At 30.7% G+C, this 113,730-nt stretch overlaps 1 protein-coding gene and 2 long non-coding RNA genes across 5 annotated transcripts; 2 read left to right on the top strand and 1 right to left on the bottom strand.

Moving 5' to 3' along the window:
* Nucleotides 1–315: 315 nt before the first annotated feature.
* LOC107065052 (igLON family member 5) lies at nucleotides 316–74,944 on the bottom strand. Of its 3 annotated transcripts, XM_089179810.1 has the most exons (7): nucleotides 73,314–74,944; nucleotides 72,155–72,234; nucleotides 24,082–24,173; nucleotides 20,309–20,481; nucleotides 6,156–6,311; nucleotides 5,050–5,383; nucleotides 316–3,580 (listed from the first exon to the last, which is right to left on the bottom strand). In XM_089179810.1, the coding sequence occupies exons 3-7, from the start codon at nucleotides 24,137–24,139 to the stop codon at nucleotides 3,441–3,443; spliced, it is 861 nt and encodes a 286-aa protein (XP_089035936.1). In that variant the 5' UTR covers nucleotides 24,140–24,173; nucleotides 72,155–72,234; nucleotides 73,314–74,944; the 3' UTR covers nucleotides 316–3,440. The 3 variants fall into 3 exon arrangements, with proteins under 3 accessions (XP_089035936.1, XP_015173840.1, XP_015173841.1); XM_015318354.2 differs by lacking the exon at nucleotides 72,155–72,234; XM_015318355.2 differs by lacking the exons at nucleotides 72,155–72,234; nucleotides 73,314–74,944 and adding an exon at nucleotides 28,946–29,149.
* On the top strand, nucleotides 29,378–31,044 carry LOC149033342 (uncharacterized). Its single transcript, XR_016179026.1, has 2 exons — nucleotides 29,378–30,381; nucleotides 30,458–31,044. It is a non-coding gene; the product is annotated as an uncharacterized LOC149033342 (long non-coding RNA).
* LOC149033343 (uncharacterized) lies at nucleotides 32,506–47,291 on the top strand. Its single transcript, XR_016179029.1, has 2 exons — nucleotides 32,506–33,881; nucleotides 47,178–47,291. It is a non-coding gene; the product is annotated as an uncharacterized LOC149033343 (long non-coding RNA).
* Nucleotides 74,945–113,730: the final 38,786 nt, after the last annotated feature.

Consider the following 113,730-nt stretch of genomic DNA (forward strand, 5'->3'; position numbering starts at 1 on the left):
AAACATTTTAAATGTAGAAAAATGTTTCTCCATTTGTGAACCTTATTAAAAAAAAAGGATAAAAAAAACCCATCGTGTTTGTGCCTGAGTCTTTTTGTTTCAAAGCAAAATAAACAATTCTCTTTACTTACCGATTTCTCATTCCCTCTCTCTCTCTCTCTCTCTCTCTCTCTCTCTCCTTTCGCGCTTTTCTATTTAATTATTCTCTGTAAAAATATACATATAATTTTTTTTCTTTCTTATCATTATTATACAGCGCTTATATTTATTTATAAGGTAATATCAATTAATTGAAACTTAAAAGAAACGATCGGATTGACGATTAATGTTTTATTTATATTAGTTCTGTGTAGGATCAATTATTTCGGCCCTGGTATTTACATTAATTTTCACATACGAAGATAAATATCGATCGACACACGTGACGCACGATCGTCTTTATGACGTTAAGAGAGGCCTCCTATTTTTTGTTTCTTTTCTCTTTCTCTTAACATGATCAATTTTTTTAAATAAATAAAAAGAAAAAGAAACAACAATAATTAATTCATTCGGTCAATGATTTCATATCCATCGTATGAGTACACGTTAGAAAATAATCGATGTTACATGTAACGTAAAATTTTATAGAAAAAAAAAATACCCTTTGAGTGCTATAGGTGCATATATGTGTCCTCCAACGAAAGCAATGCGTGTTGATTAAGGACGTATTTATGAGATTATCAATTTTTCCGACCTTCCTTTGCTCGAAATTATTTTCCTTTTTTTTCTTTTATACAATCAAAATCGTTAAATATTAATAGAAAAATCATTTCGTTCGAAGGTAGATTGCAATCGTTAGCCGAGTTTCGTGTTCAAAGGGTTAAAAAAGAAAATTAGAGAAAGAGACGATGATAAGATATCATGTGCGTTTGTTTTATTTTATTTATTTTTTTTTCTTTCTTTCTTTCTCGTGCGTCGCGTGAAAAATATGATTATCTCGACGTCGAATACGATCGATGATCGAACGATCGTAATTAGAAGGACAATTGAAGGAAGAACAATTACTACGATGACGATGATGATGATAATAATAATGTTGATGTTGATGTTGATGATGATGACGATGACATTGATAATGGTGATGATAGTGATGATGATGATGATAATGATTACGACGACGAGATAATGAAAAAGATTGAATTTAAACGGCACGAAAAATGACAATGGCGCTCGTTCAGCTCCCACACGTACACATTTTTTTGTTACGTACATACATACATAGTATTATTCCATGTAATAAGTGTCCTCTGTGTGAGTATGTGTGTTTATGCATGTACGTACATGACGACGAAACGTATTCTGTATGTATTATACTTATAATATATATCCCCTATTTAATTTTTTTTCTTCCCCCTTATCTTCTTCCCTTTCGTCCTTTTTTCTTCTTCACATTTTTATTTTTGCATTTTTTTTTCTCTTTTTTTTCTTTTCTTTTTTATTTTTTAATCTTTTATTTTACATACAATGTACGCAAATGTGTGTACAATTATAATAAATGTGTGTAATTCTGTATGTATCGATTTTACACGTAAAATGTTATGTTTTAGTTGTGTATGCGTATGTATATTGTTTCTTGATAACGAATACTTACATAACTATTGAATGCACGTACGAAGAAAACGATTTTGCCGATATCACACACAAGAAAGGATACTAACGAACTGCGCAAGCGTATCTGTTCAAACACGAGCATATTTCTTGTTAAATGTACATACATATATTTTTATATATGTAATACGATAGCTCGTTTTGAACTGATAACACTTTCCAATTTTTCTTGAAAAAATCATTTTTCTTTTACCACTCACTTATATGTATATTTTTGTTAATGAATTTATTTTATTTATCCCAAATTTTGTTCGAAAAAGAGAAAGACTATTGTTTTGCCCGCACGATCCATTTTCTGTACATTGTGGTTTAGTAGTAGTAGTAGTAGTAGTAGTAGAATAGTAGTAATAGTAGTAGTATAGTAGTAGTTAGTAGTAGTTGGTAGTATGTAGTATGTGGAAAATGTATTGCATTCCACATTCTTGTGTATGGTTAGTACCCTTTTTTATGTTACACGTATTAGAAGTTATGTTAAGAGTAAAACGTATCCTACTGTACGATCCCTAAGTCAATTCCAAAAAACGAAGGATGATATTTCGTCCGACTATGAGCGCGTACGAGAATACAATGAATATATTTGTTTATATATGTGTCTGTGTATATGTTTATGCATGTATATATGTATGTATGTATGGTTTTTTCTTTTTTTTTTTTTTGAAAGAAAAATGTATGGAAAGTAATTTGAAAATTTTTATCGAGAAAAGAAAAAACAAATAGACAAAATAGGAACATGAGAAAGAGAAATATATATAGGGTGTCGTTAAAAACAAATGTTACCACATTTTGATTATTTATAAGGTGTTTATTAAATATCGTAGAATTTGATTGAAATGTTTCAAGTTTTCAAAGTGTGGTAACAAGTTTAATGTTTGCTTTTATTCAGTTTGACCGTATAATTCTTACCGAAATGTAATCATTTTTTAAATCTTAAATTTGATAATATTTAATTCATGAAATTAATAAATTAGTAGTAATTTAAGAAATAAAAAAGAAAGAGAATTTATTTTATGGTATTTAGAGATTACGATTTATAAGAATAAAAATAATAGGGGGGGAATGTCATTAATTAATCAATTTTATAGATTTATTATAAGAGGTGCGAGAAAAAATTTTTAAATTAACAAATTTATTAAAGATTATTATTCAAGAAACTTATTCCGTAATAAAACCAGAAAAAGACAAATCTGATTCTACTTACATTATACAATTTACATTTAAGGCATTTATAACTGCAACATTTTATTTGCAACATTCTTTATTAGAAAAAAAATTACGAGTGATGAAAAAATCAGGTTGATTATTTAGAAATAAAACGAAAAGGAGAAAAAAACACACCATTATCGAACAAGAATATAATTTTTTTCAGCATATGGTCATTCAATAAAGTAAAAAACAAAACAAAAAATTAATAAGCAATGTTTCTCTCTCTGTCTCCATTTCTTTTTTGTTTGTTGTCCAAAATTTATTGTTGGAAAGAAAATTAATATTTAATATTTTTTTTTTCTTTCGATCAAAGATGTGTTGATGATGGGAAGATTTGTGTCGAGCTTGCTGTGTTATGTTTGTTCTCATGGGTGTGTCTATATTTGTGTGTGATTTAGAGAAGAACTGGTTTAATCATATCGACGCAACGCGCTCTAAAAATCCGATGTTAGAGTATGATGATGCGTTTTCGTGTTGGATTTTATTAACGGGGATGGGTCATGCGGATTTGATAGACAAATATGGCCGTCACCGCGAAACGAGTTATTGGTGCCAGTGTTCCTGGCCGGCAAAACTTCATAGCCGATGATTCACGTCGGGTAGAGGTTCGTGAAATTCGGTATCCTCCAGCTGACGGCTGCAAGTAGGGATACCAGAAAGTTGCTCGCCAAAACTGCTGGACTGAGGTTCCTCCTGTCGCCACCGTGCATTGCTGCTGGCTTTTCCTCTTCTATTTAACGAGATTAGAAAGTTATCGGTTAAATTTTCACGAAGCTTTAATACTTTTATAGTTAATTTTTCTTTATTTTTTATTACTACGAGGGAAAATTTTAAAACACGGTTTCTCAATTTTTTCTTCTTGTTCCATTTTTATACTCATTTTTTGTTAGAAATTTTTAAATTATATCGAGGAGTGTTTGAATGAGGTTTGATAATTTAGAGATTTCAAGTTGTAGATGTGTGATTTTAAGTTGTAGATTAATTAATTCTTATGAAGGCTATTTCTTATTTGTTATTTAATATATATGTATAATATAATATAATTGAATACAATATAATTGTCTTGATATATAATATTGAACCTAAGATTCTAGGATAACCGGTGTATATTATTTTATTCTATTTTATCAAGTATTTTTTTCTTGTTATAATAAATCTAATAATAGTTGATTAGAATATACTCTACAATATTGATTTTTGTACTATAATGGTAGTCAAGAGTACAGTATAATCTAATTGTCTTTAAAAAAAAAAATATTTAAATATGTTTATGTTAGAAAACGTTTGAATCGATGTAACATTTTGTAGATAAGAATATCTTTAAGAGGGATGCTTTGGTGAAATGTACTTGTTCAAATTGTTCACGGTCCTTCTAACAATTTCTCATTCAGGAAATATCGTTAAGAATAGTTCGAGGGAACCAAAAAGAAGTTGTCAAATTAACAAAAAGGATAAGAAAGTAGATACTTTCTTTCATCTCATCTTAGAAAGTACATTTTAAACGAATTCGAGCAATGCCAAAGTCGTAAGATACTCAATGAGACTAAAACCAAAAGAATTACTCGAAAGTTTGCTCACGTAAAAGATACTCATTTCTTTTTCTTATCTCTTTTTTTCTATCTCTATTATCTTTTCTGTTCGATCTAGCGTGTTCGTTATTCGAAAAGAAAATGTACATTAAAATTAATTGAAATCTCAGCTACAATAGAACAAATTTCTTTCAAATAATCTATTATTATAAAATAAATCGTATATCACTATAATGCTTCCGAACCTTATAAAATGATTATTTTTTCTTCTAAATAATTGTTAAAATAACGTTGAAAGAAAATAGTTTCTATAAAATTGTAAAGCCGATAAGAAAAAACTAAATCGATGTAAATTACGTATATTAAAATTTTGTATTCAATATATTTCAAGAAATTGTACATTATTTAGTATTTTTATTATTTAATATCTTAATACACACCAAGTATATTCCTATTAAAATATATATAATAATTATAAATATTATTACTATATATATTCATAATAAAAATAATAAAAAATTAAAATTCCTATTATAATAGAGGATACACTTTCTATCAAATAAATAAATAAAAATAAAATTGTTATGCACGGGAAAGTTTGTATCGAATGATTTATCGATATTAATAATGATTATTTTTGAATAGAAATAAAATAATAAAATATATTTACCTTCGATGACATGAACCATGACGTATGCCGGTTTCGCGTTACTCGCCTTGCACGTGTAGTTACCACCGTGCGTCGGCTTCGTTTTGTTTACCATCAAAATGGAGCCACTCTTCGTAAGATCAACTTTAACACCAGGCTCGGCGTCGTAGTTTATCATGCGCCCTTGACGATACCAGAACACGTACTGGGGCAACTCCGTAGCTGCTATAAGTTGGCACTCCAAGCGCAAACTGGAGCCCTGTTTCACGTGTAAATCTGGTGCACCCGGTATTATCGAATACGCCTCTGTGATTTTCAGGCGTATGAAACTACGTTGTATGGGATGTGACGTTACCTGAAAACGCCAAAACATAATTTCATTTTCATCCTGTCAAGTAAAATTTCTTTAACAATTTTCAACCTTTAACCTTTTCCCATATAAAAACGATGTTACAACAACGTCTTAATCTTAGCTTATTTTTTCTTTTTTACTTTACGTTCAAATAACTATATATCATTTTAGGATAATATATACGATAGATCATTTTCTTTTTATTTTTACTTTTTTTTCCAATTAGTTAAGCAATACAAAAACGCATAGAAATGGTATTAACCGTTCTATTCAAATAGTTCGCTATTGGATCAACAAGATGAAGCAAACGTTAATGTCCATTGTCTTCGTACATCCATTATTAAACCTTTAGAAACTGATTTGACATTTACCTGACATTACCGGCCAATAGAATATCAAAATGTTAAATTATATTACTTTCTATAGAAATGAAAATTAAATTTTCAATTTTTAATACAAAATTACAAGACATCTCGCATTAATCGAAAGGATTATTAAAAAAAAAAAAAACTACCGACACTTCATGTATTCCTATTCCTTAAAAAAAAACACACACATACACACACACATATTTATTATTAACTATTATTTAAAAGTGAATAATGTAAATTGTATACGTTTACACTTTGTGTTTGTTTAATTACAGGATTTTTATAAATTGATTTCAAGTGTGATAGGTTTAGTGTTAAAATGTTATAATATAATTTCATAGTAAATAAATCATATTAAAGTTAAATTTCAATGTAAAGGAAATAAAATTAAAAAAACTATGTACCTGACATTCGTAAATCCCTTCGTCTCCAGGAGTGACCATTTGTATTTGAAGTGCCCAATCAGTATTCGTATGACGTACGGCAAAACGAGTATCGACCGAATGCCTGTTAGTGCCAACAGTCAATAATTGTCTGTCCTTTCGCCTCAACCACGTGATCTAAAAAATAAACGTGCAAGTTATAACATTGTCAAAAAAAGAGACATACATGCACGCACACATACACACGCTTCTCCTTTTGTTTAGAGATGATATTTTCTCAAATATATATAGAAGAAAAAAGATGTAAGAATAAAGATAGTTTACGAGGTATAACATGAAATATATTGGATCTTTGTAGGTTTTCTTATTCCTACCATAGTTCAATATGTTAACATTGATCTATACCCATCTTTTCTTTATCTAGGTTTCATCTATTTCAACAAATCATCGATATTTGTGTGTACACAATTTTATCCATCTTTTCTTTTCTTTTTTGTTTCTTCTTTTCAAATATCGAAAATGATTTAACGTTTTGAAAAAAAAAAACAAATGTGAAGTAGATGCGTATAAATTTTATAAATGATTGAATCAAAACGCTTTTATACTTCTTCCTTTGTCTTTCTCATTCTTTCGACAATTAATTTCAAACAGAAGGTACTTGAATCAAACGAAGTTTCCATTTTTTTTCTCAATCCATTGTAATTAATTTTATATTCGTTGGTGCTATTATTTATCAACTAAAACAAAAAAACACAGAACGAATTTATTTCGCATTGATTTACAACCTATGGAAAATTTTAATACGATTTTTTGTTTGTTTCCAACAATCCTTGAATAAAGTAGGGAATTAGGACATTAATTAACTAATTTTAAGGTAGGTTACGTTAAAATTAGGACACGAGCTTTGCGCTTCACGCTTAAATAACTTTGGAGACATCTAACGAGGAGCTATATACTATATTCTCGTTACAAATATCTCGTTATCGTCTGGTATACAAAGTGATTCGCTAACTCTGTTAGAAATTAGAAGGAAAAAAAATGGGGATACCAGTTTAACCTTATCAAAGAAGATTAAAAGATAAATAATGATAAACAACAAATCGAAGTAATTTTATAATATTTTAATCGTTTGTTCCTTTTAATGGAAATATTTTACACGAAATTTCATAAAATCAACATCACGATTTTGATAATATGTGTTATTAAAAGAAATGTATTAATTTATAACACAAAATATAATCTAATAACTATTTTGATCAGTGACCAGAACGTAATTAGGACATTTCTAAGCAATAAATTTCCTAGGAAAGCAATTCCCGAACGATATGATGTTTCAGAGAGTAGTAGGACCATTGCTACTATGTAATCCGAGGATGTTTCCTGTAATCCCAAATTCGGTAGTATCTCCGTTCCACGCTAAGAGCACCTTATCCTACCTAAGGATTGTCGTAACGGGAAGTTCAATATGGTGGAAGCCTATACGAGTATGACTTAGAACGTGTGTGTAGGTTTTCACTGTATAAGTGTATTTGCCACCAGCGAGTTCTACAACTGAGCGAAGTTATCAGCTACTCGAGTTTACCTCAATCAGCACGAAGTTACGTGAGCCTCATCGTGTCTTCTAGAAGAGAACGTAGTGAATATCAGTGAGAAAGAGATAGATATAGTTCCTTAAGGGATAAGAAGAAAGAGAGAGAGAGAAAATAAGGGAGTAAAATGAATAAGAATGAACATTTGCTCTTCGGTTTCACATAAATTTCAATGGTAATCGTATACAAACATAAAATTATTAATTAGTCGGGTGAATTTTATTATCCAAAGATGGTTTTTTTTTTTAATTTTATCATTTTTTTAAAAATCGGAAAAAAATTTATTATTATTCTTTAAGGTTTCTAAAATATTATTATCTAATAATTTATTTCTTTATTTATAATCTATATTAAATTTAAGAATAATTGTTATTCGAACGTAGCAAGATTTACGGTAGACTAATCAAAAATTTGTTAGAATTATAATATACTTATAATTAAATATGTACATATTTGGATAAATTAAAAATATAGAAAAAAATATAATTAGGGCTAATTAGAAATTGATTAACCCTTAAATTTTGTCCAATAAGCTATCAGAAAGTTTATTAACACTTGCCACTTAATTTCATATAAATTCAAACAATTATCGTATACAAATATAAAATAATAATTAAAAAAAATTGATTAAAATTACAATATATCTAAAAATACTCGTATAAAATAAATTATAGATATATTACATTATCGAAAAAAAGAAAAATGATTAGTAGGTAAAAATTTATCGATACGCATTTATCAATCACCTTAAGTTTAATCCAATAAGTTATCAGAAAATTATCGATCAATTGACAGTTTAATGTTTCTTCTAAAGCTCGTTAAATTGACATAGTTGCAATACGATAAATTGCAAAGCTCAGCATGAGAGTATGCATGCATAAATTTATATACATACATATATATTCTTAGATAGGAAGAGTACCCATGATTCATGGGTGAACGTTGATCAAGTGGAAGTGTACAAGTACTTACGTTACCCTGTATATATATATATACCAGAGACGAGTAGCTTAATTAAAGATCACCTTGGTATAGTTAACTATATCCTTCCAACTACATTTCCTTGGATCTTCAGTCTATTTCTCTCTCATCCCCCTCTATTACTCCCCTTTTCTCTTTCTTAAATGGAAATTATAATAAGAAAATGAACAGTACCGAAAACTTGGCCTAGCAAAATTTTCAACGTGTTTCGCATAATTAAACATGTCAGAATTATTATATAAAATAAGAGTAAAAATGATTCTTATTTTCATTTCATCATCTGATTTTATTTTTTCGAATTGTAGAATGTTAAACGATATTGGATATGATTTGTTTATTTGTAAGATAAACTATGTCATTTGAAAAGTGGATAAGGAAGAAAGAGAAACCCATAGTTGACTTTTTCTATATATTTTCAATTTTTAGAAGGGAGATTAGTACAAAGATCGTTTAAAGTGTGTTGAAATTTACTTTTGGAGAAATATATAAGCCATAGATTTCTTAAAAATTTATAATTTATATAAAAACGAGATATATTATATATTAAAATATAAGAAATTTATATTATCCTTAGTATAATCGTAATATAATTTTATTATAACAAATACGTATATATATTTCAACATGAGAAATAAAAAATATAAAATATCTATTATCAAATTGTAATTTTTTTCCTTTAATAGCGATAATCATCTTTAAAATGATCTTGAACGTTTTGTATAAAAATATAAGATTTAAAGTGTTTGAGAGATTTATACGAAACGATGAAGCGAAACGATGCAATATAAATCTTACAACCTTACTAAACACAACAGCCAACCGTTATCACGTAACGAGGATCTTTAAAAGATCGTTGGCTCGATCATTCGCGAAAGAGTATACGGAAGTTCACATTTGGTTATCAGAAATATGCTTTGAAAAGTGTTACCATATAACGAGGAAAGTTCTATTCAAAGAACTACTAGCGTTCTCTTTCTCTCTCTCTCTTTCTTCTTTATTATCTTCTCAACGAATCGAAGTTGAAGTTTAAGCGGCTCGCTTTTACGCGTACCTGCCCATACCTTTATATACACACACAAAGACACACATACACACGCACGTATATATATATATATATTCTATGTACATTAAATGTGTGTGCACATAACATCCGTTATAAGTTAGCTCAAAGAGAACGAACGATCTTCATCAAAGGATCGAAGGAAACTCGAAGCATTACGTTACTTGCTGTAATACTATACTTCTCTCTCACTCTCTCATTCTCTCTCTCTTTCTTTCTCTCTCATTAGTATGAATTGTAACTTATCTCTTCGTACTTATAATGCTATCTTTGCAACTGATAAAACCGTGAAGAACTTTATACATCTATAATACTTGCTTAATAACAATCAAACTCTTCTAATGATGTGTATGCATGTATTTTCATGTCTTTTTTTAATGAAAGTTTTATTATGAATAATAACAAGCGCTAAAGTAAAAAGAATATTTTTAATATCAATTGTAATTTATTACTGATTCTATCATGTATTAATTTTTTATTTATTTATTTCACGTGTAATAAAAGTATTATACCATTTGTGTAAATAGGAATAATGAATTCATCGAATAACGATGTGGACTAGTTAGAAATTCGTTTTAAAAGTTTATAAAAAGAGTCTTTTGATTTGTAGATAGTAGATTTAGTATTGAAAAAAAAAAATAAGAAAATGAAATTATTTTGTTTATTTATTTATTTATACGAGTAAACACTCATGGTTTTTTCATCGTCCAATCATTTTCTTCGATTTATATTGCGTTTTCTCAACGATTCTATAAAAAAGTTTCGCTTAGAATTATTTAAAATAATTCCTTTTCCCTACCGATTGAATTTTTATTATCAAACATATTTGCAAATTTCGTGAAAGAGTTGTTCGCGTTATTAAAAAAAAAAAAAAAAAAAAAAAAAAAAGAACAGAACAAAATAGAGAGTAGAAAAAAAAATAAAGGAAAAAATATGTGACGAAAAAGGGAATAGGGAAAATATTGAACGATATAGTAGTAGTATGACGTGGAATCGTTAGAGATGCGTAGTATCATAGTGAAAATGCAAAATATTGCCAACTCATTGATTTTCAATGTAGAAAGGAGACTAGGAAAGTTGTTCTTTGATATGCGTCAAATATAAATACGGATAAGCGAATGGTACGTACGATCAAAGAAATAAAAAAGAAAAAGGAAAAGAAAAGGAAAAAAAATAGAAAAGAAAGCAATGAATAAAAAGAGAAAAGATAAAAGGTAAAAATAAAAAAAGAAAACAAAAAAAAATTAGAAATAAGAAAAACCGATTGCACGTGAGGGTGAGAAAATAGATAATGGGAAGTGAGAGGAGGAGGAGGAGGGAATGGGTGAAGAAAGTTGGAGGAAAAAAGTGGAGGCTCGAGAATCGTGAAACGAATGGGATTGCTTTTTCCGTATTCTCAAATCGTACTTGGAATGAGAGTAAAATGTGAAAAAGGAAAGCTTGGATCGGTTCGATACGCGCTTGAAATCAACCTCTTTGCATGTGTAGTATATACCTCTGATCTTGCAGTGTACCTCGGTATAAAGCTAAAGAAAAGAGAAACGTCTTCCTCGAAAAGGAACGCTTGCATAGGATGCATTTCTCCTTTCATCAAGTTATTCATTCAAGGTATCTATGTAATCGAGAAACGATGAAATAGAATTTTTGTTCTTCATTTTCTTTTTCTTTTATTTTTCAGAACGTATAAGGAAAATAAGGGAAAAACTATATATTATTTCTAACACTTATTTTAATATGGGAGTTATTTGATGGAACCTTTCAGGGTATTTCTTTCTTCCTCCTTTTCTTTTTTTTTACTTTTTTCCTCTTTTTTTTAATACTTTTTTTAAAGGGCTTGGATGATGAATTTTAAAGAACGTAATTTTCATACGATTTGGGCATTCTTAAAAAGTTCGTTCTAAAGATTAAGGTATTATTATTTTTTTTTATTATAAAAGGTGAAATTTTTTTGGGGGCAAAAATTAAGGTCGAAGATCCCGAAGAAGATTCTTTGAAGGTTTTACTGACGATGAGATAGCAATAAAGTTGAGATTTTAAAAAAGAAATAAACGTAGATAGATTCATATTAGTAGAAAAGATGAAAAAAAAGAATTAAAAAGAGAGAGAAAGAGAGAGAGAGATATTCAAGGAAAAATGTAATGGAATTACACTTGAATTCGAAAAAACCAGGTCAACGAACACATTCTCGGCGTTTATATAATATTACTTTTTGTAAATTTTTGTGAAGCATATTAACTGTTTACAGAGCATTCAAACTCGAGAGAGGTTTTTCGCGAAAAGAGTAATAGTATAGACAGGACGATCTAAAGATAAAATGGCTTCGTTGGGATCTTAAAGATGTCGTTGAAAGCTGAATCGATAAAAGTGATTTTCAAGAGGGAAACGCGAATGTTTCCTTTTCTATAACGTTCTTTCGTGAATAGAAGAAGAAAGGTAAGTAAACGTTTTGCACGTAGTGCGATTCACAAATGTTTAGTTCGCAAACTTTAAATGTGTCTGGCAAATGATATACTTTTGTATTAGATTTATAAGTTCGTTGAACTTTGACGTTTTAAAGCGAATAGCATTGAATTGTCCAGAAAGGTTCATTCCGGTTAATGAAAACATTTTTACCTGATGAACAATGTTTTCTTTTAATTTATAAAAAATTGTTTAGGTACAACTATGGTTGTTTGAAAAAAAAAATAACGTTAATTTCGTTAATATATTTTAATTTCACATATTAATTATTCTTCTAATCGGTAAGAATATTTTTGGTAAACTATAATAAGTGTAGTACGTTAGATTGAAAAATTGATTTTCAAGACGAATAAAAAATGTTAATCGGCTCGAATTTTTTTTTGCGAGTGATAATTTAAATATCGGAATGTGAAAAATTTCTGAAATAAAAATAATTGTTGTTTTTTATTAACACGTTAAAAATAAGAAGAAACTAAGAAATATTATTTAGTATCAACAACGACTTATCGTATACAATTGAAAGTTTACATTGAGTCAACGTAAAACTTTAAGACGACTGTAACGACTGAGGGAGGTTGCAATCAGGATTGTTAGTGCTGCTTCGAGGTCGAATAGTTAACCAAGCCGACGACGTTTCTACCTTATAAAGTTATATATATATATATATATACGTTCTTACTTGCTTTTGCCAATTCTGCATCAGATATATCCACTTGATGTTTTCCTTTTATGGGTAGACAGAAATAGCTGTCATAAGCATTGTGAGAAATCAAATTTTCTAAGAATATCTAAGGCTAATAAAAACTTTGATAAATCCATTCTCTTATGACAATGATCCAACTCACGAACCTTATACTACTACTATTATTATTATTATTATTATTATTATTATTATTATTATTATTATTATTATTATTTTCTATTTTCGAATTGTGATTATAAATTATATGCTTGACGAATATTATTCTACACGCGACTAAATAAGATTTCGTATTTATTCATTGAATATTCAAAAAGTTCGTGCTGATGGTTTTTTATTATTATTTTTTTTTTTATCTTGTCAAATGTTATGTTTTATTATAACAATACATGTAGAATAAGATATTTTTAATAAAATGAAATATGACACACAGGAACTTTTTAGAAAATTTAATAGGATATGCTTGTTGTATTTTTTGTTTTTTTAGATTAACGTGATACTGAAATATTTTCTTTTAAACGAGATACTACTCTAGACTTATGTTTTTTTTTTATTTAAATTAAAAAGACAACTCATGTCAAGAAGCACTAGAGAAAAATTTTTTAACAAAGGATATTCTTACTCGACGATGGATCATTTTTTGAAGGACGATTACTTAAAGTAACTTTCCTATTAAACTGTTCGAGTATCAAAGTTTCTATGAGAACTTTGATAAGTAAGTATGTAGCGTGAAATCGATGAAAATTGTCGAAGCTTTTCCAATAATCCTACAAAAATGATTATATTCCATTGAATAATAGCGATTATTCTCATAACTGGCATTAGTTCCTTCTTCTTTTACTTTCAATCTTCACTTGTCTTCTCGGTCGATTGGGCGAAATCACTGTCAAATTAAATCGAATATCTTTACATTTCCTTTAAAACGTTTTGTAAATTTTACAAGAGATGATACTATTTCCGGAAAATTTCATCCTATTGAATTGCTTTTATTCGAATCTTTTGGAATACCTTTGTTGAAAAAAATTTTTTATATTTCTATTTAGTTATTGTTTGTTATATTTATATTTATTATCTTGTTTTCTTTTTTTCTTGTTGTTGTTAAAAAACAACTAATCACAAATTACTGAATTTAATTAAACTTTATATGAGAAATCCAATTTTCTTTTTTGCTTTTTTAAATCTATATTTACAATTTTTATTCTATAATTATAAAATATAACAATTAATTGGAATATAAATTATTATTGCAATATTACTTTAAATTAAGATGAATTTTTACAAACAGTATAATATTTTTTTTTATAATTTGAAGTATGAATTTTAGAATCTAAAATTTACGATCTCTTAATATATGTCATTTGTTATTTTTTTAATTTTTTATTTTTCGTATAAAATTAATTATTTTAACTAAACTAAAAATATCGAAGAAATAATATTTGCAATATCCTAAACGTGAATCACCGAAAGATATAAAATAGTAATGGCAAGAACAAGTTCAATAAAACCCAAGTGAATTTAAATCGTATATCGTTTATATATATCTCGAAAAACATTAAAATTCTATCGAATTGTGGTCGATGTAAAGAGGACATTTGCGGTGTTAGGATAAAGAAAGTTTCTTCGCGTATGGTTGGACAAACGGGAGAGTTTGGAAAACGCGATGGGGGTTGGTAATGCGACTTGAAAGAGTTTCGACTTTCTCGTCGTGGTTGTCGCGATGCCGAGTTGAGAACATTGACCGGAATATCCCTTTCCTCTTCGTTCGATTTTCCTCTTTCATTCTTCTTCCTTTTTTATTTTTTTTTTATTTTTCTTTTTCTTTCTAAAGAGGAAACGCCCTTCTCGTAGCTTTTCGTCTTTGGTTAGGTGAGCGTTAGAAAGAATGAGAAGGAAAGAAATAGAAAGAGAGAAAAAGAGAGAGAGAGATAAAAATACACGGACGAATTCATCTTTTATTCATGCCCTATGTGAAACTGTGTGTGTGCTTTTTGATGCGAGACGAAATCGGTTCCGCGTGAGTCTTTCGAAAACGAACGCGACGGAATGTACAACAACGTAATACATATTTCGAAAGAGGTGACGGAACAAAAATATATATATATATATATATTAGGGTGGGTCAAAAAAATGACTTATTTTTTTTCAAGTGCCACGCAAAAATGGGTTCCTAGATACCTTAAAAGAATTCTCACCCAATATGAGCTCTTAATTTTAATAGGAAGATCCTCCGCATCGCAGTTTTTTATTTTTTTTTTTCAGTTCAATAGATTAAAATTCATACCTCATTATTTATTGATTGTACAGAAAAATGTTTGAAACGAATTTTGTAGGAAATTTAATGCTCTATAAAAAAGGTGTCTTATGTTTTGGCGATTAAATTAAGCGTTCAAAAGATATTCATCATCAAACTTTCATGCGTACTGATTTTTGTCTCTGAATATCTTTTGAACGCTCAATTTAATCGCCAAAACATAAGAACACTATTTTTATAGAGCAGTTAATTTCCTACAAAAATTTGTATTGCGCATCTTATAATAGTCATTTATTGTCGAGTTATAAAATTCATAAACAAAAATGAAATTTGTCTAAAAATCATCAAATTTAAATCTTCAATATCATTCAAATTGATGACTATTAAAAAGTGCACAATACAAATTTTTGTAGGAAATTAACTGCTCTATAAAAATAGTGTCTTATGTTTTGGCGATTAAATTAAGCGTTCAAAAGATATTCAGAAACAAAAATCAGTACGCATGAAAGTTTGATGATGAATATCAAACATAAGACACTACAAAACATAAGACACCATTTTTATAGAGCAGTTAATTTCCTACAAAAATTTGTATTGTGCACTTTTTGATAGTCATTTATTGTCGAGTTATAAAATTCATAAGCAAAAATGAGATCTGTCTAAAAATCATCAAATTTAAATCTTCCATATCATTCAAATGCGTGGCACTTGAAAAAAAAAAGTCATTTTTTTGACCCACCCTAATATATATATTTATAAAAAAAAGAGAGAGAGAAATAATTCACAAATCTTTCAATTATATCTTTATAATTTTATTCGAGATAAGACAATTTTATCACCCCAAAATTACATTTTTTTCCTTAATCTTTAAATATGTTTCAAATTGTTTCCAGATTTTATTTTCTATTTATAAGATTGAGCATTGAATATATTCTTGTAAAAAATGAAAAGAGTTAAACAACAGATTGTTTAGTTAAACATTTATAATTTTATTCAAGATAAAAACATTTTGCCACCTGGATTATTACATATATTGGGTAAATTATTTCAAGACGTTAACTTCTGTATTTACAAGATTGAGCATTGAATGTATTTTTACAAAAAAGAGATAATAAATCACAAATTTTTAAATTAAATTTTTATAATTTTATTTGAGACGTGATAAATTTGCCACCCTGAAATTACATTTTTATCCTAATTGTTAAATATGTTTCAAATTATTTCAAGATGTTATTTTTTATTTAAAAGATTGAGAATTGAATATATTTGTGAAAGTAAGAGAGAGAGAGAGAGAGAGAAAAAAAAACCAACTAATCTTTTAATTAAATCTTTTAATAATTTTATTCGAGATAAGAAAATTTTTCCACCTGGATTATTTCATTTTTTTAAATAAATTATTGCAAGATGTTCATTTCAATTTAAGATTGATAATTGAATTTAAAATTATCTTGAAAGCTTAAACTTTATAAAAATAAATAACTAAGTAAATTCTATATTTTATCTTTTAGGATTAAATTTTAATTTTATTTTTTATATATGTTGCAGATTCGAGAGAAAAAATGTTATCACTATTAATTTCGCACAGAGATTAAATAAATATGATTCGAGTATAATACAACATATATGTACAATATGTATGTGTATATATCCTGAATTACGCGAACTTCGAATGTTATGTAACGTTATAGAAGGCTAATGGATTACGAATATTTGCGAGGACGAATAACAAAACAAAAAAAATTGATAAAGAGGCAAAGCTCAGATATATTTTTAAAGAGCTTAAAACTTTCGATATTCCTAACGATTACTAAGATACGAAAAAAAGGAGGAAGAAAAAAAAAAATCAATTGCTGAGTTGTATACTCGTAATGTTACAACAAATATATCAACGAATATATCCGTTTCATAAATACGAATGACGAAATATCGGACCATCGTTTTTTTCCTACTGCGATTTTACTTTGCCTTTCATTCCTTCCTATAAGTGTATTCCTTTTTAAATATAAATCTTTGAAAAAAAAAAAAATATATTAAATCAACCTTTCAAATGATTCATTCTTAAGAGAATTCATTTTGGTTCATTCTCAAAAGAAAAATTTCAAGTAATAATTGTCAAGTAATACTTGTAAGATTTAATCAATTTTAATTAATTTAGATTATATAGAAAACTGAATTTGATTTCATACTACTTGAAATTTGTTAAAACGATGTATTGGAGTAAAAGTGTTACTAGTACTCCAACTTCTACAATTATGTCTCGTCGAGTTAAAAAGAAAGGGGGTGGAAAAATGAGAAATAGAAACAGAGAGAGAAAGAGAGAGAGAGAGAGAGAGACAGAGAGAGAAAGAAAGAAAAAAAGATGAAGGAAAAGAAAAAGAAAAGAAAAAAAGAAAAAAAAAAGGAAAAAAAAGAGAAAGCGTATGTACGTAACCTAGATTTTCATCTCTTTCCGCCTTTTTCGTGAATAAAAAAGAAACAAGTCAATGTAAAAAGACACAGACAGAGAGAGAGAGAGAGAGAGAGAGAAAGAAAGAGAAAGAGAGACAGACAAAGCACATGCACACACATATAGTATGAAGAAAAAAATAGAGAGAGAAAGAAAGAGAGAGAGAGAGAGAGAGACAGACACAGCACATGCACACACATATAGTGTAAAGAAAAAAATAGAGAGAGAGAAAGAGAGAGAGAGAGAGAGAGAGAGAGAGAGAGGGAGAGAAAGAGAGAAAGAGTATTAGTTTAACACCTGAGCATGGAAAAATATTCGAAACGTCCCTGTGGTTTCAGCTTGAAGGGTCAAATCCAGACACAGAGTATGAAAAAAGAAAATAATGAAAAACAGAAAAATAACGAAGCAATACTCAACTGCTGATGGTAGTAGTTATAGTGTGTTGATGGTGTGGTGGTGGTGGTGATGCTAAAGGGTTGAGGAGAAAGAGGAAATGATGTCGAATATAATTTGAAAATTGCTGTCGTAGCAGATGTAGTAGACTCATGAAAAAGGGAATGTATTAAAGTATTTCTTTAGTTGGTGATATTTTATGTGAGTACGTGTATCTGTAAAACCTTACTACAAAATAGTATTCCCGTGGAAAGGGTTTAGATGAAAGGAACGAAATAAAAAAAAGAAAAAAAGAAAGAAAGAAAGAAAGAAAAGAATTACGTTCGGGTGTAATTCGTCGATGTGAAATATCCTCGACAGTGGGACTGTTACAAAATGAGATAAAATGAAAGAAAGAAAGGATAAAAAAAAGAAGAGAAAGAAAGGGGTTAAAAGAGGTGAAAGAGAAAGAAGAAGGTGATGGCGGTGGTAAAGAAGGAAAAGGGGTAGGAGAAGAAAGAGGGGGCAAGTGGAGAGATGGTAAGAGTGGTGGCAAGCAATTTATCTAAAAGTTAAAGGGGATGGAGGGTACGATGGGGAATGAAGAAAATTAGCGGAAGCCACTCGCGAGAGAGCCATTCGTTATCGAGGCGGCAATAACGCTGTTCGCTTTTTCGCACTGCGCTACCGCGATAAATCTAGCTACGTAATGTTGCTCGAAGCTAGCTAAATGCAACTGCTTCTCAATGGGTTGATGGTGGATAGTAGTAGGAATCGTGATAGCATGAGAATAACGGGAAACCTAAATCCAATTAAAGATTCAAGATGTCGTAAAACATGTTGCGTAGACATTTACCCGTAAATAGTTTAATCTCTAACATTGAACGGATTAAGATGAATAAAGTAATAGTTAATTGAAGATGTATAGAACTTAATAGATTATACGATTAGCGTTTAAATTAATTATCTTACGTCGCAACAATTATTGATTTTAAAATTACATTTTTATGGAACGATTGATTTTTAATTTGTAAGATATTTATGTTTCCTTAGAAATTGGATCGTTTAAAAAAAAAAAATTTTAACAATTTAAACAAGTAGAACATATTTGATGTGTAAAACGTATTTAAATTGTGTAAAAAAGGAATCCCTCAATAGCCCGGGCCTTTTATTCAACCTGTTAACGAGTCGGAAATTTAAATAGAAAGAGGATCGGATAAAATAACAAATATATCTTATGTCGAGTAGAAATTAGATAGACGGTTCGTGACGGTTGGTTGGACTATGCATGGTAACGTGCATGTGGTGACGCAAAACTAGGCCAATTTTGTTTCTACGAAATGACGAGACGCTAGATAATAGAGAATTGGAAACCACGGAGAAAGAGGAACAGAAATAAAGAGAAGTAGAATGAGATCGTTGGGAAGCAAACAATACATGCTTTAGACAATAGAAAAAGTGGTGTATCAGAGTGTACTATTTATTGTATATCTGTGTACTGTTTCGGTCCTCTGCTAACGTCACGCTTTTTGTTTCGAGACATTAGGAAACTTTCGATATCGTATATTACCAAATACTACTCGAAACCCACTTCCACCCTTTTCACCCATCGCAGAGTCCAACAAACTCATTGCAATTTATTTCTGTTACTATAAGAATACAAAAAACTCTTTATTTGTTTTTTCTCGTTTCAAGGTTTAACGAACGAAATAGAAATAGGAATATAGTGTCTGTTATGTATGTATGTGTGTATGTATGTATGCATATATCTGTGTATGTAGCAATGGTTGATAAAAATTAGAAACTTTACAGTACCGGCTTAGCCAGGAAACTCGTTGATATCTTGTTTTATTTCTTTTTTTGGTCACTCTAACAAAGGATTATGTGAGATAAAAAAATAAAATACCGAAATTCGGATGTTTCAGAGTTCTTCCGTTATGTTATGATTTGTTTGTTTGATAATCGTTTTATATATATTTTTCTTTTTACTTTACGCGCACGTTGATAATAATTTTAAATAAGTATAACAAAATCAACGAGGTAAACATGTATTGCAATGGATTAAGAAAGAAAAATCGTTGAAATAGCTGACAAAATTAAGAGAAAAAAAAATGAAAATTGGAAATGATAAGAATGACGCGAAAAAAGAAGATGAACGTTCAAATTATCAAGAAAGTTTTCTCTACGATCTAGAAAACCCCTTAATTCGAAAGAACTTAGAAGCAAGGAGAAGAAAAAACAAGTATAAAAAAGGAAAGAAATAAGAGAAAGAAACGAAATGAGAGAGAAAAACGATGGAATAACAAATCCCTTACCGTTCCAGCTCCAGGATCGGTGATTTTGCAAGGTAAGGTTGCCTTGCCTCCGCTTTGAGCAACGACTTCACTGATTGGTCCCTCGAGAACATCTTCTCCTTTACCTTCGAAACCATTTAATGGTTCGACTACATTCTTAGAACTCGATTCTTGTTGATGCTTCGCATGACTCTCTGAAATAATCAAAAGAAACTCTCTCTGTTATATCTTTTACAATTTCTCATTAAAAAAAAAAAAAAAATAATTTAAACGAGTATTCATAGAATAAAATCATTATAATAATTTTATATTACGAATTCATATGAAATATATATTTTCATAATAATTTATATACATTATTTTTATTATTACTATAATAATTTCTAAAAATATTTTCATCTAATAGTATTTGATCTTATTTTTAAAAACAATAGAAATAAGAATTGTATAATAATTTATATATATTATTTAAAATATTTTATATAATATATTTATAAAAACAATCTTTCATAACATTATATTTAATATTACATTCATAAAAACCGAAAAACAAATATCAAACAAAATTACATCCAACATCCCACAAACATTTTCAACAAAAATTTCATTGTATTATTCATTTCATTTTATTTCATTGCATATTGCACTTGATATAAAAGAAAATCTTACAATAAAAATAAATGAGAAAACTCTACAAAAGAAGATATGAATACGTGTATATCGTTACACAGTGGCTAAGTATTAAGGTCGATTTTCATGGGATGCCTCGATTTGTAGAATAATAAAGAAAAAAAGAATAAGAAGTTTTTAACGACGCTATGGTAAAAGCGAGACCAACTCGTCTCACTTGGAGATTAATGCCGGTACCATCGCGACGATAACGCATAACCGGGCCGTACTCTAAGTGGCTTAAGTGAATAACTTAGTCACGGCAATTACGAGGGTCTGCCCGCTACGTTTGCCAGGGTACTACCAAGTACTCCCGAAGCTGAATTTCCGTGGAGATTCAACTAGAAACTCTCCTCTGTATCCCCCTCCCCCACCCCCTTATACTTCTACAACATCACCCCCCTCGAACCGACTATCAACTCTTTCGCCACCCCTTCTTCTTCACCCAGTTTTCCATTTTCCTCTATCTTTCTTTCTTATTTTAACGAAACTCAACATTTACTCCTCGTTCTCGCGTTTACACAAAATAGTTGCTTCCCATAGTATAAAAACATGAATTTAATTAGACCCTTCTTAAAAATAAAAAGTGTAGTATACTTTTTAATCCTTTAGGCATTGTTTGTTTTTTCATTTTCTCTTTTTAAAGGTTAACGTTGAACAAAGTTTAAAACCGTGTCCTCTGGTAGAACTTTTTTTACCCTCTTGCTTGGTTTTTCATGACCTTTTTCATTCTGTTCTTTTTTCTTTTTTTTTTTAAATATTTTTTCGTTAGTAAATTAAATCATTATCGTACGCTCTCGTTATTTCAGTGTTTATATTTAATCATTCGAAAAGCATTGATATTGGTAATTGATTTATATTTTCATATTATATAAAACATAAATTTAATTTTAAAAAATCGTATCGCGAACTTTTCGGGCAACAACCTCCAATAAAAGTGGGATTTATTCTATAGAAAATATTATTCATCTGTGTTGGTTTTTTAAAACAATGTAGTACTTCTCAATCCTTTAACTTGAATTTTTACAAAATAAATATTCTATAAAGTTTTCCGGTACCAATTAGGAACGTTGAAACCTTGAGGAGTGCAAATATTTCGTATGCGACGATCAAACGTTGAATTATATTTTAGTACTTAAAAAAAAAGGAAGAAAGAGAAAGTAATAAAGAAAGGAAGGAGAGAGAGAAAGAGAGAGAGAGAGAGAGAGAGAGAGAAAAGAATGAGTTGCGAGTGAGAGAAATGTTTGTTAAAAAAGTTGAACTCTCTTAATTAATTCGAACTTTCTGTAACGTTTAATGCTTCGTTAAATTCCCTTTGATACGATATAAAAGGGTGTATCGTTATTTAAATACAAACTACATTTTGATATAACATTATAATCGTACCATTCGCTAAACAAAAAATAAATAACGAGTAAAATGTTACATTTTATTGGTAAAGAAAAGAAAAGAAAAAAAAGAAGAAAAATATCGAATAAAGAAAATTGACAAAATCTGCTTTAATCAAGTTAAGCCAATTAAATGTTCATTAATTTACGTTGACATTTTTTTCCTTTTTTTCTATCTTTGTCATTAAATTAAAACGAAATCTTACAGTTTCTGTTTATTGAATTGTTAAATAAATAAATCTCTTCTTCTTATTGGTATAAAAACGAATTGGATCTCAATCGATTAACTTCTCATCCATAGTTGTACTTTTTGTTGGAGTATATTTAAAAAAAAAAAAAAATATTAAAAGTTTTTTAGTTTTCTACTAAGGAAAAAAAAAGAAAAGAAATATATAGTCAATGGAATTCGGACCCTTCAGTTATGTAAAATCCTGAAAATTGGTAAAACGATTAGCGTCGAAAGCCGAAATTCAAGATTAATTTCGAGTAACTTTGAAAAGTTTAGTTCGATATGGGGATTCGGGGGGTCACAGGGAGGGTCGTAAAATGGTCGAGTAAAATACCGAATGGCATTCGTTTAATTAAATTTTTAATTAGATCGAAGGGGCTCGCCAACGACGAAAACGAAAACGAAAACTACGACAACGACGACGACGACGACGACGACGACGACGAAGGCTACAGCTACGATCGCCATTGTGACGACCTAAATTCGAAAAATTCTACTTTTTAAAAAATAAAAATGATTACAGAAAAAAAAGAAAAGAGCGAATGGACAAGAATAAAAAAGTAAAAGCTCGTCGTTCTGATTTCGTGGAATAAGCTCAACGTTGTTACAAAAAAAAAAATGGACGTTTATTTCTTTTCTTTTTTCTTTATAATAAAAGAATATTTATTATATATATATATATAAATGTAAAAAGATAAAACTAAAATGGAAAACTGAATATTGAAAATAATCCAAAAATGTTGAAAAAAGAAACATAAAAATAAATATGCGAAAAAAATTTTGTATAAGGGGGTGGTGGAAGGAGAAGCAAGGAGGACGATTTATCAACGAGTTCCTATTTTTTTCTCTTTTTTTTTTTTTTTAAATCTAATCTGATCAGATCTAATCTACCTTTTACGTACTATGTATTATTCGCTGTCTACGAATTTCTATCTCACTAACGAGGTAAAAGTTCTCGTCGGTTCTCGGGCAACGTGATATACCCGGAAATTACTTGTCAGTTATCTATAGCGTTTGAGAAGAAAATTAAGAACGTGTGTGGATGATACGTGATCAACGATTTCGTACAAATAAAAAAAAAAAAAATGAAAAGGAGAAGCGGGAGAAAAGGGGGAAGAAAAGTATAAATAATCGCACTTTAAAATTTAATCAAAATGATAATACCGTTTTTCTTCTTATTACTACTTGATTATCATCATTGATTTGAAAAGGAACAAAAAATTGGAACAAACAATCGCGTAAATTAAAATCTTCAATGTTTTCTATTATACATTCTTGACGATTTAATTATTGGATATACGTCAAAGAGGTGTCAGATCAGTTAAGAAGAATAATAAACGATTTTCAACCTCGTATTTTAAAGAAGTTCTACTAAACTTAGATCAATTAAAAATTTATGGGAGAAGAAAAAAAGGAAAAAAAATGTAATAATAGAAGATATAGATCCCACAAGATTGATATTTAATTTATGTTGTGATTTATTTATTATTTATTATGATTATACGTACCTGTGAAATGAAGATGTATTTCGAGTAGGAGTCCAACCAGGATTAAGAGAGTTTTCATGATGATTCTCGATTGGATAGTGAAATATCAGCGACTGTAATGAAAATAAGACAAAAGTTAAAACACGGTATATATGCAATTAACAATATATATATAGATAAAGATAAACAAAGAGAAAGATATATATATATATTAGGAATAATAAACATTACGTTGTTTTAGATACTTTCAAAAAATGTAGACAGGAACGTATTAATAGCTTTTATTTAGGTTGTTAGCCCCATCGACTTGAAACGCATGATTCGAGTTACGAGTTATTTGAAACTTCAGAAATGGAAAGAGAAAGAGAGGGAGAAAGAGAGAGAGAATGATAGAGATAGTAAAATCGATAAACTTTCGAACTCGCAGAAGCTCGTCTATACGTACTATATGTATCTCTTAGCTTATACATTCCGAGTTAACTACTATAGAGACGGTTTCTATATTCCATTGACATTTACCAACACTATAAATGAAATATATCATCGCAATATGAACTCGACGTGAATTAAGATAAACTCTATAAAAGGCTCGTATTACTTAAGTAATCTTATGAGAATGTTTGCTTTGATAAACTTGTGTTGTTTAACTTGTTACTTTAAAACAATTCTATCAACTGTATTGCTCTACATTTTAATGAATAAGTCTTGATAAATAAAAATGAATACCAAAAACCACTACATTAAAATGAACATTATGATTAAAGATAATTTCTTTAATGGATTGTTGTTATTTAATAATTTTATAGAAATATTTTGTAGAGTAAACTTATATAAATTGTTTTTTTTTTTTTTTGTCAAATTATTACAAATATGTATTTACTGTATTACTATACATACTTACTGTAATACTACTATATGTATTTACTGTAAATTACTACAATATACAATATAATGTTGTTTTACATTATAATAAAAAAGTTCCATTATAAAAAAAAATTGATTAAATAATAACATAGATGGATAAATGAATTGTTAGAGAAATTGTTAATTTCTTAATTATAATAGATAGATAAAAAATATAATAAAAATTATAAAAGGTATTTGAGAATAAAAGGAAGAGTGAATGTAATCATTGAGTATCCGAAACTTGTTCAATTTTTAACTTCGTAATCTTGGTAAAGTAAAGAGACTAGAAGACTAAATAGGGTTGAAAGAGAAAGAAGAGAGTAAGTCAAAGGAAGAAGAATAGCCAGAAAGGTTGATGGTGGAAGGTGGAATGGGAGTTGGCGTGGGTCAAACAAAGGGATTCTCTGTAAATCACACGCGAGGCGTTTCTAACGTGACATTAGCTGGTCTCAACGAAAGAGAATGAAAGAAAGAAAGAGAGAAAGAGAGAAAGAGAGAAAGAGAGAAAGAGAGAAAGAGAGAAAGAGAGAGAAAGAGTGAACCGTACGTAGTAGACAGTGCACCCTTTCCATACCCAGACCTTTTTTGTCCTGAATGCTTTCAAACTAAAGCACCAAAGCTAGCTCTTCTCCACTACGATCGATATGCCTTGAGTACCCAACGGTCCTTCCATTCTTTTTTTTCTTTCGGATAACGTGTTAAGAAGACGAAGAAGAATAAAACTGGTCGATTATTTAACGAGAAGAAATAAATTTTACAACTGTGGTCTTCCTCATTTATTTGGATTTATTATTTGATCAATCATTCGATCTATTATGTAACATTCAGATTTTTTATTTTTATTTTATTTAACTTCTTAATTTTTAATTTTATTTTTTTTTTTCGTTCTTTTGATCGAATATTATTCTTAGCTATAATTTCTTTTAGTAAGCTTAAAGGATTCAATCGGTACGAGATCTTACTCCTGTATTCTCTTTTTACTTTCTTAATCGCGACAAGAAGAAATACTATAACTCGACCCAACTAACGGTGATCCTGTTATACCCTGCATTCTATTTTAATGAAAGAAAAACAACTATCACCGTGGAATGAGATGTTGGATGAATTCAAAATTTGTACTTTACTTTACTTGTTTACAAAATTTCTTTTCTTATCTTTGTACATTTTAACTTAAATATTTCATAAAGTCAGTACAAATGTCACAATATTTCTTAGTAATGTTAATTCAATTAATTTATTTTATTCTACTAACTAGAAATAATAGGACATTCTTTCTGTAATAAATATTTCTGTATTATACAAAATTAACTCAAAATTATACATATATATATTTTTTCTTTTTTTTTCTTACGAACTATGAACAACTTTTGTTATTTTATTCGTAACATAAAAATTGTTATTTAAGTAACGTATTAATATGAGTTTTGGAAAAAAATATATCAATTTTAAATATAAAGTGAACAAATAAAACGTATAGTATGTAAAATTAGATTAAAAGCTCGTAAGAATCTGTTTTCGGTTTATTCAGTAAAGGCACGTGTGCATTACATTGAATACGAATCTGCGGTTAACAGGACCAAACCGTTCGTAAACCCGACATGAGCACCATTCGTTTCGAATGAATACATACGTGAGAGTTTTCAAAGTAAACAGAGTACCTCCAGACCAAACGGTGGTTTTCAATTCCGCTCAGAGACCTCGAGGCATTTTCAAACCTCCAACGAAAAAGAGAAGAAAGATGACCTTGCTCGTTAAACGGCAACGTGGTTAACGTCTTGAAAAGCTTATTCCGTTCACATATCACGAAAAACTTGATACATCTAAATCCCATTTTCAGTTTCATGTTATATTCATCTTTCAAAGAACAAAAAAAAATACATTTCTAATGGTTCCAAATATTTTTTCTTCCAATCATTTATTATATTTACAATAATGTATTATTCTAAATAGGTTATTTTTCATTTAGAATTAATTATGTATTAGTTAAATAATTAGAATACGTAAGCATGACAAAATCAACCAAGATTATCATAAGATTAGAAAGAGAAATCAATTTTTCTTATTTTTGTGTAATATTTCTCTTTAATTTTCGAAATTGTGCTCCGAGGTTCATTGAAAAAATAAAAACTTTCTACAATGAGCTAACAAATGAATAATTTTGAACAAAATAAAATTGATTGTTTTCCACAAAAATTTTGTTTAAAAAGAAAAAAGAAAATTAAATACTTTTTAATAAATGCCTTTCACGTGAATAAGCGACTATTTAAAAATAATTAAAATAATAATCAGTAAGTGTAAAAAGTGGTTATTATTTTGTGGGGTGCAAAGAGAAATAAAAACCGAAACGGACGGACACAGATGCAGATAATATAATAATAATTTATTTAATATGTTAATTAAATATGTAAAGCGGCATTTACAGAAATGACGTTGGTGCAGATAACAGAATACAGAAGAATAACAAACAGACGAAGACAGACTAGCTAACTTGGACTTTCTTACTTACTTACTTTCATATATTTATACGGAAAATGAACTACGCCCTTTTGGAGAGGGGAAAAAATGAATCTCATTGGCCTCTAGTATCACTGGTGGTGGGGCCTTTCAATACACATCGGAAAGATTGCAGGGTTTGGTTTAATAAGGATTAATATCGGATTTCAAAAGGGAATTTAAATAAATGAAAAAATAAAGGAAATAAAATGAAAGGACAGAAAATCAAAAATAAAACTTATCATTCACAAAAGGAAAGGAAATTAAAATATGTAACATTATAAGACTTATTGTCTAAAATCTCGTGCATTATATCAATAATCAGTTTGTGTATACGTAATATGAACATACATCAAGTAATTGAAAAACGGTCAGGCAAAATAAAGAAAGTGTAGATATCATATTATAAATTTTGCAAGAACAATAGGAACAATTCCGGTGGTATAAGCGATTCGTTTCCGGTCAGGAATCCTTTTAAATATTTAACAGGACGTCCGAAAGCAATCGCGTGTTCCGTCGAACGGCAAACCTCGTAGTTCGTCGTCGTTAGACCACTGTTGAAAGCACGCGAGGATTACACGAATGTTACTGATGGAATTTATATGTTTCCAAACGTATCGATTTCTTAAATACTTATATTTTCTATTCTCAATTATTTTTATCCTTTTTGTTATTTCTATCTTTTTTTTTAGTTTTACATCTAAATGAATAAATTAAATAATTAAATGTAAAAGAAAAAAAAAACAATCTTCAAAGCCAGACTCGACACAATCCCACGAGACGAAATAATTTTCTTTGTTTAATTACGAATTTGATATAACGCGAGACAAATTATCCGCGAATATAATAGAAACGTCCCTATTAAATACCCCATTTCCATTAACTAATTATTTTTTAAACGAATTATATTGTTGGGAGAGAAAATCTCATGATCGTTTCCAATTCAAAACGATTATAACAATAAATGAGATTCGCCGTAAAATATAATATCCGTTTCATATGTATGACGAATGACATTATACGATTATTTATGAAACAAGTCGCATTTCTAATGCATCGTATTCCCACGAAATATTATACACCTCGTCCATGCATTTACATGATTACGGAATGATCCTAGCTGATTCTGACATAGCTGACAGAAATGGATCATATATGCGTATATAGAATAATTCGAATAAAATTAATAATTATAATACTCTAATAAATGTAATAATAATAATAATAATAATAATAATAATAATAATAATAATAATTAACAGTTACGCGTTTTAAATAGTCGACGTGTTGTTGACGTCGTCACTTATCGGAATACTTAATATTAATAATTTAACGCGCTCGTTTAAACGTCCCTATATAATACAATTTTATCCTTCTGTATAGAAAGAAAAATCATAATATAATAATGATAATAATAATAATAATAATAATAATAATAATAATAATAATAATAATAATAATAATAATAATTCGAGTGTTAACTTACAATAAATCGTCAATTACGTTCAGTCGGCGCCAGTTCTCCGTTGAAATTTAATTTAAGGTTTTTTTTTTATTTTTATTCTTTTCTTTATTCTCTGTTTTTTTTTCTTTTTCTTTTTTTTAAGAGAGAGAAAGAACGAAAAGTCTCGCAGTAAATCGTTGAATCGTTACTACTAGCCTCGCGTTCCAGTTTCTTTCTTGCGCGATGAGTCGTAATTCGTGGAAAATGCGAAACAATTTCGCGGTGTACGAGTAGTACCTACTACCATCATCACCACCACCACCACCACCCACACCCACACCTACACCTACACCTTAAAATACCGCTAGACGAGAGACGAGCTTTTATTATTTCTCTTGGTGTGACGTGGCACGAAGCATGACATGGACGAACCTTTTCGGTGCGGAATCTCATCGTTGTCTCTCTCTCTCTCATTTTTTTTCTCTCACTTTTTTTCTTTCTTTTTCTCTCTGTCTACCTCTTTTTTTTTATCACATTGCTCCTTTCCGCGTTATTCGGCCAAGCGCGAAATTAAGAAATATTTTCCACTTTTTTTTCTTTTTTTTTTTTCACCTGTCCACTTTCTGATGCTTATCCTTGTCACACTTTTCTTCTTTCTATTTTTTTTCCTTTTTTTTTTTACCACCCTAACCCTCTTTTTCTTTTTTCTTTCTTTTTCTTTTCTATTCTCCTGTTGTTTCTGATATAAAGTATACTTTGACTATGACTTCAACTTTTGACAGATGTTATTTTTTACTTTTCCTTTTTTCTTTTCTGTTTTAGTAAAAAAAAAAAAAGATTTTATTATTGTTCAAATGCATAGGTTTGAACAGTTCGCGAACTGATTTGGATTTAATTGAAATGCATGGTTTTTTCTTTCTTTCTTATTTGTCACGAGAGAAATATTTCCGATCGTTTTTAAAAGTATGATTGATAGCTCCTAGATTTCATTTCTTTTATATTTCCTTTTTTCTTCTTTTTTTTACGATGAGAAAAAGAACACTCGGAGTTATTTTTACTGAATTGTTAAACTTTTAAGATTTTATATGGATGAGATATGAGTTATTCAAGTATTCACGTTAACCTGAACAAAGAGACATATATTTCTGATTTCTTTTTATAAATAGATTTAATATTTACGACTTTTAATTTATTGCATTGAAGTAGAAATTATTCCGTAACTTGTAATAATAATTTCAAAATTAAAAGAATTATTTTATAGTTCACATACGTTAAATTAATTATAATACGAACTCCAAATATATAAATAAACAAATAAATCGATTACCAAATATTATATTAAAATTAACAATTTCAAATTTCTATTTAATTCGTGATAGAAAAAAAAGAAATAAAAAAAACATTAATTTAAATCCCAGCATTAAAATTACAATAATTTGTTTATGGACATACATTGAATAAAAAAAAGAAAATTATAGGTAAGGACGATAAAATTTGTAAATCGATCATACGAATGAATATGACGAATAATTTCGAAACATTTCTCGATTACAGGTAAAACTCGGAAAACTTTCCTTTTGGAATATGCGTCAGAAAAAGAGTGAGATGGGTAGTGGTGATGGTGGTGGCTCGTTTGGTAGTCGACCTTTATTCGAGCGTTTTACTACTACTTCGTTGAATCTGATATTTCCCTGGTGCAAAATTTTTGCTATTTATGAGGAGCCGAGGTTCAGAAGCGTCGTCCCACGAGACTCGCCCCGAAATTACGATGAATGTGACACCTTCCGTTTCCGCAGTAGTCTGTAAGCCCCCCGCCTCCTTTTCACAACCACCACCACCACCACCCACTACACACCCCACTCCTCTAACCACGTAGTCACCATCCCTACAACCTCATCCCAATTTCCATTCCAATTCTTTGTATCATATTCCTACTCGTTTATTCCTGCAATACAAGCTATTTTGTTCGTCCTGCGAATTATGATATAATTATTAAAAGTATGCATGCAATTAGTAAATATCCATTTCTATGTATTTTCTTTATTTCTTTCTTTTTTTTTTCATATATATAAACACGTTGGATTATTGTGAAAGAAAGTTTATATTGATAGTATAAATATATGTATTTGTATATTAATTTATACGTGCGTACACATATCTTATTTTATTTTTTATTTCCACAAACACTTTTTATTCGATCTAATTCTATAACGTATTTTTTTTATTTAAAAAGTTTCTCGAAGTTTAAAACAAAAATTTATCTAACATTAAGCTCGTATTAAGAATATTAATCGACTCGGATCTTTTTTGTGGAACTTAATACTAAAACTATTAATTTGTTCTCGGAGATTTTACCGATTTGCAAAAAAAAATCTTACGATAAATTAAAAAAAATATATTAACCCCGAGTATCTTGGGTCAATCTGTTACTATTAATGTTATTTTGTAGCTCATAAAGCTTCTGAAAAAAAAAAGAAAAAAAATGAAGAAAAAGAATTAATTGAATATTAAAAATAATTATCGGTCTAAACCTTTCGGGGTAACTTTAAATATACACGTACATACATACAAATATATATATTTTTCTTTCTAACTTTTTCTTCCCATATATTTTTACTCTTTTGTAATTTTAAATTCGTATCTGTTGGTCCGATCTGTTGCCCGTCCGAATTACAGGAGGTTTTTTTTCTATTAATATACGATATACAGAGTAGCGTGTTATCCAGAATTTAAGTTTCCTTCTCCTATCCCTCTCTTCCTCTTACACTTCCCTGACCTCTCTCTCTCTCTCTCTTTCTCTTTCTCTAATTCTATCTCTCTCTTTCTCTTTCTTCTACCTACTAACGAGTTATTTTCCTACGACGCAATATGCTTATGTATAATTTGTCCGATGAAAATCAAAACACGAGTAGCGTGTTACCTTCAAAGAACCGATTTCCACTCTCCTTCTCTCTGGAATTAGTTGGCGAGCAAGTTGAATGTCGAATCGATGAAATTTTACTCTTAACTTCGAATAAATCAAAAGAACTTTAGATTGAATCAGTGTATTAGAAAGAAAATAATTTCGTAGTTACGTTCGATAAAATAAAATAAAAGAAAGGAAAGGAAATAAAAGAAAAGAAAGAAAGAAATAAAAAGAGCAATGATCACCTAGATCATTTTTTTTTTGTTACACTAGTCAGATGATTTAAATACTGATGTGATATACATCCGAGTTACAAGTTAGTATAATCAGTTTTCTAGGGAAATGTAGCTTTGGGAGAAATGAATTCTCAGTGGAATATACCGAGCAAAAGTGTTTCAAACATATGCACGCCATGTATACATAAATGTATACATGTATGTACTGTATATATGTATGTGCAAGAGAAAATATATAAACTAACTTGCAACACCTGTGTTGTTCACTTTCGAAACACTGTATATACAACATTATTTTATTATACAGATTTTAAATTAAACTTAAGGACGAAAGTTAGTCAATTTATCGATTTAAATTACTAACAAATGTATAAGAAGAACATTATCATATATATATATATATATATATATATATATGTATATATATGTAGGGAATTTTATTTAGGGTGAGAGGTGCAAGGTGAACATACACCCAGTTTAATCCTACTAATAAGATATATTTAAAACAGGTATTAGAAAAAGTACAATAATAGTTTCACAATTTTACGATTACAACACTTAGATGAGCGACTGTATTCTTACAACTGATAACGACTTATAATACAACTGCGATTGTTACGACTGATGACTAACTACCTACGGCCACTTTCTTATTTCTTTCCACATATTTTATATCAGAAATGACTTACACCTCTTTGGAGAGGGAAGGAGTTTACGAATCTTATTGACCAATAGCATAAGGATCCACTCCATAGTCCACCGACGGGTACAGCCTATGGTTTTTGGTAGTGAGAACTATGCATAAAGAAACTTGATCTAGAACATCGGAATTTATGGTATCGCATATATTTACATAGGAATCCGAAACCTCTCAAAGAGCCCGACACTGCACAAACGTTTTTATCGCACCAATATATCTTGATAATTCTTAGGTTTGTTTATGGTTTTATGGCCTTCCTAATCTTTTCTTTTAATTTCTGAATAGAGTTTTCCTTTCCAGAAAATAAGATATAGAGAAAAGAACTGAATACTAGTTTTTCGTCTACATCTTCGACACTTAAAACCCTCCTACATATATAACTTTTTCCAGATAAAATAATCATATTTATCATCGTGAACTTATAATTTTTCGTTATCCAAAAACAATGACAATCCAGGAAAAAGAATTGCAACCGCAGATCGACTTACGATTAATCTGTTGAAACCTTTGGAACGAGCATCATCGGTTACCCTAGGATTACCTTAATCTCTTGACCGAGCTCGTTCTCATCCGAGGATCCACAATGTTTTTGTGTGGTTTCTCGCTCGACTAACATCCTGTTCGCGCCATAACCATCGGCTCGTTTCTTATCAGTAAGCACGTTACCCAATATCCATCCCTCTCTCTCTACGGATTTATTAGATTTATCTTACTTTTTCCTTTCCGTTTTTTCTTTCCATTTTTTTTTCGATCACATCTAATCTAAGAAATTTGTTGAAATTGATTGAATCAATAAATGAAATAAGACAAAAAAAAAAGAAAAAAATAACCTTAGAAATGTTCTTTCGCATCGAATGAAAGGAGGACAAAATATGTGAGCGATGTTGTGTTTTAAGTATATTCGTTGTATAAAAAAAAAAGTTTCTCGAAGAGAATGAGAACTGACTAAGTACGCGTTTTCGTTGTTCGCACCTCTCTGCCTTTGTGATTAAAAATAACCTGCAAACGTATATGACTAAATAATCGTTACGGTCCATTTAACTTGGTGCATGCGCACCACGAGACCGTAACTCGTAAAAGCAATTTGTCTTGGTGTCCTTCTCACGCGCTATCATCGAGTTCATTTAAATTCTTACTGTAAGAGACACGAATATATGTATAGCTATGTGTGTGTGTGTGTGTGTGTGTGTGTGTGTGTGTATGTGTGTGTGTTCCTATGTGTGCATTATCATTTGACCATCTCTAAAGTCAAATGTTCCTAAAACGGAAGTCGTTACTTAATTACATCTGAATGATACGTCATAAAAAGAATTTCAAAGAAATATGTCATCTGATATGATTATCGATAAGAAATAATTAATATTGTTTTAAGAGAACGAAAAATATCTTGGATTCCAATATAATTAACCATGAAAAATTGTTGAATCATCATAACGTAACGAAAAGTTGACCGAGATATACCGTTGATCAAAGTTAGTTGTATATCGTATACACGTAGGTATAACATTTGTTTGCGTTCATTATGGTTGGAAAGAAATTCTCAAGCGTGCAGCTGGGATACGTGAAACAAACGTTAAGTTAAACAAGTTTTTCTTCTGTTCCTTCTTTCATTATAATAATAATTGAATTAAACGTTAACGTAGAAAGACAAACATCTACCTGTGTTAATGTTCTCCAAATGAGTTTGACTCTTTTTAAATTTAATTGTAATATCTAATTAAAAGTACAAAGCTCAACATTATTAATTCCTTAATTTATTTAGTTTTATTTTAATAAAAATAATACAACACGAGTTTTACTAATCAAAATGATTAAATTAAACAGAGTAGCAAATTCGCGGTATATTACTTAGCCGCAGTTTTCTTATTACGTGATTACTTCCGCCTATTTCAAACAATTTCCGGTTATTAGATACTATAAGAATAATTCAACTTCTCAGTCTTATCTTTCTATAACTGACATTTCAATTGTTTTATTTGATAATTTAATTTAACTAGCTATTTATTTCATTAGTTTTTATTTGACTTATATCGTATTTATTAAGTTTCCATGTTTCAAATAATAAATTGGAAAAGAGAAAGGAGAGATAAACATCGTCCTATTAATTATAAATCATTTGCATAATTTTTCTAACTTATACTCTCTTTTGGTATAATAATCTATCGCAGTAATCGTTATTTTTACACATAAATACTCGCAAACTTAATCGTTATCGGATTAAATCAAAATTTATAATTGAAAATAAAATACCTTGTTCGTGATAGATTTTGTCGTCACTTTACTCTGTGGTTCATTGTAACTTTTAATTATACATATACTCTACTTACATTAGAAAATTTATTTTTATCGTTTTCATTAAAAAAAGAAAAAACTATACTTTTGATAAATTTTTACCATGTCATATTTATATCGAAAAATTACGAGTTTTTTCAAACGAACTCTAAAGAATTTGTATTTTAAATTATAGGTTAGTTTTGTCCGCCAGTGCCATTTTCGAGTTTTTCAACAACTGTCAAGAAGTTCGGTCATCCTCGTAATTAGTATATTTTTATCAAACCTATAATATTCTCAGATAAATCAATCAAGTTTTTAAACATTTGATTTACACGCATAAGTATTTGCGAGTCGTAATATTCCCTCATTGAAAAAGTATGCCAAAAATATAAATTAAAATCTTTACGTTTTTAATGAAATACGTTAGATATGATCCTTATTCAAATTATTAACTATTTTAGTTCATATATGAACTTCTATTATTGTACAATTGTGCTTTCAGTTTAGTTATTTATGGTATATGAATTATCATTGATTATACTTTGGAACATATTATATTTTCGTTTATCGTATATTACGTAACCACATATTATACATGTACATACATATCATTCCTATTGGGATCTCTAGCACTTGAATACGCTATCTGGTGGCTAAATTCAGAACTAGAGCTGTAAGGGGAATTGCTGACAGCTGATTTAAACTACACGAAATATTTATATTTTAAATTTTATGACTTGCTTATTTATTATTGAAAGTAGAATTGAAAATAACTAGTATCGTTAAACTAAAAAGTTGTTGTAAAGAATTTTTTTTTGTTATGGAGTTCCCAGCAAAAAAAAATACAAGTAAAGTGTGTTGTTGTATATTTGGTTGCACAAGCATGGGTTGTCGTGATGAAAAAATTAGGTTTTTTCAAATTCCACCTCGTAAAAAACAATTTGTTTATCGAATAAACAAATTTGGTGATAAAGAAATGATTGATAGACATATAGCTTAGGTACGAGCACTAAAAATCGGAACAAGTATAATTCCCAATATGAAAGTCTGTTCACTCCACTTTATTAAAGATGATTTTTTACCTTCACGTGAGTATTTTCAATAATTATTCTTTCTGGTTATTATAAATTGTTAAATTAATAAATTTACTCATGCTTATATTGTTTATGTATATTATTATAGCTATTGATTCAACTCGAACTTATTTAAAAAAAAAAGTGTTCCTAGTCAAAATCTTCCTTTAGGATCATCCAAAGAATGTGCTTTTCTTGTAGATCAAATAGATTCTGGAGAAGAAAGAATTCGTAGAAGATCGATTAAATTAGGGACAGTTAATGATATTGCAATACTGCAACAACATGTTTACAAATACCACTTAAACCAGCCTTGCATGAACAACTCATTCTAATTATTCAACCATTTTTTAATATTTCACCAGTTATTTCTTCATGTGGATTATCTTTAATATGTGAAGTTTCTAAACAAAAAGCTAAAATACTTAAAATATTACAATCACGACTTGGTACTTGTCCACACTTAATAACATGTCCAGTATTTAATACACTTTCATCACCAACAAAATTTTTATTGCTTGGTTTTGTGCAAGCAAACTTACAAATTTCTTGCAATGTAAGTTTCATTTTATTTAATTTAATTACAAAAAAAATAATAATAATAATATAAATAATAAATAATAAATAATAAATAATAAATAATAAATAAATAAAATATAAATATTAATCTTATACTCGTTGTTAAAATAAAAAAAATAATAATAATAATATAAATAATAAATTATAAATAAATAAAATATAAATAATAATGTTATACACGTTGTTCTCTATTTTGGTTATACAAGTAGGTAATGCACAAACCCATTTAGTCTCTAGTTCATATTTTTCCCGCTAGGGTAAGCATCGCCCCTGCCAGAGATCCCAATACTCATTGAATATACAAGCATCATACGGATTATCATGCACATGACTCATCATAGATGCACATACATTTCTAAAAATAATATTATTTTTTATAATAATGTTCTTTCATATTTTACTTCTTTGAATATATATTATTTTTTAAAGTCAACAACAAGTGAGATTGTGAAAGTACAGTAAAAATAAAGTTTTATTTGTTTGTTACTTTACATAAGTGTACATACATGCAAACGTATTCGTTAAAATACTTGAAGTATATTTAGGCATAGAATAGTATGTTAAATTCAAACTAACGAACTTTCTATTGTGTTATTTTGTTTCGTGTGTTTAAGAAAATTCGCTTTACGAGAGAACGTAAACAGAAATGCGCAGTCGAGATAGTTCAGCTTTGTAACGGTCAAATAAGGGTGACACTCTGAGTGTAATACGAAACCTGTACGCAACACAACGCTTTCTACTCTTTTCTGTTTCTTTAATAAGTAATATTATATTTTATATATATCATTATAATGACTTAATTCTATTTTTATCTCTCATTAATTAGGATTTAATATCATTTAGAGAGTACATAATGAATAAATCATTATTAATAATCCTGGAATATATTAATGTCATGCAACAATGTACTATTAACATTATTAATATTTATCAGATAAGTTACATATTCAATATATTATTACCTATAATATAATTAAATTAATATAAGAAATACATAAATTATATTATAACATATTTTACTTATGGTATTTTAAAAAGAAAATATATATATATATATATATATATATATATATGATTAAATATTACATTTAAATTAAATATTATTGGTATATATTTAATTTAAATATATTAAAAATATTTATTAACAAAAATCGATTACATAAAGTTTAATACATTATATATAATTATTTGTATGATGAAAAAAATATAAATACGAAATGAAACATATAATAATAATGATAATAATAATAATAATATAATAATAAGGTACGAGTAAAAGGAGATTAAAAAAGTACATGAGGGCGGATTTGTCGGTAGAATAAATCGACCGACCTACACTCGATTCGTGTTCGGCCTAAAAAGCATTGAGCTCGATCGTAAAAGAAGAAACTAATATATATACAATATACAAACACATACATACATGACACACATACAACACGTGAGCCCTTTTACACAAGTAAGAGAGAAAGAGAGTAGAACGTTCTAAAGAATTTGTCTCGGTTTTCATCTATAGGAGTGATCGATCGTCTTTTCCAAGATCCTTGAGAAAACGAGCGTCTTGCTACAACCGGAAACGTCTTTCCATCGTTGCTCGTTCGGTATCGTAAAAAGAACCGCAAAGTGGAAGAGTCCGAGGTAAAGAAAATCGCGTTGCGAATGGAGGAATAGGTCGGTGGACAAAAATGTTTTCCCCTTTTTCTTTCAAGTTTTTTGTTCGGTTTTTACCTTTTTGTTTTTGTTTCTTTTTTGGTTTTTCTTTTTTATTTTGTTTTGTTTTTTCTTCTTCTTCGTATTTTCTACTTTCATTCCTTCATTCATTCGTTCCGTTCGTTCATTCATTCATTTATTCTTTCTATCCTCTTTATTTTCTTATTTTCCTTCTTTTACAAAAGAACGAAAGAAAGAAACGAATCGAGTTCTGCAAGACTTTCCCTATGATTTATGGATCATCAAGGACTCTCAAGACGACCTACTTTCTTATTCTCGTTCATTCGCTATTAGAAAGAAATTCGTTAAAAATGTCGTGGATTATTATTAAATCATTTAAATGTCGTTTCGATTTTCAAAAGATTTTTAAGATTTCTTCGAGCTATCGAAACGTTAAAAATATCATTTATTTTACGAAGTAAAAAGTTATTTTAGTATATGTGTGTATTTGTGTTTCTTAAACCGTAACAAACTATGATAAAGTATTATATTTAAGAATCTCCTACCACGTATTAACAAGTAAAATCGTCAATTGTATTTATTTCTTTTTTATTTTAAATCTAAAAAAAGCAACACAATATTTTAAATTATACAACACGAAGAAAATTAATGTTAAATGTACTTTATTCTTGAATTCGCCAAAAAAAAATAATTCCCCGAAATCTTTCGAAATCGTTGATATAGTTTAAAATTGAGACAAAAGGGGTATAAAAATAAAAAAAAAAATACAAAAAAAAAAAAAGAAATAGAAAAAAGAAAAAGTACTTGAAGCGGAAAAGGGTGGGAAATATCAATCGTTGAAATCGAGTCTTTGGAATTCCGTAGGTCGTCAAATTTATTGATCCTTTAAACGAATTCGTGAGGCTCACTTTGGAATTGGACGATCGTGAAAAGAGCAGCTCCGATAGCAAAACTATCGAACGATCCTACGTAAAACGTCAATGGCTTTTTCTTTCTTTTCCTTTCCTTTCTATCTTTTATTTTTTTTTCTGTCTTTTTTTCGTTACTTCTCTTCTTTTTCCGATTTACGCGCGTTTACTATGGATCGTCGATCAGGTTTCTGGGTGATGCCGCATACAGATTCGTTTTATCCACGCTTACAAAACGAAACGAAACTAAACTAAACGAGAATCGAATTGTATCGAATCGTATCGTATCGTATCGTATCGTTATCGTATCGAATCGAATAGCGGGCAGCATCTTTTGAAGAAAACTAAACGGGTTTTAAAACTCCAAACGAGACATACGTTTAGCTTGGGTGATCGATCAAACACCGCTAATTGCGAAACTTCAGGATGCTACTTTACTCTTTTTATTTTTTGTTTCTTTTTATTTTATTTTATTTAAACGAACGAATGAATCTCTCTTTGAAACAACACAAATACCACCATAGAACAAATTCCTCTTTTCTACCGAGTTATAAGATACAAATAAATAGGGGAAAAAATAAAATAAAAAGAAAAAGAAAAAGAAAAAAACGATACGATACGATACGATAGCCAAACGTTTAGTCTGACCAAAGGGAAGAAAAGGTCCTATCCCGTTGCAAATTTATTCGCGTTACGGTTCAACGATTCCTGGTTAACTTTTGATAGGTTTTTACTATTGTTCTTCCTTTTGGAGGAAACAAACTAGTATAAAAAGGTAGAAAAAGATTATATGTCATTAGCACAATTACGTCCTTCTATTTTCTCTCCATTCAATCAGAAAACTTTTTATCTGTATCTCTATTTCTCTCTCACACACGCATCTACCCTTTTACTCTAACTCATGTACACACACACACACAAACACAACAAATACATCAACCCTTAGTCCTCTAAAACTGTTCCCTCTCTTCTCCTCTCCTTCTTGTCCCTTCGATTACAGTTTCATGTCTATGGGTGGATGGAATTTTGGTTGAATCTATGAAACCAAGGCCGATTGCCATACCGCAAACGATCTCGTCTCGCGTTCTTGATTGATGAGCCCTCGAATGGATTCGTCGTCGGTTAGGAAACGGCCGACGTGATACGGCAAACCCTGACGCGTCGTGTTATCCTTAGCGTGCGATTCGCGTGTCAAGCGGGCCCACCTCCCCCTCCACCCACCCCCTCATCACATAGGGCGCGAACGAGAACAAACCCCCCGTTCTTCAAACGGCGCATTATCGACCGCGACGCGCTTTAGGGATAATTGCGCGTCGTTCGTGCGCCACGATGCACCACTACCACACTACTACTACAGCCATTACTATAACATCATTACTGCCACTACTACTACTAATATTACTACTACTACTACTGTTACTCTTCTTACTATTACCTGTGTAATGCTGTTGTTACCTACATACATAATGTTACGTGATCGTCAGATATTGTTCAAAACGTTGAAGGATAAAGAGCAGTTACCTAATTCCCTCCGGGGTTTAATTTGAAAATGAGATAACGTAATTGACGGTTTTATTCTTGAACAAATACTTTGCTTGCTTGCTTGCTTACTTACTTGCTTTCCATTCAATATTTTAACGCTTCTAGTGTTAAGTCATTTAAAGTTTTTCTTTTGTTGAATAATTACTATATTGTAATAATATAATACGATTTTTGGAATTTTATCATGTTGTTTTTTCTTTCTTTTTTTCCTACTTTTGCCTAAATAATATTTTAAACGCCTACGGAAACGTGTTATCGTTAATTAAATTTCCGACGAATAAAACGATTTTAAATTTAAAAGTTATCGACTATATTTTATTAATTTTTCTTTTTTTTTGGTTTTCTTTCTTTTTTCTTCAATAAAACCTGCCTGTGCTTCATTAAGTGAATCCAATTTTTTTGTTTTGTTTTACGACATTTTTTGTGAATATACTTATTCGATAAATTTTTGTTTAAAACAGCGATACGATATTTCATTAAAAGTCATCGTTTATTTTCTGACGCTTTTATAAATAACTTTTTACTTTCTAGAATACGATAGTAGATATAATTTTACGTAAAACAAAAAGGAACATTTCTATATATTGTCGACGTGTTGTAGGCACAATTCTTCTTTCTTCGTGGCCCATGAAAAGTCCCCACACATTACGAGCTGGTCTTTTAATGAAATACACAATGTGAACCTTCTGTATGCATCCGCGCGTGAACCATATAACCTCGTGGAACTCGTCTTTGGTAGAAGCTCGTCGTTTTATGAGCTCGTAAAATTGTTACTACTCTATCACCCTTTCCACCAAGCTACACACTGTCGTTCAACTAAATTTCCACTTCAAACGATCCTATGTACGACGCCATAGGATTAAAGCATGTTCGATCAGTGTGTTTTTAAATTATCCCTACGTGTCCTGTAAAATTAAGTTAGTTTTTTATTTCACTAATTTAATTTATTATTTTTTATTTTCTCCACGGATCTTATATTTAAATTAACTTCAAGTTTACCACAACGTTTGTTAGCCTAATTTATTCTAAAAACATAATGCAGTTTTAGATCATATAAATTATTATTTTTTGTTTTGTTTATTATTATTTAAAACGTCGGTTAATAATTTTAATTATAAGTTTAAATTTCTCGTTAAATATTTGTCAAGCTTCTGAAAATTTGTTAAACTTTAATTTGATATTAAATGTAAGTTTTAAAATTTGAGGATGCAAGAGTTCTACATGTGATTCAATGCTTTATCTATATGTGCAAATGAGAGAGAGAGAGAGAGAGAGAGAGAGAGAAAGAGACAATGTTGGAAACCACGTTAAAGCATAGCTTCGTACTTCATTCCATAGCAATACATCTCTCAAGCTATTATTACACATTACGACATCCTGTAATGGACTTTCTGCACTTCACAACCACTTGCTACCTAAAACGACATTTCATATCAAGCAAAATCTGTGGCAAGATCTACACCAATATTCAGATAACTCGTAATACAAAAATTTATAGAAATAATTCTCCAACAAAAAATCTACAAGCTGTTACACCTACATAAATCAATAGAAAAAAAAGCAATCAAAATTAGATTTTGTTTAATACAAGTAAAAGATATTATAAAAAAATCTTACAAGGGTGGGCTGACAAGTTCTAACACTCGAAAAGGTGTGTTGAATAGTTTTGAGCTTTATGGTTTTTCACACCGTGTTGTTGAATTCAAAACTTTTTAACTCATCTATGTATAAATTTCTTGCATCATCTCTTTTTTTTTTAATTTAACTGTACAGAATTTATTAGCACGTGAAACTTTTTCTATCGTTTTTCGAAGTTCGTTTAAGCGTTATAAAAAAAATGATTGTTTTTCAGGTCTGAGATTTAGGTCCTAGATAGAAAAAATTCATTTTATTCTTTATTTCGAAACAATCTACTATTATTTGAGTTACTATATTTGAGTAATTTAAATATAAAATAAATTATTTAGATTATATTTGACTTAGTCCAACATTGTACACAATCGACCACAAATGTAAATTACACGTATGTAAAGAGAAATATATCTTACAATTAAGATCGATACTGCTTGGGAACTGGGTCGCCGCATCGTTGATCGTTTTCGAATGCAATCGGTATCTACGAGAATAGTGCAACTTCGTGACGCGGATACAATCGCAGGGATAGCAAGACGCATTGCTAGAACGCTCTGTGCTTGTTCCGTGATCGCGTGAGTTTAAACTATGTTTGATCTGACTTGATCGAAAATGCGAAAACGCACTCTTGAGATCTTATGATTCTTATCAAGATGATGATTTTTTAAAGAGCTGAAAAGAAAAGAAATGAAATGAAATGAAAAAAAGAAAACAGAAAAATAAACATTAAAAAAGACAACATAAGAAAAAAACATAAGTCTTTTATAATACATATAGTCTTTTCTTTTCGACCATACGATAGTGTAAAATTAAAAAGCGCAATTCTAGGCTGACAACGAGTAGAAAATTATCGTCGATTAACCTACTTCCAGTTGCTCGACAAAAGGGAATAAACGACGAAATGGCGTTACAAGTGTACTCGTATATATATGTATATATATTATGTACTGTTATGTATATCCCATGTACATGATATAGTATATAAAAGCGCGTATATGCATTTGGGCAAGAAAATCGTCGACGATTTTCTGAATCGTCGTCTGGGATTTATTCGAAGCTCGCTTTACCTAGGCATTTTAACGACTTGACGCAAACGTGTCCTCCAACGAGATCTACTTTCTCCCACGTGTACATATCGCTGAACGCTAGTTTGCTGTTAACGTTGACAGTGATAAATCATGAAACAATGAAAAAGTGAGAAACAATTATTTTAATTTTATTTTTTAATCTATAATTTTTATCACTTTCAATATAAAACACTCCTGTAATAATATTATATTTTACGTTACTTCTCTATTTTTGTAATGAAATATATTAGGCGTTGGAAAAATTAATTTGGTATCTTGGTATTAAATTTATAGCATAAAAATCACTATATTTTTCTGTTTTTGTTTTTATATAACGAACGTATGAATATAAATAAATATTTAATTTGTTAAAAATACATCGAATTAATATGATTATATTTAATAAATTATATTATGATAATTGATATTGGAATGTACGAGTACGTATAGATGGGTGGGGAGGAGGTTGTGGGTGTATACGTTACATCAAGGTCGTTATTCTCGAAGGTAGATCAGAGCGAGAGAAGACAAACAAACATTCGGTAGCTGGGACGATTTTGGAATCCCTTGAGATATTCGTCGCTTCACTTTAAATGCAACGAACGAACCGTGCAACGCATTTATACTAAATACACGTACGGTGACCGTTCAACTGCTTGTTATTATTAGGCAACTGTTAGTTTAGCAGATGCTGGGACTTTACGAGTTCTGCCTGTCAATTCATACGATCGTTGTAACTAAAGATTTATCTTTTGCTTATTATTAGATAAACAATAAGAAGTTTATATTCATTCATTAATTCCATAAATAATTTTTAATTAAAGTAAAATTTATATAAATAAAGATATACATACTATTATACCGATAGAGTAATTAATATTGGTAATAATAAGAAAGAAAATATTCTTATTTTTCAACGGATTAGAAAGAAAAAAAATCTTATTAAAAAATAAAATTTTATTAAAAATAATTGCTTTTGTCATCAAGATACTTCAAAATATAGTAATACTAGGATACTCCAGATACACGTAGTTGTGGCTTTGTTATAAAATGTTAATTTAATCTAATTTTAAAATATTTAGTAAATTATAACAACACACGAAATAATAACATTAGAATGGAATACATAAAATAATAGTACTTGAACAAATGTAAAAAGTAAGGTTAGTTATGTTATATATAAATCTGAAAAAAGCGTGAAATAATTGAATTGTGATACAGCGCCATCTATTGAAAACTTACAGAATTTAGAAACTTAAATAATCCCTAAATAATAAATCCTTACATTAACAATAAAAAATAAAAAATAATCGCGATAAAAGCTATTCTATATTCTAAGTTGAAAAAATCACACGAAATAAAAAAAATTTTATTGAGATCTATATAGTAGTTTCGAAGTTCATTGGAAACCAACAATGTGACACTGAATTTTTATATTTAAAGAAGAAGAAATAGATGTTTCCTAATGAAATTAGAAATACTTTGTTCCCATAAATGATTAGAAAGAAATAAAATATATAATGTTAATAAAATTTTATTTTAAATAATTGATATCGGTTCGTGCATCAAAATATTTATAACTATAATAATATAATATGATTTATGATGAAATTAGAAATACTTTGTTCCCATGAACTATCACGTGAGTAAGTTATAGAAAGGTATTGAGTTTATCAACCCGAAAATCACAGATTTGAACGATCATAGTTAGAGGAATCGGTGATTTGCACTGAATCGGTGCGTTAAGACGCACACCAATAGGAACAACAAGGGCGGAACAGTTGAAGCGTACGAGAGAACCGGAGAGGGATTGTATTTTATTGCTTCTCTGATAGGCGAAAATGGGTGGTTTAGGGGTAGGGGGTTGGATGTTTGATGGTATGAGGAGAAAGAGGGTGGGAAATCGGTTCACGATTCTGCCGATCGCTAGGCCATACACAATAGAACCTTCGTCCTAGTTATTAATCATCGTATTTCCCTTCTCATCCACTTACATCTTCGTAACGTATACCTATACGTAGTACATCACCGGATGCTTTACGAATACATAGATACGAAATTGACATGTTGACGTCCATTGTGCACGAAATCGAGAAGAGATCGTTATCGGTATATCGAGTATCATCTTATTCATTTTTCCAATCTTCATTTTTACTATAGGAATTTTTTTTTCATCGATTCGTGTCGAAATATCTTTCTGTATATCTATGCCTAGGTTTTTCTTTCTTTTTTCTTTTGATTTATTTTACGTTTATAGATGTTAATAATATTTGTAATAATGAAATGGTAAATACTTAAAATGTTTTTGAAGTGAAAACTTCTTTAGAATGAGGGCTTTAACAATAGATAAAATATTGCAATGAATACTTAGATTAGAAATTGAATTGTGGAATTTGAATTTTTCTTACACAAATCAAATATAAAATATTACATCTTATTGTAAAATAGAAATATGATTTTTATAATAATTTTTAAGTCTTATAGAGGATATCTAGCAAATATTTTTGTTTAAAAATTATTACAAGTATTCGTTTCGTATCTTAAGAGATAGTAGATCCATCTTCTGTTTATTGTTATCTTTTCATTTTTTCTCACACTTTCTAGACATAGAAAATTTAATTTTTCTGAACGAAGATTTGATGGAATACGAACCTTTCTCAAGTAAAATATATATACATATATATATATATATATATATATAATATTTTCTCATCGTTCCTTTCAAAACAGAGAAGGATCGAATTATGGTCACGCAATTTCTCTCTCTCTCTCTCTCTCTCTCTCTCTCTCTCTCTCTCTCATCAACATCTGGATGCAATAGAATTTTCTTTTATTAGGATCTTTTCTAACATAAAGCAAGCAGATTTTTCGAGATTTTTCTTATTTTTTTCCTTTCCTTCCATTTCATCACATTTTTCATACAAGAAAACGAATCACTTGCTGTTCCTATCGTTGCTATTTTTTGAACAAATTCTATTTTGGATGGCCTAGATTTTAAATTTTCATAGTACACCAAAATTTGAAACATCAGAACTTGACATTATTATTTTTATTATTATTAATATCTTCAGTTTTTCGTCGGTACACATGGGTCTTTCATATTTGAGCCAAAAATGTTTCTTTAATTTACTTTTTTTAAAATTATAATATCTTAACTTTTATTAAAGTTATGATTTTTTAAGTATTTTTTTACGAATCGTTACATTTGTTTAAAAAGAAATATATACAAAAATAAATTTTTTGACAATTTTATGACTTACATATCAAGTTGAAGGTTTTGAACATTTGCACGAATTTTAAAAAATTTTTTTGAACGTATTAACAGGGCAAAAAACGATTGAACGTGAAAATCTACGTGTGATGGTGTAAAAACACGTTTACGGACAAAGTGTTAATATCACGATCGGTGGATTTTTATTTTACAACCACTGGTTAAACTCTATGTAAACTTAAAATCATATACTACAGATAAATATTTGTTTATTTTTTATTTTGATTTAATATTTTAGTTTCAAACTTTACACTGATTTGAAATATCAAAAAAAAAAAAAATTTTATCTTTGGAAAATTTTGATATTTATTTTAAATCGTTATATTTAAAGTTTGTTATTTCTTTTTTTTTCTAAAAATGTGTTCAAGCTATCGAGGGTTAACGATAAACATCATTTTCCTTTTTTTTTTCGATAGATACAAAAAATAAAATGATATCATGGAAGAAAAAGAAGAAGGAAGAAGAAGAAGAAGAAGAAGAAGAAGAAGAAGAAGAAGAAGAGGAAGAAGAAGAAGAAGAAAAAGAAGAAATAGGAAGAAAAAGGAGTTAGATAAGAAAACGTAGAACAACCTTCGTTAAAAGTCGGCACGAAGATAATATGGTATATCGAAGAAGCATACAATAAAAGTTTTCTCTTTTTATTTGTTCTTTTCTTTTTCTTTTTGAATCAAAAAAGGAACTTTTCCTATATTAGGACGTTTTCTACACGTTTTCCAATTTTATTTTCTTATTCGAAGTTCTACTTGGTAAATATAAATATAAAAAATAATTATTCTATAAGAGTTTAAATTTTTACAAATTTTTGTAATAATTATTTAAGTAAAGCATTTACATATTTATTTTAAATAATCAAATTCTTGTATGAAAATGTTTCCATTTATGATTAGAAAAAAAGGGAAGGAAAAATTTTTAAAAAATATTTCATCCAAGTTTCTTAAGATTACCACATTTAATATTCTAAATTAAACATATTTACATATGACGATATAACTTACACATTCATTTTAGATAATTCATAATAATATAAATATATATAAATATAATATATATTGAGAGGAAAATGATTATTTTAAAAATATCTTTCAAAATCTTACATGCAAGAAACCTGTTTCAAGAATAATCAATTTCTATTTCTTTTAGTAACAAGGTTTAACCATGGGAATCAATAAATTAAGCAAATTTTCGCAACCAAGGAGTGAAATGTTCTCGTTAAGGTTTGGCGATTTCTTCTATTCAAGTTTCTATCTGATTCATCTTTTTTCTCACCCCTTCCTCTCCCTTTCTCTCTTTCTCTGTCTCTCTCCATTGTGAGATCAATTTTTCTATTTTTTTACAATGAGTTAATTTTTGGTCATTTTATATCATTTAATTAAAATTAGTCAGGATAGTAATCAGTGGAAACATCATATTCGTTTATTTTTACAACATAGTATATCGTATTAATAATTCACATTAACATGAAATTAACGATGATATAACTATAAAACGATAAAATGACTATAAAACGATAAACCCTTTTTAAAAGTCCTATTCGAATGATGTTTTATTCTTTTATTTATTTTTATTTATTTTCTTTTTTTTGCGTTATATAAAAAATATAATATACACACGAACTATAAAGTCGTCAAATATTTTTCGAATTTTCGATAAAACCCTTTTTTGATACTTATTTCAATATTTCCCTTGATAATAATCGAATCGTACTTGCTGTGTATTTTAAATATTAAAAGTTAAATGTTACATTGAAATAGATCGAGATTTTATCCGCTTTATAGTTGATTTATTCCGATGTCAAATAAATCTGGAATATTACGAACTTTCAAATACAGTTTTTAATGATTTTGACATTACGTTATCTGGAACATCTGTTTGTATTACGCAAACTGTTTGGGTACGTATTTGTAAAAAAAAAAAAAAAGAAACAGAAAACAGAAAAAAAGGAAAAAATTTAAATAAAAAAAAACATTTCACGTTGACAGATTTTTCTCGATATTATGAATATTCACTGATCATATCGAGGATCGTTCTTTTTACACACGAATTGCTACGAGAGAAACATTGTAATAATATCTTTTCATAATAATTTTTCTTGTAAACCTACTAACAATTATGAACCAACTGAGCACACATTTACTTGATTTAAAATTTGACATTTAAGAAAAGTTGAGTTTTATTATCAAAACTAAAAATAAGCTTCACATTTAATATTTCAAATCTGTCGAGAGAATATCATTATAGTAATTTTTCCCCAAAATACAATAATGATTTTTCTTTTATAATTTATTTTTTAAAAGAAAAGAAAAGAAACTATTCACTAAATCGTATATTTAATTTAATTAATATCAAAACTAAAGATCATCATTTTTTGCTAATATTTTTCTAATAAGCAATATAAAAAATTACGCGCACATTTTTTATTATTTATTACTTATAACAACACAAACAAAAAGTAACAAAGTTTACCTCCAAATCGTGTCTTTAATTTGGCCTGAATTCTGTTTAATCACGTCAAGGAGGTAAGCATGGTTATTAGCAAAAGCTAAATTAACTCACTAAAAGAGAAAGAGAGGATGAGAGAATGCAGGGAGAGGAAAGGAGGGGGTAGATTATTTGGAGCTTAGGACAAGGTAATGTTACGCAAGTACGTTAGTCGCAAGGGAACCGGAAGTGGCGAAACAGTGTGTCGCATCGACGATATTTCAAGCAAGCTAGAAAGCAAGCAAGCAAGCGTTAGTGCATGCTAGTACTTCCCTTGGATCAAGTACAGAGACGTAGAAATTTTACTCTTGGGAATGAAGGATCCAGCCTAATTACCATCGTAAACAGTGAATGCATAATGTTACCAAAACTTACATTCTCATAAAACCGATGGAAATTCATTGTTCGATATAATCTTATATCTAACGATCGTTTTATAATTAGTACCTCAACACAGATTCCATTTTGCTAATAAATCAAGATAATATTTTAATAGAAATATTATTCGATACATTGAAAATCAATATTCATTTATTCCACGTTAACATTATTTTTTATTTTTTGTTTGTATGTTTGTTCTTCTTGTTTCTAACATCAACTTATACTTTTGTATCCAATAACAATAGATAGAACAAAGTTACAAATATAAACCTTTTATTGTGCATATTTTCTGTATATGAATTACATAATAAAAAATTAGTGAATATTCATGTTATTCGTATATACGATTTATTATTCACTCGGGTTTGATGCCAAGTTTTATAATTACTAATCATTAGTATAAAGAAATATTGTAAAATTTTTCCTTTTTTCACGTTCAACGATCTGGAAAAAGAAACGTGGCTCGAATTTTTTTTTATTATCCGCCCTTTTCTTTCTCAATTAACCAATTTAAAATGAAGAAGTTAGAGCAGAATCGGGAACAATGTTTGGTAGAAAAATAATAGCTTTCAGAGTGATACGGAATTCCTTCAGAAGGACAACGATTTGGAGATTGTAAAAGGGAAGGGAAGAGAGAGGAGATGGAAGGGTTTGTGGGAAAGGGTGAAGGACGGGGGGAAAGACACTGTCGAATTGAAAGCGATCGATCGTTCTCTAAGATACGAATCCTCGTAGCTTCTCCTTTACGTTATCTTGGAAATTCGCCGTTTGTCAAAGCATAAGCCGCAGGATAGAGGATAGAAAATCCTAAGCGACGCGTTCAGTATCGCAGAATCTCGATCATCCAGGTGAAACTTGGACCAATCTTGGATTATCCCGTGACCCATCAAGATTCTCTCTCTCTCTATCTCTATCTCTTTTTTTTATTTTCTTTTTTTATTCTTTCTTTCCTTTATCTTTCCATTTCTGCCCTTTACTGGCCTTTTTTTGCTCCTCGTTTCGAGGATTAAGACAAGAATTAGATATTTAATATTGGATAAGCCAACATGTATTATTTCTAAAGTTGTGTGGTATTTTATTATTTATATATTGGGTAGACTGATAAAAATTTTTTTTTTCAAATTCTGATATTACATATTTAAGCATTTAATTATTGGAATTTTTTTTATCAATATATGTAAGGTTCATTATTGTTGAATAAAAAAGGAATACATTTCTATAGATAATGAGTTATTTATATTTAAAAAAATAAATAATTTATATATATATATATAACAGAGCAGATAGGATTTCAGGAAGTATTCAATTAAGGACAAGGCCTATATACGTTTTCGAATGATTGGCGATTTCTTCGTTCATCGAACTGACATTCAATCCGATCGAGTAGCACGTTCTTGGCTTCCTGTTACACTTACCGTTCAAATTCGATTTAATCCGAATTCTCGACACTAGTTTCTTATAAGAATCCAGACAGACAATATAGTTATCTTTTTTTGCTTCGTTTTATTTCTTTTTTTCTTCTTTTTTTAGATATTAATTTAATACAAATATAAAATAAGCTTCTGAATTTCGTAAGATTAAAATATTTATTAAATTGCTATTACTTTTTCCAATGGATATGCATTGCACGTGTGTCGGAAATTGAATATGTTCGTGAAACAAGGTCATGAAGAAATTTAGATCATGAGTCCAGGAAAGCGTAATACCTTTGGATTTAATGAATTACATGAAATATGAGAATTTGTGGTTTGTCAAAACGACGAATGCATCTTCATCGATAAAAATCTCTTTAACTATATACGCAAATGATCGATTTCCATAATTTTTTTCAAGAGACACAGAATAGATGAAAGAGAGAGAGAGGGAGAGAGAGTGAGAGAGAGAGAAAGAAAGAGAGAAAAAAAAACTTCTCGTATCATCAAGCAAACGAACAAGCACGTATTAAATCCAATTAAAAAGCTACTCATCACGATTCAATTTCTATAACTTCGTCTTTTTATATCTCTTTTTCGATTCTCAAGTATTGGACTCGTTATCATTGACTTCTGTGTAATTAGAGAAAACTAACGGAATACTAATTGTATGGAGCCTAAGTTCCTCAATTAAGAGTCCTCTGGCAATTTCGTATATGCTATGATGTGGAGAATAAAGGGTTAGATTCAGGTGTAAAATAAAACTCGGGATTGAGCTGATAAAAGATGTGAAGCTTTATTGGCTCGTCAGGGAAAAGCCTTGCTGCATATAAACCCTGAATGATATTTGTAAGATACAATGATGAAAATCTACCACGTGGCGTTGCCACGCGGGAAACTATATTTCGCGAGAAAATTATATAATGGAATGATCTCACCTCTCGCACTCCTCACATATAGCGATTACAACCTTAAAGGTTGTAGGGTTGAATAGGCTTATGTTCACAATCGGAAAGGTTGGGATGTTCTCTTTGTTGTTCCTTGTGAATCCTTAAGTCTTTTGTTCTGTATGGTTTCTATATTCTTTAGATGCTGAAGGTGTATCGTCGTAGGCGTTCGGTGGCGGAATAGAAAGAATGGTCCTTTGAACTGGCCCAGCAGGGCGCATATATGGTGGGGGTGCGAAGGTAGGGATGCGAGAGGTGAGGTTAGTGCTTCGATAGTCTCTTGTGGTCGTTCGATACTCGTAACGAGTATCGATCTAGAATCTTATATTAATCGATAGAATCGAACGCGCGCAATTTGATACAGCTAGTTACCGTATGATCATTTCGGATCGTACACTAATTTTATTATCTTTCTTTTTTGATAATAATACTGCAGTCGTTATCGCAAATAATATTTCAATCGACATAAAGCTTTGTTTTTTTTTGTATCTTATTTCTTTTTGAAATAATTATTTTCTTACATTCTTTTCGTGTTTTTGAATTTATTTATTATTATTTTCTTTTATTTTTATATCTTGGACAAACAAATTAAATACAAGTAAAATCAGAATTATTTTCAATAACGCTTATGCGTACAATTTATCTTTATAAGTTTGTTTTGAAATTATATTTGCATAGATCTATCGAAACAAACGATATTAAACGTTATTTTTCAAATTAAATATTGATGAACTAGAAAGAAATAAACTCTATATTATTGAAAAAACAAAGAAAAAATGCATTTTCTTTTCCGCATACTATACATCATATACATATAAATAATGAAGATATGTGAAAACGTATAATATCTTTCATTGTAACTTTACACACAAAGAATAAAACACGTTGGTAATATCGATTTCGTATAGCAAATTAAATCATGAAAAATAAGATCAATTATTCTTTTTTCCATTCGAATAAAATCTTTTTTCTTTATCTATCTCACTCTCTCTCCCTATCTTCCTTATTTGTTCACCTGATCCATATAAATTACCATTCGTAATAATTTCTAGATTTCAACTTATATATCGCAAATGGAAATACGATTACAGAGACACGAACGAACGTAATATCGCAGAAGTGTTTGCTACATTGACTCTTGTATCTTGAATTTCGAACACGAACCACTCCAATTAGAGTTGTACTCTGGTACTTCTCGTTCACTGCATCCTGGATCATTATTTATCGATTCACGTCGTTCTATCATCGAACGTTTCAAACGTTCGACTTTTTCAAATGAGGATAGACTATACCAATAGCAATTTATCAATGCAATAGTAGTAATAGTAAGATATGACGTATTAATTACGGAATATAGAGATACAGGAATTAAATTACATCCGTTTAATATTTCTATAACTATTTTTTTTTCTTCGGGTCAAACATTTCGAATGAAAGTTACATTTATATTGGATTTATAAAAATAATAATAGATAAACATAATTATATTATGTTTTTTTTTTTTATTATATTTCATTTATCTCGGTGATATATAACAATTTTTCATTTATTTATTCGGGTATATCTGTCTTAAGGGTTTCTTGTTAAATGTATATTGGCAAGCTGAATAAAGTTTTTAAATGTTCCGGTATTCGATATAATGGTTCTGGTATCTCTCATCCTTCCATTAATTAATGTTTAATTGAGTTTATCGCATAAAGTGTTAAATTGCGATTAAACGAAAAAGATTAAAATGATTGTATCGATAAATTATTCTTTTATATTAATGTTTGCTCGTACTTATTGTTACATACATCGTAGTACGTAAATGTATTGTAGGTAGATGTACCTACGTAAATACCTATCTACCCACCTGAATTTCTACCTGTCTAGTCTCTTCCTACCTACCAACAGAGTCCATTATCGTGAACGTTCGATCGTTGACTCACGCTGGACGCTCGAGGTAATGACGTTCATGAATATTTATCGCGTCATCGTTTGAATTCGCTGCATTTCTCTCGCTTCCTCTACATCACTTCCTACCCCCTATCTTCAATATCCTCACCATGCAATGTATATACATAATTTGTTCACAATTACATACACTATCGGCTAAAAGCCTTTGCTTAACTTAGCCGATTTCCTTTCGCATCAAATTAACTAATTATTATTCAAATGATCTTTGTCATTATATTATATATTATTTCTTTATCACTTTCATTTTTTACTGGTTTAAGGTTTAGTCATCATAAATACCAATTCTGCCTACCCTATCTGTTCGACTTTATGGATCCAACAAGAACTAATTTTGTAATACGAATTAAAGCCAAATAATATAGTTCTTATAAAACATATAATACTATCTTATAATTTTTAAATCTAGTTTAATTGTAAGACAATATTCAAAAAATTGTAATACAATTTCTTTTGTCTTGGAATTTCCGAATCATCATCCAAAAAATGACATACTCTTAGATAAATCCAATATAATTAATATTACAAGCTCAAAGAATAATAATATTAGAAATTTTAATACTCTTGAAATGAATCTTTGATAGCAATAATAATCAGAATTAAAATCGATGTTAGATTTGTCTGTCTGTAGTATGTAAGATGTAATATTAATCTTTTATGGCAATATCAATGGGTTATGTTACACAGCCACATACCATCATACCATCAGTCATTCCATTCCTTCCTGTCACCGTTAATACCAATTAGTTCTATTAGCTCGTATCTCTCATCTCTCTCTCTCTCTCTCTCGTATTTCATTTTTTTTCTTTTCATTTTTCTTTTCATTTTTCTTTTCTTTCGATTCCCCTAATACACAAGGCTAATCCATGAACGAGAACAATTCTCCAACGGAGATTCGATGTGCACTGATAGCGTGCTGCACTTCTAACGGTAAATCAAACGAATCGATACACTTAATCTGGCATCTCTAGGCAATAGGACGTTCGTTGGCCCATCCCTGTATAGAAAATTTATGACTCGGCGGACGATCGCGAAACGATAACATCGATAAATTGCAGTTAGTCGTGATCATCGAGAAATTCTTGACCATCTTCTTTTCCCATAGTTTTTATCATCCTTTAAAATATCTATCTTTTGGATTACTTTTATCTCTATGTTAAATCTTTCTATATATCCCTTCTAATCTCGTATTTTAACTTTTAAATATTATTGTTAATATTTCTTTTTAATTTATTCGTCGGACATCATCAAGTCGTAATCTCAAATTTTTTGTTTACTTATTCAATTGTAAAACATTTTTATTTTCTACCAGAAAAAAAACGACAAACGGCGGTTAACAATATTTTATTAACATAAATACTTCAATGTACGGGTATATAAAAATCTGCCGTATTTAGCGATTAATAAATTGTGTTAATTTTTTTTATTGCATTATTTATATTTTATTGAAGGAAAAATGACGCATGCAATACCATCTGTGCTTTTCAAACGCTGCAATAAGCAATTAATCGTTTTTATAACTCTCCAATAAATTTTATTCGATAATTAACCTGAAACCCTTTGTTTTTAAACGCCTGTTCTAAAAACTATTAGTTATTTTAGAAAAAAAATGTAAAAAAAAACACAATTCTCCTCAATTTTATTCTCAAAAAAAGTATAAACTGTACAAACAATCCTCCTAAAGTATATAATCAAGTTTTTGATAACATTCTATAGTCTTACATGTATATATATATATACTACAAGTATTGTTGTTACTCGGTACATTTGTATTTTCGTATTTCTTTCGTTGCCGAGGATAGAGAAAAATATTCTTCGTCCGAATGCTAGGAATAGGATAGACGGGTAAGGTATAATAAAAAAGGAAGGAGTAAAAAAAAGTGAATAAAACAAAAACAAAAACCAAAAAAAAAGAAAAGAAAAACTGGAAGATGGTTGGAAAGAAGAAACACTCAACCGTTCGATGTGTATTTGTCTATTTTCTTTCGTTGATCTGAAAACATGAGGGAAAATACTAGCTAGAGGTACTAGTCCCGCCTAAATCTCGAAGAAAAACAAACATGGTGGCACCACCCCTATCCTCGTGTCACTGTCGTTGGAAAACACAAAATTTCTCTCTTTTCTGCGAACCCACGTTCGGCAAATAATTCTCTCTTTCTCGTAGAATTTCACTCTACCCCCCCTCTCTCTTCCTCCCACAACTGGTTAGTACTTTTTCCCTCTCTTTCTTTCTTTCTTTCTTCCTCTTCCTATCTCTCCATTCTCTACTTTTTTGTGTCTGACGCATTTGGTACCACGGGATGAGAAAATGCATCTAGCCGAGATTTCCTCGTAAAAAAACTCGTTGCATGTTGTATTCTTATCGCGTACCTCCTATTCCTCCCTCCCTTACTCCCTTTCACTCATACACCCTTTCGATTACAAATACGTAAATGAAAAATACTCGAATTGATGTAACATAAAACGACTACAAAACGTTTACCAATCCTTCTAACGAAATCGATAATAAGGACAAGCTTTACCTAACTAAAAGTATTCATTTGTACATAGGTGTTTGCGTTTTTTTTGCGTTTGTTATGTTGTAGAAAGAAAAAAAGAAAGAAGGAAATGAAGGAACATGGAAACTATCGAATTATCCTTTAAACGATTATTATTAAATAATAAATTTGACAGTTCTCTTTAGAATTGTTCGCCTAAGCTAACCGTTTTTCTTTGATCTCTCAGTTTCACGTGTACATATATACTCTTTAAACGTACACATAGGGTATACACACACGTGTATAGTGACTGAAACATGCCAAACGCTACGACGTTTAGCTGGCTTTGATCGGCGGAAAATTTATTTATTCACTCACGTGCACCGTGACCGTTTCAACGTGCAAATATCGTTTCTAGGGGAGAAAAAGCAAATAACTTGTATACCTACTTGTTGACCTCTCTAAAAGTTGTTAAATCTGTTTCGTGTTTCTTTACTGGCTACTTCTACTTTGTTTTCACTCTTTTTACAGACAAAAAAAAAGATGAAAAAATAAAGAACAGAAATAAAAAAAAAAATACGTTTAAGCTTTGAAAGCATTTGAATTTATTGAGCTCTCAATAATATAATAATAACCATGACCACATAAACGATGTGAAACTGGGTCAATGGCTTAAAATATGAAATTTGACTTAATCGTAAAGTGAAACAAACTGTTACCAATGAATTATACAATACGTAAAGCGAAAGATTTTCAAAGCTTTACGGCCCTTACGATCAGAAATCCTTTTATTTTCCATGCAACGTGTGGAAAGAGAAATATAGAATAAAAAAAAGAAGATCAAAAGATTTCGGAAATGAAAAGAGAGAGAAAGAAATAGGGTGTAAAAGAACACACACATACTTGTTCTAACTCGAATAATAATCTCTAGGACACGGTACTAATAACACCACACCACTATTCACCCTTGTCAACGATAAATGCTCAAGGGAGGATTCGAAAAGTACGCGTGACAACATCACCACCACCACCACCACCCTTCCTTCTAGAATTCGTTGTGGTTCGTTGATACTAACTGGCTACCCCATTAAACGCATACCGTGCCTTGCGTGATTCATAAGAATGATATTACATAAAAAGATGTGCTGGCTTTTCGAATAGGGGAATGAGAATTAGGGGTGTGGAGGTGTATGATTGGGGTTACGGTTAGGGTCTAAGATTCGGTCTTGGAGATTGGGGAGGCTGTGGAAGTGGCCGGGGGTTTGTAAGGAAAATATATATAGAAAATTAGTTCGTGCATCTGTCGCTTTTTTGATCTAACATAGAATAAGTCGACAGATAGTAGATCAGAAGAAACGTATACAGTTAGATTCGATGCGTAATCCCTTTAGCTTTTGCCCAATCGATGAGCAGAAATAACCGCAGTTCGTATTACTCAGAATTCATCGTTAGAATGCCTCTTGGGGATGTACGAGAATGTATGTTGAGAAGGAGGGTTGGGGGAACCGGGTGGCAGGGTGGACAGGGGGTGAAAGAAGTCTCGAGCGAGGAATACTTTATGAGGACGACAGATGTGTCCTAGGATTATCCCTTAAACACACACGATTTCTTTTTCCCCTCTCTCTTGCATCTTTCATTCGCGTTCAGGATAACTTAACATTCTCTAAAGTTTCTATGAGACTACAATTGCTGAAAATTTTTACGACTTAAGTGGATTGATCTATAATATTATACAAGTATTTGATACTGTTATAACATTTATTATATAAAATATTATAATTATATAATATAAATTATATAATACATATATAAATGTAAATGTAATATTTATTTAAAAAAAAAAGATATTTATGATAAAGTTATATAACAGAAAACAATTTCCATAATAAATTGAATTTAAATGATATCATTAGTATGTCAAATAAATTATAAGAAATTAAATTTAAATGATATTTCTTACTATTACATCACAATACATTTTTATTTCGTTGTTTAAACATATACGCGAAAGGATTAAATTTGTCCATAGGCCAATAACAAACCGAAATAAACCGTTTGCTATTTACTACGAGTAGAACTAGAATTTTCGGTACTCTCCATCGAGTTGCTCAGCACAAATTTCCATTAATCATTCGTTCGCATCGCGTTCGAAAGGTACCTGTATACGTGCTGTTACCTCGACCCAACTATTTTCCATGTCGTCGTTCGGCAGCTCGTAACGTGAGGAAATTAGCGCTTTATAACGCTCGCCCTCCGATAATCGTATCGGCCGCGTTCATGCTCGTTATACTGCCGATTTGCCTGGGGAACCTCCTTTCTCTGTAAATTCTCTATCTTTCTCTCTCTCTTTCTCTCTTATTCATGTATTCGTAAAACACATGGACTTCACACTCTTCTTATTTTTTACTTTTATTTTAAAAAACTTTAAAAGTAAAATTTTTATTCTACAAATTTAAAAGTTGAAATAATTCGATTCTTATTCGCCTTAGGACAAATCCATAAATAGATCTTTACATATAAAAATTCAGTATCCCATTATTGGTTTCCAATGAACTTCGAAACTACTGAACCGATCTTAATGAAATTTTTTTTATTTTGTGTTTTTTTTTTTTAACTTAGTACATAGGATAGTTTTTATAGGGATTATTTTTATTTTTTATTGCTACTTTAAGGATTTGTTATTTATAGGTTATCTAGGTCTTTAGGTAGTTTAAGTTTTCCATAGATGGCGCTGTATTACAATTCAATTATTTCGATATATTCACGTCATACGTTTTTTTTAGATTTTTATATTTTGTCCTGTATTATTATTTTATTTATTTCATTCTAATTGTGTTATTATTTTGTTTTACTAAACAACTTAGAATTATACTAAATCAACATTTTATAACAAAGTCACAGCAACACGTTATTGGAGCATGCCCCAGTATTTGTATAAATTATTTGCAAATTATTATAAATTATTATAATACCTATCGATTGTCAATGTAGAGGGAAAAAAAATATTTTATGTATGGTGGTTATTGAGAGGTAAAAATAAAAAACTACGTGAGAGAAAGATAAAAAGAAAAAAAGTAGGAAAATATAGATTTGGTTGGGAAAACGTATTACACTTTTCGTTTCGTCGGCGAAAATCCGTGAGAAAAATTGGCCGCGAGCGGTCAAGCGTGGATGGTGAAAACCATTACTCCTCTCGACTACAAATTTTTCCCTGTGAAAGCTGGCAAGGAACGTGCCACGAGAATTGAAATGGCGGTTTTCTATGTAGTTGGGAACTGACGCTATCCCGCCAGGGCTTCTCCCGTGTTACTTGCCGAGTACAATGACACCATGACGTGGAACGAAATATTCTTACGAGCTCAACTTTTCTATCGATCTCTCTTTCTATCTCTTTTTCTGTCTCTCTCTTTTCCTGTCTTTCTCTATCACTTTTTCTCTTCTGTTATATTACCTACTATGTGTACCCGGTGTTACGTAAATCGACGCTTCTACGTTCTTCGAACACGCGACGTTGATCTTATTCAAATGTGACTAGTCTTTTTCATTTGTACAACATTTAAAAAAAAGAAAAAAATGTATTATCATAATTTCCAATAAAACTATTACCTATGATAATAATACACTATCGTATATTACAAGTATAGTTCCATTTGAAATCGATATAATTAATATCAGAAGATCAAAATAGATAATAGATTGAATCGAAAAGATATTGGAAACTGTCGTATATGAATATGTAATTTTAATGGATAAAGGTATCTAGGGATGTTCCAGTTACATGAATGATGTATCTCAATGAAATGGAGAAAGTAACCTGATATCTAACAGTACATATTACGTTACTATCGAATAAAAACCGTTTGTTCTGTTTCCGTGTTGGATTTGGTGCTAAGAGGGATAGATAATTTTCTATCTAGGCTCACACACACACACACACATACATCCCTCCATACACACATGTATATAGGAAATATCGTAGAAAGATATATTTAACCGATAGGCTGGATTTCTTTAACGTTGGTTGTAGAAGGAAGCCGATTCTCGAGGCACGAGGTGGCACGAACCGGTGCTTTTCCACTGGGAAACGATACGTCTGACCGTTTGATTACCCACGTTATACCCTCGAGCTCTGGTAATTACCAGTCGAACGCGATATTCGTCACGCCATCTGGCATATCTCAGAGCGTGTGTAGCGCCATAGGATCGTATACGATCCTGGGACTTTACGACAAGAACGGAAAGGCTATCGAATATTCAGCCCTTTTTACATAGCAACTATCCCCAACCCTTGCTCGTTTTATCTTCTCTCTTACTCTCTCCTTCTATTTCTTTTTCTTTTTATTTCTTTTTCTTTTTTTGTTCTTTTTTTCTTATCCCCCTATTTTTTGTTTCAACCCGTCATACCTTTTCTATTCCCTCTTTTGGTTTTTTATTTTCCTCTAATTTCTTCTCAACTGTTATAATTTTTTAGTGTGTTAAAAGTGTGACGTCATGGTTTTTAAAATTACTCTCCCGAATTGTGGTCTTACTTGAACAGATTTTTCTCCCTCTTTTTTTTCTTGTTATATTTAAATTGTAAATATAAGGAAACTCAATATTAATAATTAGCATGCTTATCGTTTGATCAGTTCAGATATAATTATGGTTTTAAGTATCAAATTATTTAAGGGTTTTATGTAGTATAAGAAGATTTAATATTGTAATAATTAAAAATTCACTACAATTAAAATAAAAAAGATGCGAAATTATTTATCAATAATACAGCACATTTTTTTATTTTTTTTTTTATTAGATTAGTAAAAAAATAATTGCTATATTAAATATCGTCATGGTCGTAATTTGTAATAATTGTACAATCGATACTGGGTTTAAATCATTAATGAATTCTGTCTTGTTTTTTTTTCAAGGACAACGTGAATGGTTAACTGTATAATCTATCGAGAAAAAATTTATTCCACTTTTCACATATTAGAATTAGTATTGGCTAGTCCTTGCAATAAGATTCCCTTGTGGGAAGGTAAAAAGCCGAATGAACACAATTGAGACATTAAAGTTCTAACAGGTATTCTCTCTTGACGTTTACGATAGATGTCATAGATGTGGACAAAGGTCATCCAGGGCATTCCACGATCGACTCTATACATCCACCTATTATTGTATGTACTATACTATATAGGTACCTACACATCCAACTTTACGTTCGAACGTTTCGACTAGTTCCAAGTAGTATTAAAATTCAATGAAATCGTTAGGTTGTATTATTAACTAAGACATTTCTTTTTTCGTTGATTTTAACATTTGAAATCTAATTTATTTGATTGCGATTTAATCTAACAAGTACTACTAAATGTCATTATTTTGCTTGAATAAAATTTTTTTAAATTCTTATTTTCTTTCTTTTTACTTTTTTTTGTTTCCTTTCTCGTTTTATTTTTATATCATGATCTAAAAACGATATACGGTGGATATATTTTATACGAACAATGCATGATCAATATAATTTAGCAGAAAAACCAATGAGAGACAAGTCAACTTGGAGAAATAAAATAAAAATGTCGTGACGTTAAGCCCTTCGTAAAAGTAGGCTTGACCTACATAAATTCCTCGAATCTAGTTGGTTCGACGATTTGATCCTTTTTCACCCTTGGCTTCTACGTGTTCACGCCTCCTGTTCTCACGGCATCGTTCGCACGCATACTTAACACTTCATTTTCCTTTCTTATATGCAAGAATTTACTGCATTAAATGAATTTATTATTATATTAATTTACAACATTCTCTGTTGATAGATTTCAAAATTAAACCAACGGATCATTATTATGTTAATTTGTTTAAAAATCATTTTTAACAATACGATCATTTAAAATATTTTATTATTTTCATCGATATTTGTGTAAAATTTATAAATAATACTTTTATTTTCTAAAAAATAGTAGAAATATTACGTACAAGTAGAATTATTTTTACATTGATGATCGCGTAATTTTAATTCAGAGATAATATTTCAGATTTTACAAAAGAATTTTTTTTTTTCTCAAACGTTCACGTGTCACATTTTTAATTACACTTTTAATATTTTTCGACTGAATTTTTTGTTTTTTTTTCTTGCTCGTTTACGCAAGAACATTTTTTTATAATATATTGTAAAAGGTACATTATTTTATTTATACTAATTACAAATGTAGCTTATGTCGTTTTTTTTTAAAGACCTTTAAATCCTTGTAGACAAAAATAAATGATCAAGCAAAATTCGAAAAAGTATGAAATATTTTATAAAAGAGAAATAATTAATTACGTTCGAATAAAAAATTTTTTACATAATGATAAAAACAATATTTTGATTAAACGAACGTATAATTCTATCGAAATCATTACCATTAAAACAAAAGTTATTAAAATGTTATAAATTTCATTCTGAGAACAAACTACAATCGCAAGTTTTTTCTTTGGCTAATGAGTTATCATTATTATAGTAAACATTACAAATTTTTAAAGTGCTCATAGTGAAAGCGAAAGATAAAAAGGGACAAACAGAGAGAGAAGAAAGGGAGAGAAAGAGTGAGAGAGAGAGAATGAGAGAAATTCCTTCGTTTTCCATTAATCTGAACGCTAACAAACTATTCTCTTTTCTTTTTTTTTCCAAGTTAGGATGCGTTAATTCTTTCTAACAGAAGGTTTCCATACGATTCTTTCTAATTAGCACGGATGAGGCTCGTTATCTCTCGTAGAAAGGACGCGCGAATTATTTCTGCATTAAAAAGGTTATAATACCCTCGAGGACCGTCTTTGCTACTTGCAGAGTGATTATATCAGATTTTCCAGTAGCTCGGCCTGCATGACGCATAGTTCTTCGGTAGAAAGTAGTATTACCGGACGCTGTGTGTTTATTTAAGAGCCCTGAGGACTCGTAACATAACGAGAGAGTAAGAACATTCTTCTGTCACGTATAACGGATATGGGAAAAAGAAAAAGAATTGTGGGTGGAATGGAGACTGAGAAAGAGGGAGAGAGAGAGAGGAAAAAAGTGTAAAATAAATACGCAGTATGGTTGAAAACATCAAGGATTGTTTGTTATTCGAAATAAAGAAGATAACGAATATAGAGGTGCATACGTATCCTGTTATGCATGTGTTTACCCTTTCTTTTTGTTTTCATTAAAATATATTTTTAGCGATATATGTGCACGCGGAAAATGTTATGTAACGAAACAGAATCATGATAAAATATATATACGAGTATTATTATAATAATAATGAATAAAAAACAACATATATATATATATATACATATGCGTGCGTATATGTAAATAAAAAATACAATAGATAACCAAATAATACCGGGGAATGAACAGGGTTTTTCAAGAGTCATGAATTAATCTTTCACAAAAACTATACATCTCGTGTTATTTTATTCGACTCTTTTCGTGTTGCAAAAATCTTATAGAATATAATTTTTTAAACTAAAGAATTTAGAATATTTAAACAAAATGAAATATATCCAATTAATAAGATTTTCTTATACTTACTATTCACCTTATAAATTGAAAGAGCAACAATATTCGATTATAAAAAACAATTTAAATAAATTTGATAACAGTAAAAATGACATGGACCAATTTTTCATTAGATCAACAACAATTGGTGAATTTCACAATATGAAGAAAAAAGAAAAAAAAAGAAAAGGAAGCATGGATGAGAAAAATAAAGAGATCTTCTCGAGTAATAGTAGAACATCGTTGTAAACCGAGTCATGGCACAATTTTCCGACAATTTCGGATAATAACTTTTACATGTGAAATTGGTGTAATACGTTTTCCCAAGCGAGCACGACCAGCAGCCTAAAAATAGTAGTAGTAGTAGTAGTAGTGTGAGTTATGCAAAAAAGCAACTCTCTCTTTCCTTCCTTCTTTCCTTCATTCTTTCTTTCTTTCTTTTTTCTCTTCTACATTTCCCCGTGTCCGTAACAATCAGCGTTTATTGCCAGGTCAACCTTACCCCAGGACATATATACACACAGGCACACACACAGGCATATATCTTTGTATACCATACACCTGTACTTGCATTCTTCCTTCCACTTTTATACACATACACACATGTATATATATATATATATATATATATATATATGTAGATATAGTATATACGAAGCATCTGACTTTTTCTTAGCATCACTTATTCAAGTCTCCAGGCCAAACATCGTCGTATCTTTTACTCTAAACTCGCTTCTCGTATTTTCGTCGCACGTAACCCACCTATATCTTAGTTGTTTCACATATACTTTTTCATACTCTTTTCGTGTTAGGATGATCTATTTGTTGATGTGTTATTCAAGCGAGAATATAGGCCTCATATATTTTATATGCTTTTTATTTTACGCGTATTTAACATTTGTGTGTGTGTTTGTTTTTTATTTTTATTTATTTATATATTTTTATCCTATTTTCTTGTTAAAACTCTTTTTATTCAATGATTCGAAGGATAATCGAATACGCGATAATCGAGTATTCCAATATGAACGAATGAGAGAAAAAGAGAGAGATGAAGTGAGAGAGGAGGGGGGGGGGGAAATAGAAGCGGATATATTCAAGTGAGTTCTCTCGGCAATCTGTATTTTTCCAGTAGATCGTCAAATATTTTTCCAGAAATCGAGAGGCATCGCTAGAAATAGGATAAGGGGGAGTAAAAGGGAAACGAACGATTCGGAAGGGCTTTGCCCATTGGATTTTTACCACGAGAATTGAACGTAAATGCGCTTTTCGAATTTGATAGCGCATCGAACCTTGTGGTACCATACCATCGTGTATATTTTTATTTATTTTTTTCTTTTTTTTTGTTTATTTTTTTTTTGTTAAAATTTTAAAGGCCATCCAACCACCACTACTTTTTATTGCTGTTGCTATTACTTGCTATTGCTCGTATTTTTTCAAACGAAAGGCGTGGCGGCAGCGCGATGTGTGGTCTCACTCTTTCTCTGTGTTCGTTAGTTTGTACAACGTGGACGTGCAACAACCAATAGAAAAAGAGAATGTTGAAAACAAAAAAAAGATCGCAGAGAAAACCTGGGGAAATAAATTTTTTATTACGGATTTATCTACATCATATACCCTACCCTCTCTCTCTCTCTCTCTCTCTCTCTCTCTCTTTCTCTCTCTCTCTCTTTCGATTCCACGTTCCAATAGAAAATTTTCAATTTTACGCTCACGTAATTAATGTAAGAGTGAGTCTTTAATTTTTTGAAGTTATTAAAAAACAAAAAAACTAAAATAAAAGAAAGGAAAAGAATTAAAGAGAAAGCAAATTTTATTGAAACAAAAATAAGTGGGAAAATATTTTAATAGTAATATTTTCGGTAGAAATATATTAATAGATTGAAGATGGATTTCTGCATGTGGGATCTATCAAAATTGTATTTCATTTTCAGTGTGAGATGATACAAGAGAAAATAAGGTCACTCTTTGAGATCGAAAATTTTCATGATGAAGGAATTAAACTTTCTCTACAGGATCACATAAAACGGGATCTCGTCGAATTGAACCCTGTATTTTTATTTTTTTTTTTTGCAATTTTCTTTTTCTCTTTCTCTCATCGACTTGAAATTCTTTTCTCTTCGCGCAAAAGCATTGTCCCGTCATTGGAATTCCAAACGGACGAATACCTCTATATAATTAAAATATTACTGCATTCCGTGCAATCCAAAACGAATAGTTATTGAAAAGAATAGAAGAACAAAGGAAAAAATTGTTCCTTATCTTTATAAAGGACTTTAAAAATTTGATGAATTCGTGAAATTGTTAAAATAATAAAAACAAAAACTTTGATAGAAAAAAAATTAGTAGGTTCGCAATTACAAATAATTCGCAGAAAGGTCCACATTACGATCAAGTAAATAAAAAATAAAAAAAATGAAAAAAAAAAATTAAAATTCAGGAAATTTTTAGGAATGCAAATGAAAATAAAAAATTAAAATACCCAAATATCAATATTCTCACACGGATATTTGAAAGCTCCCAGTTGGACAGGTAAACCTTGCAAAAAAAAAGAAAAAAGAACAAAAAATAAAATAACAAACATTTTATTCTCACGAGATAAATCAGTGAACAGAAAAACGATGGGAAAAATGAACGAATACACGACTACCATCACTACACACTACTGCTGCCTGCTTTTTTAATTTTTTTTTTTTTTTTACACTTTCACGAGTGTAACGTTACAATGACACTAGGATTATGAATGGAAAGGAGCTTTGGTGGAGCGTGATTTAAAAAAAAAAATAAATTTACAAATTTAAAAAAAAGAGAAAATAAAAAATAAGTCAAAAAAGTAAAGATACATGTGAATACAGCGATTTAACATTTGTGAATACAACCATGGAGCTAGCTTTCCTATCTCATTGTCTGTTTACACGGTGACCGAACGAGTTAACGGGCTTTATTTTCACCTATCTACCAACTTCACAACGAGAAATCTCCTAGCCATTTTGTACCCTCTTTTCTACCACTCTTTCTTTTTTCTTTTCTCTTTTTTTTCCTCTTCCCTTCTTTGCTCCCTAGTTTTGTTCTTTTTTGTTCTCTTCTGTTATTTCGTCGTCCTTTTTCATTTTACGTTTCTAGGATATCCGGGAAAGTAATAAATTATTTCTCCCTTTTTCCTCATCATCCGGCATACCTTGACTTATACTTCATTCGCGTGTAAATTTGCACGCATATAATGTCAGCCGTCTTTTCCATGCATAGGAGATTGCGAAAACGTAAATATAAGGATTTAACTATGAAGAAATAAAAGTGGTAAAGGATGGGGTATAGAAGATGAGGATAAATAAAGAAAATATAACATTTTAAAATATATTTTTAAAAAATGAGTCTTGTGTGTGTTTTTTTAAATAAAAATTTTCAATTTCTTATTCGACGTATTGGCCTCTTTTATTCTCTAATATCGATTTTTTTGGATATTCAATTTTTTAACGTACAATTCAATTAATCAATCGCCAAACAAATAAGAATTGGTGATATTTTCAATATTTTAGATGTAAATTAATAACAAAGCCATTACCAGTTTCCAGAATATTAATAGTTGGAGCAGATGTTATGTTCTCACCGATAGAAATCTAATACGTATTAAAGATATCACGAAAAGTAAAAAGCGTTTTAACGAATAAATAATGTTATATAAAAATAAATACTTTTCTTTTATATTCTTTATCTCTACACAAGATTATTAAAAAAATTTTTTAAATTAAACAATACTCGATTGAATCAATATAAAAATGAAAACCCCCATCAGAAAGAGCAAAACGTTACTACGAATAAATTACATCCGATATATCCAATTGTACGCTCATTGATCAAACAAATTGATGAACGAATGAGAATATATGTATAAATGTTACAATGTAAAGAATCCGGGCATTGCATGGAATTTCCAAAAGGGTTTTAGTCGATCTAGAATTTATGCATCAGTTGGATGTTTTGGCAGTGTCAGGGTTTTTTGAACTGAATACTTCTGACATAACTCTGACATAACTCTAACGCAATGTGATATGCTCTTTAAACATAATCAATTGAAGTATATATTTTAGAATGACCAAAACCCTCTGGACATTCTATAGATTGACCGGGCAGTATACTAAAAACATGCTCAAAATATACATTGCCAATCTTAACGGATATGTTATAGAATATCTCGTGCAAACTATAAAATATCCGTATTTTGCAATTTGACCGGAACATACATACATATATATATATATATATATATATATATATTTTCTTTTCTATTGTCTACCTATAAAATAAAATTTTAAAAGTAAAGTTGAACGGTTATTGAAAAATATTATCTAGGTTAGTAATGAAATGAGACAAATGGACTTTATGATTCGACTGAAAATGATCACGCTGATAGAAAATAGAATTCGTGTATCCTGTCGAGAGAGCAAAACGTTGTTACGCTTGTTATGCGGGGTTCTCGATCGCGGGGAATAGGGAAAATACAAAAAAAAATATATATACCCCTCCGATAGGTATCGTTAATTACAATGAATTACGAGAAACAGCTGCCGCGAAAATATCGCAAAGCTTGTGCGTTCGAACGTACGCGCGCCATATGCGTTTCACTGGTTGCACGTTTACGCGAGCGAGGGAATCAGGGTAAACGGGGAGAAATTTGGTTGAGGGTTGAGAGAGAGTGAGAGAGAGATATTGGAGAGGGTTCAGGGGTTGGATGAGGAGAAGGGTTGGACGCGAGATAGATCGAGGCGATAAATTTTCAACAATTGAAAACCACTGGACATAGAATTTTCGGGTTAAACTATAACGACAGTACATGGTACCGCTAATCAACGATATAATTGTTTTTGCCGTTCTCATGCGAGTTATTATCTCGAGGTATCGATAAAGTTGACCGAAAAATAAAAAAAACAAAAAAATAAAAGTTTATTAAATTCTACAATAATCGAAACGAATTGGTATACAAATTGTAAAATTGTATTTTGAAATTGCACAATATTGGTACAATACTGATCGAACAACAATCATTCTATCAGTCAAAAATCATAAGTAATTTCCAATTATGAAACAACAATAAAAAATATGAAATCAAAATAAAATAATCTCTACAGAATTATGGGAATCGAAACGAATGGCGAGTATAGAAATTGAGAGAGATAAATAGAGAAGTATTACATGGCAATTCAACGGCCATACTCTAGGACACGGTTCGTGTTAATACAGAAAATCCTGACTAAAGCCCCCATTTAACAGGCAAGATTACGGGTAATACACCTGATAAGGATTATAGTGAGTTCACCTCCTTTCGTCTCTCTTTCTTCCTCTCATTCCCATCATCTCGTTCCATCGCGTACTGCAACCTATCTCACTTTCTCTCTCGCTTACTCTCATAAAATAAAATACCTGGGTCGAGACCGGAAGGGAGAAGAGAGAGAGAGTTGGGTCTTCGCATAACGGAATTGTCCTCGTCTTTGAATAATTAAGCTTCTTTGCCTCGCGGGCAAAGCTCCGAACCGGCGATTCCGCGCTTTGCTAGGGAAGGAACCTTCGAGAAATGGGGAATGAATGTGGGGAGTGGGGATGAGGGTAAGAGTAGGAGTGAATTCTAAGAGGTGGAGTGACTTTATCAAAGGTACATTACTAATTCTCGTCCCATCGAATTAAATGGCCGAAACGTGCAACTTTCGCAAGTCTCGGGTGTTCTTCATCTTCCATTTTCATTTATCATACACCCTCCCTTACTTCTTTCTTTTTTTACTTCTTTTCCTATTGTTTCTTTTGTTTTCTCTTTTTTGCATTTTCTTAGTTTTTAAAATTTGTTTCTTTCCGGATTAATATCACGTTCGTAAAACTGTGGATACTTTGTTAACTGGACGTAACTTTGATCCTAATTATCAAAGAACAACCCAAGAAGAAACACATTCTGTATGGTTGGTCTCTCCTCCAACCCACGAAACTTCCGACTTGAACGACGTAATTATCGAACAACGTACTAGACCTAACTACGAGATGCACATTTGTAGGGCGTAATCACTTCCCCTTCGTATGGCTGTGAAATTGCTACTAAAAGGTATCACGACACTTGGCTATTACCGTATCTTCTCAAAATCGATCGATTATTTTAATCAAAACTTTTCATTAATCTTTTTTAATATATATATATATATATATAGAGAGAGAGAGAGAGAGGTATATCCACCTGTTTAAACGAATGGGAATATTATTCGCGATATTATTTCGAAATTAAATAATTCTCTGATTTATTTATTTTCTTAATAATATTAGAAACTCAAACAAGAAAGATTATTTTAATTACAGTTACAAATTATGAATATTTTTGAAATCATACGATTGACAATAGATAACAAAATATTCGAACTATAGTACACTAAACCACAGCCATTAATCTCAAACAGATAAATAAGCAAGCAATATTCATCGAGTACATGGATAATGGAACTAACACGTTTCGACAGCAAGCGTTAGGTAGAGCAATAGGATGTCGATGAATCAGCGATAATATCCGAATCGAAATTGGATATTTGATAAGCAAATGCGACGCGAAGTTAATCTCTTGCATACCGATACATACAAACGTTAGATATTAATCAATTGAAATGTCCTAATAAAATAGAAACTAAGTACTACTATGTGTTAATACCGAGAAAGTTTCAAATTGGCTCACAGATCTATCTTAATTAATGGAATTGCAAATGTTTATTCCCATATTTTTCATGATTTTTTTTTAAGCTTTCCATGGATCAGGATAATAAATTTTCCTAAATTAACGCATTTCGTGCTAATTGTTTTCAGCAATAATTTTAAATCGTTATCGTTTCATCATGTGTCTATTTAATTTGATAATCAATTAAATGACAATTGAAATTTATCACTGTTGTGAGTGATTTTCAAAATTAATTACTTATCTCCTAGACTTTTATCGATTAAATTTTCTTCTGTACTTTAAAAAACGTCCCTGGTTGATTCTCGTTATTCTATACGTTGAATAAATAACGTGTAATCGATTTTTAAAATCGTCTTGGGGAATCATAGAAGACTTTAAAAAGTTTGGGGTTAACTTTCAGTTACATATTTTTACATAATTTATTAGCCGTTTTAATGTCTTAGAGACCGAAGTTAACAAAAATGTTACGTTTAATGTTGAAAAATGTTCTATAAAGAATTATTATAGGTAGCACGATATTTCGTGAATTTCTTTTTCATTCCCTTTTCTCATTCTTTCGTAACAGCTTTGTTTTAGTCACGAGATGACGAAGAAACATTTCTTCGGAAAATTGCATTTCACGTCACGATTCAAGCATCCGGTAATACAATGGTATCATTATTACGAAGGAAAGTCGACGTGGTTGTGTAGAGAAAAAGAGGGAGAGAGATAGAAAGATAGAAAAAGAGAGAGAGAGAGAGAGAGAGATCCGTTGAGTATTCTTTTTCATAATACCACACAGCATAAAATGAAATTTTTCGTCTCGAGTGAAATCCGCGGATCTAGGAGAATAACCATACACGAGTTGACTCTTATATTTGAAAATATAATAATATCGTAAAATTCCTTATACATTCGGAATTTTACATAGAAATAATTATATCTATCGAACAATTATTAATTGCATTTCATTGACATCTGACTATGTTACATTTAATATCAAAGGAATTTTATAGATTGTCCCAAGTACTCGCATAGAAATTAACAACTATCCTTTGATGTTATTACAATTCAATTAAATTGTCATAATATGGGGGTTATTTTAAGAAGTAAAAGAACATTTTTCTTTTTGTTTTTTTTTCTATCATTAACGATCGAATAATAAAATTTAACGGGTTGGTAACAAATAATATAAATACGATTTCAAAAAATTGAGTACAATGGAATGAAATTTATATGGCACAATCAATGATGTATAGTTAATTAAATGAATAATTTTAGAAAATATTTAAATTATTCGAATTTATCGATTTTTCCCAATCAACGCATTCGATCGATTAGTAGATTTTTCTTCCAATTTACCAATACATCTAAAAGTTAACTGAGCGGTACGGTACACTCGTATATTGTGGTTTAACCAACAGCGAATAGCATTCTCTTTTTAAAGTGCAAGTAATTGTCTTTTAACTTTCACATCAAATATACGTACAAAAATATACGTTAAAAATACATAGATATATAGAAACTTTTACTCGTTCGCTATAATTCTATTCAATTACAACGTTACAAGTACTTACATTCTCTCTCTCTATCTATCTCTCTCTCAACCTCTCCAACCCCTTCCTCATTTCACCATTTCTATAGAAAACCACAAAAACTGGAAACGAAAGAAAATAAATGTGTTAGGTGGTGGAAAAAGTTGATGAAAAAAAATTCAACACGAAAATAATGAAATTCGCACGAATTTACGTAACACGTTTAAATTATTTCTCTCTCTCTTTCTCTCTCTCTCTCTCTCTTTCTCTCTTTTGTGAAAATAAAAAATAAAAATGAGAGGAGAGAAAAGGGAAAAAGGTATGTTACAATTTTGCTAGAGGAAAAAAATGTAGTAAGCAAAAGGAAAATATTATTCGATAAAATATATATACGAGATACTAGATATGTACTTATATCGATGTCTCGAAACCCTTTCAAGTACAGATGGATCGATGGAAGAGGAAGGGCAATTGGCAAAATTATACGTCGAGAATACCGGATAAATGGATGACTATCGCTAGAAGGTCTATTTTGTAACGTACAATCAATTCCTAAATTCTATTACAGTTTCATGATTTTGTCTAATAACAGCTATATTCATCTAATTTAAATATCCCTAACTACTAAGATAGCACACCTATCCCTTTAAATTGAATTCGTGTATCATACTATCTCGAAGTACAATACTTTTCATAATTTTTGAAACAAAGAAAAAATTTCGTTTTCGACCTAAGTCACGAAAAAAGAAACCAAAAGACAAATAGAAAGAAAAGAAGAAGATGGGAAAATGTTTGATCTTTATCGGATAAATAGAAAAGACATATCAATGAGACTGTCAGTAAAAATCACGATCATGAAAAAGGATTTAATATCTTAAACTCGAACGAGTACTGTAGGATATATGACTGAAAACGTACACATTAAATTTATACACACGCGACGGTGGTAACACACATAGAGAGACACGCACACGGATATATCAATGGAATGATAGGAATATAAGGGGGTAGGGGGAGGAAAGGGGTGATTCAACGATTCAATATCTGTCTCGGGTAGATACCAACGTATAGAGAAATTTTGACGGTGAAACAAATAGAAAGTATCGTTCCAGCTAACGAAGCATCGATCCATAAATTGAATTTTCACTCATACCTACATACATATATGTATATATAAGTGTATATATATATATATACATACCAAAAGAAGAAAGAAAAAATAAGCGGGAACTGGCTTGTTTTTCCTCTTGATCGTAGTTGGTAGTAGTTGGTAGTAGGTTATATCGTTGAGAAAGATCCTTGATAGAATTAGTCCTTTTATTCCCGTTTCCGTGAATAATTTTCTTTTTTTTGGTCCTACAACCGGAAGAGCCCTATGGTTTTAAACATAAACCGAAGGTCGATCGAAGTTGCGCGCACTTTTTCGCGCCGTTCACCGCAATGACGGTAACACAATGCGGTAGACAAGTACAATTTCGAATAAATATAATAATAATTAATTACTATGATAGTTTTTTGTATGTCGATTTATATGGAATACACTTGATTAAAACTGTTTTTTGTCTTTTCTTTTCTTTTTTTGAATTAACATTTTTAGTTTTGTGATATTTAAAATAAACACAATCGGTAAAAACCGATAGTTTAATTTACTTTTGTTATTAAATTTGTTCCGTTTGTTTTTCTTGTATATTTGTCGACTTTATCGTTGTTTAATAATTTTCTTTTTCTCCACTTCTTCTTCTTCTTCTTCTTTTCAACGCGAATTATCACTTTCACCAGTAACACCATCGATCGAATAGATCTCGATTGTTCACCATATTAAAATCCATTGATGAGATAGAAATAGAGATGGAGTAGGACAGAGGAAAAGGTAGATAGAGAGAAAGAGATTAATATAAGATAAAGAAAGAAAATATTGAACGATCGAAAAGTACACTAGATCGATCGTCCTTCATCGTCCTTAAAATCGATATTACGCGAATCCCCATCCCGTAATATATCCCGAATAAGAGAGATCACTCCTTTCATAGCTCACTATCCGTCACACTCGCGAAAAGAGGTCAAAGATATAAGACTATTTTCAGGGAACTCGACTCCTCCCATTGGAAGAAATAAAAAAAGAAATACGCACACTACAAGAGTCAACCTTTTCTTCTTCTCTTCTTATTCTTCTTCTTTTTCTTCCTCTTCTTATTTTCTCAACAAAAAAAAAAAGAAAAAAGAATAAATGAGAAAAAAAATAAAAATCAACAAAAACTAATCAATCTTCTGGCAATCCAATCTCACTAAAAAATAAAAGAACAAAAACAAAAAAGAAAAAAAAGGGAAGAAAACTTGTAAAAATTATTGAACTAGAAGGAAACAGAAGAAAAAGAGATCACTTCTCTTTCTCTCTCTGCCACTCCTCCCTTGTGTAACAACAACACAACAAACTGTAAACTCAACGAAACAAAAAAAGAAAATAGAGAAAGAAAAAACGCATCTAGTAAAAAAAAAAAAAAAAATATGTGAACGTGCCCCGACAGGTAGGGTTTGCCCTACGTTACTCCTCCTTTTAACAAATTATCTTTCCTTTGAAAATTCTTTTGTTGCCGCGCGAGGATGCGCGCGAACGAGCCGCCAAAGAGAACGGGCCGACTGACTGGGGGCAGGGGAGGAGAGGGTTTAGTAGCACGGTACGGGGGTTGGGTTAGGTGAGGGTGTTAGGGGGTATATATATATATATATACTGTTAAAAGCGAACGTACGAAGAACGTTGGAATGAAGGAACGAACGAACACGAGCCGACGTGAATGCGCAAGCGACGCGTCGTGTTGTTGGAAACCGACTAAACCCTGAGAGCCGTCCTGCACCCCCGGCTACCGCGCATGCCCCTTCTTCCGAACCCTACGCTAACTCTCCTGCTCCACCTCCTTCTCCACCACCTAGAACCTCCAACCTCCAACCCACCCCCTCATCCACGTACTCATTCTCATACTCCTCCTATTTCACTACCACCACCACCACCACCACCACTACCATCACCATCACCATCACAGCCACCACCACCCAACGCGTGCCATCCTCCCTCCTACACCAATCCCACCTCAAAACCACCGGTGACTTCATCTTTTTTTTCTTCTCTACATCCCGAAAAAGCCCTTTTTACTTTTTCTTACTATTTCTTTCTTGTCTTTCTTTTCTTTCCTTCTCTCATTTGGATTTGGATTTTTATTTTTATTTTTTTTATTCTTTTTTCATTTATCGAAGAGCTCTCTATCTCTCTTTCTCTCTCTCTCTCTTAACATTTTTCTCTCACACTTTCTCTGGTCGTAGTTGTCAGAGAATTTTCTTCTACTTCGAAATCGAAATGGCGAATCCAGATTTATTTGCCCATCGGCAATATATTTACAACTCCGGGCGTAGGAAAAGTGGATCGTTAGGTGAGTTTCCTTTTTTTATTCTTCTTTTACTTATTCTTCAAAGATAGAGCTTCTATAAATCCCCCACCACCCATCTCCCGTTCACTCCTCATTTCTTTTTTTTATATTTATGTATTTCTTTTGCTAGTTTTTTTTTTCTTTTTCTATACGAGAAAATATTACGAGAAGTATAATGATTAATTGCGACGCGATAACGTAGGGGTCTGCTTTGGGTAAGAATTAATTGTTAAACTATAACAAAAGAAAGAAAAAACATCTACTGACGTGTACCAACTTATTTTGACAGATTATACTGATATCAATAATAAACATAATGTGTATATTACATATATTATGTACTTTAAGTTTGGTATATATTCATGCGCGCATACATACATACATACATATAATTATAAATAATATTTTAAAGGTATTAAGGGTGAGTTTATGATAAAGCGAGGGAAAATGAAAATTTCACGGCGCTACTTGAGACGGGAAGAGGAGGATGGAGGGGGAGGGAAGGAAGGTTCGAAATATCTGGAACGTAGAAAACACGTGCATTTGAATTTTCATGCCAAACCTCGAAGAAGTAAACAGGCTGGAAATTGTGGAGCAACGTTGAAACTTAAACGATCCACCAACCATAGTTCTAAATCATATAAACTTTCTGATAAATACGAAAGTATATATATATGTGTTTGTAGAAATGTATGCACATAAATGTATCAACGTAAACGTAAGAACGTGAATCCATGTATTCTCATCTGAACGTTTAAAGAGAAGTAAACTGGATAGCAAGGTAAAGGGGAAGTGAAGTGATTGTTGAGGATCGGGACGCGGTGGGTTGAGGGAGGGGTTAGAGGTTAGGGGTGGATGAAGAAGGAAATTCGTAGGAAGCGCTAATGGAACGTGGTGAAGCTGTGGCTGCTACTGCGGTGTTGGCGCGATCCTCAAAACCACGTTGAACTTGAGAAAGCCTTGCTCGGAAAGTATCCTACGTTGAGATTAAGAAGAGTGGCCGATAAGAAATAAGAGTTAGAAGGGTAGAGACGAAGAAAAAGAAAAAGAGGGAGATAGAAAAAAAGAAAGAAAGAAGTAGGATGAAAAGGGTGATTAATTCGAAGACGCACTTCTCTTACACTTCTCTTCCCTTTGAGTGAGGGGAGCTTCGTTAAAATCGCGATTCATAGCACGAAAAGCGAGAATAAGCGATCGGACAATGAAAAGAGGGTTGAAAGGGTTGCCAAAAAGAGATTGCGATATCTATCATCCCTTCTTTCTCTTTCTTTCTTTCTTTCTTTTTTTTTTTCTCATTATTACCACTGGTTCCTCTCATCAAGAGGCTATTGATTTTATTCTTCTACAGGTGCTTCTCTCTTTCTTTCTCTTTCTTTCTCTTTCTCTCTCTCTCTCTTTCTCTCTCTCTCTCTCTCTCCCTTGCTCGCATCTTCCTTCTCGAAAAATCTTCGAGAGCATTTTATTTTTTTATTTTTTTATTCTTTCTTTTCTATTTTGGAAGGGTCCTTTTTTGTTTTTCATTTTTCCTCCCTACCCTTCTTTCCCTTTTTTTCTATTCTTATTCTCAGTCGCGTAATCGTCGTCATCGCGTTGTCGTTTATTCACCAAGAAGAACACTTCAATTTTTCATCTCGAAATCACAACAATGCTGGCTCGTTAAATCCCTTTTCTTCTCTTTCCCTTTTTTTACTAGTTCTTCTTCTTCTTCTACTCTACTTCTACTTCTACTTCAATATCTTCTTATTTTTTTTATTTTCCCATTTTTACATAAAATCGTATACTAGTTTTTATTTTTCTCTGTGGTTTTGGATTTTTCTTTTTTCTTTTCTTTATCTTTTTCTCTTTACACCCCCAAGCGAGAGATTCAAAATCCTTCCCTGTCCGACCATTGTTTAATTTCTTTCATCCTTCTCCTTTTTCTTCCATTTCTTCTTCTTTTTTTGTGAGAGGAAAGATAAAAAAAAATTAAATAAAAAATGGAAAGGGAGAATAAAAAGATGGAGAGCTTTAATAACTACTCTCTGGATGAGAATCTTTGCCCTCCGGAAGATCGGCATGGGTTGTGATGACGTTATCACGATTATCAGTCGAGCAATTAATCTTTGAGATTATGATGGGGGATAAATAATTCTTTAGAGAAAATGTAAGAAGAATAATTTAAAAGAGGAAAAGAAAAAAAAATACGAAAAAAAGTTCTGAAAATAAGTAGAACACGTTAATTTTGTTATTTTTATGTAACAAATTTTGATATAATTATTATAATATTATTTACTAGTTTAAATAAAAAATTTATTAATATCTGTATCTGTGCGTGTATGTATGTATGTGTGTAAAATTATTACAATGAAAAATTTGGAAATGATTTTAAATTTAAAAATATTGTAAGATTTATTAAATTTTACTGGAAGAAAAGTTCAATGACACTACAAACAAACAAACAAAGTCAAATATCTATTAATATCAAATATTTTTTTTTTCTAAAATTTACGTAATACAAAAAAGAAACGTAGAACTTACTTCTGCAACATTTCTTTCTAGAAAAAAAATTAAAAAAAAATAAAATTAGGTTATAGAAGATTAACTCGAGTTACGAGTTAGTTCTATAATTGATCCGATTCACGTCGAAAAGTTTTTACGCAAGATTCAAAAGAGATATAGTCCGTGGTGTTGATGGTGTTGATGTAGGTTGAAAAAAGGGGCGTGAAAAGGAAGAGAACAGAGAAGAGGTGAATAAAGAAGAAGGGAGGGATGGAAATCAAGATGGAAAAGGAACAAGACACTTTCTCTGGAAGAACTTTTCAATCTCCACTTCTTCGCCCTTTTCTAACTTCAAGGGAAGAAAATTCTTTATGGAAGTGAACATTTCGTATTACCGTTTGGGACACCCTATCCCTCCCCTCCTTAAACGAAATCTTTTCTTTAGTCAATTTTTTTCTTTTTTTACTTGCCGAGGTTTTTCGTCGATGCCTATAATCGATATAAACGAGGAAGATGTATAAAGAAAATCAATATCTTCCTATACTTTTCATGCTCGTCCTTAACGAGAGTAAATACGCTCGTTTACTGAATCCTAAAGATTTTATGATAAGAGAGTATCGTTAGGAGTTACTCAAAAAGGGCCTTCCTGCTTTCGTGGTTTTCCTCAGATCGTTTGTTAAACAAAAGTACGTACACGAAAAAGAAAACGGTAACTAATTTAATTCATACGAAACGCGATTTAATTTTATTTAATAATTATGATTAATAAAGTTTACGAGTTAACTTGCAATATGAAAATATAACTTTAAAAAAATCAATTAATTGAGATAAAAGGAATAAAAAACAAGAAAAATTTACAAGAAATAAATTTATATTTTGCATATATTCTTATGCTTTATTATATATATAATTATTCATGATGTATGTATAGTAAACTTAATTAAATTATAAAAATAAAAGAGAAAACAATTAAGTACAATAGAATCATGATTATAAGAATTAAGGTAAATTAAATAATTAAATACTTTAAAGAACTTAAATAGAGACAATTGTATTCGTCATGCATTTGATTTTCTTTAACAGTTACAAACTCATGCGTTTTACGTTTGAAGCAAACTAAATTGGCTATTAGTATAACTGACGAAACTTCAGCAATAACAAACTCTCTATCCTTGTCCGTTCCTTCGAAAATTCACTCTATCTATCTTCTTATCTTTCTCTTTCTATCTTAAGACCTTTAAATTGTAACGTCTAACCAGTAGCACCGTTTCCCTTCGATTTCGAAACGCACGGCGACGGCTCCCTTGAACTTTCCTATTAACTGGTTAATTTGAATCCGTCCCGTCTTGTGACACGTGACTAACGATCAAACGCCTTGCTTTTCTACTAACTGCTTAAACTTTACTTCCTACATTATAACACAGACCGAACAAGTTTTCGAGCTACTGTCAACGATTTTCTTCTATATTTTTAAATGTTTACTTTCGATCAAAAGACCCATACTAAAATATTTTTCAATTTTCCTTTACGTATATATATCTTTTAAGATCTTAAAAAAGAAAGAAAAACATACGCGATACTTCCCACTCGTCAAAGTCGGCCTACAATAACAAAAAACTCGTCTTATGTTAGTAACGAATCTAAAATCTTTAAAGATCTTCGAATCTTATTTGTTTTTCTGTTTTTAAAACTACTAAATTGATATTTTAGTGTGAAAAATATGTATAATAAATATTTCTATTGTATTTCCGATTTATAATGAATTACTGAATAAGCTGATAAAATATTTGATGTATAAATCAAAGAGAAAGAAATACTTTAAGAAATGTATGATTTGAAAAACTTACACACAACGTTCTCTTTATCAGAAAGATAGAAAAATTGTATTTATATTTTTTGGTAAAAATTTTTCACTGTTCTCTACCGTTTAAACTTTATTCGTGAAAATTTACTTAACGTTCGTTATTAATAAAGCTCCGTTCCGCGAATCCCTCCTCTTCTTCCCTTTCTTCCATCTTCCACACTTTACCGTAACATTTTACTTGAACGTATAATAGAGCTTTAATAGTTACAACGTAATCACTTTACTATGACCACGAGAACACGTTGGACGAGAACGAAAGGAAACGGGAGACCTAGTTTTCAAGGGAAAACCGGTCATGCAACGATCCGTTGAGAACGGCCAGTTCTTAAGATGGATCGCTTTGTGATATTGTAAAAGGGTAACTCAACGCGAAAAGCGATTTTATGTTTTTGTCCTCCACTCCCTCCCACCCTCCTTTCCCCTTCCCATTTTATATCTTTGTATTTTATTTTCTTATACTCGCGATAAGAACTTCGCTTTGTTCCTGTAAAAGAAATAAAAAAAAAAAACAGAAAGACTGTGACAGAGAGAGAGAGAGAGAGAGAGAGAGAGAGAGAGAGAGAGAGAGAGAGAGAGAAAGAATCACACACACACACACAAACATAGGACAAGATTTAAATTAAATTTAATCTCAATTTTATCGTTTAAGAGAATGCGATTTCCCCCACCCTCAATCCCTTCTTTCCTCTCATAAACTTTAAAATTCTCTATCAATCTTTCTCTTTCTATCTTCCTCTTAAATGCATCGAATGTAACAAATTAGAAACTTCAAGAGGGATGTTTGAATGCTCTCTCCTCGCTAATTCGCCTAACCGAAAACTTTATGTTATCCATGTAATATGCATCGTAGGAACGCGCCCAAACGTAGAAATTTCAGTACGAGATGAGAATTATTACTCCTATAGCTATATATAGCTGGTAGTACCGCGATTACGTCATTTCTAGTCGGTCGCGAGAGTTAACGCGAAGAGAGAGCATTGGGCTTTAGTCTCGAAAGTACTTTGGATTACGATGCCTCGAGGTAGAGTATAGTAGGGTAGAATAAGGGTAGAGAAGGGTATGGTACGTCACAAACAAACGTTACGATTATTCGCTCCGACGTTTCGTTGAAATTTAAACGAGAATCCCACTTTACAAACCTTAGCCTCCCCCCCCCCCAACCACCCATTCTCCAACTCCTTAGACTGTTCCGGTCTTACATTAGAATCGTTTATAGGAATTTACGATCAAAAAGCACGGACTCGATCGAGAACGAAGTATCCTAAAATAAATTAATCTGTCTGATATTCGTAGAAAGGTTCATTATTATTTCAATACATTTATTGAATAAGAAATACAAGGATATTACAAGGATCTGTTCTTATCTTATATCTAGTTTGTTATAATATTTACCAAATATATATATATGTTCAACATTGACTACTAGTGTACATGAAATTTTCAAATCTAGAATCCTTTTAACACAAGGGAAATCTACCTTCCAAAATAATACAAAGCAAGTGTCGGGATTGATAAAGAAAAGGGTAGAGAGACATTAACAAAGTGCCGTAGAGCGGTCAGCCCTATAAACTGTGGTAAAGTAAAATGTCGAGCTAGCTGCTGTTATTATGGGTCGATGCGTAACAGAGGGCTTTCACTGTTACTCCTAACGGTTGTTGGATATCTGGCATTTTGCGAGCTTTACAGGGAAACTCGTAAAACGATCTCGACCCAGGAAAACTCTTATCAGTGATGGTCACCTGCGTTTGCAAATCGGACTATTAACTATCTCTTATAACCATCTACTATATTGATTCATAATATTATCCCAAAATCATACCAAATACAAACCTATCATATATTACCATTTGATAGGAAACAAAATTGTATTTAAAACTAAACATTAACAAAAGCCATATCAAGATTAAACATAAATTTGTACAAAAGTTTGTTCGTATATTTTGGAGATAATTTTGTAAGTAAAAATCCATAAAATTCCTATCATGCATAAATTTTATTTAAGATAATTGCTATCAGTAATGGTCAACTTATTACTATATTTATTATAATGATTTAGAATATAATTTAAAAATCATATCAAATCAAAAGGTACTCAAAATTGTAGTCGAAATATAATTAGGATAAATACTACTAAATATACATTTTTTCATATATGTTAGATATCGTTAGATAATTTCAAGAATTCCGAATATTTTCCGTAGAAAGGGCCGCCGCAGAGAATGAAATCAGAGAAACGCACTTGAGCAGTAAACAGTACTGGCACGTTTAATTACATCACACATGAAACATACACGCAATCAACCAACTAACACATACGTCAACCATAGAATTTAATCATCAAATTCAATGCATAGATGGGATTTATTCGTCACGATTATCGAACGAAGATAGCAAGTGGAATAAGAAGAAGAAGGAGGAAAGCATCCTTTAAGAAATTCCCTCAGCAGGTACAAAGAAAACTGGAGCTACGTTGATATGCGTGAAGTGTGTCCTAGCTAATCACAATTCGTTCTGTTGAAACAGGGAAGAAATTCGTTCGTTAGATAGTACGCTAGAGGAATTTAGACGAATTCTAGGGAATTACGTTAACCGTTAGCATCTACCGTTCCATTCGTATCATCTTGTCGGTTTAATGCGAGACGTCTGCTACTAGTAGGAAAAGGGGGAGGGAAACCTCCCAACCAACCTACGAACGAACGAACGAACCAACCAACCAACCAACCAACCAACCAACCAACCAACCAACCAACCCTTCAACCCTTCGCGACCTTTCGTTGAGAAACTCGAAATTACAATTGCGAACGATGAGGGGATGACGAACAAGACGACAAGGACGACAACGACTACGACGACGACGACGACGACTGTTGCTCGATTATTCCCCCTTTCCACCTACCCCTTTTCCTCTTCTACCTCCTACACCCATCATACTAGTACTGTTACAGAACCCTTAGAGAGAAGTGCTTTTGTGAAACTGTGCCTACCTTCTCTCTCGCATTTCCTTATACGCGTCGACGTCTACCACAAGAGGCCGCAGGGTGTAAGACGTAAACACGTCTACCCTACATTCGCGCTTACCCTCATCTTTGATCACTTTGAGGTCGTACTCTCCTAACTGCTTGTCATCGCTGTCTCTGTCTATCTCTCTTTCTCTTTCTCTCATAACTGCTAGAACGTGTAAATGCAACTACTTGGATTAATGAAATCAATCATATAATCGAATTCCCCCTTGATTCTTTGTTTTATTATTTTGATTTACGAAAGAATTGATCTACGAATAAATATCGTTAACGAATGAAATGAATTTTTCTTTATTTTATTATTTAACTTTGTACTCTACGATCCGTTTGTTAACTTTAACCATGAACATCTAACACACACACAAATACTATTATATCATAAGTTAAATAGTATACATGCAGTATAATATATCAGGTTAGATGTGAACTAGTCACAATTTTGGTATCGTGTTATATGAATTTCTATCATACTAAATTATATTATATCAACGTCTTCTGTATTATTAGATTATCTATATAAATTTGACAGCAAAAAAAGAAATTAAATTATTTAAAATTAGTTTTAATTATAATAATCTTTTTTAAATGAAATTTCGTTAATGATAATCATTGAGGGTTAAATCTATCCTTTCTTAAGTGTTGATTCTTTTATCCTATTAGATACTTTCTCGATTAAATAATTTTATTCTATTTCAAGCAACACCATAGTACTTTCAAGTAGCCGCTCTCTCTCTCTCTCTCTCTATCTATCTTTTTTCCCTGTACGTGATACACGCTCTTAGCGTCTTTTGTTTCCGAACATTAGTGCTCACCGTAGAGTTTAGAGAACGACCATACTGCTTCCGTAACATTAACCTTCCAGGGTCCGTGAAGTAAACGGGCGTTGAATTTACTCGAGCACATCTTTACTCGAATCTTTCTTCAGAAACTTATCGTTAACAACAAGGGACTTGTTATCTCTTACCAAAGTCAAAGCTTAAAAAAAAAAAAAAGAAAAAAGAAAAAGAGAAAAAAAAGGAAAATAATAATACTTTAATGATCGTAGTAATATTTTTTGTGTTATATAAAAATAAATTTGATATTGGTGACTTAAACACGTAAATTTCCTTAAAATAAAAATCAAGAAAACAAATTAAAACAAATATCGTTGACTTTAATATTAATGTCACACATCAAAGAGATATTTATTTTCGTTAGAAAAATTTAAAGATAAATAATAGAAATAACGTGTTACCGATTTTCTACTCATACGTCACATCTTAATTGAACGTTTGTAGAAACAAAATCAAAAGTAAAGAGATAAAAATGGTTCTATTGGATTCTACTTATATACCCAATTTTTTGCATTATTAGTTTTTTTATCGTTTTATTTTTCTCTTCCTCTCTTCCGATATATATAAAATAAAGATACCGATTTTAACTGATACAACATCACATTTTAATTGGACTTTATTTTTGTAGAAACGAAATCGAGAGTACAGGATAAAAATGATGTTACTAAAATTTGTTACTTATTAAATCTAATTAATTGTATTATTATTTTTATTCTTATTATTTTTTATAATTTACCTTGACTTTATTTTCCCCCTTTTTTTTGCTTCTTCTTCTTCTTCTTTCTCAACGCATAGTCGTGAAGGAAGACCGACGCGACGAGACGAGACGAGACGAGGCACAGACCCTCACCGAAACTCGATATTCAGAAGGCGAAAGCTCCTCAGGCTGACAAATTTTGTCTCCTTAGTTTCGATCGATTTCCCAAGACGCGCCCAAGGGGTAGACTTTCAAGTCTCTCTCTCTCTTTCTCTCTCGCTCTCAACATCGTATCGTGACTTCCAGTCGAAGTAGGTTGCGTCCTTCGAACGACTTTCCCAACGAAATCGCAGGAAAAGTTACATTCTTGAATATTCCACGATTGCCTATTCATAGATTTACTTCCCTCCCTTTTATCTGTCTCACTGTGATTTTTCTTTTTGTTTTTTCTTTTTTCAGTCTTTAAGTGTATATTGTTAAAGAATCAAAAAATACTTTTTTATTCTTTTCTTTTTTTAATTTTATTTTTATTTTATTTTTATTTTATAAGCATTCTACGAAAAAAATTTAAACTTTTTTACAAACCTGTCCCCTCTACCCCTTTTGATATTTGAAACAAAAAGATATTATTGATATATATTCTTTTGTTTGTTGTAAATTTACATTAACTATCATCTATATTGTAAACTGTTAACATTGATAATTATAATCATTAATGTTTAATGTTATTAATGAAAAGATTTATTAATTTTATTAAGCCAATAATATATCTCACGAAAATAAAAAGAAAATAGGGGCACCCGTTAAAAAAAGGCCTAAGGTATATATTTTCTAATTAAAGGATGTGATTAGGTATATACTTAATCTAGAAATCCCAGAGGAGACAGAATGAAAGGAAGGGAGAGAAAGGGTCGAAAGGGATTCGGGCAAAGTTCCACGCCCGATGACCTCAGTCTCCCACTATTCTACTACCATCGGGATATTTATGCCGTTGGCTAAAGAGGATCGGTCGGGAAGATTCACAGTACCTGGAAAACAAAAATAACCTAGGCCACCTGACAAACCAGATATACCGTAAATACAAATTTATTAACAGCATTATCCGGAAACCCTCCTTACATCCTTTCCCACCTCTCCGCCCATTGAGTATTCACCGAAGTGTAACACTTTTCGTTAATATCGATAAGGTCATTTGGGGACCAATTTTTGAAAGAAAAATGGACCCAGGAAAAAAATTGGCCACGAAAAAATTATTAGGTCAAATATTTTCTTTACCATTATATGATTAGGAAAAAGAAAAAAACATAAATTTCATCTTTTGATTCGGCATCGTCGAATGAGATTTTACGGTAAAAAACGGCAAGTTATTTAACAACAACAACAACAACAACAACAACAAAAAAGACAAAAACAAAAAATCAACTAGATCGATAAACGGGGATGGGGAAGACAAAAAAAATGCTTAACGACCATGAATTAGATCCAATATTTCGTCGTAGAGTACATTGATAACGAAATTGAAAAATACGAGGTATGAAAAATAATTTTCAATACGATTTTCCGAATGTATTCAAACGTGCTCGATTAAAACGCACGTGTTTTTTATCGGATTTTTTTCATCTATCTCTATCTCTTTTTAACATTCGTAAAACTTCGACGAAAGGTATACGAACGATCGATCGTAAACGAAAGGGAAAAAAAAAGATACGAGGGAAGAAAAAAATGAAGAAGGAAAAGGCTGTAGTGTGTTCTAAAAAAGAAAGAAAAAAAAAACAAAAAAGAAAAAAAGGGATAGGAAAAAAAGACACAAGATGCGTAGTAAGCTACGATTAGAAACGAATCTCTGGTTTGGTTTTTTTAAAAGCCCGAGCGGAATCAAATGGTAAAAGTCATACTTACAAGTGTAGGTTTATATTTATACACACTTATATATATATATATATATATGCATATACATATGCGTACCATTTTTCAGTCTCCGAATAAATCCACTCAAGGTTGGCAGCAAGTTGTGTCAACATTTCGAATGCTTTTCCAATATATTTTTATTTTTACGTTTAGATATCATCCGCGTGTTAAATCCTGGATAGACGCGACGCAACACGCAGGCCACTTTTGATCTCGTAATACGTTCAAGTTGAAAAAAAAGGTATAGTACACACAAAAAACCTATTCTCATTTTCAATGATAAAAAAAAAAAAAAACTTGAAAAAAGAAGGTAAAGTTGTTTGTAATCTTGTTTGAGTACTTGGTAAATATATCATGCATATGGTTCGATTTCGTTTACTCTTTCGGTTAGGCTAAACCAATTTGAACGATCAAAGGAGTGGTACGATTGATCGATCCTCTTATAAAATTTAATAGTACATGTAAAATAACCTAACATCCAAAAAATCTTAAAAAAATTTCGTTTACTCGATACCACATTTGGTGTTGTAAGTTCGATTTGGTATATTAGGCTTTTAAAGAAAACAAAAATGACTTCTATGGTGTTACATAGAAAAAAAGAAAATGCTAATAAAGAAAAGAAATGTGACAACAACAACAACAGCAATAAAAAGAAAGTATTGAGTTTTTTGCGATATTGATTTTCTCACCAAACGGATAAAAAAGGGTGACGTTCTTTCTCAAGGACTTCTCTTGGATGATCCCTTAGAAAAGCTACTTTTCTGACATATTGTGTAGGCCAGCACCAAAGACACGAATTTCTTCTTCTTTCTTATCTTTTAAGAAGCTGATATATCTATAAGAGATATATATATATATTATAAAAGTATTATATGGTATACCTCCTGATTTGATCCTTCAAAGATTTAAATCTCAATGGAAGAGAAAAAAATCCAATAATTCTTTCTCTGAGCTCCAATCAATATTTCTTACATTAATAATTTCCTTCAAAATCATTATTGATTATACGTACAAAAATAATACTATTTCGATTGATATTTCAATTGGGATACCAAGTTAAGATATGGTATTTGAAAAAAAAGAAACAGGAACTTAAATAAAATGTAATGCATTAACATTAATTAGATACTTTTAAAATTCCCGATCATATTATTCTGAATATATATTTATGTATATAGAGAGATAAAATAACGTGAGATAAAAATAGAGGAATCTTCTCTTTCGGTGGCGTAAAATTGACTGGTACGCGAGCAAAATCTTATGCAAAAGCTTGGCAAGGAATTTTCAAGGAATTCTCCTGGCCATGCGACGAGGGCACCATCGGTGAAGTGTATGTTAGGTTTAGTTGAAGGGTGGTGTTAGTGGTGGAGATGTGGGAGGGATGGGATGGGACGTGTTACAGGGCAAGGGTGAAAGCACGACTCGAACGGATTTACGAGTTCAGTGTTCGTGAAAATGGCTTTTACTAGGAGAGCTACGAGAGAGCCGCCGCGACACACAAAGCTCTAGAAGCAGCATCCTGAAACTTGAAATCTAGAAGGAACGTTAGAGGAAAGGAGGAGTTACTCCGCAAGGAATCTTGTTTCGGAATTTGGCCAAAGGCCGATTAAACTTTCCAAGCAGTTGACGACGTCGTACCTCTGTTTTACTAATTTCGTCAGCTCATAATCAACTATAGTTTCTTAACATACGTCACTAACAACAGCAACATACACACATCACATAAGTTCAAGATTACTTAAGATTGTTTTGCATTCGTATAAGTTCGTATTTATACAACTTCATACAAAATTTTTATTTGAATTTATTTTATATTTTGAAATAAAATATACTTACCAAGCATTACGCGCGACAGTTCGTTAAAATGGTATCAGATATAGTGGTATTAAATTTTTGTTTCAATTTTGTTTCTTCGATGACGATCAATATATATATATACTTCGTTTTTAAATCCGAGATTAACAATTATCTCTTTCGATTATAAAATACTTCAAACTGCGTGAAAATAGAATCGTCGATAGCTATGGCAGGATATAAATTACTTTGATAGGTACTATCCCTCCATTACGAAACAGGCAGAGTAAAAGAGGGTTGTTGAAAGAGAAAGAGGATGAGAAAAACAGAGAGAGAATGAGAGAGCTTTTACGATCATGGCAGCAATTTGTTCGTGTCCGCGATTAGCATGCCTAATAAAGATTTTGCGTACACAACGAACCAAGCGACCGAGAGAATGGGAGTATCAGTTTTGCAGCGTAATAGGAAGCAACGAGGTTCTCTCCAACAAGCTACCAGAAAAAGAGAGAGAGAGAGAGTGAAAGAGTACAAAATCCATTCGGGATTTGAATAATTTTTGTCTCTTATCGTGCATTCACCAGGAAACGAAGAGAAGCGGAGAAGCAATAAATTATTTTACAAAATATCGAACGAGTTGGACGTCAATAGAAATACCTATCCACACCGTTTACCATTTTTTGTTTTTTGTTTTTATTTATAAATCTCCATTTCAAGCTACGTTTAACAAAGTGGCATCAATAAAAATGAAACAATGGAAAATGATTGATAAATGAAATTTTTAACAACTCATTTCACTCCATTTGTAAACATTCTATTCTTAATAAAATAAAATAGTAGCATACGTTATTTTATTTCTCTATTTTTCTCACAAAAATAGGATAATCCTAAATTATTGATTACAAGAGTGATTACAAATGTGAGTATTCTTTTTAAAATAATATAATCTCAATCCAAGAAATTTTTATCTTAACCGATTATACTGACGTGTACTTTCTCATTTTATCGCAAAAGACAACAACATTGACATAAATTTCGATTTCTCTCTCTTTCTCTAACCCAGTCGCTATCACAAATATTTTCTTAAGATAATTACGAATTATTCGTAAACGGGTTAATCTATGATATATATCGTGTCAAAATATCTTCTATTAAACATAAGGTGCTAACTATGTACATATACTAGCTCAGTATTTATAGATGCATACATAGACACCAACTAGGAGTAGTTAGTTAGTAGCGAGTATAGATAGAAATATAGATAGAAATAGAAGGACGAGAGGAATGATAGTGTGAGATAGTGTGAAAAGCAGGAAGGGTGGGATGAAGGCAACGCGAGTAAATGTGGGAGTAGGAAATTCAGGTGCGGAGTACATTTGCCTACGCATTTACTCGATCCCGCGTATACTATACCTATCTACGTATCGTATGTAAAACAGATTTTCGGCGTAGCCAACCGCAACGCAGCGGTTTACAAGAGCCGATTTAATCAAGCCCTCCAGGGTCGCAGTCAGCCAGAGGCGGTTCGTGTGCTCGCGCGAGTAATTAATAAGGACGTCGTTACCGGTACTCTCTCTCTCTCTCTCTCTCTCTCTCTCTCTCTCTCACTCACTCTACCACACCCCCACCCCTCTCTATATCTCCCTTTCTCTCTACGTAGCCAAAGTACCCCACCAATATAGGGAGAATTTAGACTGCTAATTCCTGGCTTAGTAACCGACCGTCATCGGCCCATTTACTGGCAAAGCGATTTTCCAACGAAACGCTTTTTACATCATCTCTCTTTCTCTAACACATAAACATGCACATACACACTTTCTCTCTCTCTCTTTCTTTTTTGAGTTATACGTGTCTGAAATACCAGACTTCCTTCTTTTTCATTCTCTCTCTTCCTTGTCATCGTCATTCAACATCCTCTTGTTCTATTTCTGTTTTTCTTTTCAACAAACGATCACAACAGCTACTTAGTCGTGAGAACTATGTGTGATCGTTTAGTTAGAGGGTGACTGAGAAGGAGTTTATATATGCAGGAAATAATATTTCCGTAAGGATAGGGGTAAACATTAGCGTTGGGCATTACTGTCATTTATCTTCAACCTCCGTATGTTTCTTTTTTAATTCTCTCATAATACTTGGTCTTTTATTTTTCTTAGGTGTTAGGTCAAGTTACTTGTTGGAATTCTTCGTATGAATGAACTCAAAGTATTTTTAACTCTGAGAGTATTTTAAGTTTTTTAGAAAGAGAGAGAGAGAGAGAGAGAGAGAGAGAGAGAGATGATAGTTACAAATAAAGAGAAATAGTAGTCGACTTTAATCGTTAGAATGAAGGGTATAGTGGTAACCGCTAATTAAAAGTGTTCGATCGATATATTACGTTAGTCTTTAATCTTTGTTAGCTCTAGGATATATCAAATGCATCATTTTTTCTACTAACATAAATTAATCCTAATTGTTGTCAATTTTTAGTTTTAGTCGCAATACTTATATGAATATTTTTAATGAATAACATATTATATTCTGCATGTTAAATTTTACAGATATTCTTCGAAATTTAGCCAAACATTTTATGATTTACTTAGAACGATAAAGATTTAACATTAACACGAGCTACCATAATCTCTTCTACCAACGATCGATTTATCGTCAGACACTTCACTATATATCGGATAAGTATATACATGTATGTTGTTGGATATATAGATGTTGGAAAATCATCGATCATTTAGTACAGAAAAGGAAAGACATTTGATGGTTAAACGAAAGCTTGAAGCATTATGATAAACGCATGGAACGAGAAGCTGCTGATCCATCGTCCGAAGTGCAATTACGTGGTGCAATTAGGTACGATATCGGTTAACGGGCTAACGCTCCCTAACAATTTGCTTTTCCGATAGAAGCGTCCGGTGATTGGTTCGATATCTTCGCACATGGGTTAGCCCTATCCTAGACATGACAAGAGAAGGTTGATCTAAAGCTCTTCAAGTGAACGCGAGCAGGATCGGGAAAGTTCCCAGAAGCTAGAGGACCCGAGCTTAACATTATCATAAGCCCTGCTCAAACAGTTTACGCCACAATAAATCTATTCAGGGTGGTTTTGCTGAATTAAGACCTTGAGAGAGCGAGAGAGAGAGAGAGGGAGAGAGAGAAAGAGAGACCTAGGGATTATCCTTTTTACATAAAAATAGGATTTACATTAGGGTCGAGTATTATTTATAATAATAAAATTTTATTTGTTGGTGTTTAAATAATCTATCTTTGTCTATTTTGTTCTTTTTCTTTTTCTTTTTTTATGCATAAAATACTTTGACACCTTTTTATTGGCAGAAAAAAGAATTATAGACACTCTATACCCTTTATCACATAGAAATATTGTATTTTAAAGAAATAATATATTCATTTTCATTCATAATATTAAAAGTCGCGATTAAATATAATATAAAAAAGAGAGCTCGTGTAAAGTGGAATTAAATTCTGGTAGTAATAACGTACGGGCAGATTTGTAAAAAGATTTAGTCCACTTATTCCTACTTAAGAATTGAGACGGAAAAAGAAACACGTACATATATATATATATAAAGAATAAAAATCCCCGTAATTCCGCGGATTGTGAGGATTGCGATGGTAGAAGAAGGTCTCTCAGGATAAATAAGTTTATCTCGGGTTGCCGAGTGGACGATGGAAACGGCATGCGAGAGAGATAACTATACGAATAGTGATCCAATATAGTCGATTGCTAGACGAATAGAATAAAATGCGAACCGAAACGAATAGAAAGATAGGGGGGGGAATAAAGGGTGGATCAGGGGTAGTAGTAATGGTGGTGGTAGTAATGGTAGTGGTGGTAGTGGGTAGTGTTGCTGGTGAACGTAGAACGGTGAAAAACTTTTTCCTAGATCGTTGCTAGACTAAAATAAAAGTTTTCCAATTGGCTCTTGCCAAGGGCGATTAATATGTTAATTCGATAGAACTTCGGTTTAGGAAGACTCTCTTCGAGAGTAGCAAGTGGGAAGCATTAATGCTTTTCTTATTCCAAGAACGACATTTTCTTTTCCTTTTTCCTTTCGTTTTTTTTTGTCTTTTTCTATTTTCTTTCTTTCTTTCTTCTTTTATCATTTCTCTTTCTTTTTTGCTCTTTCAAGGAACAATTTCCTTGATACGTTCGAAGATTTTCTATTCTCGTTCTTGTTATCTAAATTGTGCTAATCTCATCTACTTGAACTAACCACCTCTTTACCGACATTTTTTTAACATATTCTTCTTTGTTTTTATATGTAAGTGGTGTGTTTGTGTGTTCCGGAATACGTGTTCACGCGGCAGTGTGTATGAGTATTTAATTTGTTAAATTTTCTTATCCAAGAGAAAGTTGAAATTCTTTGGTACATGCAAGAACTTAATCTGTGACAAAACCAACTATATATAAAATTTCCCAAGTATTTTTTTATTGAATTGCGTTTAACTCTTTTTACTTCTTGAAAATTAAAGTATATCTATTAAGAAATATTATGAAAATGTTATATGAATAAAAAGAAAATATTTTTCTACGATCTTTTTCTTTTTATGTGTTCAATTTTTATTTGAAACAAAAATAAATATTAGTATAATTAAATTAAGTAATAGTTTTTGTAAGAAATATGATACATTTATCATAATATGTTCATATCAAATTTGTGCATAAAGTTTTGGTTGGAAAGTATAATGCTAATATAAAAGAATGTATACGAATAAACAGGAAAATTTTCTTCGACAAGTGTTAAATATTTTATTACATAAATATTTTATTACTTAGATAACTTTAATTAATTAATAAATTCTTCAATATAACAGTTTGCCAATAAAACAAACTTTTCCTGCTTTCGAGTTGTTCACAGTTAAAATCATTAAACTCTAATCATTGAATATATAATATTTCTATAAATATTTTAGTATTCATTAAAATCTTAATTTATTGCGTAGTTTGTAAAGTACTTATACTTTATCATATAACAGTATATAATATATTATTAAAAGTCTAGAAATTGATTTACAGTGCTATAGATATTGTAAATACTACATTTCTTGTTAAAATTATATTTCATATCTAATATTAAAAATAATAACTCATAAACGATATCATAATTTTTCTATAAAATTATTACATTTCTAATTTTAAAAGGATTAAAAAAGAAAAATTCTCTAGAATTGTTTAATGTTCAAACAATAATATTCTATACGTCTATGATTATGTGTTAAATCGAGTAGATAATTGTTTGGTCGTTCATGGTTATATAGTAAAAAGACTGAAACGCGTATCTGCGTGTGACACGCGAACACAATCTATACATACATCTAAATATACAGGTAACATTCAACAGATATACATAGGTGTACCTAGATACAATATATGTTTACAGGCAGATCGTATGAATACGCAGGTGAGTAAAGACGATGTCATGCTGCGACATAGACGCTGTATGGTATTTGATGTATGCACCAGCATGCACGTAAGATTATCATGAATCGTGAATCGTGCTCCAGCATATTAGCTTGATCTAACGGCTACCTAACGCCTGTTAATTGCTCGCCATTCAAAACGGCATCATTTCGAATAATAATGTTTAATTATACAAAATGAGAGAGCTTAAGATCCGAAATACATCAACGTTTATAACAACCGCTAATGAATATTTCCAGAACTGTTATCTATAATAACGAAGATATACTCAGATATCCTGTCATAGTGTTAAATCCTAATTATCTTGCCATTTTTCTATAATACCTCAATATCTGCATTAAATTGATGAGTGTTACGTAAGTAGTAGTATATGAATGTACATTTTACATTTATTTTATTAATATTTGATTATATCTTTAATAGTGATTTTGTGAAATTAGAGATTTTCAATTTGCTTTTATATTACATGATGATTACATGCTTTTTTTGGAAATACTAACCTACACTTCCTATAATTGGAAATCTAATAATTAGTTGGATATGTATTTGTGTTAAAAACTAAACAAATCATACAAACTAAATCATATTCGTATTAAGTTGAAATTAATTGTTCTATATCCCTTATTAGAGTTAGAGGTTAACTAATGAATATGCAATCAACTACAGATAGTAGATATCGTGAATATCTATTTTTGATGGTAGATTTTGAGAAGAATTGAAGATTAGGAATCGAATGCAGATTGCCTGGACTACGAGTGGATTCCATTTGAGGACACTGTTCCCGATGGGATCTTGGAATAATCGGGTCTTAGCGACCAGCGGAGCCTAGCAGATGTGTCAGGATTTCTAGGATTTGCACGTCTATTCGCATAAACAATCGATCTACACGGCTCACAAACTGCGACACGAAATTTACCGTGATGTATATAGTACCAAAGATCCGCGGAATTTAGATTAAATAAAAACCAACCAATTTTTCCTATCAACAATTATTCGATCAAAGACGAAATGAATTTGTTTCTATGAATTAAACGAATCAAGATTTTGTTATACTCGACTGATCATTGTGAACTCTGATTAATCAGCAAAGATCAAAATTAAGAAAGGGGAAGAAAAAGAAAAGAAGAAAAAGGGGCAGACGGGAATCCGTGAAAAATTATAAAACGGTGTTTAGCCCCTCCCCCCTGTGAAACAGAGATGACAATAATTAAAACTCAGGGAAGGATAAATTCGTGGAACGAATTCTTTCGTATAACACCAGCTGAACCATTAAAAAAAAAAGAAAAAAAGGGGGCTGCTACTGGTTCTATTGCTGGTTGCTGTTAATAGTACTGATGTTACTACCACCACGATGATGAAGACAATCTTAAAAAAAAAACATTAAGAGAGAAAAGAAAGAAAGAAATGGATCCGTAAAAAAGAAAAAAAAGGGTTGAAGAGGGCTGGACGAGACTTTCGAGGAAACACGCCAAAGGGACACTCGTACGTTCTTTCTCCCTTCGCTTTACCAATGCGACGAGTAATTTGGAGTATGTCTCGGCTTTTCTTTCGCACTTCTTCTACTCTTTTCGTAATTTTACACCCCCTTCTTTCACCCCGAACCTGTCCCCGCCCCTGTGGCAGAAACGACGCGACGGTGCCGTGTAATCTTAGCAGATAGCATCTACTACCGAGTCGTCGTTTACCTCCCCCGTCTTTCCTCTCCTCCTTTTTCTCCTTCTTTTTCTTCTTCTCCTCCTGTTAGTCGTCGTAGTCGTCTTCAATATTTACGCAACGTAAATTCCACCCTTCGCACGCCCTGGACCGTAGATTCGAAAGCTCTTTCTATTATTTAACATCGAAAGCGTCCCTTTTTTTATTTTTTATTTTTTGCAAAAAGCAAAAAATACAACCGTAACTTAAAACATTTTAAAGGTTTGAATATTTTAAAATATTTTTACAAATATTATTTCTCTCCTCGAGAAAACAAGAAAAGGTGTCTCGTATATGGGGCAGAGAAGAGGGACGATAAGGGATAAGAGTTCAGACTGAATTTTAAAAAATATTACCACATGACGTTACCCCTGACGCAATTCTCCGCAAACGTTTAACTGTAAATTCGAAAGATTTTGTTTATTATTTAACACCAAAAACTCGGCCATTTTTGTTAGAAGGAAAAATATACCGTAGCCTAAAATAATTGGAATATTTTTAAAACTATCTTTTAAAAATATTATTTCTTTTTTCGCAAAGTTGAAAAAATGATTTCTTGTATGAGGAGTTTTAAAACTGAATTTCAAAAGGTTTTACCATGACGCAATTTTTGCGAGAGAAAAAAACGGATAAAGTATTCCCTAACTCGACACACACAACCCATCCCGTCAGAAAAGGAAGGATTAAAGCTGCTAAGATTATGGGGTAAGTATGGAGTAGATAAGGACATGATTCTTCTCAGTTGTGGGATGTGGGAAAAGAATCATGGCTTGCGTGGGCAGGATCACATCTCTGAAATAGACCCTTCTCTTCGCAAAAAACGCAAAAAAAAGAAACTTACCCGTTGCCCTAACCCTAAACGTAACGCTGGCACAACACCCTTATGCTATCGTTCGCACGTACTGAACCGTAGGGTTTGAAAGATATTTCTCTGTTATTTCCCATCAAAAAAGGTCCCTTATTTTCAACGAATAAAAATACAGAGTACCTTAAAACACTTAAAAGGTATTTCGTACGAGAATAGTTTAAAATAAATTTTTACCAAATAGCTTTAGCTATTGAAAAGGTTTTTGTACAGAACATTTTTATTCCCTAAAATATATTTTCATGAAATGGAAACAGAATGAAAAATGTTGTTAATCGTTTTGGGCTTTTAAATGGCTCATATGTAAGTATCAATTGCAGTGATCTTTTTTAAAAGTACGATAACGATATTCAACTGCTAACGACAGATTCATAGAGATCGTAAAGCGTAGGTAATCGTAACAGGTCATCGCCCATTTCAAACCGTCCGAAAGAATTTCCTGGTTTTCAGTAACGAGTTCAGTTGTGATAGTGGTGGTAATGATGGTCGCATAAAAAGACTGAAAGTTTGATAAAAATGGGGAAATTACAGGACATACTTTCACAGTCGGCGAATTGTAGCATAAGAGAAACCAAGTGAATTTTCAACGAATCGTTAGGATTGTCTTTTAATCTTTCTTTTTATATTTTCTTTTTTTCTCTTTTTCTTTTTCTTCTTTTTCTTCCTTTTCATTATTAAAAGGAAAAAGGGAGAAAGTTAGTTTTCACACTAGGAATTAGAAGAATAATCGTTGGCACGCGGATGAAAAATAATAATTCAAATAAATAATGGTAGACCTCCTGATCCGAATGGTAATCCAAATGGTAATGCGACCTTTTCGTCTTTGTCCTTTCAACGAGTGGCTAGCTTTCTCTCTCTCTCTCTCTCTCTCTCTCTCTCTCTCTCTCTCTCTCTGTGTATGGTGCATGTGTGCGTGCATGTATGTGTATGTGTGTGAATGATCCTCTAGCTCCACCCTTTTTCGTCCTTTCTTATCCTTCTACCCTTCGTCGCCTAGCAATACGAATCGCACGTAGGAGATAATGGCACCAAGCCAAAACAATCGCCAGCCGCTAAATTTCCAGTCAACAAACATTGGACCTTTGCCAAACGTTATCCCGCTGGTTGCTCTTCTCGGGTCCGTACACTTTTAAAACCGGCGCCCCCACTACCATATCGTCTTCGTCCTTTTCGCGTCCACTATATAACCAAAACCACCCCCTTATTCCTTTTATTTTCGATCTCCGAGCTTCGATCCAAGTTGAACGAAAACCCTTTTGCGGTTGGTTACTAACTTTGCAGGTTCTGAATCTATGAATTCTCATTTTATTCTATTCATACACGATTTTTCAATCTTCTTTTTTTCCCTTTTTATTTCCCTATAATATATATATATATATATATATGTATAAAATTTATAAACTTATATCTAAAATATTCTAACACCTTTATTGCCATTTGCATCGTTTTGATGTAGCTATGACTCGAATATGATACTTATTGTTAATTAAATGCAGTCTCGCAAGGTGCATGTTATTATTAATATTTAGAATAATCAATTTTATTTTCAAAAATATATATAAATATTTAATAAAATCAACAACAAAAATAGGAAAAGGTTATTTATTTGAATTTAAAATTTGTTTCGCCATATGGTTGGTAGATATAAAACATATTTACGCCATACGACAGAAATTATTTAAACAAAACAAGACAAAAATATTATCCTTGGATTCGAAATTTTTACAGACAAACAATAAAGATGCAAATAAATTTTAACAATTGTTATGATAAATTTTCGTATAATATTAATACTCAAATAATATGTGAATAAAATTGGAAGGAATAAAAAACATTCATGTAGATTAAATATTTTTCTCTAAATTTATTTCGGAAAGGGAATTGATTCTCCATAAATAGAGAGGTATGACGGTGATCGATCATAAATCAGACGCAATACCATATATTACTCTTGGATGGGTGCCAGTATACATAATGCACATTTTCAAGCGCATTTAGCACCGATCTTACTTGACATATCGTGAAAGTTGAAATTTCTCTTTGTCGATTTTATCGATTTGTAGTGTTGATACAGTATCTCAAACATATTTCTCGCGATATATGTATTCTTATAAACATTGTGTGTGATCTTACCAATAAAAAAAAAGAAGAAAAAACAATAAAGAACAAAAAGAATTTTAAAAAACACTTGTTCATTGAGGATACAATAACATGCGTGAATGTAAAGTCGTTCAATTGATTTAGAAAAAGTAAAAAAAAATTACGAAAAAAAACAATACTATTAAAACAAAAATTCTCGACTATAACGTTTTACAGCATCGTAATATCCATTCGCATATTTGTAAAACAAAATGAGAAAACGCTTCGAGCGATATGATTTACCTATTCGCGTATAACAATATCGTTTCTGTACCATATCAGAAGAATAGTAATTTCGTATACGTCACAAGTTTTTAACGAAGTATAAGTTTCATTTTTGGAATTCGCTTGTCGTACGGAACAACGATTCGTTCTTTTGTTATCCATTCTATTTTCTTTTTTTCTTTCTTTTCTGTTTCTTCTTCCGAATTTTAACTCGTGATTCTCTCTCTCTCTCTCTCTCTTTCTCTCTCTCTCCGATTAACCCAGTGATTTTTTCATCTGGTATCGGCAGTCTTTCGATAAAATAAAATCGTCGAAAATGAAAGAAAACAGATTTTTCTAGATACTTTGTACAAACCAGCTATCTAGTCATACTACTTTTTTCTTTTTCCTTTCTTTCTATTTTTTTTTCTTTCTTCTTCTCTCTATCTGTCTATCTATCTATATATCTATCTATCTAGCTATCTATCTCTATTTCTGTTTCTATCTTTCCATCAGAGATCAGAACGGAATGTCGATGCTCTGCACCGCGATAGCAAATCTCACAAATCCTTCGGGTTTTCCAACCGATTTTCAAAGCACCAAAACCTTCACTTGAATTCAAACTCTCTCTCTATCTCCCTCTCTTTCTTTTCCGTTTGCTCTTTTTCTTTCTTCCACATTTTTCTTTATCTTTTTCCACGTTTGTATCAGTTCTGCCTTTTTGTCGTACCCGACTACGAATCGAAACGAAACGAAATGAAACGAATTTCTATCCTTTACCTCTCTTCTACGAATCAGTTGAGAATCAAACTCGTAGAAATAAGTGCACGTGGAGGGTAAGACGAGTTTGGGGATCGTACAATTCTTCAAAAAGAATCAAAACCCTTTGGATAATAAAGAAGCGGATGACTGAATAAGTTACATTACTATCTTTTACGTTGTGATTTACTTTTTAGCTTTACCGTTGAAGTGTAAAAAAAAGGGCAAAAAGGACACCTTTCGTCGAACCGATTTTTACGATACTGGGTTAAGGATGATAAAACCAAGAGAAAAGATACAAAAGGTGTAGTACATTATTCTTAAGTTACGGGTATCGTTACCCGGTTAAATCGTCTTGATAGGATTTTAAATTATGGTTGGACGATACGGGTCAGTTGTATTACTCTTAAATGTATATTTATATACATACACAGGATGTACCATTTAACTTTATTATTCGATGTATGCTTCTTTATTTTTTTTGTATTTTTATTCAAACGAAATGTCCATGTTAAAGTTGTGAACAAAATTATACTGGAGCATGCAGTGAATTTGCAGTGAACAATATATGTATATAATATAGATCCTAAATCATTCATGTAACATTTCTTTTCAAATTTATTTAAAATATCTAATTATTTATTTATAATGCATTATGAAATAATCACTTTGGTCTATTTAAATTGGATACTTTTTTTTATTCGAATGCTAGTGAGTATACAGTATAACTTGATTCATTAATCTAACATTTTTTTCGAGAAATGAACAAAAATATACAATACGAAATATTTTATTCGGAATACTTAGTGAATTATTAACTCGTTAGCATTTAAAATTCGATACTTCTTTTCTATTTTTATCAACACGAAGGAATAAATTAATGTGAAAAAAATTGTAAAAGAAAAAGTAACATCATCGAAATATTATTAATAATTTTAATAAACATAATATTTTCTATTAGATGGTATATTTAGAAAAAAAAGTAATAAAACTTTGTTTATATAAGAAATTTTGCTTCTATACAAGAGACCAAAAATAAACGGGAGACATTTTAGATGATAAAGTTAAATAGTACACTAGGTATATACGTATATGGTAAAAAAAAAAAAAATATATATATATATATATATATATATATATACGTATATATGTATGAGAACATGGTTGTCTTGTTTTGTTCCATGGGGTAAGGATAAGCGAGTAGTATACTGGCTCAACCAACCATATACGATCTATGTAACTTTGCAGAGACAAGCGAGATAAAGATAGAAAAAGAAAGAAAAAGGGAGTTGGGTCACCGAGCCAGTGCTCCTTTCGAAAGAAACTGGAAGTTAAAACGTTGCTGCCCGTAAATTTTCCTTCTCTAAGGCCAAGAAATCGAAAACTATTTCGCCACGCCCCATAGATTACATTGTGAAACTCAAAGCACATCGAATCTCTCTCTAAGACGGTAGTGGTGGTGGTGGTGGTAGTGGCGGTAGCAAAGGGTGATGGTGAGGAGGTGGGTGAAGGGGACATCAATGAGGAGAGAAAACGGACGTAGAGAAACGATCCTTAAAATTATTGCTTTCTTTCTCCCACTTTTTCCTCTCTCTCTCTCTCTCTCTCTCTCTCTCTCTCTCTCTCTTTCTTGCTTTTTTATTGTATTCACTTATTTTTTCTTTTCTTATCTTTGCTTTTTATCATTTCGATTTAAGACATATTAGATAGTTTATTAAATACGACACCTTTAAGTCCACCTTCTTATCGTGTTCTTTTAAATATCTTATTAAATGTACTACTAGACAGTTTCTTTCTTTCTTTTTTTTTCGTAGATTAATTTATTAAACTTTGATAATACTGTGTTATTTATTGTTTTAGTTATTTGAAATATATGTTTGGTCGGTAATTGAAATAAATTTAGTATATATATATATATTTTTTTTTTATTTATATATACGGCACAATTTATAGTAAAATATATAAAATATACGTTTTATAATAATTTTTATTAATATATTTTAAAAATAAAAATATTATAAATTATAGATAATTGGTAATATAATATTATTTACATAAACAAAGCCGAATATAATAAATATTGTTATTTTTAACAAAATGCTCACTTTTAAATTATAATAATTGTTGATTTTATCGAATTGTAGTGTTGATACAGTATCTCAAACATATTTCTCGCGATATATGTATTCTTATAAACATTGTGTGTGATCTTACCAATAAAAAAAAGAAGAAAAAACAATAAAGAACAAAAAGAATTTTAAAAAACACGTGTTCATTGGGGATACAAAAACATGCGTGAATGTAAAGTCGTTCAATTGATTTAGAAAAAGTAAAAAAAAATTACGAAAAAAGAACAATACTATTGAAGCAAAAATTCTTGACTATAACGTTTTACAGCATCGTAATATCCATTCGCATATTTGTAAAACAAAATGAGAAAACGCTTCGAGCGTTATGATTTACCTATTCGCGTATAACAATATCGTTCTGCACCATATCAGAGGAATAGTAATTTTGTATACGTCACAAGTTTTTAACGAAGTATAATTTTCATTTTTCGAATTCGCTTGCCGTCCAAAACAACGATTCGTTCTTTTGTTATTCAGTCTATTTTCTTTTTTTTTAATTTTCTGTTTCTTCTTCCGAATTTTAACTCGTGATTTCTCTCTCTCTCTCTCTCTCTCTCTCTCTCTCTCTCTCTCTCTCTCTCTCTCCAATTAACCCGGTGATTTTTTCATCTGGTATCAGCAGTCTTTCGATGAAATAAAATCGTCGAAAATGAAAGAAAACAGATTTTTCTAGATGCTTTGTACAAACCAGCTATCTAGTTATATTACTTTTTTTCTTTTTTCTTTCTTTCTATTTTTTCTTCTTCTTTTGCTCTCTATCTTATTCGATGAAATAAATATTTTTATTTTTAACAAACTGCTCACTTTTATATTATAAAAATTACATATGTAAATTTCACGTGCAAACGCCTTCTCCAATGTGAATAAGGTCGATAATGCGTAAATAAAATTATTACAAACATATTCGATTTTTATATTGATTACATTTTATTTTCAGGAAATGCTAGCCTTATTCTTTTCATTGAAAAACTTTATTTGAATTGAAAAAATTGATCTGAAATGTACGCGTGTAATAATTTATTTTTATGAACTACTCAAATCATCAATGATCATTCAGATGTGAACAATATTAATAATAAAATATTCGATTAGGTTTTATGTGCCAACGATAATATGGGATCCCTACCCTAATTCAAAAAAAAAAAAAAGAAAATCCTTAACCCACAGTTTTGAAGATCCGTAAAACCCTTATACTGACTCTATTATCATATATATATTCTTGTCTTACGTATTATTTATGATGATACAAATTCGCCCTGTATTTTTTCTTTTTCTTACTGACCTCAACCATAAGCCGAAATACGAAAGGATATTTTCCATGAAACATTGCAAGGTCTAAACGATTTTATAGTTCTAGCACAAAAGTATAGCAAGATTTTCTACTTGAAACTCGACGGATGAATTTCAGCACGTGATACATACCATTATAATTATATTTTTCTAACAACTATATCGATATTGATGACGAAAAATTTTGATATTTGATAAAGAAAGAAAGTAAAAACTAAATAAAAGTTTTAAATTATTGGAAAAATAATAAACAACATAGAAAATGGAAAAAATTATGAAGAATTATGTCGACGAGTAGTTTTTTCTATTTAAAAAGAAGAAAATATTAATTCGATGATTCAAATCACACTGAAATTAATATTTATTCTATATTATATCGAAAATGAAATAAATCGATAAAAAGAACGACTAAAGTACGACCTGAAATGACAAGGATAAAAGTTGATAAGAAGAAGAAGAAGAAGAAAAAAAAAGAGAAATATCGATATCCAGACATCTTCTTATCGAAAATTCTTATCAAAGTATACTTTAAAATTTATCCAATGAAGAATAAGATGATGGGAATGAAAATGAGATTGAAATCCCACGAGTATATAATTCAAAATTTATTTCTAGATGAGCTATTGAATATTCGTCAAATAATTAAAAATTCATTATATATAAAATCGTAAAAGGATTAAATAAATATTCTTTAGATCTTTTGATATAAATCAAAGTTGTCACAGAGGTATTTAGAACATATATGATTCGATAACATATTCTAATTTAACAGAAACACCTTTTAATTTATTATAAAATTTCGACACCCGATAAAAAACGAACAACTAATTCGATAGTAGTCGAGTGTAAAATTCTTTTGAAAAATTCTTTTAAAATATTTAAGACTTATACGTAAACGTATGCAATTTCGTTTACTTTTCCAAAGAAGAAATACACACCAAGACACATGGATCTTGAGTTTTCATGATATAACAGTTACATTTTCAAATTCTTTTATATATTTCTTTTTGATAAAAAGACAAACCAAAAAATGAAAAAATAGATAAGGTTAACAAAAGTAGAAGTAGAAGTGTCAGTCATTCTTTTCGACGACAGCTCATAGTAGCATATATTTATGATTTATCTATATGTGAATATTTACAAGAATTTTAAACAAACGACACAATCGTATAAAAATATAAAAATAATAAATAATAATATATAATAAATAACGAATAGATAAAAGAATAATGTAATATATAGAAATAAAAGGCGAGAAATATAGAAAGAAATGAAAAAAAGGTTCAGAAAAAAAAGGTGCAAGGTTGGTAGTTGGATTCGAAACGAGATACGGCAGCAGACGTCGAGCAGAAAATTACAGGGTATCGTGTAACCGTCTTCTTCAAAATTCTAGCATATAACAAGGCTTCTATTATTTTTGCAAATTCAATCAAGCACCGCAGCAGTACCGAATGAGAAAGAGAACGCAAGAGTGAGATAAAGAGAGAGAGAGAGAGAGAGATGGTGTGATGGGGAGGAGACGGGGGGAGGGAGAAAAAGCAGGAAAGAGAGAAAAGCGTACAATGCGGCCGACACGATGTACCACCGCTCGTCAAGTATGCAAAATTTTCTACCACATTCACAATTTACAATGGAAATCGGATATAATACGATACACGCTGACGTGTACACGCAGAACGAACGTGAACCGACCAACCAGAGCGAATGTCGGTTAAAATCGACGAAATCTACAAGATTTTCTTTATTTTCTTCATCCTCCGACTAAAATCTTTCAACACTGCATTTACACTTTTTCAAGGGCGCTGACATTTTAATATTAAATTATTACGAAACATAGGAAATTTAATTAATTCGTTTAAACATCCGTGTTTTTTAAATTCATAAGGTTTTTGATTTTACTATTTATGTTTTTCTTTTTTCCTTATTTTACGAAGATTATTATAATTTCTTTATAAATCTTGAATAAGCAACTATTTTCAGTTTAATTATTATTATTATTATTTTTATTTTTAAGTTGCTTTATAATATATTGCAAAAGTTTCTCCCTTGAAACAAATTTTTCTGTTTATTCGCGAATATCCGCTATATATCGGAAGATATGAGATTTTATCGACTATCCTGTCTGTTTATTGTTGTATGTATGTATGTATGTATGTATGTATGTATGTATGTATGTTTGTATATAGATACGTAAATGTATATGCATGTATCAGTCGACCAACGTTTTTTATTGTTTTCCTCGACAATACTGTATATGCAATTCCGCGTTGTAATTTGTATGCATATATGTACATATGTATGTATAACCAATGAGAATATTTCTTGCTTTACTACGTTTTATCTTATTTTCTTATTTTTCCTCTATCAACAAAAACAATTATTCATTAATCCTTATCGCTCAAAAAATTTTATTACATTTTTCTCAATCAATTGGAGACAAAAATTGCATGCGTTTTAAATTATATGAATTCTAAAATGATTTTGATTAAAACGAAAATTTTTTTTTAAAATTAGGACAACTTTTCTGACGATCCATTCAAACAATCTTTAATTCAAATGAACAATGAAATAATTAGAATGATTCTATTAAAAAAATGTAAATATTTGTTCTCATATTAAAAATCCAGAAACTTTTAAAAGAAATAAATATAAAATAAAATAAGGGGAGGATGGGAAAGAAAAAAACTAAGATCTCTGAGGACATTACACCTAAAGTATCATACGATTATACAGCGTGTCCGAAATTTTTTTTGTAAAAACTATTGTGAGTGTATTCTACGAAAAAAAAAATAAGAATAAAATGTTCTAAAAATATAAATCGTACAAAGATTTATTCAACAAATTATAAAATTAATTGTAAAATTGTCAACGTGTTATTCTCAAAAATGATATGTAGCGATTCTGCGTATTTTGTTGAATATCTAAGCCATAGCTTGACTAATTAGATCAACTGATTTCACACAACTAGATTTTTATTTCTGTGAACAAATAAAACAGGAAGAAGTTTATGACAACTGGAAGATTAAACGTGATGTCAAAGTGGAAACAAATTAAATGGATGCTGTTGCAGAAATGAATAAAAATCCATAATAAATTCGGCATGTCATAAGCATCATACTGCAACGAGTAGCAAACCTCAATTCTCGTAGATAAGCAAACATTTTGAATAATGCATTTAAACAGCTCTACGATTAAAATTCATATAACATTTTAATTTTATTTTTCAACCATATACACATATATTATAATACACTCTCCAACGTTTGTACATAAAAAGAAAAAAAGAACTTCGGACACACTCAGTATATAGAAAAATCAGTAAATAAATTTATCTAAGGGTTTCTTCCCATTTGACTGAACGTGTACTCTATTTCAGTTTGTAATTTGATTGAGTCAAAGTTGTTAGTAGAACGTCATGACATAGTTAGGCTATTAAAAGAAGGGTCGAGTTGAGTCTTATGTAAGACAAAGAAGGATTGATGTAAACATTGGAAACAAGAAACAAAAACAGAGAAACAAAAGAAAAAAGAGCATAGAAAGAAAAAAAGAAAGAAAGAGAGAGAGTAAGGTAGACATGGAAGAGAATAAAAAGCAGAGAGTAGCAGAGAAAGATCAATAATCAGTTGGCGAAGAAATAAAGAAGGTGGTGGTCACGAAGCGTGGGAAGTTTCGTTGTATCGAAAGAACAAAGGATAAAATACGTGTACGTATACGAAAGACGTCTGTTAAAAGATAGGACGAAGTACTATTCGTGTCCTGTTTGGGATCGAACGTCAGCAGACACGTTGTTTCCAGAAGAGAAAGAAAAATGCGGAGGTTTGGAGAAGCATTGGTGTCCGAGGTAAGAATGGCAACGGAATAAGAAAAGAATGAAAAAAGAGAGAGAGAAAATAAGGCAAGAAAAAGGAAACTTGTCGAAGTGAACTTATGGGGATGAAACGGGAACGAAAAGAACTCATGGAATCACCTCATTCTGTTACCCCTTTTACACTTATTTCGATTTACACTAAAACAAAGAGAAAAGAAACGGAAAGAAGTAAAAGAATAAGAATGTAACAGAAAAAGAAATTCTGGTGACGAAGAAACACGTTCTTCTTACTTTCTTCTTCGTTTCTTTTCGTAAAACATTCGTTTTCATTAGAGATCGTTCTCCTTTTACAGTAGCTTCTTTTTTTTTGTTTTTTAATCTTTACTTTTATGGGGTATTTTTTTCCTTATGGGCTTATAATTTACTATCTTTTCTTATTTATATTCCTTCAAATTTACGATAATATCGAAACAACGAGATTCTTCATTTGGGAGTAAAATTATGTAGAAAATTGTTATTGGTATAAATTTATTATTGGATATTTTTTTTTATTTTTACAATGTTTTCAATTAGTTTATTTATAAAAAAATGATTATAATTTATATTATTTTATGAACTTGACATAAAACTATTGGCTAGTAATTAAATATTATGTAAGAGTTGTTCTAGGAGTATGTAATTATTTTGCCATTTTTTTTTTTTAAAGTTGCCAGGTTTCTCTACAACTTGACCCAATTACGGCTATTTTTTTATTCTCTCGCTTTTTCTCTTTCTCTTTCCATTTTTTCACGAACAAATGATATCGTTCTAAATAAAATTTTCCTCGAGTGTTGTTTAGTTCAACTCGTTTTGTTAATATCATTTTTATACGTAAAGGTTAATGACACTTTATCGAACGATGGAATTACGTAAAAGTTAATTGAGAACGTTCATCAAGTATATTTTTCACTAGAAACTCGATCCATATAACGTAAATTTATAGATTATTATTTTTAACAATGCTGGGTAATGACAGGATAATTATTACAGAAAATTACGAGAAAGAGAAAGAGAAAGAAAGAGAGAAAGAGAAAAACATGTAAATTTCTTTGGCTATTAAAATCTGCTTCCTTTTTATTTGAATAGTATTTTGAAACATTTTTATTCGGTGTTTTATATAAATGGTTATTATTAATATTAAAACAACAATCTGTAATCTGTATAAATATTTAATCCCTTAAATAAATCCTATTACGAATACTGACTAATTATTATTTATAGAGAACAATTTATTCATGTATATTCGCAATTATATTTTACTAAAATCATATAAAAAATGTTGAGAAAAAATACAGAACAATTTAAATTAAAAGCGATTAAAATATTAAAACTTTATCTATGTCAGTTTTATCTAAAGTCAGTTATATTATATGATAATTCTATCTTCATCACTTCATAAACGTTTCTCTTATGGTCTAACATCAGAACCAATAAGTGCTTGAAACTCGTGGAAAACTTAAGGAAACTCTAGGAGCAAGCCCTCGAGTGTTACGTTTCGTAATCATTAAGATATCCACCTTAGGGAAAGACAGTCCCTTATTGAACTCCTTCTACTTAAACTTACATCAAATGTTAGACTAGACCCCTTAGCACCGATTAATTTGTTACCTCTTTGATAATAATTAGAAAGGTTAGGAATTAGAAGCGTGTACTCCTAGCTCAAAATATCACCTACTAAGCCCATTTAGAACTCCCCTTATTTTGATGACCCATAAATCAAATATTTCCATGACCTAATTTTCAATAAGGTATCTTCTAAACTCGATTTAGATCACATCAACATTATCTTTTTCATTTTGAAATCGTAATTTAATCGAACACTGGTGTTATAATTTTTAATAAATAAAAATATCAAAAATTGTTAAAAGTAGAATATTAAAAAAAGAAAGAGAATGAATATACCTTACGTGCCGAAAAATATTCCGATCTTTCGATTCAAACAATGAACAAAAAAATATTATAAAAAATAAAAAAAATTCCTTACTCCCGTGTTCGTAATTTTGGTTATCCGAAAGTTTCTTTTAATAAAAAAAAGAAAAACAGAAAAAAAGAAACGGATCGTATTTTATCGATCGATCGAGTAAAATCAATAGACGACGACGATTGGTTGGTAACGATTTCGATGTCTCTATTCGTTAAATAAAATTCACGAGTACAACTACGACAACGACGACGACGACGACGACGACGACGACGACGACGACGACGACGACGAGACGACGAGACGACGACGACGACGTCGAAGCTTGAACGAATTTGTATCCTGGAAACGAATCGTGCGATGACGTAAACGCAATTATAGCATGGATGAGAATGTGACCAGTCTCGCGAATGGCAGCTGTCGTCCAATCAAATCACTCATCGCTATTACCAACGCTTCTACCTTTTTGTGTTAACACACTTTCTTTTTCTTTCTTTCTTTCTTTCCTTCGTGTCTGTTTTTATTAGTTGAGACAGAAAAAGATGAAATATGTTACAATCCTCCCACCCTTTACTCCTCACCCTTCAACCTTCACCCTTCACCCTTTACCCCTACCCCAACCTCACCATCATTGCTCCATTCCTATATTTCATTATTCCGTGTATTATTTTCGTTGAAACCGTGAAACGGTTCGGTTTTGTCGTGAAAATGATCGACAATGGCGGATATGGAGAAGGAAGAAGGGGGGAGGGGAAGAAAAAACGTTCTTTGCTTTTCCAACCTTACTTTTTTTTTTAACCTTCCTCCCACCCGTTGTAAGAAATATTGGAAAAGCTACGGGAAGAAAGCTAATGATCTTGGTTAAAACGTTCAGCTTAGGTATGATCGATGCGAAGTTTTCTTCCCTAAAAGAAGAAAACTTATTTATTGTTACACCACCGGAGTCATTTTTATCAGAAACCAAAAAGCTTTTATCGTTGTATCCAACGATATCATTGAAAATATTTTCTCCTTTGTCAAAAATAACAGAAGCTATGACGATAAAGATTAAAAAATGTTACGGTAGTATTATTTATATATAAATTGGACAAATTTTAAAATTATTATTTAATTATTTAAAATTTTATAAAATAATTTATAAATTATAAAATAAAATTATTATTTAAAATTATATATATATTAGGGTGGGTCAAAAAAATGACTTTTTTTTTCAAGTGCCACAGAAAAATGAGTTGCTAGACACCTTAAAACAATTTTCACCAAATATGAGCTCTTAATTTTAATAGGAAGATCCTCCGCATCGCAGTTTTTTATTTTTTTTCAGTCTAATAGATTAAAATTCATACCTCATTATTTATTGATTGTACAGAAAAATAATCTAGACGAATTTTGTAGGAAATTTAATACTCTACAAAAAAGGTATCTTATATTTTTTCCGTAAACCCCACCATTTGAATGATATTGAAAATTTAAATTTGATGATTTTTAGACAAATTTCATTTTTGTTTATGAATTTTATAACTCGACAATAAATGACTATTATAAGATGCGCAATACAAATTTTTGTAGGAAATTAACTGCTCTATAAAAATGGTGTCTTATGTTTTGGCGATTAAATTAATCGTTCAAAAGATATTCATCATCAAACTTTCATGTGTACTGATTTTTGTCTCTGATATAGAGACAAAAAAAATATATATATATATACATAAACTTAAGTACAATAAATCGTCAGATTATTTTATTTTTGATTAAAAATTTAAAAAAGCTCGTATTTAAATTTTATTTTTTTTTTTTGTAAAGAAAACCATATTCAATATTTTGAATATTTCTTATAAAAGTTAATTAAATAAATAAATAATATTTAAAAAAAGTTTTATTCAAGAAGAATGAGATTCTGTTTGTTCAGTAATTGCCAGTTTCCAAGTTTACCTTTTTCTTTTTGTTACCTGTTCCTTTTCACCCAACCTTTGACCGATCCCTTGCCTTTTTCACAATGAGAGAACAGGTGATTAATTTCTTTAACCTATCTATAACTATCTGTCGCTACTCCACACGGTGTTCCGTTTTAATTTATTATTCCTTAAAGCTCTCACGAAGAAGCTTTTAATAACTGTGAGGAAGCTTTTACTTTTGAAGAAAATTTTCCAAGCTTCCATTCATACCTCTTACCACCACGATCGATCCAAGGATCGTCCATGCATGATTTATAATTCTACAAGAAAAATACTTTTGTCATAAGGAAAGAAGAAAAAAGAATAGGAAGAAGCATAGCAGGTTTTTTTTTCTTCGCAAATCATTTTCAAAGGGCCATAGGATTCGTTTTAGCAGAAGAAAAAGAAAAAGAAAAAGAAAAAGAAAAAGAAAATGAAAAGAAAAAAATTCAAACGTAAAGAAGAATTCTCGGAATAAAAGGAAAAATAATCAAATCTTCGTTCGTGTCGTTTAATTAAATTTGAAAAAAGAAAAACCATCTATCAAGAATAAAATTAATCTGAAAAATAATAATAACTGTGATACAATTGGATTAATCCTTTGAAAAATTTTTAGCAAAAAAATAATTAGTAAATAAATAAAAAAGAATATGTTGATTCAAGAATATCTTCTTATTATAAGGGATATGAAATATTAAAAAATTGAATAATATCAAAGAATAAAATCGGAATACAAATAATTAAAAAAGAAATTAAGAATTATACGAACGATTGATTTTCTTTTTCAAACGATTTTACTTATCTAATATAAGATTGAAGATAGAAAATTAAATAAATAAAAAATTGAATTAATTAAAAAAAGTATTATAAAAAGATGAATAAATAGGATTGAGTGCTTATATAGGATATTGGGGCATCCGATAATAGATTATTTGTAATGCTTCCAGCACATACCACGCATTACACATACTAACGAAGCGCGTTCCACGTATCCGGAATCTATTTCAGATTCGTCATTGAACATCTATCTCATTCCTCATAAATTCATTCTATCATCTCCCTCACATTTACCCACTCTCTTTCTCTTTATCACTCTTTCTAAATATCTCTGATAGATTGTCTGTTTGAACGTATCGATCTATCACAAAAAGTAAAACGTTTTCAAGAATAAGAGAAAGGACCAATCAAACAACCAACTAACCAACCAACCAACCAACCGGTCAGCTATTCGTTGGAATTCTAATTCGACAGCATTGAATAAAACGCTTCGTTTTGTCTTCATGAAAACATACGAAAAAACGAAGAGAAATAATATAAGATGAAGTACGCGTACGTTATAGACAAAATTTTTATAACAAACGTTAACAATAAATTATTTAACAATTTTTACACCTTTCACGTACGATATAATCGTTTACCGAAATAAACACTCTACTGAATAAATAAAACACATCCACAAGTTAGTTTATAAATTTAAATACGTACACACACACAAAACAAGTTCATTATTTAAACGCGGTGACATTAAAACCAATAATAACCGATGATAAAAAGCTTCCCCATTGATTACAATTTCAAACAAAAATTTAATTACTTTTGCTAACAGTGAAAAAAAGGAATGAATGATGAACGGTTAACAAAATGGATACTGTAACTTGTAATGTAAATACAATTGAATGTACCCCAAACTTTCGACCGGTAGTGTATGTTCGTTCGATGCAAGATGGGATACGAATAGCTTCAAAGTGAATAAAAGGGAGAGAGACAGAGAGAGAGAATGAGACTACTGACTGAGAGTAGAAGAAAAGAGAAATGTATAGAGAAATAGAAGAGAAATGAAGAGAGTGGAAGAGAGATAGGAATGAGAGATTGAGGATGGGATATGTAGGGGAGGGGAAGGTGCATGTGAGAGGTGGTCAATCAACCTGGAGAATCGAATGTCTGCTGGGATCCAGGATAGATACTCGATCGGAATCTATTTACCAGGTACTTAAGTGGACTCGAACTACCGGCCAGGATTAAATTGACCTGCAACGAGGCCGCTACGGTTCTTCGAAGCTCGTGCACTTCTCTCATCCCTTCTCTTCCCTTACCCTTCTCTTTCCTTCCCTTCTCTTCTCTTCTGTTACTCTTTCATCTTCTCTCTCTTTCTTTAACTATCTATCTTTTTCTGTCTCTTATTCCAACCCCCCACCCCCACCCCAACTCTTACTCATCCGATTCATCCATCTCTTCCTCACATTCTATCTCTTTCTATTTCTGTCTCTTTCTTCGTCTCTATTTCTCTTTCTATGTCTCTTTCTCCTCTTTACTCTTCTCTCTTTTCTCATGAATTTCCATCGCAACAGAGTTTTCTCGCATTTCCCCAAAACTCTAGGATCGATTCAGAGAATAAGCAGAACGTAGTTGCTGCGAAGGAAATACAATCGATTTCTATTCGATTCTACGAAGAATCGAACGCGTAGATATCCGGAGAAAGACTTTAGTCAATTGTATTGAACTCGTCCCGATATTTTTGATGGTGTATATCTGTGTATGTGTATGTGTGTGTGTATATATATATATATATATAAATATGTGATTGTCATGTTAAGTAGATATTTTATCGAAAAGTTTTCATCTAGCTTATAGGATGTAGAATTCTTTTTTGTTTAGACTATAATATTTGTTTTCCAATATTTGTTGAAATAGAAAACAATAAAAAATTAACAATTTTTTGGGGAATATTTAATATAACATATAAAATTTTAGAAATAGTATTTATTTAAATAAATAACATTTTAGATATATGTATTTTTATATTGAATATTTTATATTTATAAGAATAAATAAAATGTTATAATAATTTCATATATATAAAAATGAAAAAATATTTTAACATATTTTCTCTTTAATATTTAATTCCCTTGAAAATATCAGCATTACATATTCCTTATACCAACGTATACATTTCTTTTTTCTTTTTCGTGATGCTTAAAGTATATTGCAACCTGGATCGAGTGGAAAGTATATACGTGTTTCAAAAAGAAAAAAAAAGAAAGGATAAAGAATAAAAATAAAATAAAAAAACAAGATAAGTGGATTACATCCTATAGGGTGATCCTTATTTTGAGTATTTTTGAATTTTTATGCTCCCAAAGGTTCATATGGTTTGAAATAAATAAAAAGATAAAAAATAAATATCACCCAAGTTTCAAGTCTCTATCTCAGTTATCCACATATATTTGAAATTATCTTGTTTCTCGTATTCTAAATAATTATATTTCAAATTTTACAGCAAAACAGGAATTACTCGTGTATTAGTCAATAATTTATTTAAAATAATTGCAGCAAAAAAATTCGTATCAATTAGGAGATTTTATCCTCGGTATGATTGAACACCACCGAAAGGGATTTA

The sequence above is a fragment of the Polistes dominula genome, unplaced genomic scaffold (assembly GCF_049000335.1).
Source record: "Polistes dominula isolate Pdom_NZ unplaced genomic scaffold, Pdom_raw_medaka contig_49, whole genome shotgun sequence".
In the NCBI taxonomy this organism is placed as follows: Eukaryota; Metazoa; Arthropoda; class Insecta; order Hymenoptera; family Vespidae; genus Polistes; species Polistes dominula.

What these genes read in the sequence shown, in the direction of transcription:
- LOC107065052 (XM_015318354.2), bottom strand. Translation starts at nt 24,139, where the DNA reads ATGAAAACTCTCTTAATCCTGGTTGGACTCCTACTCGAAATACATCTT. An exon ending in CCGATCCTGGAGCTGGAACG is followed by an intron (nt 6,312 to 20,308) that starts GTAAGGGATTTG and finishes TTTATTTTTTAG; the next exon opens with ATCACGTGGTTGAGGCGAAA. An exon ending in CATGGTTCATGTCATCGAAG is followed by an intron (nt 3,581 to 5,049) that starts GTAAATATATTT and finishes CTCGTTAAATAG; the next exon opens with AAGAGGAAAAGCCAGCAGCA.